This window comes from Lemur catta, chromosome 2 (genome assembly GCF_020740605.2).
Source record: "Lemur catta isolate mLemCat1 chromosome 2, mLemCat1.pri, whole genome shotgun sequence".
NCBI classification, from domain to species: Eukaryota; Metazoa; Chordata; class Mammalia; order Primates; family Lemuridae; genus Lemur; species Lemur catta.
In genome coordinates this window covers 119,959,410-120,103,588 of record NC_059129.1, presented here as the reverse complement: position 1 = coordinate 120,103,588, position 144,179 = coordinate 119,959,410, and the positions used below count along the sequence as shown (strand labels likewise).

The 144,179-nt window shown below is 36.4% G+C and overlaps 1 protein-coding gene across 2 annotated transcripts; it reads left to right on the top strand.

Moving 5' to 3' along the window:
• Window positions 1-31,899: 31,899 nt before the first annotated feature.
• Window positions 31,900-117,742, top strand: MOXD1 (monooxygenase DBH like 1). Of its 2 annotated transcripts, XM_045544378.1 has the most exons (12): window positions 31,900-32,270; window positions 54,530-54,676; window positions 56,331-56,498; window positions 56,638-56,721; window positions 91,950-92,129; window positions 92,414-92,516; window positions 96,307-96,473; window positions 97,531-97,722; window positions 99,482-99,541; window positions 104,738-104,880; window positions 115,677-115,845; window positions 116,298-117,742. In XM_045544378.1, the coding sequence occupies exons 1-12, from the start codon at window positions 32,007-32,009 to the stop codon at window positions 116,460-116,462; spliced, it is 1,842 nt and encodes a 613-aa protein (XP_045400334.1). In that variant the 5' UTR covers window positions 31,900-32,006; the 3' UTR covers window positions 116,463-117,742. The 2 variants fall into 2 exon arrangements, with proteins under 2 accessions (XP_045400334.1, XP_045400335.1); XM_045544379.1 differs by lacking the exon at window positions 91,950-92,129.
• Window positions 117,743-144,179: the final 26,437 nt, after the last annotated feature.

Genomic DNA, 144,179 nt, shown 5'->3' with positions numbered 1-144,179 from the left:
TTATCTGAATATCCATGCTAAAGTGTATAAAGTTTTTGGAGCACTCACATTATACATATTGATTTATCAGTATCAGCCCTTATAAATATTAAAGTGAAAAACATTAATAGGGATAAAGAGAGTCTCAAAAATAATAGAAGTTTCAACTAATGAGACTGGTATAACAATTCTAAACAGTTAATAAAGGAGAAAAATTAAAAATTAACAGAACTACAGAGAAAAGTTGAGAAACATATTGTATTTCACATACCTCTCAATTTTTAGCTCAAACAGCAAAAAAAGTAAATATTTAGAAGAACACAATAACCAAAGTTGGTTCAGTTGATACCTAAAGAATCATGTGTCCCAAAATTAGAGAAAGTACATTTTCTTCAAGCATGCATAAAAGATTTAGAAAGAACATGACAGAAGAATGTTTTTATGACCTCTGATTAGGGAATGATTTCTTAAAAAATATGCAAAAGTTATTAACCATAATCTATAGAAAGTCAGCCACAATTTATTTAAAACTTCTCTGGAAATAGTATTAATTGATTAAGAAACACTCCAGGCCAGTCAGCTGGTCAGTGTCTCGTTAATCGAAAACTTTTTGCACTATGCAATAGGTGACATCTGATTTTAGAGTCTCTTTCTTAAAAACAAATACATGGTGTCAAATGTCACCAAAAAAAAACCTATTACAATTTTTTTACTGATATAAAGGAGATTTTCTTTAAATCTTAAGAGATTTGGTGTTATTTCTAACACAGTTATATTAATTAGTTTTCACTGAGTCATAATAAAAACAGAAATTGTCAATATTTCTTGGTTTCCTACTCAGCATCTATGATGCCCTTGTTAGATCTTAAAGGCTCCCAGGCTTTCCTTTGGAGTATTCTCTATCTTCTGTTGGTTAGCCATACGCTTGGAGTGGAATATACTCCATCCTAACTCCAGAGATAACAGGGAATGCTTTACATAAATCAGTCATGCTAATTACATTCCTTTTGCCACAGAGATTGGTTCAGGGATGGGCAGAAACCCAGTCTAAGCAACCACCTTGTGACTTACTCTCTACCAACTGGTGGTCCAGTTAGCACAGCGTGTGGAATGTGGTGCTCTGGATGTGAACCCAGACATTAACGAAACGTTTTAATACTATGATGGAAGAGACGGCTTCAGGACAAAGACATGAGGTTGGATCGAGGCATTTATTCAATAAGCGTTTGGTGAGTGGTTAATAAATGCTGGGCCCTGAGAAAAAGCAAAATCTTATTCAGTGCATTCTGACACTGGGGACAATGAAATAGTTGATAGTTTCCACACTTCATTAGAAACAAAGATTATCTCTTAAAACCTCATCCTTGTATCTGGGAAGACTTTTGTTTTTGCAATCAGAAATTTAAGTTCCAGAAAAAGAACAAGACAATGAAAACATTGTATGAAAGGTTTCTTTCAAAGTTTTTTCAATTGACAGTTTTTCACCCCAATCGTCATGATGCTGAGAGGCTTGAGAAACACAAGTGACTCTGTGTTCAGACCAAGTACTTGGCCTCGGGAAGATGAATGATCAGGCCGACTCACCATATGATTATAAGGGTCAGGTAGTTTAAAAAGAAATTACAATCTGAATCGAACCAAGGATGAACAGTGTTGCTATTGAGCTACAAATCCCAGCTAATAAGCATAACCTTGTAAAGAGAGGTTAGTGTTTGGGAAACTGCATGTTCTTGCAGAAGGGCAAAGCTTTTGCAATATAAATAGTTGTAAGGGTACTAGCTTTCATCTTTAATGCCTTAACCCTCTGTGTTTAGAGTTTTTGTATGTGGGGCTGAATTGGGAATTTTAGAAGCCCCAAACACTAAAAAGATTGTGATGACAACCCCATATGCAATTCAAAAGAAAATTTATTTTTTCAAAATGTTATAAAACTCACATGAATACTGAAATGAAATGGCTTTATTTGCAGATTTTTATTTCAAGACACAACATAACTTCATCAAAGTTAAACCTTTCTTAGTCATTTCTGATTCCTCTGTTTTGCTGGTGCCCTCAAATACTCAGCCTGTTAGGTGCTAATCCAGCATTGATTGCATTACAAGTACCTCCTGATCTTTTCGTAATTTTCCAAAATATAGCTGGAGAGGAAGAATGCTATTTCAGAGAGGAACTGGATCACTTATGGTAAACAGTATGCTTTGATTCTGGCTCCTCTAGATTCATTTTTTTTCCTGAATAGGCCTACTAAGGAGCACCCTTCAATCTTGAATGTATCCTTCTATTACACCATGGCAAAGTAATACGGGTTTTAGAAAAACAATGCAGGTGTTAATGTTGACATTGTAGGATGTTTAATTTACACTAAACATGATTGGAGGAGACACCTAGGTAGGTGAGGATCTCTGTGATTCACTGTGATTCAAAAGGCCACATCAGCCCTATTGCTCTGGCAAAATTTAATTCCCAAGACTTGGTAGAAATATGCCTCAGAGGAGGAGGGTGAGGTTGAGCCAGTCATTTCTGACTAAATAAAGAAGAATGCTTGAAGGTCTGCTCTTTCCTCATCTTCAAAGCTGTTTATGATTTGCAAAGTTTTCTTTCTTTTTTTAAAATCATAATATTAAGAGCAAATTTAAAGACCAACAGCTCCTGCTTAATGATTCCAATATGACATTTGATTATTATTATTATGGGGATTTTTTTTTTTTTTAGCCTAAAAACCTAGAGCTCTGTGGAACAGAGCAAAGAAAAACTGACTCTTTTTTGGTGGGGGAATGATTTGTTAACTGGAAAACATTTGCTGTATCAAGATCTTCAATCAAAAGTAAATATTTCCCTCATTGAGGAAAACAAAAGAATCTCAATTCCTTATTTTATATTTCAATACTTTTAACCTATTTTTTCTTTCTCTCTTTAAAACCATTTCCAAATTATCTACATTTCATGGCATAATTCTCTTTTATATGATGATAATATTATTCAGAAGGCATTCTTTTTCACTGAAACATAAATCATTGAGAAATAAAGGTGCACACAGACATAAACAAACATATTAAGTGGCACACTTTTTTGTGATGAATAGCATTTAAGTCACTGTTTAATATGTGGTGCTTGTCTTTGGGTCATGGATTATATTAAGTTTCCTCAGATTCTTAGTTTCTTTGCTCTTGTAATTCCTGTAAAACTATGATGGCTGTTGTGCTGGAAAAGCAGTTCACAGAAAAAGGATGAACAGTCTTTCAAAAACAGTCTTCTAAGGGGATAAGTTGTCCCATTTCAGTTACGATACTCAACTAGATAGAGGATCTCAGCAGAAATGAGAATATAATTGAACCACAGGGCCTCCTAGTTTTGCATCAACACTCTATCACCTTCCCTTTTAACTATCAAGGAGATAGTTTTCTTTTATTAAAACTCTCTGCAGTGAGTATTGACTTCAATTCTGCAGCTGAAACAACCAGAGGGAGAACTTATGCTTCTTTCTCTTTATAATAACTGTGATAAGAAAAATTACACTGGACAGATTAGACAGGCAAGGAGGACTTTATTCAAGACTGTTGCAAAAGGGGATCAAGACTGTTGCAATAGGGGAGAGATTGAACTCAACCACAATGAGGCAAAAGGGGAGATTTTTAATCATAAGGTGAGTTAGTGGTAAAATACTAAAGGACATTAGTGGGAGGTTGGTGACTGTGATTAGGCTGTCTGTGTTTGTTAATTGGCACTTACTGAAGTTAGGCTTCTCTCTTTTCACAGATACTGGGAGATAAGGTTGCTCTGTTTCTTGATGATTATGTTTCAAAGGGTTGGCTCCTAGGTCTTTGAAAAAGACGTTCCTAGGTTGTTAGAAGACTTACCTCTCAAAGGGGGAGAGAAAGAATTTATAGTTATAAGATTTCTAACATAAGTGATCTAAGAAAAGGGATCTATAGTCAAGAAGAATCCTTCTAAAGTTTAGTTGAGCGGAGGGGAGTGTTAAAGCCATCTTCATCAATAATTGCTTCCGTTTATCAAGCTCTGCATGCCAGGTACTGGGTTACATGTTTTACTTATGTTTACTGGCAATCTTCCCAACATCCTTTTAGGGTAGGTTATGTAATTGCCTCATTTTATAGATGAGGAGTTTTACAAATAAGAAATCTGAGGCTCAAAGAGTTTAAGTAACTTACCCAAAGTCACACAGTAAGTAGGTACTACAGCCAGAATTTGAATCTAGGGAGCCTGCCTGTCTGCAGAGACCATATTTTTAATCACTAGACAATCCCACTTCATCTGTACTTCTGCTGAATGTTTAGAGAAGTGGTAGGATCATTGCTAAGCACTTCTAGAGGAGGGGCTTATAAAAGATTTGCTGTTGTCAACTCATCTCAGGAAAAACCACTATGGCAACACAGTATTTAACATGTACTTATCTGGACCCCAGAGTATGCCTACAAATGCAATAGCATATGCCTCTTAGTGTCAATTTTAGAGGAACCTCAGTTGATATAGCTCTATATTTGCTCATAAGGAGTAACTCTAATGGAAAAAAATGAGGAAAGACTAGGTGTAGTCATTAAAAACATAATGTTGGAATGTAAGTTTGATTTAACATCTAAAAAGCAATTAATGTAATATACAATTTTAATAGAATAAAGCAAAACCCCATGTGATCTAGAAATGCATTTGACAAAATTCAACACCCATTCATGATAAAACTCTCAACAAACTAGGAAGAAAAGGAAACTTCTTCAATCTGATAAAGGGCATCTTCAAAAAACTCAAAGCTAACACCATAATGGTGAAAGACTAAATGCTCTGCTTCTGAGATTCAGAATACGTCAAGGATGTTCATTCTCATCACTTTTATTTAACAATGCCCTGGCAATTGTAGCCATTGCAATAAGGCAAGAAAAAAAAAGTGCATCCAGATGGGAAGTAAAAAGGTAAAACTGTCATTACTTGCAGACAACATGACCATTTATGCAGAAAATCAGATGGAATCTCCAAAAAAGCTACTAGAACTAATAATTAAGTTTTGCAAAGTTATAAGACACAAGGTTAGTATACAAAGTTAGTTATATTTGTATATACTAGCAGTGAACATTCTACAGATGAAATTTTAAAAAATTAATCACAATAAGTGTCAGAAGTATAAATCTTAGGAATAAATTTTACAAAAGAAGTATAAGACTTGTACACTGAAAACTATACAGTAGTGCTAAGAAAAATTAAAAGATATCTAAATAAATGGAGCTATATTTTGTGTTTATTGATTGAAAGCTCAATATGGTAAACATGGCCAATATCTCCAAATGGATCTATAAATTCCATGCATCCCTATGAAAATCCCAATAGGGATTTTTGTAGAAATTGACATGCTGATTGATCCTAGAATTTATGTGGAAAGGCAAAAGATATAGAGGAGCCAAAATAATTCTGAAAAAGAAGACTTGGTGAACTTACACTATTCAATTTCAAAATTTGCTATAAAGCCACAGTAATCAAGAAAGTGAGGTATTGGCACAGGAATGGGCATATTGATCAATGGAAGGGACTTGAGAGTCCAGATATGAATCCTTACATTTCTGGTCAATTGATTTTATTCATTTGCACCTCATAAAAACAAAAAACTTTTGTGCCTTCTGTGTCTGTCCCTGCAGGACCATCCTTTAGTAAGCCATAGCCTGAATGGGAGCCAGACAATAGCTTGTGTTGGACAGACCAGAACCAGGTGGATGGGCCCTTTTTAAGAAAAAGAATATAAAATTAGCTATGAATATGAGTGAATATTTAGAACGAGAAAATAAATCAGAAAAAATAAAAACAAATAGCACAAAAATCACAAAATCCAGAAAAATAAGAGTTATTAACTGCCTACCTATCACTTCTATAACAATTTTTTCCTACATTTTTGGGCTGCACACCTTTTTATTATCTCTACATATGAACAATTTTGTAATATTTTCTCTAGAGAGACTGGAAATATAATTCATCTTTCCTCTATCATGATGGGTGGAAATGAGTTCAGAAAGTTTTCTTGCAGGTTTGCCATTCATTTGTTACTAGTAATGCAGCCTCTGAGTTTCTGGCTCAGGCAGAGCTCAGGAAAGTCATGGGAACACTCTGCCCCTTTGATATCACTGGTTATGGACCCTGATGGCTGCTATGCAGATGGTCCACTTTTGTTAGGTCTTTGCTGCCACCTGTTCCCACTGGGAAGTACCTAAGAAAGGAAGTGAGGGAAACAGAATTTTCTTGTATCCTGGGTCACAGTGGCTCACAGGGAGACATCTCCTTGGTCATTTCCCCTTAGGGTCAAAGATTGGGTTCGGAGGCCCAAGGTTTTGTCTGCGGGCTCGGCTGATATGGAGGTATTGCTGGCAGCCTGCTAGTCCCACTGTAGTTCCTGTGCCACCCCCAGATTGTAGAGGGTAAGCTCTGACTGGGCAGTACTTCATGTCTCCTGTGCATGGCTGGGACCAGTGCTTCTTCCCTGGTTACCCCAAGAGCACACCAAGTCTTCAAGTAGGATATTGCAAGTGAGAAGCCTTATAGATTAAGCTTCATTAAGAACCTGGTAAATCTATAGACACTCCTCTGACCACAGTTGACATCCCTCTGGAGGATGTCTTGTGTACATTGCCAAGCACAGCCTCCAAGCTTCTCTGTCACAGAATCTTAGAAGGCAGTTAGCTGTGTATTCTCATTAGCGTGACATCCCTATAAAAGACCTTGCAGTCAGTTCAGAGTTTGGATTTAGTCAAAAGGAGATGTGCCAACAGCCAGACTGAGTAGGGCGAGAGGGATGGAGAGTGTAGAAGTGAAGGAAGATAGCAGGGAGGGACAACAGGGTGCTTTGGGGAAATCCCCAGTTGTAATTAAACTGGCTATTAGACTCATCAACAGTACTGGAGTGTAAGGAGAGAACTGTGGTTTGTTTTACAACGTGTGGCTGCCTTGGCAGGACAGAGAAGAGCAGAACAAGTTGCCACTGGTGCTACTTCTCTGCTGTGAGAACTTCCCTATGAAAGGCTGGACACAGGAAGAGGACAATGTTTTCCACCTGGAGGAGAGAGCAGTCAACACTAGGGATCAGGAGGCTTATTGCAGACAGGATCTCAGAGAGGGGACAGAAAGAGTGAAAGTGTCAAAGGTGTCCTGGGGCAGCACAGGCCAGGTCTCCATTAGCATGGCCATAAGCATGATTTAGCTGAGTCAAACAGCACTATTTAAAGTCCAAGGACCTGCAGGCAGCTGGGGGAATAAAGTAGACTAGACACCCAGGAGATCACACTGAAGTCACTGTCACCCAGTGGGTTCCCTAGCATGCCCAGGGGCATGTGCTTGAGGCACTGGATGTCCTCCAGTGCAGATGGCTCTCCTGAGGGCAGAGCATCTGCTGTGGCAAAGGGAAAAATGGGTTGGCTCATTGAATGCAGCACATTCTTTCTGTTACCTGGGGAATTCCAGACAAACACAAGCAGGAAAACCTGAGCTTTTGTCACTTGACAAATCAGGGATATTCATCTAGCAAATTTAGAGTTAAAACTCACCATACATGAGAAACTGATATTGGCGTATGTAAGGGACCATCCAATGACATACTCTGAATTGTCTACACACCAAGAATTCTCCAGGGAAGAGCCACCTCTACTGAGAATCACCCAGTTCCCCCAAGACCAAGAAATGCCCCCTTCTATGTTCCTGGTTCTGGCAATCAACAGCCTCTAGTGGCTAGGGAGGAGGTGCTGTTATTCTGTTTCTCACGAGCATTTCCTAGCACATGTGGCAGGGAGGAAGAATGCTTCCATGCTCCTAACCACCAGCCAGTAGAGGGAGTGAGAATGACAAAGTTTATGCCTTCTAAATACCCCACCATCAGCTAAATTATCACTGGGGAATGATTTGATACCAATAAAAAGAATCATGATCATAAAAATATCTTCATTGATTTTCATGTTGCCAGAAGACCAAGGCCACATTGCCTCTGATCCCTTAAGCTAGAGTATCTTGATGTACGGTTCAAAGACCCTGAATTGAAATAACCTCTTGTGCCTGTTAAAATGCAGTTTTCTGAGCCTGCACAAAACCTGCAGTGTCAGAAAGCCCTGTGTTCATGGCCTGGGAATTTGCATTTTAATGACCTTGCCAGAAAATTTCACGGACTGAACTGTGCTAGGCTATCACATTCTCTCCGTGGCAGCCCTCCGCCTTCTCCCTTCTCCTGTGTTCCTGGTACTTGGGCTGGCTTCGCCTCACTGGTCCGGCTTCCCTGGTCCTGCACCTCAGCTTTGCTTTCTGAGATACATGCTCACGAGGAACCCTAGGACTTCTGGGTTTTATACTTCGGCTTTTCCACTTGCTTTACAGAACTGCTTGACTTAAAATAAAAAACAATCCTGTTGAGAAGCATTCTGTTGCAGCTCTGCAGCTCTCTAGTTCAGCAGCTAGACCCCATCCCCTCTGTCTCTCTAACACTCCCCACTCTGGTCTGCAGCCCGCCCACCTTTGGAAGGGGCATGAGGAATTTGGGAGGATCAGTAACCACCACCAATGCCTTCCTTGCCAAAAGATCAACCGTTGTCTACGTCACATTCCTCTCTTGACATATGACCGAGGTCTCCCCCATCCCTCCCGCCCCAACCCAATATAGAAAAGCAAAAGCAGACAAATTACATGTTAAAGTCATCTTTTGGTTTTTTATTTTAATCAAAATATTAAAGAAGATTTGCATAACCTCCAGAAAAGAAAGTCTTTCAGGTTTCTCAATTGAATCATCCATCCAACAATATTTATTTAAAAGAGAATGGCAATTTTATTTTACAAATTCCAAATTGGCCCTACTTTTAAAGTTTCCCTGTGAAAAATCATCTTTTCTATTAAAACAAACAAAAAATCAGAGACAATTTGACAGTGATTTTCTATGTTTATCCTCTATATTTTGGGAAGATAAAAATAAAAGTCACTATGCAAAAGCAAGATAACGCTATATATCTGCACACAGAAATACCTATTTATGTAATAGGGGTATCCTAATGTGTTCAAATTCAAACACAGACTCTGGTGTACACCACCAAAAGGTCATTCATGACTCAAGGAACTAAAGAATTAATTAGAGACTGTATTTTCTTATCTCCTTCTATTAATACCTGTAGAAAAGCACTTAACTTGATAACAGAAGATTAGATGAATTGAGATTTCTCTCCTCCCTCTAAAATATTTCTGGGAATCCTTTATTGTCTCTGTGACTGAGGGTAAGCAGCTCCCATTGCTCCCCTGCCTGGGGGGCGGGGATTCACCTTGGCTTCCGTGACCTGGACTCTTCCACCTACACATTTTGTGAACATTCCAGTTTGGATGTGTGTTCTTTTATGACATGCTCCTTGTTCATTGATGCTTAATTTTGTCTTTATGGGGTGCATGAGTCTAGCATGTCCCAAATAATAAATAATAATAATGTGACAGCTTAAAAAAGATTGAATTATTACCAGGCATGGTGGCGTATGACGGTAAGTAATCCTAGCACTTTGGGAGGCCAAGGAGGTAGGATCACTTGAGGCCAGGAGTTCAAGACTAGCCTCGGCAAAATAATGAGACCTTGCCTCTACAAAAAATTAAAAAAAAAAAAAAAAGATTGAATCAAACCCATTAACCTAAAAGTAGCACTTAGCTCCCTTAACTTCAAAACTGAAATTTCTTCCGTGGAACATGCTGTCCCGCTTGACAGAAGGTTATGGGGTGTGCAGAGAAAATGATTGCTTCTTCTTCTCAGCTTCAGCAGAGGGGCTCCCAGGTTACTGGTTCAATGGAAAGCTACAGTGAGTGGATTGACTCTTCTTTCAGTTGGAAGACCTGCTGATGATGTCAGCTCAACAGCCTATGTCAGGCTGGCTCACCTTCATGTTAATCTCTCAGAGGTAGATTGTTGGCTCCTGTGGAGGTACATGATTGTGGGTGCATTTAGCCATGCCTACAGAGATTCACTTATAATCTTAGCAGTGGTAGATCAGAAAACCTGTTTTAACTGGTTTATAGTTTTGAGGGTATTTGTGTAGTGTTATGATTTTTAAATATATTTATGTTTGTATTTCTGTTCAAAGAGTCAAGCTTGCAGGATGAATGGAGTAAGCCTGACAGAGAATTAATACACATTTTAGTTTCAACTATAATACTATGAATTTTCTCTAAAGCAAAACTTGAAAAGTTGAATGACATGCTTATTTGTTTGTTCCTATTCAAAATATTTAATTAAATGTCTTTTTAAAAATATTGTATTTCATATTACTTGACATCTAATTTGATTCATTTGAATACCTGTAAAATAAAGATAGGTAAAGAAGAGACTCTACAGAAGCAAATCAACACAATCAACCAGTTAAGCAAATAACATATCTTAATATTGAAACGCATATTTTAAATGAGTAAATGACAGAATTAGGAGATATTGAATATCTAGAATAAGGACCACAAAGAATAAAATAGAAAACACCAGATTTGCATTCTAAATTTCTTGACATTTAACTTTTAAAGAAGAGTGGGAGTAATGAGACATTTTCTGTTTGCAGCCTCAAATTTTGTTTAAAATAATATTATACAATGGTGATTACTATACCATTTGGCTTATCTGAAGAAAGACCACGATTGAGTGAACAACTTTTGGCATTTTAAAATCAACACTGTTTACATATAAGAAAATTTGCTATGGGTTGTTTTTAATGAATTTAAAGAGATTTATAAACATTTCAGTAAACTGTATTCTATGTTCATATTACTTCTCTTCAATTATATTTTTCCTGAAGTTCAATAACTATAAACACTCTAAATGAAGCCATATGTGCAGAGAAGGCAACAATCATAATTCTCATTTGCATTACACTTAAGTTCAAAACGATTTCTCCACTTGAAAATGATTTAAAACACTGACAAAAAGGTGAACAGTTGGTAGGTTCATAATTAGGAACAAAGTTATGAATAGAGTAACAAATTGTGAATTTATATTTGGATATACAAAGAAAGGAAACACAAAAATATTTTGCCCAGGTAATCTATTGGCTTTCTAATATAAAATAAGGTATTAAAACTGGGGAGAACAGAATACATTATGGATATAGATGTTTTACCAGTCTGACCTCGGAATTAAAAAATTTCAAAATAAGCCAAGACATGAAATCAACCTAAGTGCCCATCAATGAATGCATGGATAAAGAAAATGTGGTATATTTACACAATGGAATACTATTCAGCCATCAAAAGGATGAAATCTTGTCATTTGTGACAATATGGATGAGCCTGGAGGACATTATGTTCAGTGAAATAAGCCAAGCACAGAAAGACAAATATCATGTGATCTCACTTATATGTGGAATCTAAAAAATTTGATATCATGGAATTTGAGAGTAGAAGAGTGGTTGCCAGAAACAGGGGAGAATCGAGGGGTAAGATGAGAAGAGATTGGTCAATGGGTACAATCTTACAATTAGATAGGAAAAATAAGTTCTGGTATCCTGCTACAAAATAGGGTAAATATAGCTAACAATAATGCATTTATATTTCAAATAGCTAGAGGAGAGGCTTTTGAATGTTTTTGCAACAAAGAAACAATAAATGTTTAAGGTGATGGATATGCCAAATACCCATGACTTGATCATTACACAATGTATACATGTATTGAAACATCACATTGTACCCTATAAATATGTACAATTACTATCTTTTAATAAATAATAAATTTTTAAAACTTCAAAACAGAATGAGGTTGTTCAGTTAGGGATTGAGTTTCATGTTTACATTTTTACTCTTCACTCTTTACTCTTCACTGAAAAAATATGTATTGAGTAATATTAATATGTAGTCAGCCAATACATATTATTTTCCATTTGGAGAGAGCATCTGAGTGAGTATAATTAATGAAGAAATGTCTCAGGCACCCATGTTCTGGGACTCCCAGAGAGCTACAAGTAAAGATTTGTTGGATGCAAATGTGAGTAGGCGTAAGGGGCTACCACCCCTTGGGATAGGAAATCAAATCCTTTATCCTGTATTCCAAAAGCTATCCTAAGAAAAACCATCTTGAGTTCTCACAGGCTTATGGTTGGTGGAAGCAGGGGCCCAGAGACCTAAATACTTGGGAATTTCCATGTAAGGGCTTGGGGTCCTACTTGTGTTTCTGGCCTCGTGTTATACACTTTCCTTTTTTATGTTGCAATACTCTATCCCTTCTACAATTATCTCTAATGATATATATTCTAAATAAATAAAGAGAATCATCCCAAGTTCATCTTCCTCATTTGAGTTTAGGGATTCTCTAAAAGTTAGAACAATCTTTCCCTCTTCACCATCCACCGAGACCTGAGTCTATCTGCTCAATGGCTTTTGTCCTTATGACCCAAAACTATTGCTGATTACTTTAAGATCTGTATATAAATTCTTACATTAATTCATAATAAATTAGTTTAGCTCAGATTTTCCAGAAGACAATAGCCTGAATATCTATTGTAATAGCATATGCAGGCACAGGTATGCTGGGAAGCTTTTCTCCAGGAAAATGACATGTACCTGAGTTTTGTACAAGCTCATAAGAAGGTGTTTCATGTGCTGAAAAGACACAAGCCTGGGAGCTCAATCTGAGGGCTGCAGGAAGATGACAGATGAAAGGTACTTCCATCTATGCTCCCTCTCTGCCTCCATGCATGTTCACATACCTATTATTATTTGCCACTTTACACACCCTCAAAAACTTTCTCTTTAGTGAATTTGAGACTGTCCAAACTCATTTCAGAGTTGGCCTCAATACAACAATATACGGCTAATCTCAAAGAAGGAAGAATTTGGATGTTTTATGTGTACTTAAGAATTGTAAAAATGTATCCGCTGTCCCATTTAACTTGAGAATAACAATAATGGTAGCCTCATATTTAGAATACACTCTGGGAAACTGGTCCATATTTTCTTCTTAGATTTTCTATATTATCATGATAAACACCCTTGCAAACTAAAAATGTGTCCAGTTTTGTTAGACAGACTGTTGATTCCAAGTGATGTTTGATTCTCTGTTGCATCATTCCACCACCCTGACAGCTGAATTAATCTAAAAACAATGAGCATTTTCTGTGTAATTGGCTTGGTTCATTTGCCATGTGGAGATCTGACTTTATTCAGCCAAATGACAGTCTCATGGCATATTTAAAACATCCAAATGTTCTTGGATCCAGAAATAACCTCCCCCTCCATATTTTGTCCAAGCAAATATTACCTAGTACTATTTCTAAGGGCAATATTGCTTAAATCAAAACCATTCCTTTGTATTCTTTTAATACAATAAATGGCCATACCTTGATCAGTGTTCTGTTGGCACAACAAAAATCTGTAAGAGGAGAGCAAGGAATAAATCTAATTAGGCTTGTTATTTGGAAACTAGCAAACTTCTCCACTTTCATATTTATAATAACAAGCACAACTTTTCTTTTTTTAGTGAAAAATAACCAAATAAACATATTCCTTTTATGGAATTTAAACTGATGTAAAAGACCATTTTGGCTAAGGAAGAATAAAACTCTTAAAAGCCTTTGTGTTCATTTTCCTTCTGAAGTTTTCCAATGTTACTTTGCATAGATGTCTGGTTCTTTAAATTGAATATTATGAGGACCAGGATTCATGTTGTTTAAGTTAAAAAATTAGGTGAGGTGATGGAGGTAAGTGTTGAACCCAGATGAATGAATGTACTTGTGAAATTTACCCTGTTTTTTCTATTTCAGAGATCTGAAAAGGGTTAGTCTCAATAGGGAGTGATTTGCTCTACCTAAATAAGATTTAAGAAGCAGAGAAGAGATATCGAAATTGAGCCAAAGCAAATCATGTCTAGAAAAATGGGAAACTCAGAGAATTTGCCTAGTCAAATATTTTCAGTGATTAAAAGCCAACTTAAAAAAATAAAATAAAATAAAAATAAATAAATAAGTAAGAGCCAACTAAATGCAATAGACATTTCGAGGAGCAGAAATGAATGGGAGAGCATGGCACACTTCACCCTGAATCTGGAGAACTGGGGCCTCACACTTGATGTCTTGGGAGTCATGAAAGCTTTGGGGGTAGAACAGACAATAATGGGAGAAGGTTTTATCAAGATAATCTGACTGAAGCGTAGTCTGAAATTTCATTCTACTCCTTTACTAATTCTATAAATATTTATTGGACACTTACTATTTGCCAGGCACTGTTCTTGTGTCATGGGACACAGCAGTGAACTAATCAGACCAAAATCTTTGCCCTTATAGAGTATATGTTCTAGTTGCAAAATAGGCAATTAAAATACATAAAATTATTGGTATGTTCAGTATTGATAAGTAGTAAGGTGGGGAACAAAAGCAGGGGAGGACAGGAAGTACGAAAAAGAGGCTTGAAATTTTAGATAGAGTAGCCAGAACAAGCACTAGCAAGTGAAAAAGATTTAGGCAGGAGGATAGCTGATGTATTTCATGGCCAAAACTTCTGTTTCTGACTATATGGTCCACTAAAAAAAATGGTGAACCCTCCCTTTGGAAACATCTATAAATGCTGGACACACTATAATAAATCCACCTATCTTAGATTTATATCATTGTATAACAAATTTTCTCAAACTTAATGGCTTTAAACAACAATGAACATTCATTCTCCCTTACACTTTTTTGGGTCAGGGATTCAGGACCAGCATAGTTGGGGTCTACTTCCAAGGTGGCTCAGTCTCATAGTTGGAGAGCTAATGCTCGTTGTTGATCAAAGTCTCAGTTCATCCTCATGTGGGCCTTGGAACAGGCTGCCTGGATGTCCCTAAAACATAAGACTTTGTTACCCTTAGAGCAAGTTATCCATGATAGCTGGGCCAAGATGGAAGCTGCAATGTTTTTATGACTTAACTTTGGAAAACGCACTGTCATATCCACATTATCCTAATGGTCACATGGGTCCACCTCGATTCCATGTAGGAGGGAACTGCACATATGAACACCAGGAAATAAAGATCATTGAAGACCATCTTGGAAACTAGATACAGCATCACTGCATAAACACAGTTGTACACTTAAGAAATAAGAAAAACAGGTAAAAGAAGCTAAAAGTCTTAGTGCTAAGCAATACTGAATTTATTATTACCCTCAAAGGATCTACCAGTCTCTATCTTCCTGGGTCTAAGGCATAGACTTCTAACCATAATAGTGGTTAGAAGGCTTAGATCCAGAAAGATAGAGATTTGTAATAAAACCTGATGATATAACCAAAACCCTAAAAATACTACATGTATTGCAAAAGGGGAATCAGAAAAATCTCCCCCCTGCAAAAGGAAAACAATAAGAAATGTTATCTATATTGGCTTAGGTTATGGTGAGGAAAAAGTGTTTCCTCAGAATTTGTAGCCACAGTCAGACCTTCACATGGCTTCCAGTTTGGATTTACACTTCCTCCAGGATCCATGAACCCCAAACCATTAATAAAAAATTCATAGAAAGTGGTCCTGAGTTGGTAGCCTTAGGGTGACTGGTAGAATCAATTATAAATCCTCTCTGGACTAACAAATCTTCAAGCCATGCCCTCCAAGATTCGTATGTAGTATATGCTTAACAAACATGGGAATACACTACTAAATTATAACATGCACAAGGAAACATGCCATTTTGAATGAGAGTCAAAAGGAACAAGCAGCAGCAGAATTACACACTCAGAATTTTGGATTAAAGAACTGTTAAAATAAGAACATAATGTTACTGTTTATAAAACAGTAAAAGAAATAAAAATGAAATAAACACATTAAAAAGATCAGGCAGATTTGAAAAGAAATAACAATAACAATCACAAACTATGAATAAATAATATAATCAAAATTATAATTTCATTGAGATGTCCTACTTGTAGCATGTCAGAATGAGGAAGTAAACAAAACCTCTTCCCATAAATCTGGACAAAACATCATATGATCATTTCAGCAAGTGCGGAAAAGGATTTGGCAAAACCTGTTCTCATTTGTGATAAAAATATCTCAACAAAGTCGAAATAGAAGGAAACTTCCTCATCTTGATACAGGACAGCTGGTATCATAATTAACATGAAAGACTGATGAGTTCTTCCCTAATTTCAGGCACAAGGCAAGGATGTCCACTCTCATTACTCCTATTCAACATTATAGTGGCGGTTCTAGCAAGAAATAGAAGGCATCCAGACTGGAAAGGGCAAAGTAAACTTGTATGTATTCACAGATGACACGATCCTGTATTTAGAAAACCCCAATTATTCCACAAACAAAAACTATTAGAACTAATGAACAAGTTCAGCAAGGATGGCTATAAGGTCAATACATAAAAATCAATTTTATTTTTATATTAATAATACTAGCAACAATCTTAAAATTAAATTAAGAAAACAATCCCATTCACAATAGCATTAAAAAAGAATTAAATACTTAGGAGTAAATTAAACCAAAAAAGTGCAAGATAGAAGCACTGAAAATATAAAACATTGCTGACATAATTTATAGAAGATCTAAATAAATGAAGAAATATTTCATGTTGTTGGATTGGAAGACACAATATTAAGAGGACAATTCTCTTCAAATTCTCCTTAGCAGAAGATCTTCAAAAACTGACAACCTGACCTTAAAATATATATATATAGGGAAATACAAAGAGCAGAATAGCTAAAACAATTTTGAAAAAGTCGAGGAACTTAGAATTTCTGGTGTCAAAAGGTGGTATAAAGCTACAGTAATCAAGACAATGTAGTATTGGCATAAGAATAGACCTGTAGATCAATGAAACAATTTAAAGACCTGAAATAAAATAAACCTTTACATTTATGGTCAGGGGACTTTCTTTTTTCTTTCACTGCACCTGCAGGTATCAGTGGTCAATTGATTTTCAGCAAAGATGTCAAGGCAATTCCTTGAGGAGAAAGGTTAGCCCTTTCAAAAAATAGTGCTGGGATGAATGAACATTTACATGCAAAAAGAGGAATTTAGACCCTTACCTCACACCATATATAAAAATTAATTTAACTGGATCATAGACCTAAATGTAAGAGCTAAATTTCTTAATTTTTGTCCTTTGTGTGTTGTTTGCTTAGTTTTCTATGTCTTTGGCATATATTTATCCTTAAACTCTGCCAGATGTATGAAATACCTCAAACATATCAGGTATTCTGTTAATTTCAGTGTTTTGGAAGTTCTCCTGAAGCCTTCTGTTCTATGCCAGTGTGGATTGGTTTCTTTCAATTGTTGAGTTGTCATCTTTGGATTTCTGTCCATCAAATTCTTTGTCTCTTTTGTGTCTGAGACCCTGATTCATGGTTCCATAATTATCCTCTTTCTTGCTCCAGCATATACCTAAAAATAGATGCATAGGAGGTAAGTTTTTGGAATTTTAGCAAGTTTGAAAATTCTTTATTTTACCCTCATCCTTAATTGGTAATTTGGCTGGGTTAAATTTTTAGGTTGGAAATAATTTTCCCTAAGAAATGTGTTGGCTTTGTTGAGTAACTTGAGGTTTTCAGTGAGCTCTTGGAAAGTTCCAGCCAATCTGTTTCTCACTTTTATAATGCAAATTTTTCCTTCTCTGGCAATTTTTCAGATTGTTTTTTTACCCATGTGCAGTGATTTCATGACAACTTTCTTTGACTGTCTTCATGCTGAGCCCAGTGAACTCATTTCTAAATTTTGAGAGATTTTCTTGAATTATTTGATACCTCTCCCCTTCTTCCCAAATTTCTATGCCTTCTCTTTCGGGAATACTTCTGTTATTTGGATAGAAACTACTTGACTAGTTTGGTGCTATTAAAAATAGTTGTTTTACATCTTATTTCATGTATTTTTTTTTCTTTACTTTCTTGAGTTTTTCTTTTTTCAACATTATCTTCCTAGCCTTCTTCTGAGTTTTTCATTGGTGATATTTTATTTTTAATTTCCCAGACTTCTGTTTTTCATTTATTTATTTATTTGTTTGTTTGTTTTTACTTCAGCATATTATGGGGGCACAAATGTTTAGGTTACACATATTACCTTTGCCCTACCCGAGTCAGAGCTCCAACTGTGTCCATCCCCCAGACAGTGGGCACCACACCCATTAGGTGTGAATATACCCATGCCCTCCTACCCCTCCCACCTGCCCGACACCCAACAAATATTACTACAATATGTGCACTTAGGTGTTGATCAGTTAAGTCACTTAATACCAATCTGATGGTGAGTACATGTGGTGCTTATTTTCCCATTCTTGTGATACTTCACTTAGAATGGGCTCCAGCTCTATCTGAGATAATACAAGAGGTGCTATGTCACCCATTGCTTTTTGTGGCTGAGTAAAACTCCATGGTATACATATACCACATTTTATTAACCCACTCATGTATTGATGGGCACATATAAAATTGATATATCATAGTTGTACATATTTTGGGGGTACTTATGACATTTCGATACATGTATACAATGTGTAACGATCAAGTCAGGGTAACTGGGATATCCGTTACCTCGAACATTTATCTTTTCTTTGTGTTAGAAACATTACACTTCTCTTCTGGCTATTTTGAAATATATAATAAATTATTGTTAAGTATAATTTTCCTACTGATCAAATACTAGAACTTATTCCTTCTATTAAGTGTATTTTTATTATACATTAACTGATTTCTCTTCATCCCCCGCCCCTTCCCTTCCCAGCCTGCATTTTTTGATGGCCTGTTTTCCTCTTAATACTTTGCTGTTGTTGTTGCTCTGGTTTCTGACTTTCATTTTAGAACAGTAGAGGATTTCCTTAAATACCTTATGATCCTTCACAGTTCACTCATACCGAAAGCTGGAGAGCAAAACGGGAAGTTGTAGGGCCGAGTGGTACTTGTATGCTGTGGTCTTCATGGAATCTGGCTCGGCAGTTTTAGTGAGGAGCCCCCAACATTAATGTCTTTAGGAGGAGTAGATTCTCCAGTGAATAATCTCTTTCCTGTCTGGAGGGTTTATGTCAGCTCTCAGGGCTCTAGGAGCTGGTGGAGAAGAAGGCACAGCCATTTTAGCTGTAGCATTTCACTTACCCCCCCTCTTCCCTTATAGGGAGTTCCTCTCCCATCCAAGTACTAACCAGGCCCTACCTTACTTAGCTTCCGAGATCAGACAAGATAGGGCACATTCAGGGTGGTATGCGCATAGATAGGACTCCTCCTCTCAATGTCACCTGGTGCCTTCCTCCCCTTAATGGAGTTGTTTTGTTACCTTTTCTGCAGAATAAACCTTCAGTTTGGGGCTAGAATAGAAAAAAGGCATTGGGTCAATGTGGTGACGCACACATATAATCCTGGCGCTTTGAGAGCCTAAGGTGGGAGGATCACTTGAGGCCAGGAGTTTGAGACCAGCCTGGGTAACCTAGCAAGACCCCATCTATATAAAAAATAGAAAAATTAGCCAGGTGTGTGGTCCCAGCTACTCAGGAGGCTGAGGCAAGAGGATCACTTGCGCCTGGGAGTTTGAGGCTGCAGTGAGCTATGATGCGCCACTGCACTCCAGCCTGGGCTGCAGAGTCAGACAGAGTCACTGGAGCAGCTGAGGAGAATAGAGAGGGGATTTGGTTGCCTAACTGCTTCCTAAGTTTTCAAACACTTCCTTTATTCAGTGTCTCCCCCACTCCCATCACCCTGACCAGTGGGCTCTCTGGAGTTCCCAGTGCTGCCTCAGCAGGGGATTCTGTGACGTAAATCACCTTTCTCCTGGACTTTCTCTATTACCAAGTTAGGATTTAACTTTCTCGAGTTAGTTCATTACCATTGGTCCGTATGCTTTATAGTTCCCCAAAGTCGGCTGCTCTTTCTCCTCTTGCATTCTCTTTTTCTTCGTGGGTTTAGGGCTCCAAAAACTTGCATTGGGGTCTCAGGAGGGAGTCCAGGCAAACCAGATGTTCAACTGAACACCTGCACTCAGAAGGATGTTATGGTATTCCTTATATCTTTGTATGTGTCAGAAAGTTTTCATAATTTAAATTAATTAATTAGAAAATTTCATGCTCAGAAATAGGTACAGTCAGGGCCAGACTGCTGGTTGGTTATTGGTTACGGGAGCTGCGTGTCCCAGAAAGACACTGTACAGTCAGCATAGCCACACGGGACTACCTTTCTTTACCACAGAGAAAAATCACATTTCTCCTGATCTCAAAGGAAATGACTATTCTTTTTTTTGATAAATGTCCATAAAGATGCTTCTTGGCCTTTTTTCTTGCTACACATTTTCACATTTTACTACTTTTGTTTTTATTTTTGGGTTTGTTTTTTTTTTTTTTTTTTGGAGAATAAACAGTGAATAGCGGTCTAGTAAATGTAGCCATTATAAAGCAATAAAAAATAACACAACATTCACATTTTAAATTCCCAGAATTAATGAGTATTTCAAAATGATTTCCTAGGCCCACAGACTTGTGTTTGAACTTCCTTGCGGATGAATAGCCATCTCAGAACTCTCTCAGGAACTAGATCTTTCCCATCGGTCAGAGGTCAGCGTGATGCAGCTCAGAAAGGGCAAGTGCTTTGGGGGTGATGTCAAAACCCTTGGGGGAATCTGCAAATCTGAGAGGGCCTTTATTCATCCGAGTCAAATTCAAGGATCCCAAGAAGTCACCACTGAAGAGACAGGGGAAGAAAAAGTCTGTCTCTAACTAATTTCAGTGGGCCTCTTGGTCCCCAGGAGCAACCGCCTGTGACGCCACTTGCAGGCTCATCTGCCAGAGTTGGTGAAAAATTCACATTTAGAGTCAGAGCTGCTGGTTTGGTTAGTCTGCTGGAAAATTGTGTTAAACCCAGCTCATCCAGGGAGGTTGGGTGGGGCTCCTTCACCCCATCCCACTTTCCCTTTGCCTTTGATGTTATTTGCCCTGGAACCCTTTACCTCTGTATTTATGGCTAACGACATGCTGGAGTAGACATTTCTCTTGTAACTGTGTTATTGGAGTCAGCCGAGGTTAACAGAACTCTGTGCATGCACCTAATTACAGGGTTTTTAAACGTTTTCTTCTGCTTTCCTGTATTTCACTTTTAGACACTTCTGCTGCACTTTTCTCTGTTTCCATTCTGCTTCTCCACACTGTTATCTGTAATAACTTCAGAAGGAATCCTGCCTTTCATTAATGACCTATGGAATGGACACCATAGGAAACTTCTGGAACTTTCATTTACCCATGTGAAGTAGATGGACAAAAAAGAATACATTTTAACTTCTTGAAATAGAATGTATTTATTGTGCAACAACAGGTGCAATGTGGGAGGTAAAAATTAGGTGGCTTCACTAACTTTCCATGGTTTTGTTCTGGAGATATTATTTCTAGAAGTGAAGAAGACTTTTATCTTTAGGCTTATAGATTTATATACTTACATAGCACTTCCTAGTACCAGGTTCTGAGGACTTTACAAATGTGAGTTCCTTTAATCCCAACAATCCTGTGAGATAGTTATTAATTTAATCCACATTTTATAAATGATAAAAATAAAGCACAGAAAAGTTAACTAACTTCTGTAAGGTTGCACAGCTGGTAAGTGGCAGGGTTAAGATTCAAATCCAGGCAGTCCCTTGTTCCAAAATCCATGATCTTCCTTTCCTAAAAAATTGATATTGAAGTCATTCTTCGTTGCCTATGGGTATACTCTGCTTGCAGAAAGGAAATAGGGAAGGAAGAACGGAAGAGAAAGGGAGATAGGCGAGACAGAGAGGAAAGGTGAGGGAGAGAGGGAGGAGAGGGAGAAAGGGGACCGAGGGACGAGAAAAGAGAATCACAAATGACAATGATCAGTCACTTTCATCGCTGTCATCACAAGCTGGGCTTATTTAATTCAACAGCATACATTTAAAGCATGTGCTATTTGAAAATGCTTCCAATGCAATCTTATATATGCAGCAAAATAAAGTGTGCCTGCACTTGAAAGCAGTGAAATGATTCATTAAAATCTGAATCTGCTTTCAATCAAACATTTTAGTTTGCTGAGTAGAGTTTGCTGAGTGTGAGGGAATAAAGAGGTAATTTCCTTGTATTTTTCAGGATATTCAAAAGCTTCTCAATATCTGATTAGGGAAAAAATATGCATAACAAAAGAAACGTTTCACTATCTAACATGTTCCTAAAAATTGTATTCTGTTTTAAAAGCCAGACTCAATAACTGAGTTTGAACTTTTGCAAAAATGGGTTAAATAGATGATAGAGAAATGCTCTCTGTGCACGTATGTTTTCTAGGCAAACACAGCTATCCCATACCATGGGGTTATGGAATACATTACAAAACTGGAGACGTATTTTAGCTTTGTGTACGTGTGTGTTGTGCAGTCTGTGGTCTGGAGAGTGATGTCAGGCTGCAGAGGAAATGAGGCTGGGAAATGAAGCTGGGATAGGGAGACTAAAGAGTGATCCTGAAAGTGTGGATCCCACTGAGTAAACGCAGGGGAGGAGGAGGCTGAGATTTAAGCAGCAAAGCCAATGACTCAAAATGGCCCATACACACCCAAATACTCATTTGGGTGACTGCATTTGCTTCCCAATAAATGAATTTGATAACTTTAAACATCTATGCTTGCAGCATGTCACATAATGAAATGCATTGGCCTTTCAGACCTTAATGAACACTGTACTCAAGCCTTGCTCACAACCGCACGTCTCTATTTGTTTCTTTAGTGATTGGGCACATTATTTCTTTATGGTGGTTTAAACTTTGTGTCTTGGCTCCAAGAAGAGTATTTTGATGTAGTTTTCTCTTATATAAATACTCTTCCCCCAAATTTTTGTTTTGTTTTAGTTACCGTCTATGTTCCGATAATTCTTACCACATGGAGAAAACACTACAACGCATTATTTATTTAGGAGAATGAAGGCCTTTATTTTGCTCTTTTTGTTTTTGAAGGAGTTCAAAATAACAAAGTGATAATATTTCAAAAATTGCTTTATATTACAGAAAACTGTGTGCCATATCCAACTTAAAAGGGGGAAAAACTTGTCAGGTTTGTGACTATCTCTATTTTGATTTTTCCTCTAGTGCTACCCGAGGGAACAGAGTGGGTTTTGTTAAGTGCTAAATCTCCAGGGCCTAGAACCGATAGGTACACAATAAGTTCTCAAACGTACTCGCGAGTAAGTGAATAAAGTAACATCCTGCAATGCAATCTAAGTGAAAACTAAACAAATTTCAAACAAACAAAATATATAAAAGGATTAATCCCAATGAATTAAGGAAGTAGATGGTTTCTTAGAAAGGTTTTGCTTCACAGTACACTTGAATTTTTAAAAGTGTTTGCTTGTTTAAAAGAAGTTCTCTAGTTGCGTGAAAGTCAATTGCTTTAACAATTTTTAATCACTGGTATAATAAAAATATGGAGATTTATAAATCCTGGAAGCTATTCACAAAGGCTTATTTTCTTTTAAAAGAATCTTTTCCATTATAGAATGAATACTGTGACCATTTCCTTCTATTAAATAATTGAGTACTATTTCTTAATTTTGAAGTGTTCTTTCCATAAAAGTTACAAATTTTTACAAAACATTTTTATTTTTTTTAAAAAAGAGATGGGGTCTTGCTCTTGCTCAGGCTGGTCTCGAACTCCTGATCTTAAGCAATCCTCCCTCCTCGGCCTCCCAGAGTGCTAAGATTACAGGCGTGAGCCACCACACCCAGCAAAAATCACAATTTTCTTACATTTTCTGATTTTAAAGTGTGATGCTCCTCAATCTAAAATGTGTAGTATAGATAGAGAACTTTCTTCTAATCAAAACCACATAAAAAATTCCTCACAAAACCTGACATGATATCTCATCTATATTTAAATTGCATTTTAATCTTGAACTTTCCTTTTCAGGCTGGATTGTGAGATAAGCTCTACTCCTACTACTATCTCTGCAGCAACTCATCTTACTTCTCATTAATGTGTGTCAGTTGGGCAGAGCTGTCTTGGATAATTTAGTTAGGGTAAATTCTGTTTTCTGTTGGAACAAGCCAAGCTCTTGCTCTCCTGGTTTAGAAGCACTATTGTGAAATGCCATAAGCCAGCCAAGTTAGCACAGTGGCCATAATTGGTGGAGAGTTACCTGGAAACGTGCCATCCGAAGGAGGTGGAGATCGTGTGGGCTGAGGCCATGGGCTTGATGTTGGCAGGATTTCGGTATCCCGCTGTCACCCTTGTCCCTCCTTTTTGCACATCTCCCACTCCTCTGACTCATTCAGAGCAATTCAATCTGCTCCCTTTTATAGTTCTCTCTTTTTCTCTCTTCAACCACCAATGAGACATACAGAATTGACACTACCTTAAACATACAGTTTTCAGATAATTTCTTCATATTGAAGGGGTCATTTGGTCTATCAGGTACTGCAGAACTGACAATAAATATGCTTTAAAAATGACTACCATATGACTGATCAGTGTGTCTAACTTTGCCACATGGCATCTGCTCTTGTTCACTGTGAATTAAAGATCTCAAATGAATGTTTTTTACTCAATACTACTCATTATTTCCTTGGGAAATAGATGGATCCAGGAATTTCTGCAAGACTGAATTAAGACATTACTTTTAAAGAAGAAGGAAGAACGAAGCAGGACATGGTCTGTGATAGCCGGTCATTTGGTGCTCTCTTTGTGGGAGGCAGATCAAAGCAATTCCCACAGGTCAGGTCAAAGCCCCTTTCCTTGAATGTTTAAGTCTCTTATATATTCTTTACATGGATAAACCTACCTTACAAGAGTCGATATTTTTGAAATATTTCCAAATCAAAATGTTAGCTCTGTTAGTCGAAAAAGGCTTTTTAACAGTAATATTGGAGATACAGAAATAAGACTTGGATTTCTCTCGTTTAGATTCCAAGTCATGATACCTTTTGACTCCCTTTTCTTCTCTGATTAAATAGTCCTGCAATATAAGTAGCAATAAAACATTATTTCTCAGCTTTTTAAAAAGGAAAACAAGTTTTCCTTTTTAAATTAGATTTTAAAAACATTTTGTACCCCCTAACTGGGTACAAATACTATGCTGTAGTCATGGTCTGGATTAACTAAATGCCTTCATTCTCTAATGTCATGAGACGCCACAAGATAAACTCACAATTTAAAAAAATGTGATCATGGCAATTTTCTCCATAACTTTTTGCTGCTATGAATTCTAAGCACTGATTATTAATATATAGTTGAAAAAGAGAGCTAGATTACTTTTTTCCCCCTGAGTTGTTCCTTACAAGACATTCACTCTCATTTTATGTTCCACTAAGTTCAATTTTCAATATAATTAGTTCTCCTTTTCCTAACACTTGAAAAGAGGAGAAAAATGGGTTTGATGATTACCATCACCTCTAACAAGAATAACTGAACTTACTTTAATGTGTGTGTGTGTGTGTGTGTGTGTGTGTGTGTGTGTGTGTGTGTGTGTGTGGAGAGAGAGAGAATAATAGAGAAAAAGAAAAAAAAAGATGACTTGCTTTCTTCAATTTCACTCAAACTCAGTTCTCTCCACATCATGTCCCCCACCATGAGGTTTTGAACATTAACTTTTTATGTGTCCCATTGCCATATAGCCAATTTCAGTAAATAGCCACTCCTCTGGGAACTCCACAAGCACATAAAGTCTTAGACCCTTGTGTCAAGAAAAGCTCCAAACATCTGTAGCACATTGGCTCTCTGTGGTTTGTTTATTTGCATCCAACAAAAATACTAGCAACAGAATTATTTGATAAGAGATATCAGAGCTTTCTAAAATATGTAATAGTTTGTGGTATTGCTAAATATTTAACATTATAAGAAACTTCTTCCTTCACAATTGAGAGATCTTGTTATCTTTGCTTTTATATCAACTGAAAAATAATGTTTTCCCTCAGTTTCCTCCAAATGCTGAGAACAACAACACTGGCCTCATAAAGTTGCAGTGAAGATTACATAAGATAATCTATGTAACATGTTTATAGCCCTCAACGAACATATTATTATTATGATCATGGTTTTACTGCTAATGCGAACAATGCCTGGCTCCTTCCACATCCTCCATTTAACAGTTATTCTTTTGGTGTCTCAAGTTCACTGTTAGTACTGGTTTTAGCAAATATTAATTTCCATAAACATGTTAGAAGGAGAAAGAGTAGAGAGGAAAACAGCATTGTAAATATAATGATATTCTTTCCAAGCCTAGGACTCCTTAGCAATTACCTTTCTGGAATATGTTCCTATGTTATTATTACTGATGGTTGCACTCCTAAGGCTAATTTTGCAGTGATCTGAGGTTTTGATAGACCCTGTCAGGGCAAATACTACTTTAAGTGAAGTGATGGCAGTTATCTGATCAATTATAGCAGTGACAGTCAATCTGATTATTTGGTTTAAAATGTGTAGTCTTTTATTTAAGTATCTAAATAAGGAAAAAGATGCCTCTTGAAGATCAAGTAGTATTTATGTAAAACTAAGTTAATTATCTAATTTGGACCTTTGTGGAAATTTCCAAAGAATTGAGACTAGAGCTTACATTAAGAAGAGAGAAAAGATTAAAATCTTGCAGCATAGAAAATAAACACATACATATTTCTTCTTTATCCGTGTATTGATTAGAAAGCTTCAAAGGCTTGTTTAACACTTATTCCCAAAATGTACCTTATATTTTCCAGTTTTCATTTGGAAAAATTATTGCTAATTATTTCAGTTTGTTATTTAAGACAAACTCTATTCATTGTTTTTTATTCCTAGTAATGAATGAATGTAATGACTTTAAGTTTTGGATAATTGAATTTTTCTATGTATATTTTCAGTCTTTATGTTTTTTCACTATAGTATAGATTTCTTTAAATTTTTCCAAAACCACATGTGGAATTTTGGAATCAAGTGAGTAGTTCTGAACCCTTTCATCATTCTCAGTGTGGAGTTAAATTTGTATTTAGTTTTAAATTGATGCTAGTTGCTTATTTTGACTAAGCCTAGACTTTCTTTTAAATTCATGGCCATAGAAGTATAAGCATATAGAAGCACAAGCATTTAAAGGCCAAATCTACTGCATAACCAAAAGGACTCTAAAGAGTCCTATGTGGGGAGAATATCACTATTTTCACAATGCCCTCTTCCTCTCTACTCTTTATTGCAATATGTTTATGGAAGCTAAAAGTTGGTAAAATCAATACCAATGATGATCTTTAAACACATAAAAGATTAAGGGGAGGATAGAAGCCAGGTTGTTAATAGTGTAGGCAACCAACCTTCCTGCTTGTATCCATTAAAAAAAATTGTAGCCTTAAACAATTCACTTCTCTCCAGGACTTGCTTTCCTAGTCTGCAGAAGAGGATCTGGACTTCAGAGTCCCTAAGGTTTTTTGCAAGACTGACATTCCTACAACTAACTCAGCACATTTTATCACCCCTCATTTCTCCTCCTGTAATCATTGACAGTTTCAGTTGCCTGGTCCCTCTAGAAGTGAGGTTTGCCAAGATGTGAGGACATGGATATTTTTCTGGTGCTGAAAATCACTCTGATAAAGAGCGAAATTCCAGAGTCCACTGTCCTCATCTATTGCTAAACAACTTTTTAAACATGATTTCACAATAATATAGACTGAGCACTTAGTGTAAATCAACTTTTCCCCCTCCACATTATTGATAACATTATGGTTCCCTGTAAAGGAAAGTTTTAACAGATGGCCATTAGTGATAAAAAGAGCATTGCTTTTTTAGTTGAACAGTTTTGTTTCAGAGCATAGTTTATGGATGATACTAATATGTAAATTTTGCACAAAGAAAGTGATTTGCTTGCTGTGATTTTCATAATGAAGAGCCTAAGAGTGATTTTTCAGTGCCAACTGGCACTCAATTTCAAACTAACCTCAAGAACTCAGTTAAGCACATTTCAGTTTCCTGATAATAAAAATAAATGCACTAAATCTACACCTTCTCTATCCATTATACCATCGTCAATAATATCATCCATTATTAAAGTGAGGGGCATAACACTAGGCTAATAGTAGATCACAGGATCTCACTCATGTGAAAAATAGCCCTGCTGAAAGAATGTTTCAGGGTGATGACCTAGTGGTTTTAAAAAGTATGATTTTTTTAATGGAGATGAGGTGAGAGCTACGAAAAGTATGTAGCTGAAAAAAAAATACACACACACCAAATTTCTATTTTTGGCTTTTCTGCCACTGACTCATAGTATGAACTTGAACCAGTCACTTATCCACACAAGTGACTTAGTTTATAGACTAAAGTGAGAAAGTGCTTCAATTTCCCTATTTTGGATAACTGCTGAGATCACTTATATAAATATTTTTCTTTGAGCTCCCTAGAAGACAGGAACTTATAAATATTTAGTATTATTGTTGCACCTTTGGTACAAGTAGACAGAGAAATTATGATACTCTCAAAAAGAAATACCTATTTCAGATCATCCTAGTTCATACTTTGCATTGGCTTGTAACCATCCCTTGGGCTTTCTTTTCTCTTCATCCCTTCCCCCAGCCCCTTGCAGTTGACTAATGTAGAAATATAAATAAACCTTAGCAACAGAGGGTTGGGAGGTAAGGAAGCTCAGCATGGGTGCAGTCACACTGGCAGATTGCAGGCTATGTATCAGAGTGAGGAATTAAAATAAATACTACATTTTAAATCCCTGATTAAAAAGTGTGAGAAAAATGATTCATTTTAAGAATGAGTAATATGGTTGAGCGTTCTGAACTTAAGTAAGACCTCAATGAATCTCTAGTTTGGTCTATTCTGTTTCTTTTGTCTATTCATGTATCCAAAAAACACATGTGGAAAGAAGCCTTACAAAATATGATTGTAACTGGGATGTTTATAGTGTCTCTGTTTATTTCAAGTGGAGTCTTACAAAATTAATTCACCTGTTTCTTTGCAAATTCTTGCCCAGTGGACTGTTCCTCCAACCCTTTAATGGAACTGGGTTCTGAAATGATGTTCTTGGAATGCATACAAGGGTTATTTTTGGATGGTGGAATTTCAGGTGAGTTTTTTTTTTTAGCTTACTTTCTTATTCATACTTTTCTGCATTTCCTGACTTTTTTTCCTTTAAATATCATTCATTTTTAACAAAAACAATAGTTGTAAAAAAATATTTGAAGATTTTTACCTTTGAGTTTATTCTTCTCTCTGCCATATTCCCTGAATTTTTGATGGACTTATGCTTTTTTTCTGTTTTTCTTACACATTGAAGACAAGTAGCAATACAGTAATTGATTTCCAAGTCAGGATGCTGAGTCTGCTAGAACATGATTTTGATCCAGAAAACTCAGGCAGCTTACAAAGAACACAAAGATAAATTTTTCTATTCTGTCTTAAGTTACTGGGGTAATTGAAGCCAAAACAGAGTGGGTCTCTTGGGTATGAATTATGCTAATAATGTTCTGTTTGTTGTCCTCATCTCAAGATGATTATATTAGTTTTAATGTTTCTTGAGTATTCAGGGCATGTTTGGTTGTAATGCCAGTCACAACAAAAGATAATAACTTCCCACTTAATGAAATAATGAAAATCAATCTAAAACTTTCTCTTTTGTGTATTCATGTGTGGTCTTTTCTATTTTTGCCTCAATATCAATGCGAAGCAGAACATTCCGTATCTGGGACCAAGCTTTCCCCCAAAGTCCAACTTTGTTAAGAGGATACTTCCAGGAGGATCTGGACATGCATCTATTCATTCTTCCTACAAATATTTATTAAGTGCCTATTTATTGCATAACTGTCCATATTCTAGGCAATGGGGTTACAAGAAGGGACCAGATGCTATCCGTGACCTAAGGATGCTACTGGAGGGGAAAAAAAGCCTGTAGACAAAAAGTGTCGGGTGCCATATGAGGTCTGGAGAGAACATTCCATGGGCACCACTGTGGACAAGTTGATGCCATCTGACTGTGAAGTGTGGGGAGGAGGATGAGAAAATACTTCAAAGGGTGGAGGGGAGAAAGGACAAAGAGCAGAGCAAGCAGTCTGAAAAGGCACAGTGATGCAATACAGCATGGCCCTCCGTTAAGGAATCTAGAGGTAGTTTTCATGTGTCTAGAGGACAGTGGGTGAGTGAGATGAGAATGATGGCTGGCGAAGCTAGAACAGTAAATGGGGGTCAAATTCTAGAAGGTATGACATAGTTTTGTTTTAATAAGGAGACAGAAAATGTCTTCTGATAGATATGAATCTGGGGTTTACATAATAAATCCCAGGAAGCAAAGGTAGCCATGTGTTTGTGCCAGGTTCCTTCATGCCAGGAAGAAAAGTAGGGTCAAAAAACAGGAGGCTTGCCTTTGATCACTCTGCAGTAATCTGAAATCCCCATGCACTGTAGTGAGAGGCTGCTCAGTATAGCGAGTGTGTTCACACAGTGCCTTCACCTACTCCTCTTGGACTCTGTGTCCCTCAATTTTTGCTTCTCTTCCTCTCTGTATCCTCCCTTTCTTCATGGCTGGAGCTAGCAGTAGCAGTCAAGTCCCCGGTGCTTGCAGAGACCCCGTTCCAAGGCTAGCACCCTTATGTTGCTGTGGTGGATGTTTCTGCCCTCGACGTCTACCCAGCAGGTCCTGGTGGAGGCGAGGCACCTGGCTACTAATATTTCATATTCTCAATGCCCTAGTTGTTTTAAGGCTTTACAGGCGCTTTTATTTCTCATCTTGTCTAAAGGTTTCAACGTCACTCTTCTCTGATGCTGGCCTATTGTCATTGGCGAAACCTGTGGACCTTGATCTTTTTCTTAGGATGAATCCCTTTCCAGGCAACTCCTTGAATCCCCTGGTAAGCAGGTCCAGCTAGGGGTTGCCTTCCAGACATACTCAAATATGCATGAATCCATAGAAGAACATACTTTAGATGGACGCTGGTAACTTTCAAAAAGTTATGGGAAAAGAAAACAGGTGCAAGAAAAAAACAGGATGAAATATGACCAGGAGAGAGAATAAGTAGTATATAGGTGGCTTGTGTGGAGCGTGCAAACCCAGAGTCAATAGTCCGTATTTGTAGTAGTCTTCTTATCCATATTTTTCATCTGATATTCTCGCTTGTATGTTTTTTTTTACTTTGTATTGTTTCTATTTTTATAAGCCACTTAGATAAATAAGGAAGGTAATTTATAGTTGCCATACTGAGTATTTAGCATTCTGAAGACAGCAGTGGTCCAAGGTAGAGGCAAAAACAACACAAAACAAAACAATCTTTTGATAAGGAAGGTTATAGACAGAACTTGAAATAGAAGGAAAAGAAGATTTTTAAATTAAAATCGAACTCTCAGATGACAATTCAACCCTGACCTACTCTGCTGATGGTAAAGTAGTTTGGCAGAATTTGTCACATCAAAACCAAACCAAACCAAAGCAATCCAAGCAAAAACCAGGCGGAAAGCGAGCATCAGGGCTCCGACTTTGGCAGTGAGGAACAAGATTTGGGGCCCCCGCAGGATGAAAGGGAGAGAAATGTGCTGGGGGAGGTGAACCGGGTCCCTCCGGGGCGGCAGGAAATTCGACAGCGGATCCAGAGGTGTTAAGGTTGCCCGGGACGGGACTTTCTCTGGCTTTCTCTCCACCACGCCCCGGGATTATCCCTTTGCTCACTCGGCTCCTCCCCTCCTAGGCTAAACCTGCTGCCCCTCCTCAATTTCCCGATCTCGGGCTCCCTCGCCCACTTCCCCGAGGGCCCGCGCTCTTCCCGCTGCAGGACTCTCTCGCCCTCCTGCCTCCCCCGGCCCCGGGCCCCCTTTCTCGGCGTCTGCCTCCCGCTCCGTGTCGTTCCAGGCAGCCCCTCGCTTTCCTCCCACCGAGTCCAGACCTCTGGACCTAGTCCGGGGTGGGGGCGGCAGGTGGGTCGGCGGCGGGGAGGGCCCCGCAGGGCGAGAGTTTGCCGGGCCGGGGCCCGACAGGACGGGACGGGGCGGGACGGGGCGGGACCGGGCGCGTCCTGCCGGTCGCCCGAGGCGGGGAGAGCGGGGAGAGCGGGGCCTGCCCCTCCCGGCCGGCCCGGGGGCGGTCCCAGGCCTCCCGCCCGCCGCCGCCCTCCCGGTGCCCGCTCCTCGCTCGGCAGAGGCCGGAGCCCGGGTGCCGGCGGGCAGGAGGCGCCCGAGGATGCGCGGCTGGGGGCTGCTCTTGCTGTGGGGGCTGCTCCCCGGGGCGGCGGCGGGGCCCTCGGGCCGGACCTTCCCGCACCGCACCCTCCTCGACTCGGAGGGCAAGTACTGGCTGGGCTGGGGCCGGCGGGGCGGCCGGCTCGCCTTCCGCCTCGAGGTGCGCACCGCCGGCTACGTGGGCTTCGGCTTCTCGCCCACCGGGGCCATGGCTGCGGCCGACATCGTCGTGGGCGGGGTGGCCCACGGGCGGCCCTACCTCCAGGTAAGCGCGTCCCCTCCCGGAGCCCGCCCCGCTGAGCCCAGTCCCGTCCCTACCCCGGGGAGGGCGCAGGTGCGAGACTTTCCGGGACAGCCGGCTCTGTCTCTCCCCGGCCAAGCCTGGACACCCTCGCCCCCTGCAGCCCCGCACACCCTCACCAGCTCCCGCTCCCCGGAGCCCAAGCCGCGCGGGTAGCTGCGCCCCCCGCCTCCGCCGCGCCGCTCCGGGCTTTGTCCCGGGAAGCCGAGCGCGGGTGGCCTCAGGCACTTTACCTTTTCTGAACACTATCCCGTTCCCAGCGCCCCACGTAATAGATCCCTCACCTACACACCTGCCACACAGCCCCCTTCATCCCTGATGGGACGGGAGAAGGATCCTCGGCTCTGGGGACCTAACGGGAGGGCGCTCAGAGGACGCGGGGTGCGGGATGTGGAGGGACAGAGAGCTTTAGCACTTTGCGGTCTTGCAGTCTAGGAGTGGGAATCTCAGGACTTCCCCAATCCTGGCTGTTTTGGAGCCCCCGGGCGCAGCGCTGTGTCCGCTACGCGATCCTCCAGATGAATGAAGGATCCTTAAGCGTCAGGAACTTTGCTCTTCCAAGAGCTAAAGTTTAGGAAGCCACATTTAGACCTTCAAAACCTGAGGTCCCCAGGCCAAATCTCCTATTAAGTGGTAAAAAATTTTCACTCACTTTAATAGCTAAGAAAGTTAATTTGACAGCTGCTGATTTGCTTTGAAAGAGCCTAAGTAGCGACATTGCCTGTTCGTGGGTGTGCCTTTCTGAATAGAAAAGAAAAAAAAAAAAAGTTGTGCGATGACCGATTAGGTCGTTAGGTTTCCTGGACATCTTTGATCGTGACCAAAGTTTCAATCGTGGTGATTATACACTCTTTATTACTTATCAAAATTCATCCAAAAATACTGCCCTTTGCTAAAAGTCGCTTGATCGAGATGAAAACTAGTTGTTCTGGCATTGCATTAAGGCTTTGATAATATTAAAATTTATGTTTCCCGATGGATTTTGAGTGCATTTCTTAGTAATTTTATCCCCGACTTCTGAGTTGGATTTCCTCACCATTCTGAGATACCATCAAATTTGAGCCCTAATTCTGGCACTGAGCTCTGGCAGGAAAGAAGTGACAACAATAAAAAGTTCAAAGCCACCCTATTATCTATTTTGTTCATAAAGTAATCATTTCCTCTCAAAATAAGTAACTCTACAACTCCAATAAAATAAAGTTTATGAGGATTGCATTCTGCTGAAGTCACTGATGGGTAAATTTTCTTCTGTTGCAGCATCTCAGACATTAAATTTTGTGAACCAAGCATTTGATCTCAAACACAGGCCTCACTAGAAGAATGACTTATTCTCCTGTGATATGAAGTAGACAATACCTTATTTAAATATGTATTCGAGCCAAGGCTTTTTTTTTTTTTTTTTGACTGCTTGTTTAGCGTGGAGAATGTAATATGCCCTTTAACTATTCTTGCATGTTCTATGGCAGGGTGCATGAGAAATTTTACTATAGTAATATTATCAATCAGAGCACATAAATGTTACCTTGGTATTATTTTTCCCCAAAGTATAGCAGTTCTAGAATTTGATGTCAAATGAAAGGCCAAGAGTAGAATCCTGATTCAACATGCCATAATGGGCCCACTACAAACACAGACTTTGTTAAACTACAAAGTGTTTTCACACTGGTAGTTGTTCTTCATAGGCTTGCATAAGACTTAATTAAGTACTCTTTAGATTGATTTTGAAACATGGAACTTTTCTTAAAGTAATTAGTGAATATATATGAGTATGATGTAAATTAGAAATGGATGCTTTCTCAAATATTTAATGAGCAAGAAATAGGATTTTCCCCTCCATTTTTGTTCCTAAGGAAATGAAATCCTTATTTTCATATATAAAGGATAGCCATTTTCTTATTTTGCTGACATCTTTTGCCATTCCATTTCCTTAAACATTGTATTCATTTTTGGACATATAAAATACAATTAAATTATGCTAATCAGTTAAGTGGAAAAACAACTTAGTTACAACCCATTTAAAAACACGAAAGACACCAAATACTATAAATAATTAAATAAAAAGAAATGTATTAATTCCAGCTGTATCATCCAGGCTGGTTATTCTGTTTTCCAATACTTGAAATTGAATCTTCTCCCTAGAAACTATTTGAAATTTTTCATACACTAGTGTGAGAAGGGTATCTTCAGCAACTAAACCAAAAAGTAAAAAGGATTCTTAAATGTAGTATATATGATTCTATCAGTGGACTTAGGATTTTGTGTAATTTTGTTCCCAGTGAGAATAAACTTTACATGGAACAATGAAACCAAAAACATGGGCTTCTGGGGTGTCAATGTACATGTCGCAGCCACTGATAGTTGGACAATGACATCAGGCTGATAATAACCTAAGTTAATATTCCAATCACCTCACCTTTCATCCATAAAAGAAAGGATTTTGTTTCATCCTTTCTTATTTAATTTTAAATTTAAACTGTAGATTTTTAAAATTGTTTTCTGACTTCTATTTTTTGGATTGTCTTAAACTCTTTATTCAAAAAGGTGTTAATTGCTTGATAACTATATAAGTAACTTTTAATCAGCCAGGTAGACGATTGTTGGCTAAATAGATATCACAAGCCCAAATGTCTGTAGATGTCAGGAAAGAAATGAGAGAGCACATGCAATATTTGTCTTACTATGCCCGGCTTATTTCACTTACCATAATGACCTCCAGTTCCATCTAGGTTTCTACAAGTGCCATGATTTCATTCTTTTTTATGGCTAAATAGTATTCCATTTTGTATCTATACCACATTTTCTTTATCCATTCCTTTGTTGATGGATACTTTAGGTTGATTCCATATCTTTGCTATTGTGAATAGTGCTACAGTAAACATGTGAGTGCAGGTATTCCTTTGGTATATTGATTTCTTTTCCTATGGATTGATACCCAGTAGTGGAATTGCTAGATTATACAGTAGTTCTAATTTTAATTTTTTGATAAATCTCCATGATGTTTTCCACAGTGGCTGTACTAGTTTACACTCCTCTCTGCATCCTTCCCAATATCTATTATTTTTTGTCTTTTTATTAATAGCCATTCTGACTGGAATAAGATGATACTTCATTGTGATTTTGATTTGCATTTCTCTGATAATTAGTGATATCAAACATTTTTTTCATATACCTGTTGTCTTTTTTTTTGAAATGTCTACTCATGTCCTTTGCCCATTTTTAATGGGATTGTTTGTTTTTGTTTTTTTTTCCTGTTGAGTTGTTTAACTTCCTTGTATATTCTGGATATTAGTCCGTTGTCAGATGAATAGTTTGCAAATATTTTCTCCCATTCTGTAGGTTGTCTCTTTACTCTTTTTGATTGTTTCCTTTGCTATGCAGAAGCTTTTTAGTTGAGTATAGTCTCATTTATCTATTTTTGTTTCTGTTGTGCTTTTGAGGTCTTAACCATAAAATCTTTGCCTAGACCAATGTCCTAAAATGTTTCCCCTATGTTTTCTTCCAGTAGTTTTATAGTTTTGAGTCTTGTGTTTAAGTCTTTAATCCATCTTGATTGAGTTGATTTTTGTATATGGTGAGAAATAAAGGTCCAGTTTAATTCTTTTGCATATGGTTATCCAATTTTCCCATCACCTTTTATTGAAGAGGATGGCTTTTCCCCCGATGTATGTTCTTGGTGCCTTAGTCAAAAATCAGTTGGCTATAAATACATAGATTTATTTCTGTATTCTCTATTCTGTTCGCTTGGTCTATGTGTTTGTTTTTATACCAGTACCATGTGGTTTTGTTTACTATAGTCTTGTAATATATGTTGAAGTCAGGTAGTGTGATGCCACCAGCTTTGTTCTTTTTGATCACAATTGCTTTGACTATTCAGGCTCTTTTTTTGGTTCTATACTATTTTAGGATTTTTTCCCCTAATTATGTGAAAGATAACATTGGTATTTTGATAGAGATTACACTGAATCTGGAGAGTGCTTTGGACAGTATGGTCCTTGTAATGACACTAAGTCTTTTGATCCGAAAGCATGGATGTCTTTCTATTTGTTTGTGTTGTCAATTTCTTTCATCAGTGTTTTGTAGTTTTTCTTGTAGAGATCTTTCATTTCCTTGGTTAAATTTATTTATTTATTTTTTGTAGCTGTTGCAAATGGTATTGCCTTCTGGATTTCTTTCTCAGCTAGTTCATTATTGGTGTATAGAAATGCTACTGATTTTTGTTGTTCACTTTGTGTCCTGCAACTTTACTGAATTTATTTATGAGATTTAAGAGGTTTTTGGTGGAGTCTTCAGGTTTTTCTAGATATGAGATTATATCATCAGCAAAGAGGAACAATTTGAATTCTTTTCCAATTTGGATTTCATTTATTTCTTTCTCTTGCCTAATTGCTCTGGCTAGGACTTCCAGTGTAATGTTGAATAGGAGTGGTTATAGTGAGCATCCCTGTCTTCTTCCAGTTCTTAGAGAAAAGGATTTCAGTTTTTTCCCATTCAGTATGATGTTAGCTGTGGGTTTGTCATATGTGGCCTTTATTATGTTGAGGTTCCTTCTATGTCTAGTTTGTTGAGAGTTTTTACCATGAAGGGATGTTGAATTTTATCATGTTTTTTCTGCATCTGTTGAAATGATCATGTAATTTTTGTCCTTTATTTTGTTTATGTGATATGTCACATTTAGTGATTTGTGTATGTTGAACCATCCTTGCATCCCTGAGATAAATTCTACTTGATCATGGTGTATTATTTTTTTGATGTGCTGCTGGATTTGGTTTGCTAGTGTTTTATTGAGAATTTTTGTGTCAATGTTCATAAGGGTTATTGGCTTGTAGTTCTCTTTTTTGTTGTGTCCTTGTCTGGTTTTGGTATCAGGCTAGTGCTGGCTTCATAAAATGAGTTAGGAAGAATTCTCTTCTCTCTGATTTTTCGGAATAGTTTGAGGAGAATTAGTGTTATTTCTTCTTTGGAAGATTGATAGAATTTGGTAGTGAAGCCATCTGATCCTGGACTTTTCTGTGTTTTCTGTGTTGGGAGACTTTTTTTTACTGATTTCATTTCATTACTCATTTTTGGTCTATTCAGCTTTTCTGTTTCTTCCTGATTCAGTCAACCAGTGGTTTTAAATTTCATGTGTTTTCATGACAGTATATAATAAGTCAAGTTGTAGTTGTCTAAGAATTTAGCCATTTCATCTAAGTTTTCCAGTTTGTTAGCATATAGTTGTTTATATTATAATAGTGGTATCAGCTTCCCATGCAGCTGGGATTATAGGTGCACACCACTCTGCCTAGTGTAAATTTCTTTTTTATTAGGATATGTTACTGGAGAATTATTGTAAGTAATAATACTTTGAAAGTATCATATTTCCTTGCTTTATCATGTTTCTTGTATCCTTATGTTGGTATCTGTGAATCTAGTATAACAATTGCTTTTCCAATACTTTGACTTTACTTTTGTAGGGGAGGATTTTTTTCCTAAAGGTGTATCTATGGTGTTAGTTGGGTGAGGTACTTTGGCTTTGATTCTGAATGTGTGCTGTAGTGTGGTCTCTATGTGGTTTTTTTGGCTTTAAATAGTCAGTGGTGTCTATTATTTCCTTGGTGGTTTAGGATGCATTTGTTGGTAGAAGTTGTGGTGAAGTTTGGCTGGGGACTGGAATGGCAGGTGGGCCAGTCTTTGGTCCCCAGTGGTGTCAGCAGTGGGTTAAGCATGCCTGTCCATGGGCCCCAGGCAGTGTATGCTGGCTCTGGTGTTAGCAAATCTAGGCAGGCTGATTCTTAGGCCTCCAGGTGCCTTGCTAAGATGCTGGGAATGGCAGTATTGGGCTGGGTGGGTTCTTGAGCCCCTGGGAAGCATGTGTAGTATGGACAATGGCAGTATCAGTGTTGTGACAAACCTCCAGGACCCAATAGGTCAGTGCTGTTGGTAATGGCTGCAGTGGGCTGGGTGGACCAGTCCCCAGGCCTGCAAGTGACATATGGAAATGCACAGCCACCTCTCTTCTGGGGGGAGGGGCCAGGGTTGCTGCTAGTGGCTTCAGGGATGTGGTGATGCAGGGACTGTTGGGCCCCAGGACAGGACACAGTCTGGTGGAGATTGGGCTCTTAAAATGGTGCCATGCTGCAGCTGCTTAGGACTTGGGGTTGTGTAGGAGCCAGCATGAGCTCCCTCTCTGGAGCAGTACTGCTGTACAGTCTCCAGGCAACTCTCCAAGTTAGTCTCAGGGTCTGTGAGGGTTGAGAGGCTCTCCCTTGGCTCAGATTGTAGGAGTCCACAGCGGGAGTGTGGACCACTGGGGATCTCTCACTTACCCTTGCCCTGCATTAGGGAGCCTCTCCTGGCTCCCAGTCAACGCTGGCTGAGCAGGTTGCCTTGCTTTCCTCACTTTCCTTGCTTTTGGTGTTTCCTGTCACTTCTCTGTTGAATTTCAATATTCTCTCTTAAATCGTCTGTTTGAATTGTGATTATCTCCTTGCTATTTTGGTTCCTCTCCATGGAAGAGGTGAGTACCAGATGCATTAGTCAGTCTTCTTGAAGCACCTCCCTTACCACCACTTTTGAGTACTTGTCCACATGTATGCACTCTCTCTTCACACTACTGAAATTAAGGGCGGTGTTTACTTAGTCACCTCCCACCCCACCCCTAGACACAAATACACACACCCCCCACACACCCGAACACCCCACTCACAAGGAGTTACTAAACAATTGGTAATTTTTCCACTGTCCTCATATTCCATACCTCCTTCCCCCCAACCCCCTAGAGAAAAGATTCCTGAACCTCAGCAACCCTGTATTTTACAGTGGTTACCAATCACTAATTCAGGGTTAGAGTCAGTGAGACTACCTCCAGAGGGCACTGTGACATTTACCTGCAGACTTGCGGAGTTAAAAAATCAGATTATGAATTTCCTTGCCTTAAGGCAATAGACTTGGCTACCTTTAAAACTATATATTTGATACGTGCCATTATAGAAATTTGCCCTGCCCATTTTGTAACCTTTCTGATCATTTATGGAGATATTTCCTCAAAAGGTGTATAGCCAGGTATGATCAAAATGGGGAAGAAAAGAGAGAAATGTTGTGATTATGAAATGCAGCATATCTCAGTATAATCTATTGAGTAAATTGTTCTGGAGCAGCTTAGGCTTCTGGGAACATTACTCCTGGGATGCTACTGAGGTCAGTTTCTACACTGTCTTTCCCGGAAGTGCCAGAGGTAGGAGTGGGAAGCAGTCTTTTCTTTTGCATTGACTTTTTAGAACCTCACTATTTTGTGTCAGGGAATCAGCTCCACTCTCATTTCCCTGATGGATTTGTGTCCTTTCCTTGTTCTTTGCCCCTTTTTGACACAGAGCAACTCCACCCCTACCCAAACCATTTAGCAACTGTGAGTGTCCATCTGAGGCAAGTAATCCAGTTGATGAATGCCCAGTTTGTGTGAGTTTGAGAAGAGAGCGGCATTGTTGGATATGCCTGTTGAATTTGCACCAAAATTGATTCACCCTTCCTATGGGGGTATACATCACCAGTGAATGGAAGCTGAAACATGTCATCATTCGTTACAGCCGTGCATGCCGGCTGTCTCTGAAACTGAAGCCTTTCTGTGATGAGAAGTGTCTTCAGCAGCAGAGTAATTGCTGCTGGGCCACTCGCGGAGGAAGTGCTTAGAACGGATTTGAAATCACAGAAAACACTGAGCATTCTTTGTGGTTAACGATGTGCTTCTTTTAAGCACACCCCAGCCAACGGCAACAAAGAAATGTTTGGAAAGCAAATTGAAAGCCTGTAATGGAAAAATGAAGAGACTGTGCATCCCTGACACAGCTCAGCTGGTGCTTTGTTAAGAGATATTTATAAGTCTTCGGATTATGCCCTCCAATTTCCAAATGATGAGGGGACCTGTCCGAGCTTCGTGCTTTGTGCATTAGTAATAAGGACACATGCTTCAGGGTAATTCTGGAACCCAGGATGATGCTCTTCAGCTGTATGCTTCTCCCTGGCAGAGCAGAGGATTTCATAATTAGCCCGAGGAAACGGGAAGACTGAACAGCAGAGGAAACAATGCACCTGAATTGACAAACGGAGTTCAAGGCTTCAGGCAACCTACAGCGTATTTCTGGAGCGCTTGAAGGAGAAGCAATAGTCCACTTTAAAGAAAGTGAACAGTGGTTTATTGGTTCATCGTTTGTAATAGAGTCCTGTTAAAAAAAGTTACTGACAAAAGGGATGAATTCATTACATATCATCATGTTTCTGGAAATGTTTGATCCATATGTAATAAAATATTTCCATATGGATGACTCACAGTGCTTTTTATTGTAACATAAAGAAATAATTAGCAAAGAACTTTTAAACAGAATAGTATTTCTCCAGAAAACTTCTTCCATATCTATGTCTTTTTAACTTGTTAAATTTCAGAGCTCATAAAAAATCTGCTCATAAGGATATCATCTAGCATATAAGCAAAAATTCCTACAAAAACGATTTCAAAGGGATAACTTTTGTTAACTGTAAGCTTGGAATTCTACATCTGAATGCTACACAAATAATTTAGAGACCAAATTGAATTTACTATGGAGGTCTTTCTTATTTATCTAATTTGCCAAAAATGATGAGAAAACTTTTATACCGTTCTTGTTTCTACCAGTTAAATGTTGAAGTTTTGCATACTTTCTGCCCCTTAAAAGCTCAGAGTTTGGTTGATTTTTCTCAAACCCCTTCCCCGATGCCCCCAATGTTTCAGGTGAGGAAACTAAGCCTTAGGTTACTATTACATGGCTTGTTTGGGGCCATACAGATCAGCAGCTTGGATTTGTTTTCTCTGAGACTGGATTTGGTGCCCTTTCTTCTCCTGCATGCAAGCTGTAGCTCATGTAAAAACATATTCCAATTTTCTTCCTAAGTAATGAAAGAACGTGTATACTAAAATACACGTATAAACAGAATGAAAAATAAAATCGTAGTATTTCTCTTACTACTTTTGTTCCACTATACATGTCACAGTTATACATTTTTATAATATGATCTTTTATGATTTTTTATTCATTGAGTTCTCAATATATGCCATACATTGCGATAAGTCCTTTAAGTGTGTTCCCCATGTAATTCTCACAGTAGCCCTATGAGGTCAATATCTTTTTTCTCTCTATTATGTAGATGTACAAACATGGGGTTCCAGGTCACACAGCATGGAAATCGTTTGTGACTTTCACATGGCTGTCTCAATAAAGTAGTCATCTATAAGCAGAGAAGGTTGGAATGTTTATTTATTCATTTAACCAATATTTATTGAAGGTTTATTGAATAGTTCTGGATGCTGAGGACATAGCATTGAATGAGATAACACCAGTGGTATTATTGGAGCTCATATTTTGGTGGAGGGTAATAGTTAACAAATAAATAAGCAAGAAAAATATCAGAATGTGATAAGTGCTATGTAGAGAATCAAAATGGAGTGATGTGATAAGGAGTGGGTCTATGTGGCACTGATAGTCAAAACATCAAGGAAAGCAAGTGTTCCAAGTTTCGAATGTTGTCTTTTGAGGTTAACCATAGTGCTTACAATTCAAAATATTGTATACTGTGAAGAAGATTATCTGACGTGGGCATCAAAGAGCTCAGTAGGCCTTAAATATAGAAAACTACCTACCTGGAAAAAATATAATTAATGCTCTTTCAAATGTGTCTGAACCACATGAGCTCTCTTTTCTATTTCTGTGGCACTGTTACACAGATGTTTACTAAGTTCAACTAGAATCTTTCAAGCTTTGATCTAGAGACTCTTATATTCTGTATTCTTTCGCATCTTCAGCAATATTTGAGAGCCAAAGGACGTTGAGAAGCTAGATCAACAAAAAATGTTCCTCTGCAGATTTCCATCTTTTATTCAGTTTTTAGACTAAAACTTTGACATCTCAGCTTCTTAAGAAAAAACTGAATTGCTGCCTTTTTTTTGCTATCCTGTAGAGTTTATGCACTGAAACTTCACCTATATATAAAGAAACTCATGGTAGATTAAGCCACATAGACACTAGGCATCCTGGTACTTTGGACACACAGTTCCTTTTGGATAGGGACAAGATGAATTCATGCTATGGCAGATTGCAGCCCAGTAACAAACTGGCAGAGTTTAATAGAGAATTGAGAACTGAGAAAGATACTTCCTATTCCTATGTCAAAGTTTCCAACTCATCTGCACATTAGAATCACTTGGGATCTTTTAAAAATTCCATTGCCAGGCAACCCCCTCACCCATACCAATTAAAGCACAATCTCTGTGGAGTGGACACAGACATTAATATATTTTCAAGTTTCTCAGTTGATTTCAATGTGGAGGCAAGTTTGGTGATTACTGACCTTATGTGGTTAGGTTCTCTGAGAGGAATCAGGTGACTCAGCTTGCAGAAGCTTGGAAGATTCCAGACCTAGGACATGGTGATACAAAGCAGGATTCCATAGGGAGCCATTCGGAGTGACCAGTTGGTGTTGGAAGCGAAGGCTAGCATAGCTTGGACATTTCAGATTATTTTTTTTTAAACAGGAAAATAGGTGGATTTTCCTGGCATGAAAACACTTGTGAGATAAGTTTAATGAGTTTGTTGATAACTCTAAGTATTTTCTCTCATTTATTTACTGAGACAGGAGCAACAATTGTTGAACTGAGAGTAGAGGTGTGTTTTCAAAATATGCTGAACCAGAGATCTTTCTCTCATCCTCATATCCCTCCACCATTCCTGGGCACCTTTTGTCACCTGGCACCAGCTGCTGTATTTCTGAGCAACAGGAATAACTGCACACACAAGCCTAAAATGTGTCAGTTATGCATGGTTACAGGGCATCAATGCAACATTATTTCATTTCATTAATAAATGAAATTCCCCAGTAATTCTCAGTTTATGTTTAAGCCAAGAGAATTATTCTTCCCTAAAATCTCTTATTACAACTAACAGTGACAAAATGGATTCTCTTTGTATTTGGAAAAATTCTTGAGTCTTTCCAGTTTTGTAAATTCATATCATTTCCCTTTCCTCTGCATTCCCCAAGGTTACTAATAAGCAGTGAATGCCCTCAAGATACAGTTACAGAAGAGAGAAGGAGGAAGAGTAGCAGGCGTGCTAGATAATAGTATCTTATTTGGGTCTGCCCAGAACATTTGCAAGTTGATGACTGTGTCAATGCTGCCAAATCTTCCCGAGGTACCAGAAACAATTCCACATGCTTGGCAAATCCCCAAGAAATACCTGCTGAATAACTGCTAAGCAGTTAAGAACAGGAAATCTTCTAGACTGAATGTGAATCCCAGCACTGCTTGCTACTTATTGTGTGGCCTTTGGCAAACTCCTTAACCTCTCTAAGTAACAGTTTCCTTCTTTGAAGAAGGGAGATCATCATATTTAACTTACAGGCTTTTGTGAAGATTAAATGAAATAGGCATGTAAAGCTCTTAGCAGAGCATGTGACACATTGAAAGTAATAAATACAAGATATTATCGTAATGAATTAATCATTTAGTGTAATGTGAGACTGGTCAGAAGACCACATGAAGAAAAATATCCCAGCTTTTCAACTTGGGGAGAAGATGTGCACTAAATGTATAGATGGGGAGATTGATAGTAATTTTTGAGAAAATTTGAGGCCAATGTTTAAGCAATTGGTTTGTGAACACTGTGCAATCATTAATGACTAGAGGCCAGCATGGTTTCAATAAACATAGATTATATGACAAGACTGCATTTTCTTTTGTATTTGATTTTTTGGACTGTAGATTAGGGTATTAAATAAATAGTGCATCTGAGTCATAGTAAGGTATTTTACAGAGCTTCTCATGGTATCCTTGTAGAATATGGACTACAGTTGAATTAGTTATAATTGTAAGTATTTAAACACCCATATCCAAACCTGTTAACACACTGGCTACATTAGGTTACAGAATGAGGACTTAAAAAATAGTGATATACTAAAGTGGCAACAGGAAACTAACTGCGAATATAAGTAAACTTCAACAACTTGGTTAAAAAATTAGCTATGTATGTACAAATGTACAAAGTTGTACTTAATTGAAATTCATATGAAAAAGCTCTAAGTATTTTCCCATTTTAAGCTCAATATGATGTGGCTGCTAAACACAGAAATACAATAATCGCCTGTAAATTCTACTGTTCACATCAAGGGAAGTAGTATTGACATAACACTCTATCCTGAGCTGATAACACTAGAGGATCCCTTCTAGGAATAGCATTTTTAAAGGACATGTAGATAAACTGGAGCATACTGAAGAAGAATTACAAGGATGGTTGAAACCTCTGGAAATCTGGGTACCTAAGGAATGGGAAATATCTGGCAATATTTTGCCTGAAGAAAGAACAATGAGAAAGACATGATCAGTGTCTTTGAAGTAGTGTACAGTCTTCCTCAAGAAATATGGATTAGATGCTGCCTATTTGGCTCCAGAAGAAAGAAAAAAAAAGACCCAATTAATATACATTAAATGGTAGAAGATTTTAGCTTAATATAAAAAATACATTTCTGACAATCAGAGGTATTAAAATTGAATGGGTTGCCCTGTGCGATTGTGAGATCATGAGCTTTGTCACTGGAAGTGTTAAATACTGTGTGATCTTCTCTTAAAAAATATTTTTGAGACAAATCTCCTTTGGTGGGAGCCGGGATTAGGTATCCTTCAGATTATCTTGCAAGTTGAGTGTGATGGTGAAAATAACTTCACATTCATGCTTTTAGGTTATTCAAGAAATGAAGAGAAGGGAAGACATTAGCAACTGTAAAACGGTGTTGTTTTTTTAGTCTGCTTCAAGAAGTTCACCTGGTCTCTGTGGATAGGTTTGCCCTGGACCATCGTATGAGAGTATTTTGTCTCTTTTCCTATTATGAATTTCAGTATATTTGATTTCTGTATAATGGACATATATTAGTTTTGAAATCTGAAAAAAATAAGGAAAAAGAAGAAAAGGAATGTTTTAAGATTTGTATATACTCAAAGGCTAGAGTGAGGGGGATTCTAGAGCAAAGCTGAATGTGAAGTTGGGGAGATTCTGAGCCCCTCCCCAGCACCTCCCCCCACTGGTGCATTGCTTTGACCTGTCTTAGAACAGGTCGCATCTTCTCTGCCTCCTGACCTGCCCTCTCAATGTCTAGGTAGACATCTTAAACTTAACCCGATTTGCCTCCAAACTATTTCCTTCCCAGCCTTCCCCTTCTTAGCAAATGGCACTTCCTGTTAGTGCCAGTCAAAAATTAGGAGTCATCCTTGTTTCTTCTCCTTCCTTCACCCCGTATGTAGAATCCATCTTTAGGTTCTATTGACTTTTCTCCGGACCGAATTTAAAATCTGTCCACTTCTCTCCATTTTACTACCACTCAAACTGGAACCCACGGGACACCTGCCAGACTCCTGTCTTCCAGCTTTTATTCCTTCTTCCCTTCATTCTCAACACGGCAGCCTTGCTGCTTGTAGCTCCCACCAATAACCTATAAGGCATCACAATGCCTGTAGCCTGATAACCTCATGTACCCCTTTGGGCTCTACCATTCCTCCCCACCAGCTTTCATTTGCTTCATCACACTGGATGACCCAACTTCCTCTCCAGGTCCTTTTCAGTAGCTGCTTTTTCTTCCTGGAATCTACTTCCTCCACACTTTGACTGGCTGGCTCCGAACTATAGTTTATTTCTCAGCCTAAGTATTAATATCATTGCCTTGGTGGTAACTTTTCTGATCACCCAGCCTGAAGTAGCCTTCTGATCCCTCTCTGTAATCTCTATTTTATTTTTCTGTAAGCACTTAGCTAAAATTTTTTGGTTATTTTATTACTTAAATTTCTTTAAATGATACAGTATTATTTAATATTACTAGTAAATTATATGTTCCATTACTGTCCTGTACCAATCATGCACCCTCAGCCCTGCAACAGGGTCTGAAGAATAGTAGTCACTCAATAAAATGTGTTGGAGAAAGAAAGGAGAGGAGAAAAGGGGGAAAGAAGGAAGAGTGGAAGGAAGGGAGGGAGGGAGGAAGAAATGAAGAAAGGGATGAAGGAAGAAAGGAAAGAAGGAAAGAAGGAAGGAAGGATTGAATGAAGGAACCAGCTTTCTCCTCAAAATTCATTTCTCATATGAAATGGTCACGGACATTTAAGAGAAATCATCTAAAAATTTTTTGAAAATTAAGATGATGGGATAGGATGAAGGTAAAATGATACCTTATTTGAATGGTGAGCTCTGAAGTTTTTTCTGCTGAAGTATATTGTTCCAATGAAGAGTCAAATTTTTAATTTTATACTATATCTCTGATGATTCTATAATTATAGCAAAGTATTAAATTATTCTACATGAAAACTAAAATGAGGCTGGGCGCGGTGGCTCACGCCTGTAATCCTAGCACTCTGGGAGGCCAAGGCAGGTGGATCGTTTGAGCTCAGGAGTTCGAGACCAGCCTGAGCAAGAGCGAGACCCCGTCTCTACTAAAAATAGAAAGAAATTAGCCAAATCACTAAAAATAGAAAAAATTAGCCGGGCATGGTGGCACGTGCCTGTAGTCCCAGCTACCTGGGAGGCTGAGGCAGGAGGATCACTTGAGCCCGGGAGTTTGAGGTTGCTGTGAGCTAGGCTGATGCCAAGGCACTCTAGCCTGGGCAACAGAGTGAGACTCTGTCTTAAAAAAAAAAAAAGAAAAAAAGAAAAAGAAAACTACAATGAGATGACTGGCTGTGGGAGAAAATTCAGGATGTGTGTTTTTAGAAAGTGGCACTTAAAGAATAAACAAATTGCTTAGGTGGACCTCTTTCTTATTGGAACACAAGTTATAGGGTTCATATTTTGGCTTTCTGGTAGATATTTAATAGAGACCTTATTAGACATAGAAAGTTTCAGTTTTATCTGAAGTGGTTTCTAAAAGGCAAGTCCCTTCCATTTTGACATTCCACTCAAATTTCTAAGATTAGTGAAGAAATAACTTATTAAAATTAGCTTATATTGAACTCTGAAGATTGCGTTTATATAGTTGTTTATACAGATTTATGATTTTTTTAGGATCAAAGATTCTTTCACCCAAAAATATTTATTATTATGCTATCAATATTATTAAACTACCCTAACATTTGTAGAAATTGATATTACAAACAGAAATGTTTGAAGTAACAGGGCTTTTGAGATTTAGAAAAAGAAGGAAAACTACAAGCACCTGTTGAAGAACATGATGACAGATGGTAACATTTTTCTCAAGAATCTCCCTGCAGCTGTGCTTACATTCAGTTTTCTAAGCTGAACCAAGGTCTGTTTGTATCATTTGTTACACCCATGAGTTTTCACTTCCTCCTATTCAACACAGCACCAGTCAAAGATTTTATTTAAGAGAGAAGAATAGACTGACAATGAGTGAGAACCAGTTTAACATCTGGGTAATCATGTTTTTGAACAAGAAGTCATAGCCATCTTGGTGTTTTAGTTTGAAAGTGATGGTCACCACTCACGCTATCATGTGACACAATAAACGTCAGTTTCCTGCCAACTTCTGCTTGATGGTAACTTCCATTACTGTTGCCACATGGCATTTTGAAACCTCAATTATATATTTCTTAATTTTTTTTTCAAAGCATAAAGTGTTCAAAAGAAAAAAAATCTTGTGAGAACATGTTTCAAGAATGATGTTTTCATGACACAACTGAAGATTAGCCTTATTACTGGAGTCTAATTATTAACTCAAATTTTCAAAGGAAACAAGGTAATTTTTTATCTGAAAAAAGTATAAACAAGCTAAATACATGATCAATATAGTAATCCACAATAAAAACAAAAAATAATACCTCAATGACAATTTATATTGAAGCTGATCTTAATCCAAGTATTTGAGTTAGAATATGAGATCTACATCAAGCCATTCCTATGGGATAACAGGACTTTATATTTCACTTTGCAGAATGTTAAAACTGAATAACTGAAAACAAGAATGACTTCTCCGTATCATCTTTGATATTCACATTATTAAAAAATTGACATATTTTTATTCTTAAACTCCTACAAAATTTCTACAGAATCATGATTATCTGAATCTTCCCCAACTCTCTTACCCCCATAAAGTCCATTTTTAATGATTCCTAATTGAAGCTTACTTTCATCAGTATTTTATGTTGTATTTATGATATGTAAAATATATTGAATATGTATATGATACAATTACATTATAATGGCTGGGACATCAGGCCGTGACACTGACAGCATGTTGCAATCAATATTTCCATTTTTATTTTAAAAGTCCTGGAATATCAAGCACTATAGGAAAATGGCTGAGGAATACCCTTCACCATGGGTGTACCATAGAGCTGCATGTGATTCCATTCGCTAAATGGGACAGGGATTGGGGGGTGAGGACATCATCTGGTTCTAATTCTAAAGGTGAAAATCAGATGTAGTAAAAATGGTTTAGGAAATTTCCTTAAGTATCTCGTAAGTACTATACAGTGTGGTTTTCTGAATATCAACTTCTTGATGACTTTACCAGTATTTGAACTCTTAACTGGTCAATGTTTTACTGTGTTAGTTTCACTCTACAGTATCTTTTTCTTGAGGGTCATAGTAACACAATAACTATTCATGTAATTATCCACTTGAATAATGTTTATCCCTTTGTCAAACTGTTAGGAAACTCAAACTCATTGCATTTTTGGAGGGATTTAACCAATTTAGATCTTGAGACTGATGGTTTCAATGCTGACTTTTCTTGGAGCGGCTTGTGTTCTTTTTCTCCTTCTCTCTTTACCGTTTTCTTTCTTTTCCTGTTTTTATTCCTCTCAGCAAGAATAGTTGAATGATAGGAAATTTGAGACCCAGAAATTTTTGTCTTTTTCTCTCCTTTTACCTAACTTAACTGTGCTTTTAAGATTTGCCAATATGCCGTTTTTACTGTGTAATATTGATGCCATTAGGGCTGTGTTTGATAACAGTCCATGAATTTTATTAATACAGAAGGAAGAACTAAGGTACTACTGGTGAATACTTCGGTTTCACCAAGTTAAACTATTCCTATACCACGAAGCTGTGAATATCGATACTGAGTTCTTGTATTCTTATCTTTTAATTTTAAAATTATTTAGATCTAACAAAAGACAAGGCAGGATGCTCCTTTTTCACATATTTAATGAGCATCTTCTGTAGGCAAAACTCTCTGTTAAGTACTGAGGATATAAATTAAGACTAGCAAACATTCTGAAACATGACTTCTCTCTCTCAGATCTGTTGTTTTTTTCTTATTTATTTAAAATTGGTAGGAAATTCCTTCCTTGTGTAAAAGGATTTCAAAGAATTGTTGCATGTATAAACTCCTTTTTCTAAAGACTAATGTCAGTTTCCTAAGATTCATGTCCGTGTGGGGGCTAAAAGGTGATAACAACGTTCCTGGATTTCAGTGCCAGATGTGTCTGCGTGGCAGATCATGCAGACTCAAACTCATTCTAGCATCTGGTTAAACACATTCCACACCAGGTCTTAACCATATGTAAGTATAATTAAGAGCAAGTGGGAAAATAATCGATTATCCCCCCCCTTTTTTTGTTACACTTACAATGTAAACAACTATTCTAAAGGCACAAATTTATAACTGATGAACAAGATTATCTGTCTGCTTCTAGGCAATTATCACGTGGTTGAAAGATAATGCAATGTCTAGAATATATTGCATGTTAATGGGAATGTAAATAGAGGAATAAGGATTCAGAAGGGGAATGATCACTTTCAGTTGGAATGATCAAAGATAACCTCATAGAGGAAATAAAGTCATGAGCCTTGGAGGAAAGGCAGAGATTAAGTATGTGGAGTTAGTAGAGAGGATATCTCAGCCAAATGAAGAGAGTAGAGGAGACAGCAAAGAACAAAGTAAAGAGCTGGAAAAAGGCCGAGTATTTGAAGGGAGCAATAAATAGATAATAGAGGGTATGTCATAAGATTAATAATAGGAAAGCCAGGTTTGGCCAAATTTTAGGGAACCTGGAATCTAAATTATAGAATTTTGTACTATATACTGTTGAAAAAAATGCAGTGACACGATGAGAGTTATTATTCAAGGAAGACCTTAACAGAAGGAGGTAAATGATAGAATCTGAACTGAGATAGCAGTAATTGAAATGAAATAGAACTAAAAGGTGGATTATTTTTCAAAGGAAGACTTTATAGGAGCAGAGGCTATCTGTGGAGATGTGAATAATGGGGAAGAAGCTAAAGAAGACTGAAGTTTTGACTATGGATGGCTAGGAGAATGGGAGCATAATTAAAGAAAATCAGGAAAACTAGTCTTCCAGGTAGAAGGTGAATAGAATTTTGGATTTATTGCATTTGAAATGACAATGAAACTTTCAAGTGGAAATAAACTTTTGGATATGTGACACTGAATAAAGGTGAAAATTTGAAATTATTGGAGTAGATGAGATTCCCAAATGATGAAATGTGAAGATGGAAGACTATAACGTCAAGGGCAGAGTTTTGAAGTCCTTAGTTAGAGAATGGGAGGGCGAAACAGAGCAGAGAAATGACCGAGATAAACTGTCAGATGTAGACAATCAACAGTGGGGCTTTCTGGAAGTGGAGAGTGTGGCTATACTTGCCTTGTTCCAGGACTTACTTCTTCTTAAACTTAGTGGGGAAGAATTCAGTCTTTGACCATTAAGTATGATGTTAGCTGTAGGTTTTTTTTATAGATGCCCTTTATAAGGTTGAGGAAATACTCTTCTATTGCTAGTTTACTGAGCGATATTATAATGGATGAATATTTTCAAGTGGTTCTTCTGAATTTATTGAGATTATCATTGTTTTTCTTTTTAAGACTTTTGATGTGATGAATTCTATTGATTGATTTTCTGTTGTTGAGACAACTCTACATGGTTATGATATATCAACCTTTTTTATATTGTTGAGGTCTATTTGCTAAGAAATATTTCTATTAAGAAAATCTGCATCTAGGTTCATGAGAGACAGTGGTCTGTAATTTTTCAGTAAGTAATATCTTTAATTTTGGTATCCGAGTAATGCTGGTATCAAAAAAAATGAGTTGGGAAGTACTTCATCCTATTTTATTTTCTAGAAGAGTTTGTGAAGGATTGGTATTACCTCTTCCTTAAATAGTTGGTAAAATTCCAAGTGAAAGCGCTTTGGCCTAGAATTTTCTTTGTAGGGAGGTTTTCTTTTTTTTTTCCTTTACTCATGAGGGCTATACAGAGTGTCTCTTGTTTTCCTGAATGAGTTTTGCTGGTTTGTGGATTTTGAAGATTTTGTTTCTCATCTAAATTATCCAATTTTTTGGCATCATGGTGTGCATAATATTATTAACCTTTTAGTGTCTGTAGGCTCCATTGTGATGTATCTCCTCATTTCATTTATGTCTATTTTCTGTGTATCCCATCTGCTCTTTGTTTTATTTTCATTTTTTCCTGCTGTCCCTTACAGTCACAATTATTTTTTATTCCATAAAGCGGATATTTTTTAGAATAGAAAAAAGGGGGATGGGAGCTCTCATGTATCATAACTGAAATTCTCTTAATAAGATATGATGTGAGGGTGGGCAAATATTGTCATCTTATATAGAGAAGGTTTAGAATAGTTATTTGGGGAGGTCTCCTGAAAAAGCAGCAAGAAATTAATATGTGGTCTTCCAAGCATTAATGAGGGCCCAGCTGGAGTAAACTTGGAAATCATATTATTTGGACAGCCATGGTATACTGTAGTCACATCTGAAGATCTGCCTCCAAAATAGGCCCTAAAAGTTGGAAAATGTGAAAAAAAAATTATAGTGGAATTACAGTGGTGGTTAGGTTAGTTCACATTTTAATTTTAGTTTAAATAAGATCCAGTCATATTTTCCCTCATTAAGGTTGATGATATCAGCTTCTTTTAGACAATCACACTTTTCTGAGAGTCCAGAACTTTGAAATAATTCGGCAGCTGTCTTTTCCAAATATTAAGCACTCAGCTAATTACACAAGGCAGATGAGTGCAAGAGATCTTCAATAGGAGCTGAGTGAAGTTTCTCCCATTTTCTAATAGCTAAGTTATCTGGAAAGCGAGAAAGGTGCAATAGCTGGAAGGAGTTGGTATTGTTGAGTTGTTGAGTGGAAATAAAATGAATGGAAAATTGGCAAGCCAGCTGGATATTTTGTGGAACTAATGGTTTGGGAAACATATTTGCGAGACTAGGATAATTATTCTACTCTTTGAACTGATTACAATTTGTATTGTATTCTTTTTGTTTGCAAAAACTGTGATTGCTTGAATCATGTAATGAAATATGAGTTCAGTGAAAAGGCATAGTTTAGTTGAGCCAAATCCTTTGTCCATAGACATTGTTATTTCATTTACATATTGAAAATCTACGTGATGAAAAATGGGAAAATTATAGTATTGTAGGAGCATTTCATTTAAATTGCTTTCAAAATTACAACCTGGTTCTCAGAATAAATTTTTTGGCAGACTTCAACCTGAGCAGTAGAAAAGTAACATTTTACATGAAAAATTGATGTAGCTAGTTTCTATAGACAGAAAAAAATAAAAATAAAAAAAGTAAACTGACCCATCCTATGCTAGCAGTAGCCCCTGTAATATGGAATAGTGAAGAAGGGTGCAGACTGGGTCAGAGTACCAGGGTTTGAATATTGCCTTTACGATTTACCAGCTGTAGAATCCGGGACAAGTTGCTTAATCTCTTTGTGTTTCTTTGTCTTTATTTGTAAAATGGAAAAATAGATTTGCTGTGAAGATTAGATTAGTTAATATATGCAACATGTTTAAACAGGCTCTGGGGCATAGAATATACTCAGAAGTTGCAGTTATTGGTACTGGGGTGAAGAAAGGTTAGACTCTGTGCATTGCCAGTAATGTGGAGTTTTAACATATTAAAGAATATCTAGGTCTGGTACTCTGGATGCCAAATTTATGCACACTCAATAATTTACCTTACAAGGGTACTTGGAATGAAAATGTCAAATGCCATCGATTTGAGTGTGACTATTATAGACAATTTATGGTTTTAGCTTGTATATTGTATTTTTTTAGTCAAGCATAGCAATCACTTCTTTATGATTTCAATGTTAGTAATTATAATTATGTTTCTACATGTATATTCTAAATCAACTCTATAATTTTTCAAAAATAAAATATCATTTGGTACTCCAAAAACAGTATAATCAAGGCAAGTTTTGTGTCTTTTATAAGTGATAAAATGAACACCATGATTTTGATAACTCTCAACATAATAGGCAAATGGTAAAAGGTATGGGAAGATATTTTGGGGATAAAATCAAACTGTAGTGTAAAAGAGGGAAGAAAATTAGCATTGAATGGGTACTAACCATGGTAGACAGTTACAGCCCCCCATATATTATCTCATTTATTTATCTTCCAAAATCCATAAAAGAGGTACATATTATTCCCATTTTACTAGTGTTAAAACTAAAGCTCTCAGAGTTTGATTTCAACAATTCTTCCAGGCTGGTCAGGAGCACAGCTGGGGGTCGGATCCCAGGCATTTGATTTCAAAGCCCATGCTCTCGCTACTGCACTTGTCTGCCTCCTAGAAATGATTTGTACACCACTGAACAAGTTTAGTACAAAAATTATGGCTGAGTCACAAAATCAAAACTTCCCTAGTTTTTAAATATCTTGTAATTCAGCTAGTTTCATTTCTCTGCAAATTTTTCCATTGCATTTAATTTTAATAAGAATGTGCCATTAAAACTCATGCTGAAACAACCCTCCCACCTTGGGTCTTTTTGCTCTTATGAGCAGTGGTGGGAGGCTCCACAAGCCACACTCATGGAAAGAGTGATGACCGTGGGGCTGATTCTGGCTTTGAGGCTCACTAGTTATCTCCCTTTGGGGTAAGACATTTTACAGTGCTGAAGGCCCTCTTTTAGTTATACATGAAAGAAAAGTACTAAATGATATCAAATGTTCATTCATTACATTTCTTTTGATGCTGTATGATGTTATCAATCTGCCCTGCCTTTTCCTAAAGGGCCAAAACTTCAAAGATGCACCAGTTTCCCAGGAAAAGATTCCCTAGTTGGAAAACTCCAGCAAAATTCCTAGTTGGAATTCCCCAGGATTTATACAATGACTCTACATATAGGATTTTGTAATAAGCAAACCTAGAATCATTTTTTTAAGGTCCTATAAATTCTTTTCATTCTGTATGTAGGATATCCTGATTTTTCTTTTCCGGATTTTCCACAGGATTATTTTACAAATGCAAATAGAGAGTTGAAAAAAGACGTTCAGCAAGATTACCACCTCGAATACGCCATGGAAAATAGTACACACACAATAATTGAATTTACCAGAGAACTGCATACATGTGACACAAATGACAAGAGTATAACGGTAAGGAGTCTACGAGTGAATGTATCCATGAAGAAATTCTGTCCTTACACTTGTGAAATGCTTTACAGAATAAAAGAAACAAATAGTTAAAGATAATCTTTGATAACAAAGTCACATAGTCTTTTTGGGAATATCTAAAACATCTTTTTAGAAGACAAAAATAAAAAAAATGTAAGACTATAAATTTCAATAATGGCAATTTTTGTGTGAATTTAACATTTTGAAGAGCTCTTTAAAGTTTGTGTAATTTAGCTATAAATGCATTTTAGCTTCTCTGTAAAGTTTGAAAATATACAATAGATAAGGTTTGAAGACATGTATTACACAAGAGAGAATTATGAATCTGAATACTAGGATATAATTGTGATTTATAACTGATTCATCTTTGTAAATTTCTAAAATCAAGATGAATACTTGGCTGATTATAATTGCCTATTGGCATATTATATGAGATCTCTTATTTTCAGACTTCATGCAAAAATTAATATCTTTATGCATATGCAAATTAAATATTTAGAGGATATATAATTCATGTGGTACTTCAGAAATTTCCATGAATTGCTTGGATCAATTTTATTTTGTATAGACCAATATAATTATCTTTTTTATTTGGTAAATTAAAACTTTAAAATGGGAACATAAAAAATATGAAGCAATTCTGATTAACATTCAGCATAAAGAGTAAAAAAGAAAGAAAAAAACACATGCAAAGACATGGATCACTTTTTATGTAATATACAGTACAATTATGCTTTAATTGGAATAATAATTATAGTCATTTGACTTATTAAGAAAGAATATAGCAAAGAGAACATTTAAAATAAATAGCTTTTGCTTTGTTATTTCTTTTCAAAGTTCTTATTACAAAGATCTGACAAAAACACCTCTATCTGTGGGAGGACTGAACAATTTCTTTACACCCCAGAAAACCTTCCCCACCCACAACCCTTTGGGCAATCTCTCTTGGTTGCTCAATGGAAACCAATTTCATCTGACAGTACTTTCCCTAATTGGGGTACCTGAGTCCCTTGGAAATTCCCAAGATTCATAAAATGACTATAGAGCGACTCATATAATAAAAAACTCAGGATCAGAAAGCATTTATGCTGATAAATATAAATTCATGCATGTGACCAGGCTAGTGCCTAGGAAAAAACCTACTGTGAAATGTAGAGTCTTAAGGTAATTTTAGTTTTTATTCTATTTATTTATTTTTCCTAAAATGTTCCATGGCACTAAAACAGGTTCTAATTTTCCAAAGTCCCTGCTGCTTAACAAGAATATTTGCTTGGTAACTAGTAGATGCTAGTTTAAAGTTTTGGTATGACGATGATTTGTTGTTGTTATATTCATGAAAGTGTTAATTATTAAGTCAATTGTCACTCATTCTATTTTGGAACACATAATCTTGCCAAAAGAGACGATTCCTTCCAAAAAAAAAAAATAATAACTTGTGTCTTTGGATCCTTAATAACTTAATCAAATGTATACAATTAATGTTAGAGACCATGCTGAAAATGCCGTGTCATTATTCTCTAGCTTTTTTTTTGTTTTTTACTTGTATATCTTGTTTAAAATAGAGCTCTTTAAATTCAACTCAGTGGTAAGGAAAGTGCTCTCATGAGACATAATCTTGCCTATGTCTGGTCACCAGGATAGCACCGTGAGAGTGATCTGGGCCTACCACCATGAGGATGTGGGAGAAGCCGGCCCCAAGTACCACGACTCCAATCGAGGCACCAAGAGTCTGAGGTTATTGAATCCTGAGAAAGCCAGTGTGCTGTCTGCAGCCTTACCATACTTTGACCTGGTAAATCAGGATGTAAGTTTTTTTCAGGTTTTGTGATTGTAGGGATGGGTTTATTGAAAGTATATAAGAGCATTTTTCCTTACATTATTGTATTTAATAGCATGTCAAGAGTATGTGACTTCGTTTCTTCCTCCCCTTTTTATTAAGACAGGTCCCCATCCCAAACAAAGATACAACATATTGGTGCCAAATGTTTAAGATTCCTGTGTTCCAAGAAAAGCATCATGTAATAAAGGTATGTCACTTGCTCACAGGCTTAAATTAATTTGTATGAATGGAGGAAGAACTTGATGTCCTTAATATGAAAACAGTAAAAAAAGAAATAGAAATGATTTTCAAGTATATGGAAGTTATTTAGAGAAGAAAGAACTGGCTTAGCTGAGCCACATACTGTCATAAGAGTCTGAAAGCTTAAATCATAGCTGGTATTTCAGTTATCTCCTAATTTTATATATCAAAGGTAAAAATTTTGGTATGCATTTGACCACCACTAGTTATTTTTTTAGTCAACTTTTACAATTGGAATTGCTAGAATTGCAACTTAAAATAATGTTTACATACTGATAAATTATATCCAGGAAGGTTACATTCCTCACCAATAATTTTTGAAAATATCTGCTTCATTGAAAATGCTGGATATTGTCATAAAAAATCATTATTACAGTATTTTTTTTTTGAAAATAGAAAAAATGCAGAATTTAGTAATAAAGAAGCCCAATTTGCCTTTGACATACAATTTCTTTCCACCCTCCTGGAATGGGCTTCCCAAAACTTTTGCATCGGGTCAGTGAATGAACAAGTATTTTTAAAAAGTTACAAGTCCTTGGCTCTGTGCTAGTAATTGCTGGCAGTTCCACAGAGACTGAAGATATGATCTGCACTCTCAAAGAACTTACAGTGAGGTTGTGGTAGATATGGCCATGACATAAGAAAGAATAAGACAGAATTAAATAGTGCATCCGGAATATTGTAGAGATTCAGAAGCCCAGACATTGCTGCCTTTCTGTCAGCCCCCATACAATGTAATGAGGCAGTGTGGGTATGAGAAAGTTGCAAACTTCTAGACTCTGGAATGTAGAGGGAAAAATGTGGGTTTGAATCACAGGTCCACCCTTTAATTAACTATGTGCTCACAGGTTAAGTCACTCTGGGGTAATGCTGTAGCCCTAGGTTTCCTCATCTGTAAAAGGTAGACAGTCATAACACTTCCCCTCCCAACCTCAAAGCATTTTAGCAGAGAAGGAAACACTGAGAACATTCTATACAGTGACTTACATTTGTAAATTCCTAATATATTTGTGCAGCTGCACAGATCTGCCTTTTGTTTACAGAATGATTCACAACTACATAGAGAGGCAAAAGGGGTGGGTTGAGGGAATGTTAGTGAGTTAATATGTGGTCCTAAATATTTGTAGGATATTTTTGCAAACAGAAGACTTACCGACAGTATGACCATAGATGAGTCATTTCCCTCTGTGCAATAAATTATTTTCTGCTTTAGCATGGGAAAGGGGGATGCAGATTCTAATTTCATATACTTAATATAGTGCTTAAGTCCTTCCTTCATACCAATGAAAAGTTTTTCTCAGAAAAGAGAATGTTATATATACTGTGTGTCATATATTACTGTGTGTCATTTGCAGTAAATTTAATTGGGATCTGGCTTAAGGGACAAATGTAAAACTGAAGGTTCAGAAATGAAAACGAATGTTTCACAAAATAGGTCTTTTATTCATTTTTCAGCAAACATTAATTGATAGGATGTAAATTCCTTCACCACTTATGTTAATGCCTTTTTATTCTTGTCCTTATCAATGCTAATAATAATTGAGTTGAATGAAATAAAAATAATTGCCTACATTTCAGAGAGGTCAATATATATGTTCCAACCCTCTCTATGTAGGATATTTGCTGGATACTTCATCTAAGAATTTTTAGCTAACTTTCCTTAGCTAATTAATATCACAGTAATACTCAGCTAAGTGGGCTTAGAATTAAGTACTTATGGGACCACATTACTGTCTTCACCAGGCATTTGCATCAAGAGGGATCTTAGTGACATGAAAGGCTCTGGAGCATTTTTTGCAATGTTTGGACCTCTACCAAATGACAGAAGTTCTTTACCTTGGGCAAGAGGGGATTTGAGGGAGAGACAGCAGGTCAGAGAGGAGTGCTGATGTCAACAGGAGTGCTCTGTTGCAGGGGACAGAGGTTTGGTGACTAGAATTTATAATTCTATTATTATGTAAGAATATCACTTATAGGATAGATTCCTGATCTTGTTAAACCCTAAAATACTTTAAAGTTCATTAAGTATTATGAAACATTTTTCTTGAAAATTAACTCAACTAGGACAATATATATACAAAATGGAAATGCTACTGGAAAAAATAAACTTAAACTACTTAGGTTATGTAAATGGTTTTAAGGCAGTTTTTAGTTGCAGCTTATACTAGGTTACAATAAAAATCTTAATGAAATAGAATGCATAAGGCTAGGACTTGCCTTAGAAATGACCTAATTTCCATTCTCTTTTCCCTAGCAGAGATGATTTCTAATAATTTAAGAGAAAGTATATATTCTTTTCATAGAATAAAAGACTCCTGTTTTGAAAAGCCATTAGAGCTTAAGAGCTTCTCCTTATTCTTTAATGTCTCACAAATCTCTGTATCAAAAAGCCTTAGTCCTTCTCTGATACAAACAAAAAGTACTTTCACAGAAAAAAGAACATTGCTTTTACATTGCATTGTGTGGTGTGTCATTTGCCATGAGTTTTAAGAGTATAGATTATATTAGTATTGTGAGAAATCAGTTTCATTGTCTGGACTCTAATTCAAAGGAAGAAATAGTTTGTATTTACAGTTTAAGTGTTGATAGCACAGAAGTCCCCCCTTATCTGGAGTTCTACAGTTTCAGTTGCCCATGCTCAACCACAGTCAAAAAATATTAAATGGAAAATTCCAGAAATCAACAATTCATAAGTTTTAAATTGCACCCCATTCTAGGTAGCATGATGAAATCTCATACTGTGTTGTTCCGAGTGGCCCGGGACTTGACTCATCCCTTGGTCCAGCATATCCGTGCTGTAGATGCTGCCCACATGTTAGTCTCACTTAGTAGCTGTCTCAGTTATTAGATCTGCCGTTGCCGTTATCAGATCAGTGGTCATGGTATTGCAGTGCTTGTGTTCAATAACCCTTATCTGACTTCATAGTGGCCCTAAAGTGTAAGAGTAGTGATGCTGGCAATTTGGGTATGTCTAAGAGAAGCTGTCAAGCGCTTGTTTTAAGTGAAAAGGAGAAAGTCCTCGACTTAATAAAGAAAAAAAAAATCGTGTGCTGAGGTTGCTAAGACCTATGGTGAGAACAAATCTTTTATCTGTGGAATTGTGAATAAGGAAAAAGAAATTCATGGTAATTTTGCTGTTGCACCTCAAACTGCAAAAGTCATGGCCACAATGCAGGATAAATGCTTAGTTAAGATGGAAAAGACATTAAATATGTGGGTAGAGGCCATGAACAGAAATGTGCTCCAATTGATGGCAACATGCTGTGTCAGAAATCAGTGAGTCTATATGAAGATTTCAGCAAGGGATCCCTGAGATGAGTGTCACTGAGCCATTTACTGCAAGTAAGGGATGATTACACAGATTCAGGAATGCAGAAGGTCAATAGTAGCCTAAGGCTACGTCACAGTGCCGATGTCATTCATCTCACTTCATCCCATCATGTAGGCATTCTGTCGTTTCACATAATGAGAAGAAAAGAGTAAGTACAATGTAATAAGGTATTTTGAAAGAGAGGCCATATTCACATAACTTTTATTACAGCATATTGTTATAATTGTTCTGTGTTTAGTTATTGTTGTTAATCTCTTACTGTGCCTAATTTATAAATTAAACTTTATCATAGGTTTGTATGTATAGAAAGAAATATATATAGGGTTCGCAGTTCTAGGCATCCACTGGGGATTTTGGAACATATCCCCCTTGGAAAAATGGGGACTATTGTATACATTTTGTAATTGTAGTAACTGACTAAGCAAATAAAACACATTAGTAGTTTGATGGAAATAACTAAACTTAAAAATATTAATTACATTTTAAATTTAAGTCTTAATCATGTAAAAATTGTTTGCTTCTAAAATTATGAAATAAGATAAATGATCTCTAAAATTATTAAAATTTTAAAATAAACACAAATGATTTCATCTGCAGGAAAGATGAGATTATAATAAAAATTATTGGCTACTCCAGTTCATTTGTGATTCCAATTTGTTGATTTGTATTTTGATTCCTGAAAAAAATCTTTAAAAGTGTGACTTGAAAATGTGTGTATTGTCGGATAACGGCGTGTCACACTTGCAGGTGGATATGGAAATTGTAGGAAAGAATATTTTTTCACACTCGCAGAAGGATATGGAAATGGTAGAAAATAATGTTCTTGGTAATTTATATTAAAACCACACTTCTCATCAGAAATCAGCTCTGTGACAGACACTTGAGACCCTCTCTCTAGCTCTTCTCTTTGTATTTCAGCATGACTCTCTTTAAGCTTTACCATAGATGTGACTTTACCCTAAATTTAAATATTTTAGAGAAGGTGATGCTTTCTATTCTCTTTAGTCATAGTCATGTCATTGTCACAATTCATAGTCATGTTTGGATATACTCTGCTAGAGGCTGGGCTAATCAGCTGGTTTAATATGCTGCCTCTTTTGAGGGGCTGTTTTTGTCAGGGAATTCTCATAGATGAACTCCATTTCTAGTTCATTGGTTTAAACATGATGTGTCTTATTCAATTTAATAAATACTTGTTGATGGCCTATTATGGTCAAGAGGAGAAGAAAGGAAACCAGCCAGCCAAAATCACCATCCCTTGGTCCTCTCTCCTTAAAGGACCAGCTTCCTAACAGGGAGGCAGTAAGCCTCATGCTCCAGTAGGTGGGTTCTGCGATTGGATGGATGGTCTTCTTTCCATTTATTGGTCATGTAACTATGGGAAAGTTGTTAGCTACTCACGGATCTCATTTAAATGTAAATGATGCCTTCCTTATGTAATTGTTTAGACTATGGATAAAATAGGTTTTTTTTTTAATTAAAAAAATTTTTTAGTACTTACCATAGTATGTGACACTTAGAAAATTATTAATGAGCCCAACTGTTATTATCAGGCAATTTATTTTTAATGTTGCTCTCTAAATGACTTTTCATTATGAACTAACTACTATTTAGTGAGGAGGCCCAGAAAAGTATAGAGCATCGTGCTAAAACATTGACCATTGCTGTTTTAAGAGAAGGTTACTCTTACTAGTTTTGTGACTTCAGGCAAATTATTTACCTCTCCATGCCTCAGTTTCCTTATCTAGAAATTGTGGATAATAATAGTTCTTACCTAACAAGATTGCAGTAACTAATAAATGAATCAAATGGGTTTAATATTTGTAAAGTATTTAGAACAGTACCTGACACATGGTATCTATTAAACAAACTGAGTAAACAAAATTTTGTTGATCACTAATAATACATAATTGCTAATCTGTTGATCATTTTGTTAGGTTTCTGGGTTGCTGAGGGATCACAAACCAGTCAACCCTTTCTAGACAGAGTTCCAAATAAAACCTAGAATGTCAATTACTTCATTTAGGGAGGTCTCCCTGAAAACTTTCTGCTTTGGAGAAATGTGAAGTTGAGGTAAACAAAATGCAGCCATCATTCTCTTCATCAGCAAATGTGGGAAGGGAAATGCTTTGCTTTATTACTTGCTACTGAACAGACATCTTTGCATGAAATTAGATTCTGTTGTTCTCTTCTATTGGTGACATTTGTAAATCTCAATGATTGAATTTGGGGAATGTTTCCTAGGACATGAAAATCTAAGAATAATTGACATCGAATAGCCATGGAAATGTCCTTGAAGCCAGAGTACTGTAGAGCCGTGAAATAGTCACTCCAGAATTGATTTCCCTATACTGGACACATAATGTGAACATTTGGCTTAATACATCATGTTAAATGGACATTGCTGCTCAGTTTCCCTATTGTGTTCCTCTTTTTTTTTTTTTAAAGAAAAAGACACCATCAAATAGAGAACTTTATCATGAACACAATTCTGAAATGTCAAGTGTGATAGATGGTTTCTATTTTCTGAAAATGTGTAAGCCTTCGAGATTAAATTTAGTAAACTGTGGGAATGTAAGCATTCTTAGTGCCAAACTGCATGATTTTGCAACTATTAGAATGAGCTCTTCTCTGACAGGATATCTCTTTCATTTTTTTCCCCTGAAGTGATATTTTGAAATATATTTTAATTGATGTGGTTTTTTCCCCTGATGGAAATAGCATTTTTGGCTTGTTATGAGGGTGCATTTCCTTGAACTCCCCACTCTGGTTCTCATTTTCTTTTCATGTGCTCCCCTCCTGCTTCGCTTTATCACGTGAGACGCTAGTGGGTGTTTGCTATTGTGTATTGGCTGAATGGTTCTGTGTGTTTTCATTCGTATCCATTCCAACTCTGTAGAAGTTTTTTTTGCTCGCTGATGTTTCCGTTTTATCCTTGACTAATTTAACCTTATTTAGTAAAGGCAAATCTTTGGATAGATTTACTTAGCATGTTGAAACAAATTACTTTTAACTATATACTTCATATTAAAATACTATCTACTCCTTTTAAATACTTTGCAACACTATATTTGGTTATTAAGTTCTTAATACCAATGGGTTACCATTATACCTGTGGGTTTTGTCATCCATTGACAAAATATGAGATTCTTGATCTCCTAGAAAAAGTTATGCTATAAAATCAAAAGAGTCTCCTTCTTTGGGAATTTGTGGTATAGTGTTTACAAATGTCAAATAATTTTATCCCTTATGTCCTAGTACTTTTGAAGTTTTATATATATTTTTTATCTACTAGAGAAGAGATGAAAATACTTGAGCATTTACTGTGGTTGAAACTATAACTTTGGACAGAAAAAGTTGGTAGTAACACTGCCCTGACGGTAATGATTTGTCTCAAATTCCTGCATTTAAAAGATTGCTGATTTAGATAGCTCAGTGCTGTCAAGTTCACGCTAGATCCTCCTGGGTTATGCCTACTTTACAACACCATATTGGTTATTATGGACACTGTAAAGATTTGTGGTTCCATAGTTCAATTTGATGTGAATGGTTTGAATTTTCATTGTCATTTTGTTGTAGAAGCAGTTGTTATAGGAACTCAATGGTCATTAAATAACATCGATAACAAGCTCACTTAAGTTTATGGGAATTCACAGAAACATTGGAGATTGTCTAGCTACATGGGTGTTCTTAACAGTCACTTGAGAGTACAAGGTAATTAAATTTACTTTGAAAGCATGTCTTTTCATGGAAGTGATTTATTGCTAACTCTGTCAGTAATTAGCTTTCTGACCCTAGAGAAAGTACTTAACCTCGCCTGGTCCTCAAGTTCCTTGTCTGTAAGATAAAAGGATTGGACCAGATGATCTCAATTGGCTCTTTCTACTTCTAAATATCTATGACTTGATGAAAACAAAAAGTGAAGTCTGTGCTGGGGTTTGGATCCCTGGGGTCTGAGTTTCTGACATACTTGCTTCTCACAGTTCCTGGGCACATGGATGTGAAAATGCTTAGGACCCCACTACCTCCCTTGAAGGTAAAAGGCCTCCTTTAGCACCTCAGCACTGACTCTCCTAGCATAACTCTTGAGGCATTCCAGTTCTTTCTAGAGCAGGTCAGAGTATCCCAGAACCCCCAGGAGAATTCAGAATGTCTAGAGACATCTGTGGCTACTTGGTCTGTTAATAGAGATACTTAATTGTTTTAAAAAAGGCTCATGGAGTTTCTTATTTCTGGGCTATCACTCATTCTTTTTAATCTTTAAATTCCCATAAACCTAAGTGAGCTTGTTATTGATATTATTTAATGACTATTGAGTTCCTATAACAACTGCTTATATACACAAAAAGACAACGCAAATTCAAAGCATTCACATCAAATCAAACTATGGAACTGGAAATCTTACAGTGTCCATATTATCTAGTGGCTATTACATGGTCTACAAGGCCAGGCCACATGGATTAAATTTTGTCTCCACAACCTACCAGCGTGTGATAATCCAGGGCAAACAATTTAATTTCCTTGAATCTTTGGTTTCCATCTGTACATAGGACTAACAATAATTTTTGACTCAAATGTTAGCTTTCACCAAATGAGATATCTGTAGAGTGCTTATATGTTTGGCATATTGATAGATCAGTAAGTACTGGCTATATCCCAATTTGCTTTGGTTTTCAGCTACCTTTTATATCCTGCAGATAATGTCATTTAAAAATAAGGATAAAAATGAAGAGTGCCAGGACAAGCAAAGCTTTACTGAGATAGGTTGGTGAGGTGCACAGGGATGGGATCTGGAGATGAGTGGTGGTTGTATTCTAACTGTTTCTCATTAGCCCAATAACCTTGGGTAAACTAAACTCTGCGCTTGCATCTTCATTTGCAAGGCAGGAAAAATAATTTTCAGTGAAGATTAAATGAATACAAGTGAAAACACCTGTTGCATGATAGGCTTGTAATTGCTTGTTTTCTTCCCCTGAAGAGGATTATAGAGATGGATGACTAAAATTTCATCTAGTATTTTCTCATACTTAGAGTCAGGGCTGCAGTGAAGCGATGGTAGGCAGTACGTCTCTATTTTATTTCGAAGAAAAGATTCCCTGGGAATTAGATTTCATAGTTTGCTTCCATCACTCTAAACCAAGTGAAATTTAAGCTTATTACCTCCTGTTCTTGTCAAAGGAAGGATAAAAACCAACTGGTAACTCTCCTCTGGGAAATATGCTTTCACATTCTTAGGCCACCCATTAGCCTTCCATTCTCGGGCCTTAAATAATGCCATTTTCAACAGACATAAAAAGATTTTTTTTTTTTAAGTTTTTCTTCTGCCACCCAGCTCTACTCCAACCTCGTAAATTTTTTTCAAGTAGTTCAAAAGTTTAGATGACAAAATTGAAAAGCACTAGCACATTGATTGGGAAATATTCACTATAAAAATTAGTAAATAAATAATTTTACTAACAGCACTTTTATTGAAAGACTACTGAGATATTTATGTTGAATTCTAGATGTTGATAGCGCACTAGGGTTAAAAGGTGTGGTAAAATATACTTACATACAGGGAAGTATGTAGGTAAAATACTTACCTATTTTTTGCTACTTTGAATACATTATCTCATTAGATTTTCATTCACAGCCTCCCACAATGTAAGTTGAATTACCGCCATTTTCCAAATGAACACACTGAGGCATAGCAAGCCTAAGTAGCTTGCTCTACATTACACAAATTAGGTGAAGCAGAAACAAAACTTGAACACAGATCTTCCTGGCAAAACTAGTTGATCTTTCTCTATATAATTTTGCTAGCCCAGGCCTTAAGATTTTTTCAAGATGTATGTGTCACAATGAAAAATAATTTGTGTGGGAGATATCTGATAGCTTGTATCCTTTCAGTAAACTTCTCAGAGCCCAGGCTACTTTTTATTCTTTGACAGCTTTGATGAGGTATAACAGATATACAAGGAACTGCACATATTTAATGTGTACCATTTGATGAGTTTAGACACACGGAAACACTTGTAATATCATCACTAAAATCAAGGTAATAGACATATTCATCACCTTCCAAAGTTTCCTGTGTCCCTTTATTTTTTTGTTGGGGTAAGAACATTGAACACGAGATCTACCCTCTTACCAAATTTTCAAGGGCACAACATCATATTGTGCAGGGTACTTTTGAGTCCTGCAGAATTAGCATAGAGCCAGGGCTTTGTGAGTAAAATCCACCAGAATCTTCCAGAGACATCAGTTCAAAGATCCTGGGAACTGACTTAGACCTAGCTAGTGGCATGTGAGTACACAGCGGCCCCACGTTTTCACCCTTAGGGGTTGAAAAATGCTCGTTAACAATGGATGACATATGAAAAGTTTCATTTGTGAATTAGGAAGTCACTTAAATAAGATTAGCATTAAAATGATTAGGCTAAAGATTACACATAGGATTACAAAAAGGGGTAGAATGTTAAATCTCAGTGATGATGTTAGGGAGAAAGGAATTGGAAATAATTTCAGTGGAAAGGAAGTAATGAGCCTGCTAATCTTATCGGACACATCTTGTAGCATACGGATCATTGGAAGCAAGTCAAATGCCTTCTGTTTAAGCTGAGTGAACATCTTTGGAATTAAGAGAAAATAATGGTAATAGACTATTTTATTCCCTTTCACTATAACAGTTTATAAAATGCAACTTGTGAGAGGAAATACTAACATTTTCATTTGGCGGTTAAATTTATAAGAAAAATGCCTAGCATAAAGTACTCTAAAGCAAGGAGAGATATGTTGCATGTGAGAAAACTAGAAGTGTTGGCATCTCAGAGTGGCCTAAGAACCAGACTGAGAGTCTAGGTTCTAATCTTACCTTAACCACTGGTCAGCTGAAAATTAATGTAACTATACCACGGTGCCTCTTGAGATAGAATTCATGCTAATAACACAATTCAAAGACTATAAATCTGTATAACCAAGAGATTGTTCTAAGTGATCTTTTACCCATAAAATTCTATGACTTCTTTCATTAAATAGTGGAATTGACAAAGCTAGAAATTTATGAGATAAATTTATAAATATTTATATATTTATAAAATAAGCTGTAATAAAAGGATGTCTTAAAAATTGTAAAAGGAATACAGACAATTTTTGTGTGTTACCATTTTTATGTCTATTTTCAATGGAAAGAATTGTTTACTTATCAAAACAGGGTGACATCCATTACCCTCTTGAGGCAACAATGAAATTCTTTATAATTTTTACAAATGGCACTTTTAGTATTTAGCAGAAATAATAAAAATGCTTTTAATAAATGAGATATTTTACATTCAAATTTATAAAACACATAATCAGAGTTAATGACTTTAACTGAGTCATGAAAGGCAGCACAGTTGTATTCTTTAAAATATCAAGACTCTCTTTGATGCATTTAACATGACTGTATTTCTACATCAAAAATTCAGATCATACTTAAGAGTTTAATAATATATCTATTTTATAAAGAAAAATATTACACTAACATATCAAAAATGTTACAGTTGAGGCTTGCTTCATTGAGTCATTATTGTATGTTTCTTGATCCATAATGCAGGGTGCACACCAGAATGCCCAGGCTTTTGTGATGATTGTTGCTATTGTTTGGAAAAGTTTCCCAAGTGACCCTGATACAAACCTCCTGTTTGAAAATCATTGTTTTATATTTGTTAAAGTTTCCCAGGAAACTCTGCATTTGTTAAGTTATATTTTATAGCACCTAGTAAAATGCCCTTTGTGCCATTTATATTAAGTAGCATTAATACATATTTTTATGGCAATAAAATATTTTATTCAACAAATATTGTAAAGAGTGAACACACGTTGAATGTCTGCTATTGAAATGCACTAAATTAGTTGTCTGCATATGAAAAAGAGTTAAATAGTCGGTGGTTTTGAGATAATTTATTCCTTGATGCATTGCATATTTTTTGTGGAAATGAAGAGGAAAAAACACCAGCTGTTTCCTGGAATCACAGCTGAATTTCATTATAAAATTTGAACTAATTCATAAGGAATAATTTCTTCTGTGAAGAGAAAAAGATTTATCTTCTAGTGAAATATATGCATTCAAGTTGACTCTATTAATGTTTATAATGTAATGTACCCATTTTGGGAACTATATACTGAAGGCTACCTCACTGACTTTAAAATGCATCCTGTTACAAATAGAGAGAGATCTTTTCATCACTGAAATCTCCCTTAATTTCTCTATGTGGAATTTAAAAAAATTAAGTAAAGGCAAGACCATGTAAATAGCTGTTAGTGTGTAAATGCTGCCTGTAGTCTCTCGGACTGTAGCTTGGCCTGAAGACTTCCTGAAAATAAAGGCGAGACAGTGGTTTATGGTGTGTTTCAGAAATCAGATGCGTACTCAATATGCCCATTGTGTATTCCAATCAGCTGGAAACATCCCTTCACACTGCACCTCTGCATCGCAGAGAAGAATCAACATGTGTCTGTGAGTGCCTGCTTTGGACAGCACTCCATGCTATGTCTTTTGGCAAATGTAAGGTGACATGGGCAATATATGTAACCTGAGCTTCTGTACCCCCATAATAAGCTGAAATAAAAAACAAACAAACAAACAAACAAAAAACATTGCCCTTCACCCGAAGGACCTCACAGTCAGGATGGGGAGAAGAGGGGTACACACAAATAATAGAGAACACCCAAAGTTGACGAAGGAACATTCGTGTCAACCTAAATTGTAGAGGGAGGAAAGGACATGAAGACAGAAGGGAGCAGAGTGATAGCTTGGGCACATTCTTGTGACATATGGAAAGAATAATTGGGGGAAAGTAGATGAGTTTTAGGTTAGGGGGAAGTGGCAGTGTAGTGCGGATGACTGCAAGGCAACCTCTTTGTTTATGTGCGTAAGCAGCAAAATGAAATTGGATGATGGAAACTAGAATTTATTGAGAGCACTGTTCATTTGTGTTTTGTCCTCACAAACAACCTATGAACGTGGGTATTATGACTACCCTCATTTTGCAGATGAGGAAACTGAAGCCCAGAGAGTTTAAGTAACTTGTCCATTGCTGATAATTTTCCTGGTAATACTCTTTTCCCTGAGGAAGATAGTATATTTTAAAAATGAACGTGTATAAGCACTATTGCTGATTTAGCCTCAAAAGATGACTTTTACATCTAAGAAAAACAGCATTCATTGACTAAAAAAACAGGACTCTGGTTTCCAAGTCAATGTTCTGAAGTATTGCATACTGGTCTGTGTGGAAGCTCTATTTGGTCCCACATGTGGCAAAGAACATTTGATGCTACAACTGACATCTGCCCATACTAGAGCCAGCTAGCAGCTGCTGGCTAAATCCATAGTCTAATGTGTCAAATTAGAATGCAGGGTCCCTGCAGTGACTTGTTGTCAGGGTAACCGCGTTTTTTGATCAAAGAATGCCTTAACCATACCAAAGCTCCTAGTGTATAATATTGAACGGACTGCAGACTGTGGCCTTTAATACCTAAATGGGGTCAATGATTTTATCCTGAATGATACCATTGTGTGGTTTTAACACATTTTACTTATTGTTAAAACTCTGGCAAATTGCGTCATATTCTCTAAAATAGAAATAAAGGCTACCACTTAATTGCACACATATGCATGTAACCATTTAGTTGTTTAAAGTAAAACTGTAGGCAGTTCCTAAGAAGAGAACAATGGACTTTCAATTATTGTAAAAATGAAAAGAGCTTTCCTAAAGCTAGTGACTTGACTGTGGGGTTTGTGGAAACAATGTCCACTGCCATTGCCAATGTCGGTCATGTTTTCTGAATAGTTTAAATGTATGTGATGTATGTGGGACTCTTTATATTAATAGAAGAGGTTTGTATCATTTAGCTTTTCATTTTGTTGAAACATGGGACTAATAAAGATCTCAAGAGATTATTTATTTATTTTTTTGTCCAAGATTTGAAAAAAATATTGCTTTAAAACCGTTCTCCAAAGATGTATATTTGTGTTTCTCCAAATTATTAAAATCTTCCGTAGGTTTTCTAAAATCACCTTTATTAATGAAATTAGATGTTTTCTCCACAATAGCTTATTTTAACCTCATAACTTTAATGTGAAATGAGTCCTTTTGGATGGAAACTGAACAAGGGTTTTCAACACAATAATCAATATTATGGCCTGTTATTGAATATGCCTCTTTACTTTTCCCTAAACTTTTATGATCTTGGTGTCAGTATGCACCCATATGTAAAATGGAAGTAACAATTCCTGTCTTTTCAAGATTACTCTGAAAATGCTTTTAAAATATTGAATTTTAGGAAACAAATATTTATTGATTGCTCATTATGTGCCAGACAGTGTGCTTTACTTATTACTTACACCACTTTGCAGATGAGAAAACCAAGGCTCAGGAAAATTAGATGTCTTTTCTAATGGCACAGAGCTAGAAGTGGTAGACATGGGATAGGAATCTGGCCTCATCTGATTCTAATGCCCACGCTCTGAATTACTGTGATGAACTCTTTTCAGTATAAATGTGCTACACATGTAGGTATGATTAGTACATGTATTATAAACCACTATTCATTTAGTCTAATGGTGGGACCTTGAACACTTTATTTGAGTGAAACATGTGAGCTTATGTTTCTTTCTGGTCCCATAGATCCACTTTCAAATCCTGGTTCCACCACTTACATGACCTTGAATAACTTAAAGAACTTCTCTGAATCTCAGTTTCCTCATTGGCAAACTTACGATATGACTTATTCAAAAGATTACGGTGAGAATTATTTGAAAAGTGTTTATAAAGCACTTGAGGTATGATAGATATGAAATACTGTCATTTTATAATAAAAAAGTCTAAACTTTGTTTGCTTTTGTCAACATTTATTTCATGGTTGTATAAAATGAAGTCCAGTAGAAAAACTGCCTTTCTTATCGAGTTAATTAATTGAAATTGGGATTTAAATTTAGGTCATAATTTATAGTTACTTATCTGTATCTCTCTTTCAACATATGAAATATAAAACAATTTCAAGGTGAAAAATATACTGAAGATTTATATGCCTTTGTACTATGGCATCTTTTGACAATCTATAATTAAATAATTTTTAGAGCTTTTGAAAAAGCTCTAAATTATTGGATATAATTATCCAATAATTTAGAGCAGTTGGAGACTCACTTTGATTTCATTGACTTTTCTAACACATTTAAAAGAGGAATAGAATTGAAATTTATTTGTTTATATCCAACTTTATTTTATATATTAGTTCCTTTATAATTTGGAATTCATTACTTCCACTATCTTTGCTTTTTATTTCTATATTCACTTTTAGGGTATTTTGAGATAAAGCTTAGTTTCTTTAAGAACTAGACTGCCAAATGCACCTTATTTGTTTAGTAAGGCAACTCTCATTGCAAGAATTTGTAAGATTCACAATTGAATTAAATTTACAAGGTTGAAGAACTAAGTTCTTTTTATAATGATAAACAGGAAATATCAGTGCTCTGAGTAATATTTTCCACTCCTATAGCAAATAAAATTTTCCAAAGATTGTTGGCTCAGTCAGGTTATTTCAAACTATATTTACTGCAAGTGATAAAAGACATTTTATGGAATAATTTATTACTTCTTCAGCTTGAATTCATAATCATATAAAATTTATATGTGATATGTTCTCTTGGATTGGCATTTAACAATCTCGAAAAAAGATCACAACTGTTAAGTTTTTATCTTTCATCATTTGAAAGATTAAGGAGTTTGTTTTGTACACTGTTTCTTGAGAGAATGCCTTATTTTCTCATGTGAGAATATTTTCTAATGTGTGTACTTGTTTCATTTCCAATGTGATATATGCTTGTTATAACAAGTAAAAAAGTGGAAAACATGTATAAAAGAAAAACTATTGGTGCCCCCCTCCCCAAATTTCACTTTCCCGAGGTGACCAGTGTAAACAGATTTATTTGTATCCTTCTATAACTTTATGCTCAAAAAACATTTACAAAGTTATATAGGATTTTATTGGGTCAATCTACCTTCTTTTTTTAAAAAAAATATAAGATCACTGTATGTATTACTTTGAAATTTGCTTTTTCAAATTCCCACCCTTGTCATTACAGGTCAAAATATAATATCACCTTCATTTTAATATTTATGTAATTTAACCCTATTATGTATAAACTGTAATTTTTGCAGCCATTCACATTGATGCACATTCAAAATGACTTAAGTGTCTTGCTACTATAAACATCACTTCAATAAATGTTCTTGTAAGTATATCCTTATGTATTAGCAGTCTCATTTCTACAAGATAGATTGCTAAATGCACTGAGTCAGCGTTACATGTATTTCAAATTTTAATATGTTTGTCAGATTACTTTCTAAAATTCACACACTAGCAATGTGTCAATATTTTCTTGTGCCCTCTCAAGTACTAGATATTTCAGTCTCTTGAACTTATTGCCTATTGATAAGTGAAAACTAATATTTCTGATTGCTTTGACTTGCATTTCTCAGACTATTAGTAAGACTGATGCTCTTTTTATTTATATTTTCTCTTCTGTGAATTTGCTGTTTAACTCTTTACCAGTTTCCTCTCTAAGTATTTTTTTTATTGAATTGCATATGTAAAAGTGCACAAACACTGGTAGATAGATCATCAAATTTTCATAAGGTGAACTGACTCATGAAATCAGAATCAAGACCAAGACTTAGAATATTACTCCAGAAATGACCTTTGAGTCCCTTCCCTGGCACTCTCTGTCCCCAGATGTAACCACTATTCTGATTGGATCACTGTTTACTAACTTTGCCTGTTTTGAACTTTTTGTAGATAGAATCAAACACTACTCTCCTCCTGTGTCTGGCTGCTTTTGTTCAACAAGATGTGCAAGTCAGCATGTGGTTTGTAGAAAATGTGTTCATTTTCATCTTCGGATTTCATTGTCTGAATATATCATAATTTTTTATTCATTTGTATTAGTCAGCCTATTTCTGTATGCCAAACCATCCAAAATTCAACAGATTTAAATAAGCTTTAAATAAATAAACATTTGTTGTGATTTCCAGGTTAGCTGGCCTGTTCTTCTGTTCTTAACTGGCTTTACCCTCAGGTCTTGTAACCAGCTTGGGTTCAGTAGGCAGTTCTCTAAAGGTGCCTGGGCTCTCTTGTATCATTGGGGTCAGCTCTTTGTAGCTGGTCTTGGAAGCCTCAGCTGGAACAAGTCGGCCCTCCTTTGTAGTATCTTGTTCTCTAGAAGTCTAGACTGAGCTTGTTCAAATGGTGGCAGCCAGATTTCAAAAGAGAGAGTAGAAACTGTCAAGCCACTTGAGCCTGGTTTGGGATTAGCAGACCGTTTCTTTTGCCATAAGAAGCAAGTCCATCCTAGATACAGGAGATGGGTAAATAGAATATACTCCTTGTTGGAGGAACTGCAAAGCCACAAAGAAATGAGCATCAATATAGGGAGAGGAAGAAAGTTAGGAAGATCTTTACAATGAAATAAGAAATTTTTTGCAATCTATATGTCATTCTACTGTTGATGGATATTTGGGTAATTTCCAGTTTTTGATTATGTCAATTAACACTACTATAAACACTCTTGTTACATGGGTTTTGCTGAACATATTTGTGTGTTTCTGTTCGATATGTACATATGAATGGAATTGCTGTGTTGCAAAGCTGAATATGGTAAATACCAAACAGTTTTTCAAAGTGTTTTAGTTCTAGTTCCTCCATATCCTCATCATACTTGATATTATCAGTACTTTTCATATTAGACATTCTAGAGGAGTATAGTGGTTTTTTAAAAACACAAAAAGCAGCTTTGTTGAGGTATAATTGATTATACATTGCATATGTTTAAAGTAGAAAATTTGATAAGTTTGGATCTATGTGTACACCTGTGAAACCATCACAATAAAGATAATGGACATATCCCTAAAACTTTATCAAGGCTTTTTGTTATCTCTTTCTCCTATTCCTTCCCTACCCCAATTCCCAAGCAACCATAAATTTGCTTTGTGTCACTATAAATTATTTTACATTTTCTAAATTGTATATAATAGAACCACAGCATATGAACTCTTTTGGGGGAGATCTGGTTTCTTTTACTCAGCATAATTGTTTTGAGATGTATTCATGTTGCATGTTTTAATAGTTCTTTTTATTGTCAAGTAGTATTCTGTTATATGTATATAACACAATTTATTTATCTGTTCACTTGTTGACAGATACTTGGGTTGTTTCCAACCTGAGGATATTCTAAATAAAGCTGCTGTGAACATTTGTCCATAAGTCCTTGTACAGACATATGATTTCTTTTCTCTTGGATGCTAAGAATGCAAAGACTAGGTCAGATGGTAGGTAGTATATTTAACATTTTTAAAAGCTACCAAACTGTTTCCAAAGTATTTGCACCATTTTACATTCCTAGTAACAAGGTATGATTATTTCAGGTACTCCACATCCTCAGTAACATTTGGAATAGTTGATCTTTTAAAGTTTTAGCCATTCTCACAGTTTTATCTACGGTGGTTATAATTTGCATTTCCCTAACGATGCTGAACATCTTTTCATGTGCTTGTCATTCGTATACCTTTTTCAGTAAAATGCCTCTTTTAATCTTTGTTTATTTTTTAAATTAGAAGTTTGTTTTCTTATTATTGAGTCTTCAATATTCTTTAATATGCTAGATACAAGTTGTTTATCGCATATGTGACTTGGAAATATTTTGTCTTAATCTGTGGTCTGTCTTTTCATTCACTTAGTGATTTTGAAGAAGAGACATTCTTAATTTTGGTAAAATATTAATCTGGCTCTTTATTCTTTTGTAGATCATGCTTTTGGTTGTAACTAAGAAATTTTTGCCTAACCTAAGGTCATGAATATTTCCTTATTTAGTTAATTTAAGCAATATTTTTAGATTTTAGTGAAGAGATCTTAAATATTTTTTGCCAGATTTATTCATAAGTATTTCATATTTTTTGATGCTATTTTAAATGGTATTTACTTTTAAATTTCACTTTGTTGCTAATATATACAGTTGATTTCTGTATAGTGATCTTGTAGTCCTTACACATGCTAAACTCACCTTTTAGCGTTAGTAGCATTAGTATAGGTTCCACTGAATTTTCTGTGAGAACGATCATGTTATTTAAGGATAAAGACAATGTTACTTCTTCCTTTTTAATCTTATGCTTGCCTTGTCGCCATCCTTTCCTCACTCTCTCTCTTTTCTTCTTTTCCCTATTGTACTGTGTAGAATCTCCAGTATAATGTTGTTGTTTTTTTTTGTTTGTCTTTTGTTTTTTGAGACAGAGTCTCACTTTGTTACCCGGGCTAGAGTGAGTGCCGTGGCGTCAGCCTAGCTCACAGCAACCTCAAACTCCTGGGCTCAAGCGATCCTCCTGCCTCAGCCTCCCGAGTACAGCCTCCCTGGGACTACAGGCATGTGCCACCATGCCCGGCTAAATTTTTCTATTTAATTGCCCGGCTAATTTCTTTCTATTTTTAGTAGAGGCAGGGTCTCACTTTTGCTGAGGCTGGTCTCAAACTCCTGACATCAAGCAATCCTCCCTCCCACCTCGGCTTCCCAGAGTGCTAGGATTACAGGCATGAGCCATCGTACCCAGCCTGGGTCTATTTTTAAGCTTTATTAGTTACTAATTTTACCTACTATAGGGCAAAATTCTTCTGAGTATTCTGCCTAATACTCTGTGAATTAAGAGATTTTTCATTCTGAGTGCTGGGAAGAGGCCTTATTTTCTTCATTGTGATGTTTCTGTAACTGTTCCCTCTAATCCTTTAATGTGATTTTTACCTGGCCTTAGGTAGTTTCCTCCTACATACGAGAGGATTAGCACTCAATAGAGTACTCGAGGCGGACCTTCTGTAGATGTCTTGGAGTCCTCTCTCCATGCATCTCTCTTATCTCCCACATTTTACTCTCTGAACTGAAACCTACGAGGCCTTTCTGGACGCCCAGCTCTATGTCTTCAAGTCGGGGAGAACGCCAGGTCCTGCCTGAGTTTCTCCTTCCTGTGTAACAGCCTGGAAACTCTCTCCAGGCACTAAACTAAGAAAATTACAGGACTGACCTCAGTCATTTTTTGTTTCTCAGAGATTTTTTTTCTTTTCTATTTTTTAAAAAAAATTTAATAGATTTATAGGGTAAGTTGAATTCTGTTACGTGTATGTATTGTATAGTGGGGGAGTCTCAGCATTTGGTGTACTCATTATGCAGGTAGTGTCCATTGTACCCCACAGGTAATTTTCCATCCTTCACCTCCTCCAACCTCCCCCTTTTGGGTTTCCAGTGTCCATTTTACTACTCTGTGTGGCCCTGTGTAGCCATAGTTTAGCACCCACTTATAAGTGAGAAGATATGGCATTTATCTTTCTGCTCCTGAGTTACTTCACTTAGAATAATGGCCTCCAGTTCCATCCAAGTTGCTGCAAAAGACATTATGTCATTAATAATGCTGAGTGGTGCTCCATGTTTTATATACACACCCACACATATATAAATACACATGTGTGTGTGTGTGTATATATATATATATATATATATATATATATATATATATATATACACACCACATTTTCTTTATCCACTCATCAGTTGATGGGCACTTAGGTTGATCCATGTCTTTGCTATTGTGAATTATGCTGGGATAAACATATGAATTCAGATATCTTTTTGATATAACGATTTCTTTTCCTCTGGGTGGGACTGTAGGATCAAATGGTAGATATACTTTTGGTTCTTTGAGAAATTTCCATCCTGATCTCCATAATGGCTGTACTAATTTACAACATCTATGGAGATTAATTCCCACCAACAGTTTATTACTGTTCCCTTTTCACCACATCCGAGCCAACATCTATTGTTTTTTGACTTTTTAATAATGGCTCTTCTAGTTGGAGTAAGATGGTAACTAATTGTGATTTTAATTTGTATTTCCTTGATGATTAGTGATGTTGAGATTACTCTCCTTTTTTGCCTGATGTCCAGTTTCTTGAGATACTTCTCAACATTACTCTTTAAAGAAGTGCAAATTAAAGCCACACTGGGATACCACTGCACACCTGTAAGAATATCTAACATTAAAGAGTTGGAGAGATGTGGAGTAACTGGAATTCTAAAGCATTGCTGGTAGAAATATAAAATGGTATAAACACTTTGAAAAACTATATGACACTTTTTTTTGCTTGTGTAACTTTTTTTTTTATTTCACAGTATTATAGGAATAGAAATGTTTTTGATTATATGGATTGCTTTTGTAATGCTGGAGTCAGGGTTAAAAGTGTGCCTGTCACGCAGATGGTGTTCATTGTACCTGTTAGGTAGGTTTTCACCCATCCCCTCAGTGCCCTCCCCCTTGCTTGATTTCGTTTGAGATTTACTTCCCTCTATACACATGTGTGCTCATCAGTTGGTTCCAGTTTAATAGTGAGTACATGTGGTGTTTGTTTTTCCATTCTTTAGGTAATGGTCTCCAGCTCCACCCAAATTGTTGCAAAAGGCAGTAAGTCATCCTTCTTCATGGCTGAGTAGTATTCCATGATATACATATACCACATTTTGTTAATCCACTCATGAATTGATGGGCATTTGGGTTGATTCCACATCTTTGCAAATGTTAATTGTGCAGCAATAAACATTCATGTGCAGGTGTCTTTTTGATAAAATGATTTATTTTCATTTGGGTAAATATCCACTGGTGAGATTGCTGGATTAAATGGTAGGTCTACTTTTAGTTCTTTGAAGAATCTCCATGCTGTTTTCCATAGAGGTTGTACTAATTTGGAGTTGCAGCAATAGTGTATAAGTGTTCCTTTCTCTCTCCATCCACACCAGCATCTATTGTTTTGGGACTTTTTAATAAAAGTCATTCTGACTAGGGTAAGGCAATATCTCATTGTGGTTTTGATTTGCATTTCTCTGGTGATTAGTGACATCGAGCATTTTTTCATATGTTTATTGGTCATTTGTCTATCTTCTTTTGAGTAGCCTCTGTTCATGTCTTTTGCTCACTTATTAATGGGGTTGTTGGATTTTTTCTTGCTGATTTTCTTGAATTCTTTGTAGATTCTGGTTATTAGTCGTTTATTGGATGTATAGCTTGTGAATATTTTCTCCCATTCAGTAGATTGTCTTAATAATTAAACATACATTTAACATATATTCCAACTATTCCACTACTAGATATATATCCAAGAGTAATGGAAGCATATGTTCTACAAAGCTTATGTTGTACAAGAGTGCTGGGCATAGCTCCATTTTGCCACATTCAGCATTGAAAACATGGGAGTGCCATGACCAAGGGCACAGAGAAAAGATGTTCCTGGAAGAGTTTGGGGGTTTTGTCACAGTCTCACAGAGAGTGTGGCTAGTAGGCCAAGAAGTAAGTTTTTTTTAAGGCAAAGTGGAATTGTTGGTTTTTCACTGGAGGAATGGCATGATGTGTTGTAGAGATCTTAGAAGACAGATGATTAGAGCCAGGAGTTTAGGCTCACATATTAGGACAGTGTAGGTGGGAGTAAAGGCAGCCTGAACTGGGAAAGTGGCCTTGGAAAAAAAGGGAGAATGTGCTCAAGAGTTGTTTTGAAGGTAGAAGTTGGAAGACTTGGCAGCTCATTTGATGTTAGGGGTTAGGACTTTAGTAAAAATTCAAAAAGAAATGCTGGTTTAGGGGGGAGTGAAGATGAGGTCTTTTTTTGGAACCATTATCATAACTTGATTTATCAAATTATTGGATTTTTTTATTAGATTTCTTCCTTTATCTGCTAAAAAGAGTGATTGGCTGCATTTCTGAAACTGTAAATTTTTCTTTGAAAACCTATGCAGATTGTGAATTATGAAGTTTAGAGTGTGTGGTTTTTTCTAATTGGGAAAAATACGGAATAAATCGCCCATGCTTTTTATATGTTTCCTTCATAAGAAGATCCATTTTTAATGTAGTTTCTATGACTGAAGACGTGAAAATATTTCAGCTCTGATAAAAAGTATTAATTGCAAAAATTATTTCAGGATTAATTTTAAAAAGATGGTTGACATGTTTAGGGAAAAAAGCAGCTCAGACCTGTTATGACTAATGACCCCTGAGTTTGTCCTTGAGACCCACCTTGGTCTGCGAGTTTGGCAAGTCAGTTTACCATGTGAGTACCTGATGGGAACACAGAAATGTGATGAATTAAGTTGGGGCAAAGATGAAGAGCAAAGTAAAAATGACAAAATTCTTGCTGATTGTTATATGAACAGTGTTATGTTATTTTCTCTGTATATTAACTTTTCAAGTTAAACCAAATGTAAGAGAACAAATAACCCCAAATAGTAATAAGACATTTGCCTTGTTGTCAAGAAACCTACATCTATAGGAGAAGACATTTATTCAAATAGCTGGAAAGCAGCAGGAGATATAAGGGCTTTGAAAAGATAAATTCAGTGTGAACCTATTTGCTAAGATAAACAAAGACTTCATGGAGTAGGGGTTATCCACCTATCGTGGAGATTCACCCACAGAGCTGAAGATCAGTGGTTAATTCAGCCATGGCCTGAGAAACAGTATAGTTTGTTGTCTTCTCTTTTTCTTGGAATTGTCCTATAAATGAGGATTATTTTTTATGGAAGCCTCATATTTAAACAAATAGAGCATAAGAGAAAAACAAAGAGAAGAGCCAGAACTAAAGAAGTCATTTTGTCTTCATTTATTTGTTTAACTTTTATGAAGCATAAAAGGCTATATTTTTTGACTGTAGTAATGGTTAATCACAAATTCTGTGACAGGTTAATAGTCTCTTTCATTTTTTCATCATCTTTTTTCCAACTAAAGGACAACACTCCATAATGTAAATCAAATGACTTTTTGAAACAGTACTATTTAAAAAAGTACAGAATTATTTTGAACCTTAGTCCAGTTCTTCTTCTGACCATATCTCCCTCCCATGTGCCTCCACTGTAGCCTGTACAGATAAGAAAGGTAGACAAGCACAGTCACACATAGAATGAATCTTCAGCCACTCAACCCTGGGTATGAATTCAAGCCTGCTACTCAGAAGCTGTGTGAATTTGTTGTTTACATAACTGTGCTTCAACTTCCCTGTTTGTAAAATAAAGACAGTAAAATCAGTCTTAGGGTTGTATGAAGATTAAATGTAATAATATGTGTAATATTCTTGGTAAATATAAACACTCACAAATGATAGCTATTATTGGCATAATGGCAGCTATTTTTTTATAGGATTTATCTTTTTATCTGACCATAAAACTTTAGCTCCTTGACAATTGTGCCACGTGCATCTTTGGATCTTCAGCCCTGGGCACAGTTCCTGACAGTGCTTAGTAAACGTTTGTTGGATGAATAACTCAAATCTAGACTCAAGTCAATGACAATGAGCCGTAAACTATGTTCGAAAAATCTGTTTTATCCCTGGGACAAATGAATTTTGAATGATGGCATGGTGGATTATGTATCTAATGAATTTGAGGGCTAAACAGAACAGCTCTGCTGTGCTACTTGTAGACATTTTGTAGAACAGGCCAGCAATCCAGCAAACTATGATTTGAAAACCTGGACTTATCAGTTCTAAAGCAACTTTATTTTGTATCTTAGAGAAAAACACTTAATACCAGTTTCTCCTTTCATTATAGGATAAACCAGAACTACTTTGCAGGCATTTTAAAGATCATTACATTCTAGGCCTTCGGATAAAAGCCAACATAGAATTCTGCACGAGGCAATGTTATTAATTCGTATTACCTACAATTAGATTTAATCTTTAGACTATGCCTGAAGAAATAAAAAATGTCATTAATGTTATTTCCCTACTCCTAGAGGAAGAAAAAATAGATGGCTCATTTATTAAATTTCTCCAGGAAATAAAATCCTTAAATTATGATGAATAAGTGCAAAAATAATATACTTTATTTAAAACTGCCAAAATTATTATGACAAATTATATATAAACACTGGCACTAGAAGTTTCAGGATGTGAAAACATTTTTTTTTAAAGGAAGTTAGTTTTATTACATGCAGAATGAAATTGGTTATTTTTACATGTAAGTTGTATTGGCCTAAGTGAAAAACTAAGTTTTTTTTTTCTTTCTCCTAATTTTGGGCTATGGCATTTTATCATGAGGATCATCTGTTAGTTATTAAGTTCTGTCCTTTCATGGATAGAATTATTAGGCCTTGAAATCATAAAAAAAAAAACCTCCCCCAACAACAACAACACAACGAAAAACAGACTAGCAACTGTAACTTCAAAGGAGATCCCAAAGCAAAAAACAATCCAGAAAGACAGAAAATGTTTGAGGCAGAACCAAGGAAAGGTCTTGGCATCTTTGCTGGGATCCCCCCATCAAGAGATGGGACTGGTCGGGGGGAGGTCACGTGTACTGGCATCTGTCATATGGGTTGTGAAGCCTTGACAGCAGGTTTAGGTAAAAAACGAAGCAAAACAAAAAACCTGTTTTAGTTATTCTCAGGGCCTGAAAACTCAGAAGATATAATTGGGTTTTCTGAGGAAAAACATGTTGTTCTAGAAACCTAGCTCTAAATCCATCCTAGTCAATTATTACTCTAAATACAAATTCCACATTAAAAAATTATAATAGTAGATAAATTATGTTGCATTGACTCAGTATTAAAATAAATATTTTCAAAGGTTTTTTGGAGACTCTATTATATAATTATGATAACGTACCATAAATAAAATACAAATATAATTTTCAGGGAAATACCATAAACAGTTTAGGGATGGGAATTATGAGAACTAACATTTGATGAGTGCTTTGTATAGACCCTGTACTGTATGAGATTTTCTCATGTAATTCTCATGATAACCTTGGGAAGAAATAGACTCATCCAGTTAATTAAGTTGTCATAGGCCATTCAATCAGTAAGTGATAAAACTAGACTTTTAAAAAATTATACTATAAAATTAATATTTGTTCACTGTAAAAAATTCAAATACAGAAGGTCATAAAGTGAAAAGCAAAATGCCATAACTTCTACCACTCAAGTTCCACTTTGCATAGATTATCACTAATATTTTCTTGTATTTTTCTGAAATTTTCTATACATATGAAATCACATACCTTTATTTCTGTTTATATTTTCATTCCTCTCTCTATGATATATAGTTATTCTTGTTTTAATTTTAATTAAATTTAAACTGGAAACAACACTTAGCTGAGCAAATTTAATTATTTCATTGTTCTGTTTTAATCCTCCATAAAGTATGGCCATCCATGTGCAACTGACAGAAATTCGGGTATACTCATCCCTTTGATATATTGCTGCATTGAAAAGCATGTATTGACCAAAAAAATTATTGGAAAAGTTCTATGAACAATTTTTCTGCAGTATGAAAAAGCAAAATCATATATATCTGTTTTATATTAATTGCATTCATATTTGACTCTACAAATTTCCAGAATTTGAAATGCAGCTTAACCTAAAAAACAATTCAACTTATCATTTAAAAACAGCTCACACTTGTAGAGATATAAGCAATAGCATGTTAAAGTAAAACTAGCAAGATCTAGTCTTCATGTTATATCAATATTTCCTTAGTTATAGACACATGCACACACAAATAATAAAGGCTTTGAAAAAGCCAGCTCCATGTAATGAACTGGCACAAAGTGATAAAACAATGAGTTGCCACTCCAACTAAGGGGAAAAGAAAATGCATATATGAAATAATTGCCCTCAATAAAAAATTAAGTATGTGATAATTTGTATAAAACTGAGTATAGTTTTAAACTGTTTATTGATCTGTATTTCTCTTTTATAAATAAGGAAACTGGGTTCCAGTAAGGTTAAATAATTTGTCTCAGGTTACACAGCTAGTAAGCGTCAGACCTTGGATTCCAAACAAAGTCTTTGCCTTCAAGCTACCACACAGTACTGCCTTCTGAAAGAAGTTCAGAGAAACAAGACAAATGTGTGCCAAAATAATCATAGATGGCATCCAGGGAAAACAAAACGTGGGCTTTCAAAAATGAATAGGTTTTAAATAAGTAAAGTTGAGTAAGAGGGACTTATTGGATGGGGAAAACAGCATGAATGAAATCATGGCAGTAAGAATGAATCTGGTGCATAAAGGGAAGGGGTCCCTATGACTGGAAATTCATGCATATGGGGCTGTGTAGGTAACATGCAGCCAGTGACAGTGGGCCCTGAATGTCAGAAAAAGAAGTGTTGATTTTATCAGCTGCAGGATGGGTTGTGTGGTGCCATTGAACATTATTGGTCAGATTAACAAGGTGAAAGAGATGATTTTGTAAGATTATCTGGCTGGGGTCTGGAGTATTATTCAAAAGGAAAGTTCCTAAACATCTGTTTTAGTTTGTGTTGCTATCACAAAATGCTTTAGACTGGGACTGGGTAGTATATAAAGAACAGAAATTTATTTCTTACAGTTCTGGAAGCTGGACAGTCCAAGATCAAGGCACCAGCATTGATGTCTGGTGCTGTGTCCTTACATGGTGGAAGGTGGAAGGGCAAGAGAATGAACCCATTCTCCCAAGTCCTTTTGTAAGGGCCCTAATCCCATCCCTGACAGCTCCATGTTCACATCTTAATCACCTCTTAAAGTCCCCACCTCTTAATACTATCACACTGGCAATTAAACTTCAACATATGAATTTTGGGGGACCCACTCAGGCCATAGAAACATCCCAGAGGTAAGTAGGTGGCTAGTGGTATCATTCACACAGGATGGATGGGAGGTGTGGATTAAGATGGTGGCTCTGATTGGAAAGTAACTTGAAGGACATTTCAAAAATGAGAAATAGGAAAGAGGATGAGTCATGTTGTTTTGGCATGTTCTAAATATTCAATGTTCTCTTGAAAAAAAAATTGGCTTTCCAATACATTATAGAACCAGGCTCAGCTATTAGTTATTTTGGTAACTCCTTTTTTATATTTGTTTTTTCTAGAAATCTGGATTAACAAAGCTTCCAACTTAATCCAGATTTGGGTAGTCACCTCAGCTTTCATTGCTTATCTGAAGAGCGGGAAGAAACAAAAGGCAATTGAAGAAAATAATTGTCATGGACAATTACTATCAGCATCACATCCATTTTTATTTCAACTGTGTGTTGCTTGGATTTATTTGAAGCAAATTCCTTAGTCTAGAGGTTCATGATGTTTCCAGACATAGAGCTGCATTCTGAGCTTGCCCTTAACGTTGTGCTGTCTTCATCCTTAGCTGTTTTCTCTTATGGTAGAGAAAGGGCAGAACAAACTCTGGAGGTTGTACACATTCTCTTTCACATCTGGGGAAAAGAAGCCACCATGTCACCACGTAAAGGTCTAGAGTTTCCCTTTGATTGGACCAATTTCAGCTTATGTCAAGGGTGAGATACCATAAGTGGGTTTAGGCCACTCAAGGGAGTTGAGGATTATTCTTAGCCAAATGGTGTAGCTCAGAAATTCAGGATCCCGACAAGAAAGTCTTCTGAAACAATTGATGCTGAAAGGCAACCAAAAATTATTATTCTCTGGCCTTAGCTTCTCTACTGTCTGGGAATATGAACCATATGACTATCAGATTCACATTTGATGCATTATTGTTTCCTCCCTTGACACCTAACAAAAAGCATATAGTAGATAGATATGGATGGAATATTTGGGGGGCTAGGGGAGAGAAGTGGGTTTTGTTAGTTGAGTGGATGAATGAATGAATGGGTTAGGAGCATCTCTTAAGAGAAAATATTTTTAGCTCAAAATGATAACAGAAGTTTATATTAAAAACCATACATATACACACCTGTACCAAAATAGATAAGTTTCCTTTGGAGAAAAGAGGGAGGTCATATTTCAGAAAACAATATCTTTGTAGAGAACGTATAGTTATGTCTTGTATTTAATATATACAAATGAGAAAATCAAATCCTTAATAAATTGAGCTGGTACACAGAAATATAGATTTGATATGATTACATATTTTGCAATAACACATTTGACCATGCCAAAATGTTTTGGCTGAATATGACATACAAGCCTTAAAGTTAGATTTTGAAATACTGGAACTTGTGAACGGATTATTTGTATAGATTTACTCAATGTCTTATGAGGATACAATGTTAAAAATTTATTTAAATTCTAACTTATAATAATAATACTAAGAGTAGTATTATTGTTTGAGCACCTATAAGGTGCCTGTTGCTTTATATGTATCAGCCATTTAATTCTCAAGTAACCTTGTAAGAAGCCTCATTGTCACTGATTTACCGATAAGGAAACTGAGCTAGAGAGAAGCTAAACAGCTAGGAAACAGATACAAAGTAATAAAACAAGACTGAAACCCCAGAAAATGTGTTCAAATAAATGCTCTTCCATTGTGTTACTTGTCTTACGTTGGGTTCCCAAATGCAGTCCCTTGAGACATGGATTTATGTGCAATTGATTTATTAGTGCCAGGAAAAAAATACTAAGTGTGGGGCTGGGGAGGGGAAGCGTAAGGCAAGGGAACAAGCAGCTGAGCAAGGGTGTGATTCAGTCGCAGTTCCAACCTCAACCTAAAGCTATGGAGAACATGTCCCATCTGAGCCACAGTGGCTGGCTGTTACCATTCCCATACCTTTCACCTGGAGCGTATGTTTTCTGGCATTTGCTCTCTGCAAGATCAGTCCTCTGAGGAAAGTCACAGGTGCAAATGGTTAGAAATGAGGTGCCTAGAACAGAATCTGAGTGATGGGTGCACAGAAATGGCTAAAAGGACCTGCAGTGATCTTGGTAGAGTGCTGGCATGGTCCCATCTTCTACCTGTCAGTAAAGAGGCAAGTCTCTCAGTGTGGTGGTCGGGAGCACATTTCTAATCCGGAGCACCAGGGTCAAATCTGGGCTCCAGCAATTGGACAAGTTTCTTAACTTATGTGTGCTCTGCTTTCTGCATCTATAAAAAGTAGAATAATTCTGTTATAGGGTTGTTCTGAGGATTCAGTGGATATATATTCATTTAATCTGTATGTAGATGAGAGCCAAATGAAAAGAACAACTTGTAGTATGTGACTTACTCATGGCCTGGCACACAGTTGGTTAATAGTACAGGCAAGACGTAACCTCTAGGAGACCACTACTTCTTGCTTTTAGTTTAAAGTGTCATAGAGTTATGGATGATCTCTGGCTTATTGAATAGCTCAATTAATTGGAAGTTAATATATATGTTAACATAAGGCCAGAAGCTACCTTAGAGTTCATGAATAATCTATTAAAATTCAAAGACCATTATATACACTAAGCATGCTATGTTACAAACTTTTTAAAAGGTAACCTGTTGTGTTTGTTTTATATTCTTGAGGTATTTGGCAAAAGGACCTAATTAATTCACATTCAAAAATAAATGACTGTAAATCATAATGTGTTACCTCTCTCAAGGGTACTTTCATATTCATCAAGTAAAATGGCCTTAATGCTAAGTGCCTAGATGGAAATTCGGAAATCAGTAAGCCAAGGAGAAAGACATTTGTGTGCATTAGAGGAGGTGCTTCCCACCGCACCCCCATATCACTCTTCAAGGGCATTTACTGAAGTAACTTTGTTTTTAACTTAGCCAGATCCAATTAAGAATAGTAAATAAACTGGAAGAGTAAAACAAAAGCAAAGTAGTTTTATCTGACAATGTTCTAAAGAGAAGAAAAAAGACAATTTCATGTAGTACATGCATGAATTCACCTACATATTGACGATGCTGACATACACTTACTAGCATTTGATTATTAATCAGGACTTTTGGTTGCAAGTGACAGAAACTCAAGTTGAACTGGATTGGGAAAAAGAAAGGAATGTATTGACTTATTACTTAAGAGGAAAGGTTGAATAAATAAACCACAGGATGGCAGAGATGCAACTGGTTTCAGGAACAACTTAAATGAGGTATTCAAGCTCTGCCAAGCCTGTCTTGTCTTGCCTCTGGTACCTCTCTGTGTGCTGACTTTATCATAGCTCACCACAGCCTGGCTTCTTCCATGTGCTAAGGAACATCATCCCTGAGAGTTGCTGAACCTCACAGTGTCCAGCTTCTTAAGGAAGATGGATTCTTTTTCATAGGTTGGAAAATTCCAAGATAGGCTGGGCATCCATTCCTGAACTAGCAATTGTGTTTGGCAGGGCAAGAAGATGGTAGTTCCCATGAGAACTCAGGATTGCAGTAAGGGATGAATTATTTTCCAGAAGCCTCTTTTGCCTCATTTCATCCCTTTTCTTCATCTCTATCTCACTTGACCTCTTCTTGCCATCACCTCCTGGGCTTTCGCTGCCAAGTCCATTCAAGCTGTGGCCCCTTGACAGCACATCAGCAAGTCAGGCTTTGCTTTGAACCCTGAACCTTCTTCAGAGTGGAGTTCTTGTGGGGCAAAGATGCCATTCCCTTGCTCATTTTGGTTGCCTCTTAGAAGTTGGATATATTGTCATGCTAAAGGAGGCTTTCCCATTAGGGACCAGGACACAAGGATACAGCGGGAGAGGGGAGAGAGGGCAGATACCTCTGTCCTCCCATTGTCACATGAGATGTCAGCATGATCATGTAATCATCCATCTCCATTACTAGTTCTGGCTGAAATGTTCCCATGGGTAACGCATCACTTTAGGAGCTAGCTGACTTTTGCATAGCTTTTGTCAGAGGCAGATTATGGGTTTTTACGTGGGCAGCAACCTGTGCCTCGGGTGGATGCATAGAGCAGGGTGCCAGGAACAAGAACGGGCAGGAAGAAAAGTGATGGGGATTTACAAAATTTCCAGCTCATTACAGATTCCAACTATCACCTTGCTCTTTTGTTCTAATTTTTAATTTATTGAGTTGTGCGTTGCTTTTGGAGAGCTATGTCCCACTCATCCTCTCATGTTTTAACAAGCAAGGAGCCACATCTTAAATGGGCAGACCTGGAAGGATGGAAAATTGTTCAAAAGAGCTCTAATAACCTCTCCGTGTTTCTCACATAGAGCTTAGTATACTGAGACAAGACAAAAAAGGCACTTCCCTGCCCTTTTACCCCCCAAATTAATAACTAAAGCAAGGTACACATATATTCAGCTATAAATAAACCTATTTAACCTCAGTTGTATAAGAAAAACATGTATGTTTGTGTCACAAACAATTGCAGGGACAATTATGACCTAGGTATAAATGTACCAATCTTTAAATTGTTAGTTTAGGATAGAAAATTGAAGATGTATCAGCTTCCTAGGCCTGACGTCATAAATGACCACAAGCCGGGTAGCTTGAAACAGCAGAAATTTGTTCTCTCACAGCTCTGGGGATCAGAATTCTGAAATCAAGGTGTGGACCAGGCCAGGCTCCCTCCCAGAGCTCTAGGGGAGAATCCTTCCTTGCCTCTTCCATATTCTGGAGGCTTCTGGTATTGCTTGGCTGTGGCGGCATGGCTCCAACCCCTGCCTCCGTCTTCACACGGCCACCTGCTTTCCGTATGTGTCTGTGTCTGAATCTCCTTCTCCTTTCTCTTATAAAGACACCCATCATTAGATTTAGGGCCCACTCTAATCCAGTATGACCTCATCTGAACTAATTACATCTGCAAAGACCCTATTTCCAAATAAGGTCACAGTCTGAGGTTCCAGTTGGACGTGAATTTTGAGGGGACATTCTTCAAGCTGGTACTGGAGAATTAAGCAAAAAGTCGGTTTCTTTCAGCAAGCGTTTTTGGCTATCAGGTAATTGGCTATTTGAAGTTTGCAGAAGCATGTGGATTCTTAAGTTTGCTAAGGCTCAGTGGCTTTCAAAAGAAGTCCTTTCTGAACTGAGTACCGTGAGCCAGTGGCCCCATCCTGTGCTGATCAAAGTGTTCCCATTTCCTGCAGTTTGTACCCTCTACTGACAGGTTATGCCCATCCTAAAGGAACACTCTTGGTGTCTCAGTTGTCCCTCATGGTGGTCTTAAACTTCCCGCTCCAGAAATTCTTCTTCTATTCTTCAGGAGTTTGATAACGAGGCATTTTTTCCTCCCATATTAACATTCCCTTAACTCATGGTTATCCTTACATATAATTCCCAAGCACTTCTTTTTCTTTCTCCTTCCTTCTCATCTCTCACGTTCTTTTGCCAAGGGCTTTGCTTCATCTAAGCCTTTGTATCTTCTCGTCCCATGATCAATATCCAGTTTTGCAGAAAGTTTCTTTGTTTTATGCATGGGTTTTTTCTTAGGAAATCCTTGTGTTTAGGCTGTATCCCCAACTTGTAATCTGTAGTTCCTATTACAGTTTAATTCTCCTTGAAGCCCTCACCAGGTTTCAAAGAGAGATCTTGTCATTTTCCCTCTTTGAGAAAGAGCATATTGAAAGGTCATGGGTCTGTCTGCTTGCCCTGGAGGCCAAGGGGCACTTGGACTGGGATGACAGGGAGGCCAGGAGACCCCTCCCCAGGTGTAAGACTGCCAGTCTGGTGCTGCTCCTCTGATGGCAGCGCCGTGTGGTGGTCCTTACTAGTGGCTTCCAGAAGCACCTCCTAGTACTGGCTCGTGGTGGCATCACCATCATTAATGACAGCTGTTGGCAACTTGCTTTATTGAAGCCTTTCATCCTCCCCTCCACTGAAAGTAACTTTCAGGGTCCTTGGTGCATCTCCAACACGCCTTCCTGCAATAATGCATTGCAATTAGAAGAGTACAGACTTTGGTGTCAGACCAGCCTGGTTTCAAATCCCATTTACCACTTCCTAGCTGTGGTACTTTGAGCTTGTTGTCTAATCTCCCTGAGTCTCAGTTTTCTCATCTGTAAGATGGGAACAACAATTTCTATCTTATAGATTTGTTGTAAGTATTAAGTGAAATATGTAGAATAACTAATATGTGGCTGGAAGATAGTAGATGCTGAATAAAAGATAGATGTTACTATTATAATTCCAAGAATGGCATTGGTAGCTTAGCAGCTTGGTGTTACTTTCAGCACTTCCTATAAACGACCCTTTCCCCTGAAACACACACACACACACACACACACACACAAAACTTGCTTTTAAAAGGTTTTTTTAAGCAGTTTATTTGAAACTCTCCAAGGTCGGGTCCCACCCAGCATTACACATCTTAGCTCCCTCTTATGCCTCAGTGAAGGCCACTAATTTCTAGAGCTGCCTTGGCAATAGCCAACTCTCATTTGCCCCAGAGCCTTCTTTTCAGGACCTACCTTGCAGAGCTTAAGGTTCTGCCCGAACTTATAAGGCACTTAGCAAAAATCTCACATATGCCTGAATATTTCACTATTGACATATTAGCAGTGCCCTGTCCCCCATGGAGTACTGAGGCACCCAAATAAATCAACTCTTACAAGAAATCTGAGACTAGAAGTAGAAAATAAATTCTAGTAGGAATTTTGGGTTATACTTCTTTGCAATCATTGTTTGTTATGTAACCATGCTTGAACAATGATTGCCATTTTCAAGAAAAATAGAAAAGTTTCTGCCTTCAGGGCTCATGACCTTTTAGAGACAAGTGCAGACAAAACCATGTGCAATGTTATTTACATGAATATGATGTTAAAAATGTGTGTGTGTGGCTTAGGTGTGGCATGACTCACTATGTAACACAAAAGAAAACTGGATTTAAGAACTTGAATTCCTTGGGTGCCCATTTAGACCTCTACCCACTACATACCCTTTCCCCCTTTGGCTGCTTAGATTTTCCTGTAGAAAAGAGAAAAACTACGGGAAAAATGGAAAGTCCTAGGAGAAAAATCGCTGAAAATACTTCATCTAAACATGCATGTTTTAAGTAGAGGCCAAGCAGGGGTTTCAAAATGCAATGCCTGCATTTGAGTAGTTAGGACTAAAAGCAGAAGTGCTGATGAACTCTAAGGCAACTAAGCTCTTGGAAATTTAGGAGCACACCAGGGCTGCTTTATCAGTAGAAGGAAAGATTAAAGAACCCTGAAAATAAAAAAAGATCCCTATAACTCATGGGAACACCTACAGCCCACCTAGATTAAGTACAGGGCTCCCATTTGATCTGGATATAGGAATCTGGGATGTTAGGATGTGCTTAGCTCATTCTGAGTTGGTTCTCTGGTTCTTGGACTGAAGTGGGCAGGTGTTATGAAGGGGACTTAGAGAGACACTGTGTAATACTATATTGAAGTGAAGTATTAAGGATGTATATTTGATTTCTGAATTTACTTATATAATATTTCAAAACCACCGAATGAAGACCACCATTCTATTCTAACTGGTTTCTAGTTTCCCTGTCCTAATTTGAGCATTATCACAGGAGCACATCACTAACAATGTTTTCTTTTCTCTTCCAAATTCTAATAATAAAATCACTATTAGAATTTGACCTTAATCACAAAAATAAATGTGTTCATTATTGAGCCCTACTTTGTGCTCAGCACCATGGCTAATAGACAGAAAGAAGAATGAGACATCATCTCTCACCTCCAGCATGAATGGGCAAAGATAAGATTGTGAGGTGGAAGAAAGGGAGACTGAGAGAGTTTGTTCCTATAGGCTTGACTTCATTTTTCTATGTGGAAAAATAAAAGTAAGAGGCCGGAAGAGCAAGGCAAGGTAAAGCCTAGAAGAGAACATGCAAGTTCCAAAACAGTTGTTCTGCAGAATGGGTAAGGGAAACAAAGTGACTTCAAAACAAAACAAAAAAGCAGATTAATAAAGTCCTCTGATTCTTGGAATAAATGATCATCTCATCTTTGCTATTGACATTGTCATCATCATCATTACCATTGTCGCCATCTCCAGAACAAATTATACTTGAACTATATAGCCTTTACATAATTGAGAAGAATATTCCCTTGAAAAACTAATAACATTTATGCCAACTTCATGCCTGTTGCAGGATGGTTTTATTTATCTCATCCTCCCTCTCATTTGTGTCTGTGTAGATTGAGCCAGTGATACAGAGAGGCCACGAGGGCCTGATCCACCACATCCTGCTCTATCAGTGCAGCAGCAACTTCAATGACAGCGTTCTAGACTCTGGCCACGAGTGCTACCACCCTAACATGCCTGATGCCTTCCTCACCTGTGAAACCGTGATTTTTGCCTGGGCCATTGGTGGAGAGGTGGGGCTAATGACTACTGAGATGTAACATAATTAATTGACCACCAATATTATTTGAATATTTATAAGTAAGGCTCTGTGCACCATTTTTGATAGGTGGGTAGCTTATTTCCAGTTTCATAGGAAGGGATTCTTTTCTTAAGTCATTTTTATTTTATTTCATCAGTTATAGATTAATGGAGTTTGAGAAGGTTGAAATATCTTTGAGAATGGTTGGTTTTTCAATGGAGTAGAGCTCTCAGCGACTTTCAAAGGACACTGTCTCATGGAATTTTCCATATTTAGGGTTTTTCCTACCCACCTCATGTTGGATTATCCCTTGGCACCCCATTAGATCCGCATTATGTGCTCTTGGAAGTCCATTATGACAATCCCACATATGAGGAAGGTGAGTTTATTCTTCATGTATTTTACCTGTGACTTTTAAAAAGTTTTGTAACTCTTGTCTGTAATGGAGTTGAAACAAAATAGCAGCAATTGTTAGAAAGAATTAACCTATAATTTATCATCCGAATTAGGATACTTTTTGAAGTGAAAGAGGGTACTATTCATAATTACACTGCAACAGTAGACATTAACCAGCACCAGGCAAATGAACATATGTGGTCACTAATCTTAAAAAACCATTCACATACTACCTACCAGAAAGTAGAATAATAGATTTTTTCCTTTGTGATATACATTAATCTCATGGTACTTACAAAACATTTTCTTTCTAACTGCATAGACAAAAAAGCTAACATTTATTACCCTAAAAAATATTAAGCATTTTGTTGTGATAGGCAAGTCATAAATATCCTCAAGAAATACTTATGCAATGACACTGTGTAATACAATATTGAAGTGAAGAGGTGTTAAGGATGTACATTTAATTTCTGAATTTACTTATATAATATTTCAACCCCCCATTAATAGATTTAGGATGAAATTATCAACAAAAGCAACTCCAAGGTATTATTTTATATTGATTCGTGCAATTGTTCAGCAAATACTGAGCACCAGCTACGTGCCAGACCTGAGCTTGAGGATACAATGTGAGTGAAAAACAGACACTGTTCCTACCCTTATGGAAATTGTATCCAGTGAGAATGAGAAATAATCAAATAATCACACCATTAATATAAAATTATACATATGCCAATTGATCCAAGGGACAGGTACCTGACACTATGAGAGTATTTAACTGGTGACCTGATCTAGCCAAGGGTGTGTGGTGGTGGGGATGGTCTAGAAATTCTTCATTGAGGAATCAAACTATTCTTCTGGTGACTGAAGGTGCTAACAGGTTGGTGGTGCAGTGAAGAAAGATGCTGATGAGCCTGGAGATAAAGGCAGAACCAGACCATGTAAGGCCTTGTAGGCCATGTTAAGGATTTTGATCTCCATCCTAAAGGCAATGGGAAGCAATTGAAGAGTTTGATACAGTAGAGTCAAATACCAAAATTAGTATTTTGAAAAGACCACTCTGGCTGGTACAGAATGAAAAATAGATTATGAAGAGAGGTAATGTGGTATGATATTTAAAGAATGATGCTTCTATAAAGGTGTCTAAGCTATTTGGTTTATGAGCAAGCTAGTAAAGTATCTTTTTTTGCCTTAAGTAATTCATATGAAATATTAATATGTTCTCTGAATTCACTTTTATTTTCACCCACAAATCATATCCGATACTCTGAACCATGAATCTAAAATGAATTAAATTTAAAAAACATTCATAATCCAAGCATTTATAAAATAAATTAATAAATTCTAAAAGTTAGATTTACCATGAAATAATTATCTATGAAACACATAATTATAATTTTCAATAATAATATAGATAATTATTAAATATGTCTTATATTGCAATTTTTATTTTTCAAAAATTTCACATCTTTGATTTTATTATTTATAGAATATTTTACATAATGTATAATACTTCTTTAGAAATTTAATGAGACTTCTTCCTTTTATAGTCTTTATTTTATAAAAGTAGACAATTTGATTCATTTGCCTTGTCTGTTTTCAATTAAGTTGACTTTCTCATAGTTTCAATGTAAAAATGGAATGTAAGATTATTTTCCTAATAGGTTAATGTAGAACTCAAAATTTGTTAATCCTCTATTAATTCATATTCATAATTAGACCAAATTTTAGATTACAGTAATTTTGCCATGATAAACATAGTAAATGTTGTATAATATGAATTTAGGTTTACAGAAAAGTTTTTAATAATCATTTTATATTTACTTCATAAATTATTACTTTGTTAATAGATGATGTATTAGTGGTCCAGACCCCTAACACGATTAATAAAACTAATTGCAGTAAACCCAACAGGAATTCCTGCTTACCTTTTTCTCCTCTACCAAACTTATATTAGAAGGAGTTGGATCACAAAAATATAAAATACAAAACAAAATTCTCCAAGATATGTCCAAAGAAATCCTAGGGTCAATATAAATGTTCTGCATTGTCATGCATTTATATCTGCACTGGTAAGAACATAAAAGGAGAATTGATTTTCATGATATATTTGTTTAACAATTGATTGATTCCCTGGTATGTATGTGAGCACTAGACAGAGATACAGAGACGAGAAGACACAATCTTTGGCTTCAAGAAGCTTTTGGACCAGCTGCCATTTACTGAGCACTTCATTTGTGCCAAACAAGTGTTCTAAGCCATTTGTGTTTAAGCCTCACATCAACCTTAGGAGGTAGCGGTGCTACTATTGTGGCCATTTTCCAGTCTTAGTCCATTTTGTGCTGCTGTAACAGAGTACCACAGACTGGGTAATTTATAATGAACAGAAATTTATTCCTCACAATTACGGAGGCTGGGAAGTCCAAGATCAAGTTACTATCATCTGTCGAGGGCCCTTTTACTGTGTCATCACATGATGCAAGGACAAAGAGAGAGAGCAGGAAGGGGCAGACCCACTTCCAAAATAATGGCCTTAATCCATTCAGGAGAGCAGAGACTTCACGACCTAAACACACCTTGAAGGTCTTACTACCAGTACCATCAGAATGGCAATTTAATTTCAACAAACATTCAAACCTGCTTTTGGAGGAATCAAACATTTAAACTCCAGCACTTGCTCAAGCTCATACAACTCATAAGAAGCAGAGCTGGGATCTGTAGCCAAGGTGGTCAAGCTCCAGAATCAGTGCTCTTAAGTGTCTGCTACAGTGGTTTCTTGTGTGACCCTAAATATCTGAACAAGCTTGAGTCAGTGGACAAGTGCTAAATGATTTGTGTTCACAGTAACAAGTTCACTAAGCAGGAAAGGAAGCTTGGATTTTTCAAGGCTGTTGAGGTCAAGAGATAAGAATTTCCTGGGACAATTATTGGGATACTTAACTGTATCAACTTATTGTACCCTAAAACATTCAAAGTAATAGATATTTTCTAAATGTGTATATGAGTGTGAGTCTGTGTGGGTGTGTATGTGTGTGTGAGTTAGGGGTGTATAATATATTAATACAATGAGAAATATTTGATATAAAGACCTCGGTGTTTAAGAATGATTGACTATAAATAGATTAAGCTGATTGAGTAAAAGGAGTTGAGAAAGCAAACTGGGGAAAAGGCCAATCCGGTAGTCACCAGTAGATAAGTCACCGCTGCAGAAGGGAGTCAATTAATTCTGAAGTTAGTAAAACAGATTTATGCAGTGTTTGGGGCTCATACTCTCCCTCCTTATAATAAATACGTCATAGCAAGAAGTGTGTCTTATTAAGAGAATGGCGACAAACTATAAAGAAAGAAAGTTAATCTTTAGTGGTTTTCTCCATCAGCAGATAGTTTTTAGACCAAGGGATTTTTACCTCTAAATAAATGTTATTGAACTTTACCTCAAAACAATATAAAACAAAACTTTTATTGCGTTATTCTATATTGGAATGAATGACTTTAGAATTTTCATTCTGCCTTCATGTTAGATAATTGTGGAATACAACAGCTAGATAACGCTTCTCACATGGTATAGTGTGTGAGTCCACAGTGGTCGCAGGCAGTACGGCTACTCATCTTTTAATTCCTTTCTGTGAGGCTGAATGTTGTCTTCTATTCATCTCTGTTTATATTGCTTTCCCTTATGAGAGTTTAAAGAAAATTAGTTAACCCATTTCAACTGAATATGAACACTTTGTTAAGAACTCGAACTCACTTTTAATTATGTGCTTTTGTTCCAGGCTTAATAGATAATTCCGGGCTGAGGTTATTTCATACGACGGATATAAGGACACACGATGCTGGGGTGATCGAGGCTGGCCTCTGGGTGAGCCTCTTTCATACCATTCCCCCGGGAATGCCCGAGTTCCGGTCCGAGGGCCACTGCGCTCTGGAATGCCTAGAAGAGGTAGGCAGCATCTGAGTCTGCGAGCTGCCACCTGCAGACTCGTCAGTGCTCTTAGAAACCGTGGTGTGAACAATTCCTTGCTTATTGATGATTGATCCTTTTCTTATAGGCACGTTGTGAAACCTTTATTGCAACTTTAGCAGGACATTTGACTGCTTTTTTAAATCTCGAAGGCTGTAGGAGTAGAATTCTGAAGACGAGAATACCTCGCAGGGTGTTTTTCTTCCTACTTCTGCCTCCTTTGTTGCATGTTGACGTTTTGTTGCATCTTTTACAATTTCTACCTTTGTGTAGTCTCTTTTTCCTTTCTCTGCTTTACCTTTTATCCGTATTTATTTTTTCCATCATTCATTTTTATTTTTTCTCTTTTTCTCTATAGTTTCCTTCCCTTCTTTCACCAAAGAGCAAGAACAACTAATATACAAATACATATTAGATAAGAGAAAAGCAAGTATAAGTATTTAATAATGACTGTTTTCATTTGGTGTTTCTGAATGAAAATGTTTCAACATGGATTATATTCTTTATATATTCTAAGATACTGTGGTTGTGGACAGTATGGCAAACTGGGGAGGTGGAAAGATTATGCTCTTCTGAGTTATTTGGACCATGATCAAATTGTGGTGACATCTTTACTAGCGGTGGGACCGTGGGTGACTCATTTAATTGCACTGACCCACTTCGGCTTTCTTATCTGGAAAAGTGGGAATAATTTCTCCTTTTGAGAGTTTGGATTTTCAGGTTGCTAACATACTGGAATCATTACAACAGGAGCATGGTCTACCTCTTTACTTCCTAAAAGAAGAAAAAAAGCAAGATAACATTTAGGAGGGGAGCGGCAGGTCCCTAGTAGGCATTGTTTCCTACTTTTTGCCTGGCAAATGTTCTTTCACAGAAAGAACACTGAATAATCCAAATTCAGAATGTTTGGCAGCTCAAGCATTCACTTAAGTTGCTTTAGTTTTCTTCTCGGTTGTCCCTCCGAGTGTGTTGGAACGTGAAATGCCTGAACATGCACTGTTTTGGCTAATCGGGTCTTCCTGGGCTTCGCCCGCAGGCTCTGGAAGCCGAGAAGCCAAGCGGAATCCACGTGTTTGCTGTTCTGCTCCACGCACACCTGGCTGGCAGAGGCATCAGGCTGCGTCATTTTCGAAAAGGGAAGGAAATGAAATTGCTCGCCTATGATGACGATTTTGACTTCAATTTCCAGGAGTTTCAATATCTAAAGGAGGAACAAACAATCTTACCAGTATGCATGCTTTTGTTCTTTTTCATTGACTATTGTAAAAACCATGAGACATATATCTGCTGAGGTGTAGCAAGGTTTCCACTCGTGAAATGACTTGTTCCTTGTATCTGCATTCTTAAAGCCACCCACCAGCGGTGTTGCACAACCCAGATGGAATGTCTTTGATCTGTTTTCCAAATTTGAAACTCATTTTTATTGCTATTCCCAGAGGCAATTCAAGTTGTTGATTCAAAAATAAAAAAATAAAAAAAAATTTTAAAACCTCAAAAACAAAAATCTCAAGGTTCTGAGCGCTAAGCATTACTTTTTTTAATACTTGATGTTCCAGTTAGCAATCCTTTGGTTGCAATTCTGGAAATGGTAAAAAAGATCCCTATTCTGTTTCTTTATGCTATCTTGAAGAGACAGGATTTTTTAGAAGTTTCATTTCAGTAAAAATGAATATAAGGATAATCCTTATATTTAATAAAGGTATTTGAATGTAGCTAATTATACTGTGCTGCATGATCCAGCTTAAGGCAATACTTGAGGTTATGGTGAAGCATAGAAGAGAATCTTATGCCTTATAATAATGAATGCTTTTTAAAAAATTTTATGACTATTTTCTCAATTTTTTTATTCCATGAACATGAAGCTTAATAGTCATATGATTTTCTACCATTATTCTACTCTTAAAAGTCAGATTCTTATACTGTTTATGAAATGAGAGTATTAGCAATATCTTTTCTACGTGATGCTGAGGGCAGGACTTTTAGATGGGGTGAACTGTCAGGAAGAAGGCATAGCACAATGTGATGAAAAAGGAAACATGAAAAAACAGAAGTTACGATGAGGAAAGGGGCCTTCTTTTTTCTAATGGCTGTCCCTTCAATCTACAGCGTTGGCTCTATATTCCTTTCACAAATTAGCTACACCCTGAGGGTAGAAAGATGAAGTTTGAGAAACAGTGATCTTGTCAAGGTCCTTAAGGATTATGCTGTCTTTTATTATACCATCTCGGAACTTTCCAAACAGTGTTACCTAGAGCTTTCTATTAATCAGTAAACTGTGCTATGATTAGAGTGTAAGTGTGTTGGGATACTGATCTCTGGGTAGTCGAACAGGGGGGACACATCTGAGGGCTAAAGCCCAGAGATGGCTGGCTGCTCGGGCCCATGAATAGCTTCATTCATTTACCTGAGTGGGGAGCCATAAAAATAGTATCATTTTCCATGTGTTCTGCAATTTTTTAAAGGTTGGAAAACACTAGAGCAATTACTTCATTATTAATTTGCCTCATAATTCTGTTCCAAGGAAGTAAAGACATGACTAAAGAGCTTTGACGAAAAGAATGTAAATGAAGAGGTGATCACAAAAACTACTATCTGTGGCTAACATTTGTTAAGTGTTTATTCTGTACTAAGGACTAAATATGCATTACGTCATTTAATCTCCTCTCAACAACTGTGCAAAAATAAGTGATATTTTTTATTGTCATTTTTTGGATGAACAGATTGTAACCAATTTATTCAATTCCTTGCCAAGGTCAGCCAGCTAGAATATTGTAGAGTCTGGCCCAAACACAGAGAGCCTTATTTGTTTATTTGCTTGCTTATTATACTAGCATACCTAGAATTAAACAAATTGAAAGTCTTCTCCTGAATCAAATCACTTGATCCATCTATTCATAGAGCGAATATTAACTTTTGACCTACAAATGTATCAGACAAATAAAACAGTATAAAACTTCAATCTGAAAGCTTCTACTTTTATCTTTTAGGGAGATAACCTAATTACTGAGTGTCGCTACAACACAAAAGATAGAGCCGAGATGACTTGGGTAAGAAAACATTTATTATTATTAATGAAGTTCATTTATGGAGAGGAAGAGATAAGCTTGACTTAAAAAGAAAAAGAGTGAAAATCATTCCCATGTGGAAACAAAATTTCTGAATGTCTTGAGCATTAAGTATCATGTAAGTGAAATCAGGCTGTTTTAACATTTTATCAGACTTCACATTAATGATACCATAGTAATATTTGCAGCATAACGCGTTGACTGTTTTATAAAAAGCTTTGCTTAGTCTTTTAGCTTTTCCTCACCAAATATTTTTAAAAGATCTGGGGTCATTAATTGTCTAATCAAGTCTGGCTTAGATAAATCCAGACTTCCAAAAGAAGAATGAACTGCATGACCTAGGGCCTCTGACCCAAATAGAAATCTGGTGGTCCCAAGAGATTTATTGGGGAGTTCTAATGAGTATTCAAGAGATAGATAATTCATGCCTTACTCAGTCGCTCCCAGGAACACAAAAAGAGGGAACATCTTCCTCTAATCGATTTTATGAAGTTCACATTATTTTAAAACTAAACTTTTGTAAGGACAATATAAAAGAGGCTAGTAAGGTGCACCCGATGGAAATATCTCTGACAGAGTATTGATAAACCAAATCCTGCATTATATGCAAATCTAATGCTAGGACCAATTTGTGTTTAGCTAAGAAATGTAAAATTGATTTAAATTAGAAAATATACTAATGCCTGGTACATTAAGAGATTGAAGGAAAAAGATATATGATCACCTCAATAGGAGCAGAAAAGGTTTTCATAAAATTGAAGTTCGTCATGGGGGTAAGACATTTAGCAAACCTGAAATAGGAGGGGATTGCCTTAACAGATAAAAGTTAGCAATGAAAAACATATAGCAAATATTAAGCTACATGAAATATTAACATTATTTCTTTAAAATTAGGAAGAATACAATATTTACTATCACTGCTTTTATTCAACATTGTATAGGAAAAGAAAAAAAATGAAATATAAGGATCAGAAAGACACATTATTCACAAATACTATTATTCTCTACATCAAAACCCTCCCCAAATTGATAATATCTAAAATTAATTGCATTTTAGTGTATAAGAACTATCTGAAGAAAATATGATTTAAAAGTATAAGTTGACATAGAAATAAATCTAATATTAGATGTGTTTGATCTCTATGGATAATATTATAAATATTTACTGCAAGACATTAAAGAATGCCTAAAGAAATTAAGAAATACCAAGTGCATGAATAGATAGAAAGGCTAAGTGAAATAAAGAAAATTCTTCTATACAAATTGGTCCATAAATTTGATATTCTAGTAAAGGGAAATTCAGAGAGATTTATAATTTCGAGTTTTGGTATCCTAACTAAGAAATCTCTCATCTAGCCAAAGCTGCAAATATTTTCTCCTAATTTTTCATTTTTATAAAAATTTTATAGTTTTAGCTTTTACATGGAGTAAGTTGATTCTAAAATCTACATGGAAGAGCAAAGGGTTAAATATAGGCAAGACAGGCCGGGTGCGGTGGCTCACGCCTGTAATCCTAGCACTCTGGGAGGCCGAGGCAGGTGGATCGCTCGAGGTCAGGAGTTTGAGACCAGCCTGAGCAAGAGCGAGGCCCTGTCTCTATTAAAAATAGAAAGAAATTATCTGACCAACTAAAATATATATATATAGAAAAAAATTAGCTGGGCATGGTGGCCCATGCCTGTAATCCCAGCTACTCGGGAGGCTGAGGCAGTAGGATCGCTTAAGCCCAGGAGTTTGAGGTTGCTGTGAGCTAGGCTGACGCCACGGCACTCACTCTAACCCGGGCAACAAAGCAAGACTCTGTCTCAAAAAATAAAAAAATAAAATAAAATAAAATAGGCAAGACATAATTAAAAAGAACAAGATGGGAAATAAGCTACTAGATATGAAGGATTATTTTAAAGCTGTGGTGATTAACATGACATGGTTGAAGTCCACAAAAGAATAGAGATCTTAGAAACAGACCTGCAAGTGCTATATATGAAAACTTGGTTTATAATGGACATGGCATTCAGATAAGGATGGGCTTTCATTAAAGGATGCTGGCACAATTGGGTATCCTTATGGAAAAAATAAAATTGGGTCTTTATCTCATACAGTACACAAAAATCAATTCCAGACATATTAAATATTTAAATATGAAGAGCAAAAAAATTAAAGCCACTGGAATAAACATATTTTAATATATCTTTATGACCTTGGAGTAGTTAAAAATTTTTTAAACAAAACATAAAAAGTATAAACTATAAGTAAAATATTACCAGATTTGACTACCTTAAAGCTTTTGGTTACCAAAAGACACTATTAAGAAAGTGAAAAGATAAATTTTAAACTGAAAAACATTGCAACACATAGATTAACAGGGAATTAGTATCTAACTTATAATAGAAATTCCATAAATCAGTAACAGAAGACAAACATACAATAGAAAAAGAACATAAGACAAAACCATTTCACAGAAGTAAACACCCAAATAGATAAAAACATATGAAGAGGAACTCAATTTTGTTTAAAACCAGGGCCATGCAAATGTAAACCAGAATGAGATATTTTATACTTACCAGTTTGGCAATACTGAAAATTGCATTTCCACTGTGCTAAAACAGGAACACTCATACACTGCTAGTGGGATTTGTAAATTTATAAAATGATTTGGGGGAAAAATATGACATTATCTAGAAAAAGTTGGAGATTCGTATATGTTCTACCCAGTTCCATTCTTATGTAGATTTAACCTTGGGGTTACTTTTGCAGAATGTGTTCCCGGAGAGAAATATGTAAAACATTCATAGTGATATGTCGTATCACAGGAAAAAAAACTGAGAACAGCTCAAATAGTGATCAAAGGGAAAACAAATAAATACACTATCATATATTTTTATAATGAAACAACACATAGTTATGAAAATTAATGAACTAAAGCAACATATATTAACAAGAATGAATCTGAAGAATAATGTTGATTGAATAAAGCAAGTTTGTAGGAGAATATATATAGTCTGATAATATGTATGTAAAGTTCAAGAACATACAAAATTAAACAATACATTGTTTAGGGATACACACTTCAATATAGTGAATACAAAGTGTAATGAGAAGCAATATAAAGATAAAATATTAAGATAATAATCATCTTTGGTTGTAATGAGAAGAAGACGGATTGAAGCTAGGTACACAGCAGGTAGTTAATGCATTTGTGTTGGTTCTATTTTTTTTAAGCTTTATATATAATTTTTGTTTGTATGAAATATTTTACTTGAGACATGATAAGTTATTACTGTAGTTGGTATTTTGGTGCACTGCCTTGATACCCTCTTCAGGGCCAACATAGCCAACCCCAGCTGTTGGGAATATCAAATGATAAGATGATAGTTCACAGCTATGTCCCTCATTGGAAATTGTCCTTGGTATCAGAGAATGACTCATTTGAAGTTATAGTTCCTCCAGTGGGACAGCCAGCAGCCTAGTTGTTATGAGGTTATAAAGGTCCAGAACCCTTCCTACAATTTGGTACAACTCTGAATGGCTATCCCAGCTCGATGATAGATTAAATATATTTACTGTGGCATCAGTTGCAACCTCATTTGTGGATCAGCTTCTCCCTTTGCCTAATACTGCCTTGCTCATCAAGTGCAAGAGATCATGTTTTTGCAATTAGTAAAATCATTGCATATTAGGCACTATATTAATTTATAACATGAACAATAAATAGCACTAAGTTTTTCACCTTCATTTTTGAAGTATAGATTGACTAGATACAGAATTCTTGGTTGGAAGTTTCTTTTTATTTCCTACAGCACTTGAATATATAATTCTAATATCTTTTTGTTACCTCCATCATTTATGATGAAATATCAGCTGTCAATTGTATCATTGTTCACCTGTACATGATGTACCATTTTTCTCTTGCTTCTTTCAAGATTTTCTCTTTGTCTGTGACTTTCACAGTATGACTATGATGTGTCTAGGTATGACTCTTTTTGTATTTATCTTTGACATTTGTTCAGCTTCTTGGATCTGTAAGATAATGTTTTTCACTAAATTTGGGATGATTTTAGCCATTATTTCTTCAGATATTTTTTCTTTCTTTTCTCTCATTCTGGAAATACAGTTACATGTAATAACATACATGTAGACATGCATATATGTTAGACATACATGTCAGAACATTTAATATTGTTCCACAGATCTTTGAGGTGTTTTCAATTTTCTTTAGTCTTTTTTTTCTGTCTGTTCTTTGAATGGGATCATTTCTGTTGATCAATCTTCAAGTTCACTAACTTCAAGTTCATCTCAATACTGTTGTTGAGCTCATCCCATGAATTTTTTATTCAGTTTTTTTACCGCTCAGCTCTAGAATTTCTATTTTTAAATATTTTCCTTTCTCTAATGTCATTTCCCATTTGTTAACTAATTTTTAACATATTTGCCTTTAATGACTTGAACATATTTTTCTTTAACTCTTTGAACATTTTTTAAACAGCTTTATTAAACATATTTATATCTGCTTTCACATCTTTGCTAAATCCAGCCTCTGAATCTTCTCACAATCCATTTCTACTGTCTTTTTCCCCCGTTTAAGTACAGATTGTAGTTTCCTGTTTAGTCTTCTGTTTAATTATTTTTGGTTGAAAATTAGATATGGTAGATAATATGCTGTAGTAACTCTGGATCCTATTCTTTTAAGGGTCTTTTGTTTTTTTTTTCTAAATGTTAGTAGATAACTGGCTACCAAGATTCAAAATGTGAAATCTTTCTCCCCTGGCATATGTAGCTGCTAATGTTTATACACAGGAAGACAAGATTATGGAAAATTCAGTTGAATCAGGAAACGGTTCAGTCAAACTGATTGATTGGTATTATGTTAACCAAACATCCTCATGATTCTCTGAAATATTCAGTGTGGTGAGACGTTTACACATCAGAAGAATTTTATGGAGATTGTTAGGTTATTTAGGAAAAGCAACATTTAAAGAGGTGGAAAGAAATCTATTAATTTTTAAATGTGTCACTACCTTTTAAAAAGCCAAATTGTCATTTAAGTTATTACTTTTCAGCTTTTAGATTTATTAAATTTTAATACTGGAAGGAACTGTCTGACATTAACGACTTAATGTGTTATAAATGTCAGAATTGGTGGAACACATACTTTGCTAAATAAAATATACCCATTTCCAGGGAGGACTAAGCACCAGAAGTGAAATGTGTCTTTCATACCTTCTTTATTACCCAAGAATTAATCTTACTCGATGTGCAAGTATTCCAGACATCATGGAACAACTTCAGTTCATTGGCGTTAAGGAGATCTACAGACCAGTCACGTAAGTAGTAACTGATTTCATAGTAGAGACTCAGTGCCCAACAACATGTATAAAATGCTGTCTATTGGAGAAGCTCATTAGAGACTCAGTGCCCAAAGTGTTTTGGGGACTGGCCATATGGGGCTCTCTGCCTACCACTTACCAAAATTCCAGACTCCCAGAAGGAAAGCAGGTGCTCAGTATAAACTGCATTGTTGGCACAAACAGTTTAGATACAATGAGTCACTCTTATCATTTAGAGAAAGTTTTATATCACCATAGGAAATTGTTTACTATTTAAGTTCCCAGATATCAGCCACAGGTCATCCTTGCAAGCTGGCTTTTATGAGGCTAGCATTCTTAGGCCTGCTATGTTAATTCATTCTGCACACTTGCGTATCCAAGAAACGATTTATGATAAAATAATAAACGAGATAAATATTGTTTCTGCCCTCTTGAGATCATATTCTTGAGTGGGGGAGAGGTAATAAACAAACATAAAATTTTATATAGCAGTAGGTGTTATGAAGACCGTTAAATCAGCAAAGGAACTGTGGTGCTATTGTCAATAGGGTGGAGAAAATCTCTCCGGGGTGATGATATTTGAGCAGAGACCTACATAATGAAGAGCCTTATAGAAAGATATACAAATGTATTTTACACAGAGAGAAGAGGCAGCATCATGATCCTGTGGTGAGTATGAGGAACAGCAAGAGAGTGTGTTTGGCTAAAACTGAGTAAGATTGGTAGAGAAGAAGTGATGAGATCTGAGAGCGGGTGGGACTAGATCACGCAGGACTTAATGGGCAACATAAGGCCTTTGGGCTTTAAGTGCAAAGAGAAGCCATTGTAGGATGTAAACAAAGTCAATTTGGCTACTATGCTGGGAAAGAACTCTAGGAGGGGAAGATTGGAAAGAATAATACCAATCAGAAAACTATTGTGATTGTCCAGTTGAGGGGTGAGGGGACCTTGGACCAAGGTGGTGACACTAGAGTTGATGAAATGTGGTTACATTCAGGTTACCTTTTGAAAGTAGCACGCACAAGACTTGTTGATTGCACCTTAGAGAAACTGTGAGGGTAGGAGAAGAATAAGGCTCAGTGATGATGTGTGTAGGTGTTAGAGGGATGTGTCTGTGGAAGATACTGAGAATTCTGTTTGGTATACATTAGTGCTGATGTATCTATTCTTATCTATTCTTACATCAGTGAGAAGAATTAGAATGGCTGGTGGAAATTTGGGGATGGCAGAAATTGTTTTAACATAAGGAAGAATTCTCTAATGATTAGGACTTTTCAAAATGAAAGGGACTGATGTAATTAGACAAAATATAGTCAGACTTTTCAGGGAGTATATTTAAGGACAGAGTGTACTCAATGCAGATATGGTAAAATGCAGATGCTGAAGGAGAATATATATATGGTCTAATTCTTATTCCTAAATATTATAGGGATTATAAATTATGAACTAAGAACTCTCTTCTTTTTGAATTAAATTTATTATTCATAGATATGTTTTACTCAGTTCATATTCGAATAACCCAATGACCACCAAAAGAAAAATCTGTATCTAGAAAAATACAGATATCAAAATGCTTATATAAATTGGTTTGTATAATAGTTTACTAAGTATTTCACATGCATGATCTTATTTAGTCTTATTTTTAAACAATTCTAATACCTAGAGTAGGACATGCAATACCAGTTCTATAGAGGAAGAAAAATTAATAGAAACTAGAAGATTAAGAAACTATGCAACATTACATAGTACATAATAAAAGGGGGAGTTAGGGCTTGTATTCTGGTCTCTGATCTCTCTCTCTATATAAAACACATATATATAGATAAATATTAATAAGTATATAATACATAATTACATATGCAAATAAATAAAATATTAATAAAAATCAAAACATCATAGAAAATATAATTTTTAAAACACTAGGACATAATTTTGGTTTTAAATAGTGATATTATATCATTCCTTACTTAGACTTAAGTAGTTTTTTTTTCATTTAAAATATTTGTTACATATTGAATAGAAACTCTTCCTAATCAAGGGTTAATTTGAGAGGATGTTAAAAACAAATGGACACATTTCTTATATGTCCTCACGTTATTAAAAAGAAAATGGACATTAAAAGCTGTATGCTTACAAAATGAGTAAAATGCATTCTATGGCCTAATTAATTTCTTTTATGCTCAAATTGTGTGAAACCTCTAAAAATGCTTAGCTCCCATTTCCCAGCAAGCTATGTCAGTGTTTATACCTTTGGTCTCCTCCAGGAAGTACTAGAGTTGGGTTTTCTTCACTTGAAAATACAGGGAGAATTGCTTCACAGAACAAGTCCAGTGTGAGATGTCATTGCCCACCCACAAAAAAAATTAACTTCATGGTTAAAGGTATTTTTCAAAAATATGAGCAAAAAAGAGGCTTTATTTTAAAATATATGTTTAGATTTTATTTACTTAAAAAATTTAGGGAGTACAAGTGTTTTTGTTCCGCGGATGAATTGTATCATGCCGAAGTCAAGGCTTTCGGTGTGCCGCTCAACAGAATAGTATACATTGTACCCAATGCGTAGATTTCTCTATCTTCTTCCTATCCTCCCCACCTTCTTAGTTTTCAATGTCCATTACACCACTTTATGACCATATGTATCTCTCTTTTAGCTCCCACTTATAAGTAAGAACATGTGGTATTTGTTTTTCCATTCCTGAGACACTTCACTTAGGATAATGGTCTCCAGTTCCACTCAAGTCATTCAATTTTATGGCTGAGTAATACTCTGTGGTGTACATATACAACATTTTCTTTATTCACTCATAAGTTGATGGATGCGCAGGTTGATTCCATATCTTTGCAACTGTGAATTGTGCTGTAATAGTTTTCCTTTGTATAGATACCCAATGGTGGGATTGGTGGATCAAGTGGTAGGTCTACTTCTAGTTCTTTGAGAAATCTCCATACTGCTTTTCCATAGGTGTTGTACTAGTTTACATTCAACAGTGTATAAGTGTTCCCTTTTCACTGCATCTATGCCAACATCTATTGTTTTTTGATTTTTTAATAATGGCTATTCTGACAGGGGTAAGGTAGTAGCTCATTGTGATTTTAATTTGCATTTCCCTGATGATTAATGATGTTGAGCATTTTTTTCACGTTTCTTGGCCATTTGTCTGTCTTCTTTTAAGAAAAATCTGTTTATGTCTTTTGCCCACTTTTTGATGGGATTATTTGGGGTTTTTTTTCTTTCTGATTTGTTTGAATTCTTTGTAGATTCTAGATATTAGTCCTTTGTCGGATGTATACTTTGCGAATACTTCCTCCCATTCTGTAGGTTATCTATTTACTCTGTTGATTACTTTCTTTGCTGTGCAGAAACCTTTTAATTTACTTAAATCCCATTTGTTTATTTTTGTTGTTGCTGTATTTGCTTTTGGGGTCTTACTTATAAATTCTTTGCCTATGCTAATATCTAGAAAAGTTTTTCCTACATTTTCTTCTAGAATTTTTATGATTTTAGGTCGTACATTTAAGTCTTTAATCCATCTTGAGTTAATTTTTTATGTGGTGAGAGATAGGGATCCAGTTTCATTCTTCTGTATGTGGCTATCCAATTTTCCCAGCACCATTTATTGAATAGAGCATCCTTTCCCCAGTGTATGTTTTTGTCTGCTTTGTTGAAAATCAGTTGGTCATAGCTATATGGTTGTATTTCTGGTTTTTCTTTTCTGTTCCATTGGTCTATGTGTCTACCTTTATACCAGTACCATGCTGTTTTAATTACTACAGCCTTGAGGTATAATTGGAGTCAGGTAATGTGATACCTCCAGATTTGTTCTTTTTGCTTAAGATTGCTTTGGTCATTTGGGCTCTTTTTGGTTCCATATGAAGTTTAGGATTGTTTTTTCTAGATTTGTGAAAAATGACATTGGCATTTTGATGGGAATTAAACTGAATCTCTAAATTACTTTGGGCAGTATGGACATTTTAACAATGTTGATTCTTCCAATCCATGAGCATGGGATGTTTTTCCATTCATCTGTGTCATTTATGATTTCTTTCATCAGTGTTTTGTAGTTCTCCTTGTAGAAATCTTCCACCTCCTTAGTTAAGTGTATTCCTAGCTATTTTATTTTCTTTGCAGCTATTGTAAATAGTACTGAGTTCTTGACTTGACTCTCAGCTTGACTGTTATTAGTATATAGAAATGCTACAGATTTGTGTACATTGGTTTTGTAATCTGAGACTTTACTGAATTTATTTATCAACCTTAGGAGTATTTTGGTGGAGTCTTTAGAGTTTTCTATTAATAGATATAAGATCTCTGCTGGCAAACAGGGATAGTTTGACCTCCTCTTAGACTTTCAATCAGACTTTCAGATCTAGGTTATCATTTAAGTGACATAATTCATAGTGAAGGCCAGACCAATAAGGTACTGGCTAAAAGATCAGAAAGAGAGAAATGGTTTAGGTACTTTTTCTGTTTTGCTTAAAAGAATATTACTAACTGGTTTTCAGGATATAATACTAAAAAGGAATATCATATAACATATGACCCCAAATCTTCTATTCCGTGCTTTCAGTATTATAACTAAGTAGGTGCCACATTTTATTTTAAACATTCTGTAGCAATTGTAGGATTTAGAGGATAGGTTGATGGAAAAATAGAGACAAAAACACATTGTCTCAATGTTATCATCTGTTCTGGGGAGTTCTGTTTTTCTCTGTGTCCTACACATCTGGAAAGGCTTATGTTAAAAAAAAAACTCAAACAAAGATCAGATAACAAAATAGATAATGTGTTTAGACAAATTTAGGTATTTCTGTTGTATCACATATCAACACTGAATATGCAGTTCTGGTGAGATTTAAGAGTTGGAAAGTTCCTGTGTTACTGCTTCTATTTCTAAAAGAGAATCAAGAGGTGTTTCTCTTTTTCTTTGCAGGAAAAATCACTTTGTATTTTTACTGTTTAAAAATCACATGTTTTTATAAAAAGTTCAAGTAATACAGAACACATTTTTTCAAAGAAGGCAGAAGCAATCACTTCAAATTCTGTTAAAAATAAACATTGCTAATGTTAATTGAATGTTATTATAGACATCTTTATATATATATTTATATAAAGATGAATAGATTAAATATTGTTGTAAAGATTATAAGTTGTGCAGTATTTTAAATGAAAACATTGAATTTTAATTTTGTTTTAAGTTATCATAAGAAAGAGAAACTAAATTAAAACTGAACATTTGTTGAATTTCAAATAAATGTTGTTGCTGTTGTTTTTAACCACAAGAAATAATATTTTATAAAGGGAATCTCAAATATTGAGAAAATAGATCACAAAAGATATTAAGATGTTATACTATTTTATTAATTATATGTCTCAAAAGATTAGGACATTAACACTTTCACAGTTTTTTCAACCTCCCTTTTCCACACCACCAAATATTTATTAATTATATTATAACTTTTGTACTTTCAAGATTTTTAATTTTTACATTTAATTCTGAAACCATAATTCCCACAATATTTAACATGACTTTTATATATAAATAGATTCAATGAGAACCCTTAATCTTTATATGATTTCTACATTTCTGAGTTTTTAAATTTGAGTCATCAGGATTTTATCCTCAAGTTATTAAATCAGTAAGGGCTTCTGAGTGCTTTATGCACCAAGTTCTTTCAAGTTTGAGAATTTCTACACTTTTATTTGGACGGCATTTGGGCTAGATATAATATTTGAGGGTCATACTTTCTTTTCCTTTGTAGATCTCTCTAGATAAATGGAAAAATTCTTCCTTCACCTGCAGGATTCATAAGTTAAATTGAATATACTTTAGTGTTGAGCATCTGCATCCAATTTTTCTGAGCACAAAGTGTTCTTTCAGTACATATATTCACTTTATTTTATTTTAGAGAAATTTTCTTGTAGTATATCTGAAAACTTTTTCTAATATATTTGGAATTTTTCTCAGGCATTTTCCTTTATAATTTTTTCAGGAGTGTTTTTCTGCTTCTTGATTTTTCTAATTTATTTGGTGCTACATTTATTTTTCTTAAATTTATTTTCTTTGGTCTGCCATCTTCCTTTTTATCTCATTCTGTTATTTTGTCATCTTGTTTTTGAGGATGTATTTCATTGAAATATATTTATATTAATTATATTATATTATTAAATAAACTGATGACAATTGTTGGAATTCTCTCCAGCATAATTTGTTTATATTTTTTTCCAGACTCAGTATTTCCTGTCTCTTTACAAGTAATATGCTATAATTTCCTTTTCACCCTATGTTTGCATGATTGTTGTCTTATTTCTTGCTTATGCTGGGGCATGTCTGTCCAAACCTTTTTTTTCCTCTGGTAAAACAGAGGGGAATTCTTGATTTCCTTTTCACCATACCTTAGCCCAGTTTTCTTTCTCTCCATACCACAATTTGAGATTTGAGTGATTTACTTTACCATACATATTGAGAGTAAAGGGTTGTGGGTGTGGGGGTGGGATTGTATGCTCTATATTAGAATGCATTTATTAAAAATCTGTTCAAGGACTTTTCTTTTAACTAGTCGGGGCCGAATCATTTTGCGTGGAGGAATGACCCAGGCTTTATACCATGCTAACAAATCTGTTGTAGCCTTCAATCCTTCCTTTCTATCTGGGAGACTCAAAGTTAGGTTGATCCATTTTGAATCAATTTTTGTGTGTGGTATGAGGCAAATCCTAGGTTTGTTGTTTTTCATTATGGATATCAAGTTCTTCAAGAAGCATTTGATGAAAGAAAACTACCTTTCTATTATTGAATTACTTTGGAATATTTGTAGGAAAATCATTTTACCATATATGATTCTATCTGGACCTTCTATTCTGTTTCATTGTTGTATGTGTTTAGCCTTACTCTAATACCACACTTGATTATTATAGTTTTATAGGAAGTCTTAAAATAAGACAATGTAGGTCTCCAAACTTTGTCATTTTTTTTCCAAAATTACTTTGATAAGTACATATTTAAATCCACCTATAGATTTCTTTTTTAAAAAAACCTGCATGAGTTGATTGTAATTATGCTGAATTTCTAGATCAAATTGAAAGAATTGATATCTTAACAATATTGAGTATCCTAATCTGTGAACATGGTATGCCTCTTCTGTTATTTAGTGTTCTTTCATTTTTCTTAGCACTGTTTTGTAGTTTTAGTATTAAAGTTTTACACGTTTTGTTAATATTTAATTTTATGTTTTAATATGCTTGTCTGCTAATTTTTAATCTCTGCCATTTCTAGATCTTGGAGTATTGACAGATTTTCCTCCTGGTTAAGAGTCACATTTACATACTTATTCATGTGTCTAGTAATTTTTGACTAGACATAGATACTAGGCATTATGCTGTTGGATTGATCAGTGCTAGATTGTTTTTATTTTTTTGAAGAGTCTTGTTAGTATGCATCTAGAATAGGTGTGTACTCTAGGGCTTATCTAGCTTTACTACTAAGGGATTACCCATGCTCAGATCTTTACTAAATGCCTGGATAGTCAGCAAAGACACTCCACTCTGGATAATTTAAGCTCAAATGTCTGCCAGCTCTCTGTGAGCTGTGGGAATTGTTTAGCTTACAGCCTCCCAGTTGTACTTTGCCCAGTTTTGTGGAATTTTACCCTAAATATAGTTGGCTTATTACTCAGACACAGATTCAGGCGATTCTTACACAGATTTTTAAAGAGATTTCTATGTGTACTTTTTTCCTCTGCAGTATTCTACTTTGAAAATGCAAGCTTCTTCGACTCCTTTATTCTAATTTTGTTCTCCTTAACTCATCGAGATTGTTATTTTTTGCTTGGAAATCCCCTTTCCTGCATTACGGTTCAGAGAGAGCTTCCAGGCAAAAAGTTGGGATGAACATAGCATTCGAATACCTCATTTGTTTCCTTTCTTTTGGAGATCATAATTCTGTGCTGCGTCTTTTCCAATGTCCAAAACTAGCTGTTTCATATAGTTTGTTGAATGTTGAGTTTTTTTATAGTAAGTTAGTATCAACATGGCCAGAAGTGGAATTCTGTTAATGAATTTTTGTTTATTTTAGTGATTTTTGATCACGTGTTTATTTGCTTGATAGGAGAGTCTGTGATGTCATTCATTAAGCTATATGTACATAAACACAGCTTCTTGGTTAGATCTGCCATCTCTCCTCTTTGCTCCACCCTCTTCTCTCCCAAGAAAGACACTAGCAATGAAACTTTTAAAACAGAAATGGAGTTACCAGAGAAGCTCAGATAAGAAATGTAACCGCAGATTATCTTTCTCTATCTGCTTTTTAATTTAGAGCAGAGGGACCAGGTATAAGAATCGTTAAATTTTTTAAATTTCTATTCATTGGTCTGAATTTACAAAAATTAATTGCTTTATTTGTTCTGGAAAATTACAACTTACTCCACCATCATGTATTACAGTAAATCTTACTGTTTTCTTAGAAAAACATGTCTCAGAGTTTAAACTGAATTTTCAAAGGAAAATTACCCATCAATATTAAAACATAATAGTAATAACTGTTTTATCAAATATAATGATATATAAACAATATATTTTTATTTATGTGTTTATCTGCATAAACTTTTACACACTGCCCAGAACAGTAACTTTTTTCATTTCTATAACATTCCTACTATTTCTAACTAACTGCTAGTCCCAGTAATAGCAGAAGTACTTGCTACTTTAAAGTTACCTGTTTCTGATTTATAGTTTAGTCTTTTTGAAAAAAAGAAAATACTCAGGATAAGTATTCACCTTTTCTTATTTATCCTCTTTCTGTTTTCTCTTTTCTCCAAAAGGGTAATCTGGAAATGTGGTGTGGAATAGGCTGGAAAACTTAACAATGGCAAATGGGATGTTTATCGGTACAAAATTATTACAGAATAGGAGCCTGAACAGAGTTAGTAGGAGTGGGAAGGAGACCATAAACATGAGACAAAGATGCCATCTCAGAAAGGTTGATGACCACATCTCCAGGTCACCCAGCCTCAGTCATTCTGTTTCCAGCTTACGAGCCATTTGCTTGCCCTTTTCTATATGTCTGTACTAAAAAAAATAACAAATGTGGTTACACATCTCCTGTCGCTTTATGTTGTGCAATAAATATCAATAAATGGTAGTTTACAAAATTATAATAGCAGCAAAACTTTTAAAGATTTCATCTATGCATTCAGTCTTACCCGTGAGGCTGCAGAAATTGAGACTTAGGCCACCTGAGCACATTGGTGGAGATCAAGTGCCACCTGGTGGTGTTTTAGGTTGTTACAGACTGATGATTTCTCTCTAGCATCTCTGGTTATGCAGTTGATTTTCTCCTTTTCAAAATAGGCACCATATTGTTTTGAAAAGTAAATTTTGTTTTTAACATTTGATTTTATATTTAATAGAACCTATCTGTAGCTTTTAGTGTATTCGAAAGGACACAGTATGCAAATATTATAGGCCCCTTTCAAGGCAAATTTTTGTTTTATACTAATTCTGGATTGTATCTCTATACAAGTTGTTTAATTTTAAAATGCTGTAGATTTTAAATCATTGCTAGATACATTTTATGTGGTGTGATGCTGATTGTTCTGTGGTACTTAACTTTAAGGTCTCTGTATAAAATAATGCATTTAAAACTCAACAAAGATATCTTAATTTAAAAGGAAGTTAGGACTGAAGAATGTAAAGATATTCATATATTAGCTATTGTTTTACTCATTGTTTCACTTATTATATATGGAGGAAATAATTCAAATTTAGACATTAAAAATTCATATTTGTAACTCAAAAAATCCATAAAGGATATTTAAGTTGCTTAAGAAGATAATATTCAGTGTGCCTGAGTAGGTTATGTGTATAAGAGAGAGAGCAATGACATAAATGAATGAAGAAATCATGAAGATCAAATGTTAAAAATGTAGATTCCTCAGCCTTGGTTAATTATTTGGTAATTACTAAAAATCATTGGAACATCTTCTTGGGGTGTGATGGGGGCCAAATACTTATTAGTTACCCATGATAACCTCCTGTAAGGTCCATGGATTAGTTAATATAAATTTTCGTGATATGCCAGTACTTATACTTTTTCTTTTTTCAGAAATCAATAATCTAAAACTTGTATTTAATCAGTGGCATCACCTGAAGAGTATCTTTTCAAGCAGGTCATGTCATTCTTTTGTGATTTCTGTTTTCTTTTTTGGACATTTAACATGTGTTTTTTAGAGTGGCAAATGGAAGCGGAGCATTGTCTACAAAGTATTTTTTTTCTCAATAAAATTTTAAAAACACTAATCAAATTCAAATGTTTTCTGTTTATCATCTCACTTAGCCAAGCCAAAATAAAGCAGCCAGCAGGGGTCAGGCTTTTCTAGCATATGGATTTAAATGTTACATCTGTTACAGTATCTTTTAGGAACCTGCAAGTTTATTACTCAGTTAGCATGGCCGTCTTCTTAAATAAATGCTTACCAGTTATATTGCTAACTAGAGTCAAAACAAATTAGTGAGGAATTATGAAGCTCTCCAGAAGTTTTCTGAGCCAAAATTATTTGTTTAAAATTAATATCCATCTGCTACTAAAACAGCAAATACCGTTTTAAAAAAAGACTCCTTATTTGGTACATATTTCTTCTAGTAACTGCTGATGAGTTCATCAATGCTTTGCATTAGGTTATTTATATGTGTACAACAATGAACAAGTATGACGCTGATTTTCGAATGTCGAAAAGTAAAGGAAATACATAATGCATTTGTTCTGAATATCACAAAATTATTTTTTTTATTTTAAATTCAGGACTTGGCCTTTCATTATCAAAAGTCCCAAGCAGTATAAAAACCTTTCTTTCATGGATGCAATGAATAAGTTTAAATGGACTAAAAAGGAAGGTCTCTCCTTCAACAAGCTGGTCCTTAGCCTGCCCGTGAACGTGAGATGTTCTAAGACAGACAACGCAGAGTGGTCGGTAAGCTCAACTTTGTTTTAACCTCTGAGAACCTAGATGACACATTTTACCTGAATCCATCTTAGGAAAACTAAGGAACACGTATCCATAGATCCAGTGTTCCAGTTGCCTTTTGATATGTCCGATAATTTATTCGTTCGATGGAAAATTTGATTCCACTCCTTTTGAAGAGAGAAATTTGTTCTAAAACTAAAGTTGGGATGAAGGTGGAATAGCATGGAGGAGAGCTTAAAAAGCAATAGAGCGTGCTTTGTGGTTTTTCTTTTCCAAAGGAGTGTCTGGCCCTCTTTCCACCTCCTTCCTAAACCCTAAGTTTCTGACTTCCCCGATGTATGACCGTCCCTCCCCCAGTAAACCGTCCTCTGCTGCCTACAGCCCCTGCAGAAGCCACTGCCCACTGCCCTTCTCTTAAATCATACGCTCATTTGCATTGTCTTTGCTTCCATTTTCAGATTCAAGGGATGACAGCGTTACCTCCCGACATAGAAAGACCGTATAAAACGGAACCTTTGGTGTGTAGAACGTCGTCCTCCTCTTCTCTGCACAGAGCTTTCTCCCTCCAGTTGCTCGTGTGCCTTACACTACTCTGTGGCATGCTGAGCACCAACTGCCTGTGACTAAACTTCTGCTGTCCTTGGTGACGATGTTTTCTGTGATCTGATCCTGCCATTTAAAGTACAGGCTAAAGACCGTGTCCACTCTGGGCATGAAGAGATGGGCGTGAAGAGTGTGAAGACTTTTCTTCCACATTTTCTCCTCCTCTCTCCTTCCCAGTCTACCTGAGAGACGCCAGTCGGGGGTCTCTTCTTTTCCTTAGAAATGTATATACAGATGGCCAATAAAATAAAACTGGCCTGACTTGACATGACCATTTTTAAAAATTGGACGGTCAAGTGGAAATAAAAGAATTCTTTTATTTCCTTCCACATTCCATTTTATCTAAATACTCACTGTTGCTATTTCACTTTTTGGACTTGACTTTTATGTTTCTTATAAAAAATTCATTCCTCTTAAAACTATAAAAGGAACTACTCTCCATTCATTTTCTTTCTTGTTCTTTGAGTGTGAACGTGTGAGTGTAACAATAGCCCTTCCTGTCTTTAGCCTCCGGTTCTGGTCTTTTCTGTGAATTGCCCATGGGCTCCTTACCTCAGTGCTGTTCGGTGATGTCCACTCTAGTCTCCTTGTTTTTCTGAGTCTGTGGGTGGCCCAGCCCATCCCACACCCATCTCGAAGGACTTTTTTTTCACCTTTCCTATTCAGTACTGGCTAGTTGAGTTTTTTCATTTTTGTTTTTGTTTTGGTTTTTTTGAGCTCTGTCACAACCTGAAAAGAAAGAAGCTAAGGGAAACACAGAAATGGTGTGTGGCTGGGGAGAAAATGCAAACCCAGTGCTGTGAGGGGAACTTTATGAGGCTCCAGCTCAAAGACAAACAGTGTGAGTCATCACCGAAGGGTGTGAGGTCCATGTGGTTCCTCACTGACTGTTGAGTGACACCGTGGTGCGTACTGGCTCAATCGGAGTCATGATTGCAGTTGTAGATTTATTTTTATGTTAGTTAAGAAACTAACTTTCTATGTAAAATCGTCATCAACTGAAAATCTTGTCATTCTTTTGGTTCTCTTTCTATAGTTCAGCCAAATCTTGTTTTATGTCCTGTTCTCATTTCTTAAGCTAAATCTGTTTGGATATTAATAAACTAAATGAAATGAAATTTTTGTGCAGTATCTTGTATGCTCCTTAAGAAAAGTGAGTGATTCCCTGCTGGTAGTAGTGTCAGTAAAATCAATAAGGAATGTTGCATTTTTCCGTTCCATTTTTAAGCTCTTTGTGCCCCACAATGTCTTCAACTCAAATTATATTGTCTTTTAAATAAATATTATGTTTTGGAGTGTTTCCTTCTTGAATTTTTCCATTTGATGAGATGTTTGTAATATTTATGAGGCATATTTTAGCGTTAACTTTACTTCTTTTTATTTTATAAGTGCTGTATCAGATTCTATGACTTTCCATTCAAATATTTGTATAAGAAATATGATAATCCCAAGTGCTCCCTATTTGAAATTTCATGTTTATTTTTACTTGAGAATTTCTGAACCTGAGGTGTCAAAGTCCACCGATTTCCTTTGGAAATTCTGTAATATTATATTTGTTTTCATTGTTCTTGGTAAGGAAGGTGAACATACCAGCTAGAAAAGGATGAAAAGCTTTGGAAACTTGCATTTGTGGAGCCAGCCAAGGGAATCTGTTTTTCCACTGATGTTATTAGGAAGAAAGTTGACATTCTTCTTCTAGAAATTCTCATGAATATATGTGGTTTCGAGGAACTGACTTTTTATTTTAAATTAGGATAGGTTATGTGCTGCACATTCTGTAGAATTCTGATGGTATTCTAAGTTATTTGCTCTTATGTTGAGCAGACTTTCTGAACAGCCCAGGCATTTTATTGTTCCTTTTCCATAGAGGTTTTTTATTGCTGCCCTGGATCAAATCTCATTGCCTGATTCCTGGGCCATCCGGCCTGAGACTTGAGGAAGAACCAAGTCTCCATGTACAATGGCCTCTGGTCTGATCCTTAGGTGCAGGGAGGGTGGGAGAGACATTCGTAATGAAACCAATATTCATCGAGGCCATGTGAGGTTGAAGGTGTCCTTGGTGATCATTTTTTTTCTGAAGGGTGCTCAGGCAGGATCAAAGGAGTCCCAACGGTGATAAGAGTGATACAGTCAACAGACACAGACATATTAAAAGCTGTGAACTTTGTCCTAATGGCTACAGAGGCCAATGACAGGTAGCAAACAGGAGCGCGTTTGGAAGCGGTATATAATTGCACCATATAATTTACTAAACCAAACTCTTATTATTGGGCATAAAGACCATTTCTGGTTTTTAATATGATAAATATTACTGATTGACAGTTTTATAGCTAAAACTTTCTCATATCTCTATTTTCTTACAATTAAGTTACAATAAGAGAAAATACAGAAATAATCATTGCATATTTTCAAGAATTTTGATATTATAGAGGTCTTCAACTAATTCTCAAATGGTGCAGAAAAAATATCTATCATCTGTCTATAGAGAGAGTGATAATTCAAATATGGTATATTAATAATTGGGGAGACTGGGCACAGGCTATACAATTTCTTTGCGCTATTTTTGCAATTTTTTAAGTTTGAAATTATTTCGGAATAAAAAGCTACCAATGCAAACCATATGATAAAGGATCCAGCTACAGTAAGGTGATCCATGTAAGTTTTCTTCTCTATACAGTACCCTTCCATTTTGAGGTGGCAAAGAGAGAAATTGGATTGTAATTACTCCTGAGATGCCCATGCGAGAGGGGAGGGATTACTGGTGGTTTGCCAGTTCTGACTAAAGGTGGGCTGTGTTCTCAGTTTGGAGGTCTAAAACAAACTAAGAGCTTGAAGAATATAGGGAGTGAGGAAGGCTCCCAAAAACAAAAATGAAAAAAAAAAAAAAACAACATAAAAAAAGAGGTTTTGCAGTCTGGGGATCATTAAAAAATATATAACGTTTATTTTGTTTTCCTTCTGATTATAAACCTAATGTGTAAGAAAGCCTATTTGCTGAAGAAAATTTAGAAAATATGATAATTTAGAAGAAAATTAAAATTTGTTAATCCTATCACCCAGGGAATACCATTTTTAACTTTCTGATGCATATGTTTCTAGTATATGTCTATGAAGATATATATCTGTGTTTATCTTATATAGTTGGGGATATGTTAGGTAACACTAGCTTCTGAAACAAATTCCAAAACATCAGTGGTTTAACAAAATAAAGTTTATTTTATGTTCAAATAATTGTTCCATGTGCGTGGTTCATTTGGTAATTGGCTTTCCTTCTTGTGGTGATTCAGGGATCCAGGACCCTGTAGCCCTAATATCTCTAGAGCCTAAGGGTCTTCACCATTTAGCCTATTATTGGAAAAGGACTTGACCTAGAAGTGCCATTGGTCACTTCCACTTTCACCCTGCTCATTAAAATTAGTCACATGGTCTCACTGAAATGCAAGAGGGGTTGGGAATGTAATCTCTGGGTACCTACAGAATGACAGCACTATAGAAGGGAAGCTACCCCTGCTGTAATATATATGTTTAGCAAAATTGACTTTCATCTACTCCCATGATTCCAAGATTTTTGAGTTTTAAAAAATGTTGTCAAACCAATATAGGGTTGTCAACTACATATTTAGCAAAATAGGCTATTAAACAGAATAGTTACTATTTATTTAGTTAGTTAACAAATATTATTAAAAGCCTACTTGGAGCCAGGCTCTGTACTAGCATGTTAGGCTTACAATTGTGAGCAAAACCAGATATCACCTCTGCCATGTTGGGCACTAGAGTCTTCATGATGGAGATCATAGTTGCATAAACTAAAATCTCCTGTCACCATTTCATTTAAAAAAAATAGAAGCATTCATAATAAATGTCAGTCCTTCAAACTGAATAAATTTAGCTATATGAAAATCTTACTTCTTTATCATAGACCATCACTTCTCCATAGATTATCTGGACCACAAACCTCGTTTATATCTTTTTGATTACCTTACCACTACAAGACCTTGATTGACAGTTGTATCTAAATTCAACATAGTCAAACTGGTACTTCATGAGTGGAAAATGGTCAATTGAATAGGCTCATAGCAGCATCATTCCAAGCTAGAGCTGTGTTCCGTGGAAAATATGAAGAATCATGGAAAATTGTTACAAATTTAAACAGGCTTACGGCAGAACTTCTCTGACTTTAATATGTGAATGTGCATTTGAAAGTCCAAGAGAAGTTATATACAGTAGGAAACATTTCTCAAACTATAATAACTGACCAATGTACCATGTTGTGTTGGAGTAACATTAACCAAGGAACAAACTTTGGGGCACACAACTTTCTGAGCAGAGCATGTCCAGGTTTCTGTGACAAGTCTTCTGAAGCTTCCAAACTGTTCATGGGCAACTATAAAACATAGCCCAGCAGACATGGGTCTTCCACCTGGGTTCAGTGGTCTATTCCTTATTTGCTGTTCTATTTTGCCAACAAACAAATGCACACTCTATTTTTTATTCATCTAGAATGAAAGAATTTACACTTTTGCAAAAGAATATGCTAAAATGAATTATTTGCCATAAGCTGGGTATTTAGGAAATGTTGACTAATAAGGATGTGTATCTTTGGAAAGCTTCAGACCTATCAGTACAGACTACTTTTATTCAATAGATAATTTTAGTATTCAACAGAAGGCTACATTTTAAAGTCATGGCTTATTTCCCAACAATGGGAGCAAAAACAAATTAGGAAACAAAACTCTTTAGATGAATTATAAGTGATTTTTTGACTTTTGACAACCTTTTAACTTTCTAGATGTCTTCCATCACAAAGAGTAAAATATTTGCAGTGATTTTTTTTTTTTTTTTTTTTGGTCATCATGATGTAGCTGAATCGCTTTACCATAAGGAAGACCTTATGTTAAACACAAACTCTTAAGTGGAAGTTGTTTTTTTAGAGTTCCTTTCATTGTTCTTTAATTAACAACAGCATGAGAACTCTGTGTCTTCAATCTAAGGTTTATTTAATAAAGACATTTGTTTCCCAATTTCTTTAATATTTAGTGTGGAATTGATGAAATATTTAAAAAGTTCAAAATTGGGGAGAATAATTTACAAATGTAGGATGCAAAGCTGAATTGAACCAATTTCCCCCTTAATATTTTTAAATAATCCATTAATTATTGCCAACCAAAATAATGCCATACATTTTTACAATGCTTTGGAATTTACAAAGTGCTTTCACAATATTTCTCACTTAATGCTTAAAAATGCTTTTACAAGTGATTAGTTATATTCAGAAAAGCTAAGTATGTAGGGTGTTGTACTGCAATACTCATGGGAGACCTAATTTCCAATCACTTTATAAACTACATGGGTGTGAACTATATCCAAATTGCGTGGACTTACTAAGCTTCTGTTTTCCCGTCAGTAAAGTGGGGATAAATAATTTCTAACCTTGAAAAGTTGCTTGTGGGTTAACTGTGATATGAAGATAAGCGCCCGACACATTGAGCTCAGTCAATATTAATTTTCTTCTTCCCTTTGAAAGATTCCACATTTAGGATGCACAACATTTGACAACAAATGCAGGTTTTCTTTCTTACTTTCTACACCATCTTTCAGATGTAATCAGCTGAAATTTGGCTTTAACTGAACCAGTTTTGCCAAGTGAATGACACTTAATCAAATGAGTATTAGGTCTGAGTGAATTTGACAATTATTCATCCCTAAAAAATTCTTTAATGACTGACTACCTGTTATATTTATGTTTCTGAAGAAGAAAGACATTAAACTTTGCTCATGTTTTTCATCTTGAAAAAAATCTGCTCTCATTCAAACTAATAAGACTGCAGAATTAAGATGAACCACTTCACCTTTCTTGTCTTTTCTGTCATTAGTTTTTTATGTAGAGAGCTTTATATAATAATTTACTCTATTTTCTGTTGCTTCATAAGATGTTTTCTTCTACATTTGATTAATATATCTGCCTCGCCTTGACTATTCCATAGTTGTTTTCTCTTATTATATTTAGAAAAAAAGACAATTCCAAATAATCCTACTAAATAAAATGATATTCTATTATCTGAAAATAAGGAAAGACATGGAAATAAAGAGGGAGGGAGGAGGTATTTGTATTAAACAAAGGAAGTGTTTCTCTCCTATAGCCGTTGGAGGGCGCTTTGTGTATCTAGTATAAATCCTGAGAACACTGCCTCAGGTTCTAAGAACCTGCCCCTGACACTTCCCAGCTCTCACTCTACCTACTTCGTTCCCTATTACCTTTATTTTTGCTAATTCTAAATTCAAATTACCTTCAGTTTAAATTTTCTTTTTGAGAGTTTAGCTTTAAGATCCAATTTGTCTCTTAAAGGTTTACTATAATGATTCTAAGCCTCTTATTAAAATTTCCAAATTGTTATTTTGTTGCAGCTTACATTTTATACTTCACCTTCTATTTTAGGATTACTGTATTTAGATCTTTAACTTCCTGCTTTCTAATTTTTTTAAATTTAATTTTCAGTTTAACTCTGATCTGACCGTCTTAATCATTGTTTGCTAATCTCTTCATTGTTTAGTACGTCAGTTTTCTATTTTAAAAAGATATTCTTCTTTATTTTAATAACAGCTTGAGAAAGTGCTTAAGTGGATTGTAAGCAATGATGAGGATGCACTGTGTAAACAAGGAAAAGTGGAAGAGGTTTTTTTTTCCTTAAAACTCTCTGCATCTACATCACTGGCTCTGTGTGAAGGATTTCCCAGACCAGACGATAATTCTCCAGTGAACGTGCCTGAAGTCATTTGCTAATCTTTCTAGGGTCATAAGCACCATGACTCAGATGGTATAATGGATTTACAAGCATGGAATTGCTTTCCACAGATCACTTAGTCTTCATATGAAAAACTGTGTTCTTTAAAACTCCATAGTCTCTAAATTATAAAATTAGGAAACTACCACAATTTCATTCCCCTAGTTGGGAGCTGTGTATGGGCAGTGCTCTTGGAGAACTGAGCAAATAAGGCATAGTAAGCCCACTCCCAAGGTTGCCAGTTTTCTTCTGTTACTTTGGTGATTGTTAGAGAAATTTTCTATTTCCTCCTTTTAAAATCTCTCATTTTTATAGTTAAGAGAGATTTCCTATAGTCTGTCCTCCGCTTAATTGACATCTGGTTGTACATATGGGCTCTGTAGGAAGTCCATATGCAGCCTTTAAATAAGTTTAACTTTTCATCAATCATTCACCCTTGAACACTCTCTACATACTTGAAATACACTGATAAACATGAAAGCTACTGCGAAAATCTAGTGAAGAAAATGGAGACTGTAGGTATGAATTTTTTAAAGTGTCTTATTTTTGAGTTCTCTTTACTTTGCTAAAATAGCATCAATTCTGATGGCCATAGGAGGACATAGCTTCTTTTCACTTATAATATACATGTTTAGTTGTCATAATAGTTGACATATATATTGCATTCAATTAAATGTTGTATTTGTCCTCCATACTAGTGGTATTCTTAGAACTATCATATTTTCTATATTATCTACAGAAGAATTTATTTAAATTCAATAGTTTAAAAGATCTTTAAGTAAGATATGCTTGTGTCTCCAATAAGAATTTATTTTTATGTTATTTGTATTGATTCAACTCTAATGTATAAATTATAATTTTGGGCACTCTTCCTACAGGAGTGAAGGAGAAGCTGAGATATGGGATTAGTGAGCAAAGGGTCTACAGAGATGGAGAGTCTTGGTTATGCACTGTAGCTCTTGTACATATTTATAGGAACACACTTGTAATTGTTACACAATGCTTAGTCTCCAGGTAATAGTACCTTTTAGTATTTATTCTGATGTGAAGAACTGACATTAACTCTTTATCTTACTTCATTACAATGAAAAAAGGATTGATTTAAAGTTAACCCAAGTACAATAAAGTGAGAAAAAAACATTAAATTAAAAAAATTATCTTAAAATAGTTATCTAAAAATTGATGTGCATTAGACTGTCTAATGTGACTTAACTGAAAACTTTTCATCGTTTCCCTTTGTAACGCCTATAAAGTTTAGCACAGTGAATTGCATGTAGTGATTTTATTATAAATTTTAGTTGAATCATTCTGAAATGTGTAGTTTTGGATGATTTTTCATGATGATTTTTTAAAATTTCTTTTTAAAGTATATTGTCAAAAGCTCAATAGGCTACATAGGCTTGGCATAAATACGCTTTTTAAAACTCTTAAAAATCTGAATTTAGAGTGTTTTGTAACAATATGATATAGAGCATGTAATGTCAGACTAAATAAATCAAGCTTTTCCATACCAAGATCTTTCATGAGTTATCTTATTGTTAGTAGAAAAACATAATAAACATAACTGTAAAACTAGCTTAAGGCCATGTCTTCTAGGCAGGGATCACATTATTAAAATAGATAACCATTCATGTGATTTAGCTTCATGATTCAGAAGCCTACAGGATGTATGATAAACCAGTGTCTAGATAGATGCTATCTAAATGTTTAAAATTCCAAAAATAGAATATCATTATTTGGTAATGGGAAAGGGAATGTGTTAAATCTTATTGTTATTTCTTCCTGAGAGAGAAGGAATACAATGGGAATGGGAAAGTAGTGGAGGAAAGAGAGAGACAGAGAGAGAGAGAGAGAGAGAGAGAGAGAGAGAGAGAGAGAGAGAGAGAGTGTGTGTGTGTGTGTGTGTGTGTGTGTGTGTGTGTGTGTGTGTGTGTGTGTGTGTGTTGCTGGCATGCTCAGGTGAAAGTAGTTGGCATGCTCAGGTGAAAGTAGTTGGCATGCTCGAGTGAAAGAATGAACAAGAGGACCTGCAAAAGATCATGGGTGTTAAAAGGGAGTGAGTTTAAGACAACTTTTTTCTCCTGTTTCTTTGGTTAGCACTATGTATGTGCATAAACTATACATCCAAGATCTTTCAAGATAATTTGCATTTAATGATTCTCTCCTGTCGTCTACAAAAGTAGCATAATATTTATTCCAGTGTAAAACAGGAGCCTGTGGATTAACATATAAAGAGGGAAAATCTAATTCAAAGTTTAAAATGCTCCTCTCCCCTCCCCCATACACAACGGAAACATTTTCCTTCAGTCTTCTGCAACTAGAAATGGACTTGATTCATCAAGAACAAGATTATGGGATCGTAGGTCTATAGAGATCGTCCAGCGACTCTATCAGTGTCACGGCGCAATGAAGAATGCCCCAGACCACAATCTCAGGCTGAAGGAGGAGGAGAGACTCTTTTCATTTCAAAGGGCTCTCAAAAACCTCTCCAAATCTCTGTATTTATTATAGGGAAAGGTATATGTGTTTACAGTAAAGAACATATAGATAAAAATCTTTGGTGTCATATAGTAAGCAAGTCTATTTAGTGATATACATTAAACTTATAAGTATCTCGTTATTTCCTTGTTGTTCCTTAAGGCCATAAAGAAAGAAAAGGGCAGGGACCCAACACCAGTCAGGCTTCCATACATTCCAAAGCCTGCTGTGTGCAGCCGGCTGGTAACAACCATATCTCAAGTCCTATTTGCAGGACTGTCAGATGTCCGCCTTTCTCACAGTCCCTTCACCCAGGCCTTTATGCCTTTTCTAATATCCTCTACATAGGTCAAGGCATAAGAGGTGCTCCTTCTCCCTTTTTGGTGGTTGGTGTGACCTTACCAAGACATAAAAGGGGTGACAAATCACTGAGGTCCTCATTTGGTTTTTAAGGACATGAGTCCCACTGTGCTGGCAGATTTCCAGGCAGCTGCAGATGTCATTACTGGAGGGCCCAGCAGTCTGCTTCTGCAGATAGAACAACAGTGTGGAGTTTGAGCAAACACTGTGGCCCCACAGATTTCTCATCTTTCTTCATTTCTTCCTTGTTTTCTCCCCTCCCTCCCTCCTACGCTCCATTTCTCCATTCATTTCCTTGTCTTTTACTGCAACCTCTTAGCTAAACAGCACATATTTATTGAGCACCAAACTTTGCCAGGCCATAAATAAGACACACTTCCTGACCCTCCGAAACCGACAGCCTAGTTTGAGAGAAATACAACGCACAATAATAACACCAACACCCCATTCATATATCGGAATGAGTAAAATTAAAACATACTGAAAAATGCTGATGAAGATGTGAAGCAATAATGCATATCAATAAATTTCTCACAAATGGCAGGTAGGACTATAAAATGTTACAGCCACTTTGAGAAAAGGTTTGCAGTGCCTTATAAAGTCGATCATACATACCATACAACACAGCCATCACTCCTGGGTATTGATACTAGAGAAATGAAAACTTACGTTCACATAAAAACCTTCATGAAGGTTCATAGCAGCAATGTTATGAGCAGTATCACCATCCAGTATGATTTTCATCAAAGATATTGTCATTTTTATCTTTAGGAATTTAAACTGAATCTTTTTTATGTCTTCTATGTCTCCTCTTAATATGCTCAATCTTTCTGCCTGTGTCTTGAACATATGGAACACAGTTATAATAACTATTGTAATGTCCTTGTCTACTGGTTCTATCACCTTGACAGCTTTAGGTCAGTTTGAATTGATTGACTTTTTCCCCTCAGTATGGACTTCATTCTCCTGCTTCTTTGCAGGATTTTTTTGTAGTAATTTTTGACTGAATGCCGGACATTTTTAAATTTACCTTGTTGGTTGCTATAAATATTCTCGAACTTTATTCTGGAACACTTTAAGTTACTTGGAAACCGTTTTAATCCCCAATCTTGCCTTAAAGCTTTGTTGGTGGAAATAGTAGCATTTAGTCCAGGGTTAATTTTTTCCCCATTACTGACAAAAAATTCTTCTTAGTATTTTAACTGACACCCCATAAATTGTGAGTTTTCCACCCTGTTTTTTGGGAATAGGTACTAGCTTTATTCCCAGCTTTGCTTGACCTCCAGGCTCAGTTCCCTCTCATCCTTTCAGGTGGTTTTTTCCCTGGCTTCAACATGAAACGATTAGTGGTCAACTGATGATGTAATGGGGACCCCTGCAGATCCCCAGAGTTTTCTCTCTGTGCATCTCTCTTCTCTCTCACACTCTTCCCGTGAGCTCTAGCAGCCCTGGCTTTCCCATGATCCAAGTCACTACTGGGTACCTGTGGTACTGATAGCAGCACCCTAAACTAATACTCATGAAATTGATAAGCTTGTATGTCAAAAAATCTCATTATGGGTTGATATCTGAAATGACTTGGTTTCTGCCCAAATTATTCCTTTTTTTCATAAGTGAGGAGAAAAGTTTATCTATTTGGTTAATGAGGTTCCTTGGGCCTGGGGGAGGAATAGGAAGAGTCCACCCATTTCCTGGGGCCCAGTTTAGAAGGGAGCACTGACAGGAGAGGAGACAGTGAGAGCCAAAGAGAGCGAAAGCCAAAGGTTAGGCCAGATGGGTCTGGGTATAGGAAGCCAGATGACCAAACCAAAGGGCAGCAGTACATGGCCTTTCCTCCAGGAAACTATCCCTGCCACTCCTCATCCCCTACATCTGCATTAGTTGCTCTTCATCTGTTATCAATAGCACCATGTTCTCTCCTTTTTCATAAGGTTTCTTACTGTATATGCCCTGAATATTTTTCTATGTCCTCTGGTCTTTAAATTCCAAGAAGATAAGAATTATATTTATCTCTCTTATTGTCATCTCACTTGTTCCTAACACACTACCAGGTACAGAGAAGGTGTTCAATAAGTGTTTGCTGAATAGATGCATCTGTATCCTGAAGTATTAGATGAAAAGTCGTAGCATGTGAGACCAATCTCATTGAACTTCTCTATTGCATTGCAATGATTTCTGTGTCTTTTTTTTTCTATTTCACACTTTTCTCCCTTGGCTATGTTCTCTCTCCTCATTCTTTCCCAATCTTTCAGCTTTTCTTAGACCCTGCTCACTCCTTAAATCTGGGCTGGCAAACTCAGTAACTATGGTGGCCCAGGAGGTGGTGTAAACAAACATTCTTGTGGATTATAAGAAAATTTGGAATGAAGCAGTCTCTGGCCAAATTGGGGAATATAAGCCTTAACTAAAGGTTTCAATATATTTTTTAATTTAAAAAATTCTGAGCTGACCATAGTATATATATTTTTGTGATTCAACAGCTTCTAGGCTTAAATGTTGGTTCTTAGGGTTTTGTTTTCTCACTGGGGTTCAACATTGTTTGTATCCTAATAATTCCTGACCTCCAAACTGGACAAGACAGCAACTTGGAGTTATACATACATTTCAAATTTATTATATCCCCAATAGAACTCACCTTGCTCCAAAAATTCTATGTTCTTATCTATTTCCTTTTTTAGTAAACTGGCACCATACTTTTCTCATTTACCTAGCCTGCAATTTGGAATCACCATAGATTTCACTCATATTTTTCAATCTTTGCAATCTGTCTGTCCCTGTGTCTAAAATGCTTCCTGTCATCCTCACTGTTATAAATTTAATTAAAGTTCTTATTATCTCTCATCTGGTCTTTTTCTTTAGCTCCCTGTCTGTGATCCCCAAACCTGGATGTGAGTCAGAATCACCTGGGGCATTGTGTAAAAATAAATTTCCCTGTTCCCATCTCATACTTACTGAAGTATAATATCCAGGAATGTAGCTAGAGCACCCACAATTAGTTAACCAAACCAATGTGATGGATTTTTAAAAAAACTCATCAATATTGTTATTGTTATTCAACACAGTGCTGGAAGCCCTAGCCAGAGCAATCAGACAAGAGAAGGAAATCAAGGGTATCCAAATGAGGGCAGAAGAGGCCAAACTATCTCCCTTGCTGATGATATGATCTTATATCTAGAAAACCCCAAAGATTCTGCCAAGAGACTCCTGGAATTGATAAATAAATTCAGCAAAGTCTCAGGTTGCTCAGGTGCATCAATGTACACAAATCAGTAGCATTCCTATACACCAACAACAGTCAAACTGAGAACCAAATCAAAGACTCAATATCTTTCACAATATCAACAAATAAAATAAAATACCTAGGAATATATTTAATCAAGTTGATGGAAGACTTCTGCAGGGAGAACTACAGAACATTGAGGAAGGAAATCACAGAGGATATAAACAAATGGAAAAACATATCATGCTTATGGGCAGAATCAACATTGTTAAAATGTCTATACTACCCAAAGTGGTTTACAGATTCAATACAATTTTAATGGAGATTAAAATGCCAATGTCATTTTTCACAGATTTAGAAAAAAATAATTCTACAATGTATATGGAACAAGAAAAGACCCATATAGCCAAAGAAACCTTAAGTAAAAAAAAAAAAATAGGGAGGCATCATTTTATCAGACTTCAAGCTATACTACAAGCTATATTACAAAGCTATAGTAACCAAAACAGCATGGTACTGGCACAAGAACAGAAACAGACCAATGGAACAGAACAGAGAACCCAGATATAAAAACATTGTCATATGGCCAACTGATCTTTGACAAAGCAAACAAAAACAGACACTGGGGAAAAGAATCCCTATTCAATAAATGGTGCTGGGAAAATTGGATACCCACAAGTAGAAGACTATAACAGGATCCATACCTCTCACCACTCACAAAAATTAATTCATGATGGATAACAGATTTAAACTTAAGGCATGAAACTATAAGAATTCTAGAAGAAGAAAATGTTGGAAAAACTCTTGTAGATATCAGCCTAGGCAAAGAATTTATGAAGAAGACCCCAAAAGCAATCACGGCAACAACCAAAATCAATAAATGGGACCTGATCAAATTAAAAAGCTTCTGCACAGCCAAGTAAACTATCATGAGAGCAAACAAGCAACCTACAGAATGGGAAAAAATATTTGTGTACTATATATCCGATAAAGGGCTGATAACTTGCATCTACAAAGAACTCAAGCAAATCAGCAAGAAAACATCAAACATTCCCTGTAAAAAGTGGGCAAAAGACATGAACAGAAACTTTTCAAATGAAGGTAGAATAATGGCCAACAAACATATGAAAAAATGTTCACTGTATCTAATCATTATGGAAATGTAAATCAAAACCACAATGAGATATCACCTAACTCCAGTGAGAATGGCCCTTATCAAAAAGTCCCAAAACAATAAATGTTGGCATGGATGTGGAGAGATAGGAACACTCCTACACTGCTGGTGGGACTGCAAACTAGTACAACCTCTATGGAAAGTAATATGGAAATACCTCGAAGAAATAAAAGTAGACCTACGATTTGATCCAGCAATCCCACACTAGGTATTTACCCAAAGGAAAAAAAGACATCTTATAAAAAAGACACTTGCACTAGGATGTTTATTGTAGCACAATTCATAATCACAAAGATGTTGAAACAACCCAAGTGCCTGTCAATACATGAGTGAATTAATAACGTGGTACACCATGGAGTACTACTCAGCCATAAAAAATGGTGAACTAATACCTCTTGTGTTAATCTGGATGGAGATGGAGACTATTTTTCTAAGTGAAGTATTGTAAGAATGGAAAAACAAACACCACATGTATTCAATACTAAATTGGAACTAATTGATCAACACTTACGTGCACATAAGAAAGTAAACTCGACGGAAATCAAGCAGGTGGGAGGGCAGAGGAGGGGATGGGTAAATTCACATCTAACAGGTACAATGCACACTATCTGGTGATAGGCACACTTATAACTTTGACTTAAACTTACAAAAACAAATTATGTAACCAAAACGTTTTTACCCCCATAATATTCTAAAATGAAAAAATATATATTCTTATTGTGACATCGTATCAGTCTGTATTTCTTATATAAACCCATTGACACCCAGGCTGCTCTCTTCTTTCCTCTTCCTAGAGGAGAGTGCACCACTGGAATGTGACAAACAGAAACCACAGTTCAAGGTGCTGCAGTACACCCCAGAAATGCCTCAAGCTCAAGAACTTTTATAAGGAACTGTGCAAGTCAAGATGCAAAATGATTCAGTATTATGAGTTAGAAAATTATCCAACTAAACTGCAGAATTAAAAACCTAATTGCAACATTGACTTATGAAATCCTCAAAAAATAATTTATCTGTTTCATGGCTTGGACGGATAGATTGTTATTGATGGATTATTTGTAATAAAGCTTTCTGTTAGTTTTGGTGAGAGAGTTTTGACCTAGTTCTGGAAACTAGTGACAATATGAAACTCTGAATTACCTACATTGAATGGAGCCGCTGATCAGGAACTGGTGAAAATCTCTCAAATACAGTGAAAATAGCTCTCCATTCCATTGTTCTAGCATTTGATCTCTAACAGAAAAATAGTCTCTAAAAGTAGCAAATTTTTTTAAGTAGATGAAAAAATAAAGCTAAACTAACAGTTTATTAACTAAATAACAGGTAGTATTTTTCTTAATAAAGCTTCTACTTAGGTTGTTTCCACATCCTTGCGATTGTAAATTGTGCTGCTATAAACATTCGGGTACAGGTGTCTTTGTTAAAGAATGACTTTTGTTCTTCTGGGTATATGCCCAATAATGGGATTGCTGGATCAAATGGTAGGTCTACTTGAATCTGTTTAAGGTATCTCCATATTGCTTTCCATAGGGGTTGCACTAGTTTGCATTCCCACCAGCAGTGTATGAGTGTTCCTGTCTCTCTGCATCCACGCCAACATGTGTTGTTTTACTAAGTGAAGTATCCAAAGAATGGAAAAACAAGCATCACATGTACTCACCAGAAAACTGGTTTCCCTGATCATCACCTAAATGTACATCAGGGAAGGATACCAATTGGATATCAGACTGGGATGGGGGGTGGGGGGAGGGGATGGGTGTATGCCTACATGATGAGTGCGTTGCACACCCTCTGGGGAATGGTCATGCTTGAAGGTGCAGACCCGGGGAGGTGGGGGGGGGGAGGGGATGGAGGTATGACTACATGATGAGTGCCAGGTGCACTGTCTGGAGAATGAGAACGGACGCGCTTGGGACTCTGACTCGGGGGGATGGGTGGGACATGGAAAATGTATATAACCTAAACTTATGTACCCCCATGATGAGCTGAAATAAAAAAATATATATATTAAAAAAAAAAAAAAAAAAAAAAAAAAAAAAAAGCTTCTACTTATAAGAAACATTCCATTTTCAAAATGACAGTGCTGACAACCCAAAGTTTTTTAAGAAAAAATTTGACAGCAGGCAGCATAGCTGTAATTGATGAAGCAGCGCCATCGTGTGGCGTGAGTGAAACATGACTTCAAGTGTTCACCAACCAATAGTTCTCAACGTTTCCTTGGCTGTGGAACTATTGAACTGATAATGGCTTGCCTGTTTCATCTCCATCCAAATACGATAGACACGTGCTGGAACCTTCTGGGGTAAGCCTGGACAGAGTGCTGTTTCCGCAAATGCGAATTTTAGCTTCTTTTGGAGTGAATTAGCAGCACGGTGCCCGCCCTCTTGTGGTAGATCTGCCACTTTGCAAAGACAGTGGTAAATTCCGGAAACAATCCTAAATTAGACTTTAAGAAGGACTTTAATATTGTCATGTGGTTGGGTGGGCGTTTGAGAATCTGCATAGGAATCACAAATACAATACTAATAGGGTTTCTTATTTTCTATTAGCATTACATAATGACAAGAAATTTCATCTTAACCTTTTAAAACAAATTTGTTATAAAGTATTGGTTTTGAACCCAGATAGCATTTCCTTCACAGTGTCTTGTGTACATTAGAGAAATATATTGAAAAAAATGACATAGCTAAGTATTTTTATCAACTTCAAATTGAGACAATTAAATAAACAGTAAAACTGACCAAAATTTATTGTCCATGTCCATTTGTGAGAAATGCTGCTAAATTTAAATTTCCTCGCTCAAGAAACTGAATGTTCAGCAGGTGTCTGGCATAATAAAAACAAATTTCTTTCATTAATTTTTTTAATGAATAGAAAATTTCACATTATATTATCTGCTAGAATTCAGATATCATCCTTCTTATGAAATAGATGGGTTAGGGAATGAAAGCTGTGTAAATTAATTTTCATATTTTAAATGCACTTAAAAGGAACTTATACTAAAAGATAAAGCCCTTGCTTTCAAGGAGTGCACTGACTAATGAAGCAAATAACTACCTACTGTATTTTATTTTTTTAAAAAAATGAATCTGATTACTCACAAAGTGGATTTGTCTAATAAAAAACTACATATTCACTTAGTTTTCCCCAAAGAAGGTGTACTTCTATGGCTAATTTTGCTATTTTCTTTTTAATTTTTTATGATAAAGAGAGTCCCAATGAAAGTTTAACTTAATATAAAATTGTTTGCATGTATTCCTGCCTCCTGAAAAGTTATAGAAGGTAGACATTTGAGATCACTCAGAGATGAGAAGTTTCCTTTTTCACATCATTGTCTTAGCACACAATCTTCAGAACAAAGTAGACGACACTGACTTCTCCCTTAGGGGCCACCGTTAGCCATTCTACAACTTTCTGGGAGCTACATGGTGTCTGGAAATTAGCAGTCTAATTCTGGGAGGATCAGATTCTGCAAAATTAAATATCCATAGAAAATAGCCAGGTGAGGTGGCTCACGTCTGTAATCTTAGCACTTTGGGAGGCCAAGGCAGGAGGATTGTTTGAGACCAGGAGTTCAAGACCAGCTTGGACAACATAGCAAGACCCCATCTCTACTAAAAATAAGAAAAATTAGTCAGGTGTGGTGGCACGTGCCTATAGTCCCAGCTACTTGGGAAGCTGAGGCAGGAAGATCTCTTGAGCCCAGAAGTTTGAGGTTGCAGTGAGCTATGATGAAGCCACTGCACTCTAGTCTGGGCAACAGAGCAAGGCACTGTCTTTAAAAACAAAAACAACAACAACAAAAATAACCACAGGAAATAGCTAAAAGAGAGGATTTTGAATGTTCCCAACACAAAGAATTGATAAATGTTTGAGGTGATGGGTATGCTACGTACCCTGATTTGGTCATTACACACTGTTTATGTGTATCGAAATATCACACTCTGCCCCATAAAGATGTATAATTATTATGTGTCAATTAAAAATATACTCATAGGATTTTGCTTCAATTGGGGGGTCTGAGATTGAATTTATGGCATACCTAACATAATAATACTTTAATTCAAGAAGAAATAAAGCATGCCAAGAGCTAGGTTTGTTCTTTTCCACAGAAGAGTTGGTGCCCTGTTTCTGGAACACAAAGCCAGAAAGAATATTTCTTTATGTGTTTTCCTCTTTGGTTTTGATTGGCAAGATACTAGGTTGAAAGTTTCTCCCACACTGGTTTGCTTTAATACTTGACTTTCCATTATTCCTTTCACACACTGGTTCCCAGATACTCTTCTATGCGCTTAGCACATTCTAGGTACTTAGACCATGGTAGCGTGAGGGGAGGAAATTTATAATCCGCTACTCAGTATTTACAGTATGGTCACAAAAGGTGTCAATATAAGAAATAATGAAGAGCAGTAGAAAATGAAATACACTCAGTGGCATAGGGTGTATTTCCTCCAAGGGGGAGGATGGGAGGTATACCATGGCCCTTTCCTGAGGCCACACTCTTCATGTCCATTCTCTCATTTAACCCTCAAACGTCGGTGAGGACTTTGCAGACATGAAAGAGTATGATGCCAAAGGTCACATACCAGCCAGGCAGAGACTCTGGGATGATAATAATAAAGATACTAATAATATAATTATAAAAACAAGATGATATAATGTCTTGAGGTTCACCTACATGCCATTTACTATGCTAGATAACAATCCCATGAAGTAGGAATTCTATGAAGTACAATCATTTTTATTTTGTACAGGAGAAAACTGAAGTTTAGTGAGATTAAATTATTTCTCTTCATTTCCCCCTTAAAAGAATAAAAACTACCCTGATTTAGACTCGGTTCCATCTGAGTTTAGGTCCATACTCTTGGTGCTCTGCTGGGATGCTCTTACGTCCGGACACTGAAGCGTAAAATTTTGGCAGTATTCTGCCCTCTTCAATATTTCTTCTTCCACGGCATGAACCATTGTGCCAAAGAGAGTTCCATGAGGATATCTAGAGCCTAGAAAGTTCTTTGGGGCAAGACATAATGTCTCCAGGAGCTTCTTGTTCAGAGCCACACATCTCTAAAAGGTTTAATTCTTCAGTGTTTCCCATTGGTCACCAGAAAGGAGATCCTGGCAAAATAAAGTTTGGAAAACACTTGGTTCCACGACATTAAAAAGATGTTGTTTTTTGTTTTTAATTGCAGGAATGCTCAGGATCATTAAGAAGTTGTAGTAGTAGTAATTGTAATACTACTTGTTAACATTTATTGAGCACATGAGAGATGGCAGCTTTTCTGCTGCATGTTTAATATACGGCACCTCCTTTAGTGCTCACAAAAATAATGAGAGGAAGAAACTATTATTAGCCCCACTTTATAGGTGAGAAAATGAATGCAGAGCAGTTAAGTAACTTGTCCAGGGGAAGAACTGCCACTGATCGTTATGAATCTCCATGGGGCCTTGGGAACGTGTCAATTCACAGCATTTCCCAAGCATATTTGAATTTTGAGCCCTATTTGGTTACAGTAAAGCATGAGATTAGTTTCTTCAGGACATGCTTTGATAAATAGCATTGGAATAATAAAAACTAATATTGAGAAGCACTATGTTGCCAGCCCAGTACTAAACGCTTTGGATAGAATATTTAATTAGTCCTTGGGTATTAGTATGATCTCCTTTTAGGGTGAAAAACCAAAACCTCAGAGCAGGTAGGAGACTTGCACAAGATTAGGGAGCAGATGAGCGATAGCGCTCCCCAGGCTGTGCCTACGACCCGGCGTCACCCTCCGCTCCTGCCATGTCACTCCGCCAGCAGCCATGTTTCTGTGCTTTCTAGGAAGCAGAATCTCGATTTGAAGGGCGTGCTAGGAAGAGACTAGAGACCCAGAGAGGAAGGAACACAGAACACAGGCGCGTTCTGTCAGCAGGAAAGGAAGACTGTAGACTGGAGGTCTGCATGGGACATAGAGGGACGCTGGTAATGGCCAGGTGAGGGCACCAGGGCCAGACCTGAGCAGAGAGAGGGTGGGCAGTCATCTCAGGCCGAAGCCAGAGCTAGAGGCAGTGGGGGAGAAGCGAGGAGACCCGAAGTTAGAGGTTTACGTTGGGGCTTGGAGTAAGTCTGGGGTTGGTGCAAAGAATGCCTCAGAAGTCTAGCAGGGCCTTGGCAACCTCTCTGAGGAGGCCAAGTGACATTGTGGGGAGCTGGCAACGCCACGCCTGTTGTCCCGGGGAGCGTGCTTCCTGCCTGTGCCCCCCAGCTGCGTGGGGTGGGCCCGGGCGCCTCTCAGCAGGTCCCGGATCGGGTTCCTTCGCCGCCCTCCCCGCAGGAGGCAGAAAAGGAAGGCACTTTTGTCTACACGGGGCGTGATTCGGTAGGAGGCACTACAGATAACAGACACAAGCGCTGGGAGGTTTTATTTCTGCTTGAAGTTTCTTAGGACTCAGGCTGCAAACGCCAGATGGGGCCTATACGAGAAAAATTCATAAAAAGAATCGCTCTGTTTGGGCTTCACACCTGGAATTTGCATAGTAAAAAGCTCAGTTCACTAAAATGTCCATTTGGTCTTTACAAGAGAGTTACAAGTTTAGGACACAAAAATGAGAAATCCTTCAAAATGCCGAAGACAACTTGCTCCGGAGATGGCAAGGAAAACAGTGTGCTGAAGGAGCACGAGCTCTGCTGGCAGTGCCACCTGCCCCAGCCAGCACTTGAGGAACTTCTGGTTAATTTTAGCACATTTCCTAGTCGGAGACCTCCGGAGATGGGGGACACACACTCCTGTTAGGTCTGGCTGACCGGGCAGGAAAAGGAACAGAAAGTGCTTCTTCTACAGCTGCTGGACCCTCCTGTCATGGCACTTGCTGTTCCAGGATCAGGGGTCTTTTTCCAGTACTATTAATTTTCTGGAAAGTTCTCTGACTTATAAAATCAGAGAGATCAAAAACGTCTGTCTCTCTATTACAGAACTGTGGCAGAGCAGCAGCTAACCATGTGATAAGCAGATTTCTCAAACTGGGCATTCCAAACCCCCAGAGGTTGTAGATATAAGATGACATAATAAGAAACAACAATTATAAGACATCAAGGAGGACATGAATTGACTTCCTTCAGCTCTATAACCAGTCCAAGAGATAGGTTTTCCTAGCTGTCTGGAACTCCACAGCGGAGTCTAATCTATACTCTGCAGGAGAAATTAGCTTCCTTAATTAGCAATGTCCCCTGTGAGTGTTGGGGCCGATGGTGTGATGACAACAGTGCAGTGTAGCAAACCTAGTTTTAAACCACCGTTGAAAAAAAAAAGCCTTTCTCGCTGCTTAGGCAGACTTTGAAACCGTAGGCACGGAGTTGTAAAGCTCAAATAACTGTGTGGTCCTGAAGACACATAATTTGTAAGAATAAATGAGAGAGGATAAAGATTGAAAGATTTTAAAATTTATTCCCATATATTAAAAAGACAATGCCGATACAGTATTTTAGAAAGTGATACCATATAAATTTCATTCAAAAGCATTTACATGAACACATTTTATTTGCAGCTAGATATACAATGACTATGATATGTACTATAGTTGACAGATTTGTTAAAAGTGGATAAATATTTTTATCTATAGTATTCCATCTACAGTATTAGATTCACTACTGAATATTAGGTAAACTTCTTTAGTGAGATACTTACCATCAGCTTGTTTCGTGAGCTACTCACTAAACTTCTTCAGTGAGTTACTTATCATCAGCTGGTGACAAAATATTCTATCCTAAACTGATTATTCTGCTATAACATTGACTTAGAGAACAGCTTTAACTTCCTTCCTGATTGATCTCCTTTACTTGCACTAGAAATTTATCTTTTAGAAAAAAAATGATATATATCCAATGTTCTGGTGCAGTAAGGTTTTTTAACAGCTTTATTGAGATATAATTAGCATATCATACAATTCACACATTTATGTGTACAACTCAATGGTTTTTAGTATGTAAAAATGTACAGTATGATTTTTGAAAGCCAGTCCATCAGACTTTTTTTTACCTTACAACAATGTGTACAAAGTAATTTCCTCACTCCACCTGCTCTTTTCTATTCCAAACAAACAGATGATTTCTGCAGGAAGGTGTGTGTGTATGTGTGTGTGTTAGGAGAATAACAGAAACTGTCAATTCCCATTTACTACTCAGAAGCCAAAAAATGGATAATCTTCACAAGCAGGAACTTTGAGAAATGCCAAAGGAGTAATATTATTCTAGAAACCATGCTTTCTATTTGTTCTTAAAGCTCTGGACAGGTATTGCATTTGCTGCCTGACACCCTACTCTGCCCGGTCATCCAAAAAGAGCCACGAGAGGTAGGTAGCTGGCACCTTGGAAAGGGAAGGGCAAGGGCTGGCCGCTGCTGGTCAGCTGTGTTTACCCACGCTGAGCTCATCAGTGCGACCTAGGCAATACCTCGTGACTTGGGAGAGTTGCCATGGGCACTTGGGTAAAGGGAAAACTCAGGGACACAGGAAGAAGAAAGGCCAATATTTGCTCTTGATATCTGGCTGTTAAAGCAATTTACGCAAATCACACTGGGCTGAGTAAGAAGAGACCCACTGGCTGAGCAGCGGCAGAGGAGGGAAACTGTCTCAAGACACGGAAGGAGATTTTACATCCTGTTAAACTTCAGACCAGTGTTATTTCTTGCAGTAAAGCTATGGAAAATACTGGAAGGTTTGGGCAGACAGTTTGAAGACAAAAATTGTGCTGCTTGTAATTGTATGCCTGCCTCTTCACCAGCATGTGTAGACGAGAACCAGCCCAGCTGAAGATCATTTCCTCTGGCTTGAATGCCCATTTGCAATGATTGATTCTTAAAGGTCACGGGGAGCTCTTGCCAGCACATTTTTATATGAGGAGTCCAGCTCTCTGTTTTGACGTTAGTCAGATGCGTATGTGGCACCCGAGGACCAAGGAGGAGACAGGGAAGAATCAGATTCTCTTTTGGTTCCATCACTGTCAAGTTCAAAACTCTTACGTGTCTGAGTGCCTTATTTGGCCTAGATACCTCCAGGCCTATGGGGGAAAAAATACCTCTTTTGTAATGTTTTTATACCACTTCTTAAATATTTATCTTTTGACTTTTTTCTTTTTTTTACTCTTCCAAACTCTTCCCTTTTCTTCTTTCTTTTTCCACCTTCCTTCCTCAAACTTTTTCTATCCCCTTTGTACGTCAAGGACCGTGCGCTGCTGTACATAAGAATACCCAGCAGTCTTGGCAGCAGAGTGTTTACAATCTAGTGGATATTTGAAGATTAATAGCAACACAATCATATAAATGGCATTAAAGGACTCAGGTACAAGATGCCCTGTGTCCAGGATAATGGCCTGCAAAATACTAAAATTCCATGTTAATTGCTAGTATAACACAATTATTTTTTTTGCCATCTCTCTTTCTGACTAATAAATTTTTGGAGCTTTTTGTTTTTAACTTCACTTTCTTGTTAAAGGAAGCCTTCTTAGAAGGCTGCCCTGACTGAATGATTTCAATCAACATTTATTGAATGCTTATTAGGCACCAGCCAGGCACAGTGCTAGGATTTGGGGGTTAAAAAAAATGAATAGAAAAGGCCCCTGGCTAAAAATAGCTCATGGTCTTACATGTGAGACTGATTTTCAAAGCAACGCTATGATTCAGATGAGTAAGTTCTGGAAGTTTTGTACTATGAGAACACAGAGCAAGAAGAGATTACTTTGTCTCCAGTGGACTTCCTGGGAGATGGATGGGTCAGATGAGACACAAAGAGGAGATGACATTTCAATGCTTGAAAATGATTAAGAGTTCACCAGACCAATGGGTGGCACTGGATTTATTTCAGATTTTACCAAAGTTTAGGTGCAACACAATGGGTTTTTACAGCTATGGAATGCAAACAACTCAAAATTAATTGTTGCCCACGCTTGCTCTCAGGTCTTTGGGTTGCCCTGACTAGTCATATTATCAGCCCCTGTCTTTCTCTCAAGTCCTCTCCTGGGTCACCCTGCTCCTCCATTTTTCTAACTCATGATCTGATGATGTCTCCAATTAACTCTCCACAATCCTCTCACTTCTGAGCCTACTTTTCCTCTCCGAAGGACCTGTTCATTTGTACCACTCAACAAAGCACCTACTCAGGGTCTTAGTGCATAGCAGAGGCTTGAAGTTTCAGCCTTTCCTCCTCTCCAACACCTTCTGTAAGTGGAAGGAGCAGAACAGAGATTTATTCTCTTCTATTAATTATCCAGACACCTACTCAAACCCTAGAGGGTAGAAATCGCCACTGTCAGTTTTCATTTCTAATAATTTCCATCCCAGTGAATTACACTTGACTCCTGACCTCGAGGAGGTCAGGTCTTTTGAGGTAATGTCTACTAGAATCACTTGTTCTTATTTATTTGTAACTCATTGCATCACATCCATAAAATAAAACATAAATGCAGTGACTGCATACCCTGCCAGACCACAGCGTGCTAGTTTTTCTTAATATTAGATACCAGTCAGTTAGATTTGCTGCCAAATTCTCAATTTTTTAACAGAAAAGCTAAAAAGAGTAATTGAGTCTTTTGAGCTGGTGTTTTCTAGACTATCAAGACTGTCTTGACTGGGAGAGACAGCAACAATAAGGGACCAACTACAAAACAGGGTAAGTTAATTAACAGTAGGGACATAGATGTTTTGAAGGGATGGGGGTGTGTGTTTGCTAGTTTAAAATTTGCCAAGTTATAGTTATAACAACAAATTCCATGGTTGCCTTTATTCTTTAGAGTGACTGGACTAAAGAAACCCAATTGTTTTTAAGTTCTGAGAAGAAGCAGGCCATGCTCAATTTTAGGGAGTCTGTTTTCTGACCTTTTCCTAAATTTTCTCTTTGAAGGTGGAGAAAATATTGCTTTCTGAGAAGAGGTATGTACTTGGAACAACTGCATCAAGCTAAAAATAGTGGGAATTGAACATAAGAATCCTTGCAAGAAAGAGAGCCAAACTGTAGATTCTGGTTACTATATTTGATGAAAAAGTCTCCAGAAAAGGAAGAAAACAAAAATCCCATTAGGTTTTATTAAAAATCCAATTGATGTTATTTGAAAAACAGCTGTCTTTTATGGTGTAAGATTTACTTCCCTTAGAACAACGCATTTTGTTTCATTTATTTTTCTGAGAACTCAATGTCATTCAATTGGCTTAGGGTATTAGACATTATTGGCTGGATAACTAAATTTAGTTTTGTAATCAAAATAAAAATCAGAACATTCGACTACAAAGTATAGGTTTACTTCCTTCATGATTTTTAAGAATGTCTGGTTTCCTTTCAGTTTGTAAATGTAAAGCATTTGAGGTTTCAAATGAAGAAATGAGAATTGCCCATTGAAAATGGCTATTGATCCATCTAAATCCAGTGCTGTGACCTTTTGGAACATACTATTTAGACAGTAAAGAGAGAATAACATTTTTATATATCTGCTGAAAATGATATCTCTACAACCATAAGTTCTAATGATGAATGGGGGAGACCTCGTTAATTTTTAAAAATTCTTCCTTTAAGTCCATGTTTTTAAATTTCCACAATAAATGACACTGTGACAACACTCTACCTCTGAGTGTCTAAATTTATCATCAGGCTAATTGACTGAATGTCATTTATCCTGGTACAGTAGCAATAGAATTGGTAGTTCTCCTTTCTTTGTCTATAGCTTCCGAGTTCAAATAAATTTCCATTATTGTGGTCACAAATAAATTCTGAAGTTTGAAGGAAATGAAGCAAGATATTTGGCTCAGAAATTCAAAATGTATTGCAAATTCTTTTGTTGATGGACCTTTCATCTATATTATTCATTGAGGCACTTTTCAGTAATTCAGTAAAGTCATTTCATGCTTTTAATCCTGTCCCACCCAACACCTGACCACTATTTTGGGGCCACCTTATTTTTTGAGAAAGTACAACAATTTAAATTTTGGATGAGACTTCAAAGTTAGTGCTGGATGTAATGTCAGGCAAAACTGCTACACTGGTAAAGAGCCATGGGAGAAACTCTTTGGCTATCAGGGATTGAGAACATACTTAGAAAGCTGGGCTTCAGGTAGAGTGAGGAAAGAACCCATTTGTAAAGAATCTAAAGAGATAGCTCAGAGGGTTGTGGAAGTTTAAAGTATGTCTTCAAATAAACATATGAAAAAAATGCTCAACATCACTAATCATCAGGGAAACACAAATCAAAACCACATTGAAATAACACCTAACCCCAGTGACAATGGCTTTTATCAAAAAGTCCCAAAGTAACAGATGCTGGTGTGAGGAGAAAGGAACACTTATGCACTATTGGTGGGACTGCAAACTAGGGCAGCCTCTATGGAAAATAGTATGGAGATTCCTCAAAGAACTAAAAGCAGACCTACCATTTGACCCAGCAATCACATTACTAGGTATTTACCCAAAGGAAAAAAAAAAAAAGTCATTTTATCAAAGACACTTGCACTTGAATGTTTCCTGTACTACAATTCACAATTGCAGATGTGGAATCAACCCAAGTGCCCATCATTTCATGAATGGATTAATAAAATGTGGTAGATGTATACCATGGAGTTCTACTCAGCCATAAAAAATGAATTAATTCCTTTTGTAACAATCTGGATGGAACTGGAGACCATTTGCCTTAGTGAAGTCTCACAAGAATGGAAAAACAAACACCACATGTACTCACCATTAAATCAGAACTAAACAAACAGCACTCATGTGCACATATGGAAGTAAAACTCAATGGAAAGCAAGCAGGTGGAAGAGGGGAGGAGGGGATGAGTGAAATCATACCCAATGGGTACAATGTACACTATCCGGGTGCTGGGCACACTTAAAACTTTGTCTCAAGCAGTACAAAAGCAATCCATGCAACCAAAACATTTGTACCCCTGTAATATTCTGAAATAAAAAAGGAAGGAAGGAAGGAAGGGGGGAAGGGAGAGAAAGAGAAAGAAAAAGAAGGGCTTTATACACAGAATAAATGCTTTTGGGAAATCTCTAAATGATGTGGATATAACTATTGTGAAAGACTGATTTGTTCCCTGAGCAATCTCAGTGTCAATTGTGGAAACATTTTCTTTGTATATTGTGAATGTTCTTTCTCCTAGAACACATCTTATTCCTTGAGTGTTAAAACGTACGCTCTCTTATCTCATCCCATATTCAAGAATCAACTTAAATTGGACCAAACACTTAAACATAAGATGTGAATTTGTAAAACTACTAGAAGAAAACATAGGAAAAAACCTCTGCAACATTAGTCTGGACAATGATTTCTTGGATATGATGCCAAACGCACAAGCAGCAAAAGCAAAAATAGACGCATGGGATTGGATCAAACCAGAAAGCTTCTATGTAGCAAAGGAAATAACAAGTGAAGAGACAACTCACAAATCGTGAGAAAATATTTGCAAATCATAGATCTGATAAGGGGCTAATATCTAGGTATATAAGGAACTCAAACTACTTAATAAAAAGAAAACAAATAACTCAAACAATGGGCAAAGGCCCTGAATAGACATTTCTGAAAAGAAGACATACAAATGGCCAACAGTACATGAAAAAATGCTCAGCATCACTAATAATTAGGGAAATGAAAATTAAACCACAATGAAATATCTCACATCTGTTAGAATGGCTATTATCAAAAAAGATGAAAGACAAATGTTGTAGAGGATTTCGAGAAAAGGGAACCTTTGTATACTGTTGGTAG

What these genes read in the sequence shown, in the direction of transcription:
- MOXD1 (XM_045544378.1), top strand. Translation starts at nt 32,007, where the DNA reads ATGCGCGGCTGGGGGCTGCTCTTGCTGTGGGGGCTGCTCCCCGGGGCG. An exon ending in CAATCCCACATATGAGGAAG is followed by an intron (nt 92,517 to 96,306) that starts GTGAGTTTATTC and finishes CTTTTGTTCCAG; the next exon opens with GCTTAATAGATAATTCCGGG. An exon ending in GAGATCTACAGACCAGTCAC is followed by an intron (nt 104,881 to 115,676) that starts GTAAGTAGTAAC and finishes TTTTAAATTCAG; the next exon opens with GACTTGGCCTTTCATTATCA.